The sequence below is a fragment of the Homarus americanus genome, unplaced genomic scaffold, assembly GCF_018991925.1.
Source record: "Homarus americanus isolate GMGI-L3 unplaced genomic scaffold, GMGI_Hamer_2.0 scaffold20465, whole genome shotgun sequence".
NCBI classification, from domain to species: Eukaryota; Metazoa; Arthropoda; class Malacostraca; order Decapoda; family Nephropidae; genus Homarus; species Homarus americanus.
Genome location: NW_024756914.1, coordinates 4717343 through 4844545, shown reverse-complemented (window position 1 = coordinate 4844545; position 127203 = coordinate 4717343). Strand labels below are relative to the sequence as shown.

The 127203-nt window shown below is 39.4% G+C and overlaps 2 protein-coding genes and 1 long non-coding RNA gene across 11 annotated transcripts; 1 reads left to right on the top strand and 2 right to left on the bottom strand.

Annotated features, from left to right (window-relative positions):
* Positions 1–17337: 17337 nt before the first annotated feature.
* On the bottom strand, positions 17338–17996 carry LOC121857203. The gene is made up of 2 exons (XR_006087129.1): positions 17954–17996; positions 17338–17435 (listed from the first exon to the last, which is right to left on the bottom strand). It is a non-coding gene; the product is annotated as an uncharacterized LOC121857203 (long non-coding RNA).
* Positions 17997–33043: 15047 nt separating this feature from the next.
* On the top strand, positions 33044–43367 carry LOC121857200. 4 transcript variants are annotated; one of them, XM_042353142.1, is made up of 3 exons: positions 33044–33106; positions 38244–38330; positions 39266–43367. In XM_042353142.1, the coding sequence occupies exons 1-3, from the start codon at positions 33071–33073 to the stop codon at positions 42776–42778; spliced, it is 3636 nt and encodes a 1211-aa protein (XP_042209076.1). In that variant the 5' UTR covers positions 33044–33070; the 3' UTR covers positions 42779–43367. The 4 variants fall into 4 exon arrangements, with proteins under 4 accessions (XP_042209076.1, XP_042209075.1, XP_042209077.1 ...); XM_042353141.1 differs by having other exon boundaries at positions 33068–33121; XM_042353143.1 differs by having other exon boundaries at positions 33104–33168.
* Positions 41489–116994, bottom strand: LOC121857201 (ATP synthase subunit s, mitochondrial-like). 6 transcript variants are annotated; one of them, XM_042353148.1, is made up of 9 exons: positions 116538–116994; positions 100361–100394; positions 76939–77115; positions 59450–59579; positions 54394–54503; positions 52459–52622; positions 50478–50686; positions 45880–46042; positions 44417–44863 (listed from the first exon to the last, which is right to left on the bottom strand). In XM_042353148.1, exons 5-9 carry the CDS (start codon positions 54499–54501, stop codon positions 44701–44703), a joined length of 807 nt encoding a protein of 268 aa, XP_042209082.1. In that variant the 5' UTR covers positions 54502–54503; positions 59450–59579; positions 76939–77115; positions 100361–100394; positions 116538–116994; the 3' UTR covers positions 44417–44700. The 6 variants fall into 6 exon arrangements, with proteins under 6 accessions (XP_042209084.1, XP_042209082.1, XP_042209081.1 ...); XM_042353147.1 differs by lacking the exons at positions 76939–77115; positions 100361–100394; positions 116538–116994 and adding an exon at positions 59737–59869; XM_042353150.1 differs by lacking the exons at positions 44417–44863; positions 59450–59579; positions 76939–77115; positions 100361–100394; positions 116538–116994 and adding exons at positions 41489–41601; positions 57646–57790.
* Positions 116995–127203: the final 10209 nt, after the last annotated feature.

The following is a 127203-nucleotide window of genomic DNA, read 5'->3' as shown; positions in this document are numbered from 1 at the left end:
GAGTTACGTTCTTGATCCTCCCTTTGCCCCATGAAACACATTACATATACAGAAAATCATTGCCATTTCTATAGAAAATAGTGCATACATATAAAACTACTAAAATTGCATTGGTACTCACCGATGGGCAGAGGTGGTAGAGCGAGTGTGTGGTGAGTTGTGAAGCAGAGGAGGAGTATGGCGGGAGAGGAGGAGGAGGGTGGGAGAGGAGGAGGGTGGTGATTCACTGAGACTGCGCCAAGCCAAGAGCATAGCGCGGCCAGACGAGAGAGGGTGATGCACAGTAAAATGTAGTCTGTGACGACGAAAACTATACAGTATAGTATAGTATCGGATCACCGGGACGTTAAACAAATTTTTGGTCTCTAAATTTTAGCGACGTACTGTAGCGTAACGACGTTAAGCGCAGACTTACTGTACCACAAACATCATCATCTCACCACCAAAACCAGGTGACCATGTTCCTACAACCCCAAAATGGTATCCCTTGTAAAACTACGACCTAATCTGACCAACAACCTAATGATGAATCCACCCACTTCATTCACTTTGCCAATGATCTCCTTGCTCCTCCTCCAGTTGCCTCTTCTCTACAAAATCCAACATTCATCTGCCTCTTCTCTCTAAATTAAACAGCAAGAATTTCAATAAAAAGAACTGTGGTGACTTCTCTCTCTCTCTTGTAGGCCTATTTCTAGTCAGTAAAGATTTCCAGTTCTTCCACCGAGCTTATTTAACCGGTTTGATAATATAGTATTCATCGGTTATGGTAACACAGGACACCAATGGTACCGTCTTGAGTCTGTCTGAACTTATTATTGTGTGTATGTTCATATGGGTGTTTAGACATTAGTATTCATGCCTATCTTCCCCCTTTCCTCCCTCACCAATGTTCATGCCTATCTCCCCCTCTCATTAGTATTCATTCATATCTCCACCCTCCCTCACTAGTATTCATCCCTATCCCCCTCCCTCATTAGTATTCATCCCCATCTCCCTCCCAATCCCTCACTCGTATAATATTTACGTACAGTCCTGTCTCGATCTTATATACCGCTCCTTCGCTATGCATGTTAACTTGTGTACTATCATATTAAAGGACTTATAAAATTCTCTTTATCTTAAAGAATTGTACAGTATATAACTGACGCTCTGCTCATATTAAACTCTCGTATGTTTCCTGCGTGTCCCATAAATGGCCCCTAGTTTCTCAACGTTCAGTGACAATTTTATGATGTCTAGTATTACTCACCCTGATGTCTGGTCACTACCTGCAGACAGGTGAATAACCTCATGCTGTTGTCTGAAAGTCCACAAGATACTTCATGACAGAAAAGTGAACATAAAGACGTTTTCCAGTACTATATTAGTCATACTGGCCGAGTTGTTCAATTAACAGTTAAAATACAAAAATATTTTAAAGTGAATATTCTCCCCAACTCCCTCAGATTTGTAAAACAAATTCTGCATTTAGCCTACTTGATGCCAAATTCTTAAGTTTCGTCTGAATTATTTACATTAATAATGCAGCTAAGCATTTTTTAAGACATTGTTAATTTTGTGTTGATATTAATCAATGTTTTGGAGCAGAGGACCAGTGCCAGGCAGTGCATGATGTTAGTGCTGCTATGTTTATATCACCTGGGAAATGAATGTCCTTCAAACCATGCTTTCATCTTTCATCCTCCAGTTCCCAATCAGGTTTTTATTTCCAATTGGAGGATTGCGGTTCGCAGCAACCATCCCCATATTTATCTAACACTGAAAATAATGTAGTCAGTTTTGTTTACTTCATCCTTTTCCATATTTCTCTTATCATTTTCCACCTTTCTTCCTCTTTTATAACATAGAATTGTGATGCCATGACATAGAACAGGTCTAAAAACACATCACAACTTCATGGAGTTATTAAATGCCCGCTAACTCGTGTGTCGAGGAGCAGCAGATGGCAGGAGTGAAAGTCTTACCCCAGCTGTCCTCATATACTTAAAGCCTCTCTGATCATGAGGAATTGTAGAAAACAGGACGTTTCAGGAGCAGCTTGTTTATTTCTTAGTGAGGATACGGTCTTCCTTGATTTAAAAAAAAAAAAAAAAAAAAACTGGAGGGAAAAAAGTACTGTACTCTGACGTGATGCGTTACTTGTGAGATGAGGAGTCTAAACGAGTGATAATTAATCAACGACGACTAGGGAAAAGTAGGAGTGTATTAACGTGGAAAATATAGATGAACAGAAAAAAAAAAATCTGGCTCAACATATACAAGTGCATCAGTATTATTGCAGTAATCACTTAGGCTCAAATGTTTATTTTTACAAGACTGTTTCCTTAATTTTTTTGTTTTCCTTTTGTCACATTTCTTCAACATTGTAGGTGAAGTTTTGTAATACAAATAGATGTACATAATTTTATTTTTCTGTTATGAACTAGACAATTGTATATATTAGTCAACTGATCATACACTCATGGCCATTTTCATCATATTCACTGTCATCACATCATCACATATCATCGAGGACAGTGTTAAGTTAGTAAAGTGACAGACAGTGTCGGCGAGGGAAGAGCCGAATAAATATTGCATTCCAGAAAAAATTTAATTTTGCTTATCTTCATATTGTTGTGTTGTGTAAGGATTTATAATTTTTGTTTTTAAAAGGCCTAATATTGTGTTGAGTTTAAGTTAAGAGAAACATGGATAGGGACAACCAGCATACCGAATGATCTCCACATACAGTTGATTGGTTGCTGGTTAAGAGAATTACCTCCCCTCAATCAGCAAATTACATTCTATGAAACAGAAAAATAAATAGTGAAATTCTACAGATTATAGTAGGTGTTAAGTGTGTCAACAATGGATGAAGCTTAGTCAATAGGTAAAATTCTACATCTGCCTAAGTGAACTTCCCCATTAGCTTAACCTTGTTGTTCGTGCCAGACTTCCAAAGAGGAATATTAAGAAAGAATGAATATTTTGTCTTCCTTGTATATTTTCTTCTGTGCTCATATGTGTACCATTGCCAATTAATGCCTCAGTTCCAGAGTATTTACAGCAATTACATAAGAACGGTATTGAGAACATTCACCCAAAGAGGATTTTTTTTATTTGAATGTTAAAAATAAACTTGGTTTGAAAGAAGGGAAAGTACTGTAGTACAGGGTATATATACTAACAGTACTGTACAGTATAGTACTAAATTATGACAGAGGTGGAGTGTCAACTTGCTGCTACAGGCTATTGGAAGATGTGCCTTATGTATCTTATTCATAGTATTATACATTCCTTTGCCAACAACCAAGTAATGGTTGCTCAAATGGCTGAAGGCATATGGTGTTGATAGATGCTTGAAATTTTTAACATGTTTTACCTCACCACATCAGGAACATGTTACAGAACTCTACTAGGATAATATTTTTGTGTTCGGTTTAATGGGAAAAAAATTACTACAGTTTTTCTTTAAAATTGTATTTTGTATTTTATTTTAACTCTGATTTTGAATTTTCTTGATGGTACTTATACTGTACAGGTACAGGTTAATGTTTTGTGCTGCATTCACCACCCACCTTATATTCTACAGTAGGTAAAAAAGTGTGAAGTATTAGTTTTCTTTTTTTTTCTTCTGATTATAAATCTTTAATTAAATACTAATGGTACGTGCAGTACATTTGTAAGATAATTCAATTAATTTCTTAATTGTGTAAAAAAGGTGATCTTGTTATTTCAGTCAAGGATTAACCAATCAATGGTCTGGTTCAGGCAGCTAAGGTTATCCAATTAAATGAGAAAGCAACCACTGATTGGTTGATTCTTCCATGGTTTTGGTGCTAGTCTAGTATTTATGTGGAGCTACAACCACCACAAAAGAGTAAATGCTTTACTGTGGAAGAGAAAACAGCTGTGACCACCTTTATGTGAGGTTTGATGGGACTTCAAAACTTAAGTCTTGATGTTTCTTAAAAAAAGAAAAAGAGAATAATTCTCTAGAACCTATATGGATGTCCTAGTGTCACAGATATACTGTACTGTATTTTTTTTTTATTTCGACAAATTAAATCTTCCCAATATTACTGTACAATCAACTACTATATTCAATGTTATTGTTTCAATAACATTCGAATTCCATTCATAAATTTAGAAATATATTTAAAAGAATTCTGAACGCTGTATGTTTATACAACGATATTAGAAACCACTTCACCCGGGACATATTTCTTCCAAACCACGCCGAATGGTTTTTCTGTCGGTTGGGCAAGAACTCAACAAAACAAAGACAAACACTGATAGTATTCCACTGTGCTGATACAGATTCTTTAGCCCTGCATTGTTCATTGGACGTGTACGTATTTTAAGCATCAACATATGTTTTAGAACTAAATAGTGTGAAAGACTTCGAGCTGTCGAAGGCAAAGAATATTTTCAGTTTGTGACTATGTTCTAATTTTGGGTGTTTTCAATTTACAAAAATGTCTCAGGTTATGAATAAGTTGAAAAAGTGGACCTGAAATAATAGCTATGGTTTTTGTTCTTGATTTCAACAAAATCTACAATGACACCCCAGGTGAGATGAACAAGCTTGACACATAAGATCTGCAGATAGATGTCCAGAGTTCATGTTAAGTAAATTCACTGATCATGTCCTTCACTACTACAGAAGACCGTCTGACATTGAAGTCCTGTGGAACATACGCTTACAATATATATTAGAGAATTAAACTCACAGGGATAGAGGCTTGTCAGAGTTTCGTGTTCATTGTCAGTTAGGAAACAATGGCGTAGTCAGTGAAAAGGATGGCCAATAACACTTCTTTCCCTACTGTGAAAGTGAGAATTTAGCATATAAAGTATAAAAACCTAAACTGTTTGTTCATTTGATCAGTGCTGTTGACCAATATGCAGTACTGTACTAATAAAATCAATTTATAATTTGTTCTTGAAATATTTTCGATGGCTTAGATGTTAACTGGGTAGGTCAATTATGAAAAACAAAATTGGGGGCTAAGCTTATTATGTCATGATATGTCAGATACCACATAAATCACTTAGTTTGTCAGCATGGTAGTTTGTGCTAAAATGAATTAGAATGTTTTCCTCATTGTGCTGTGAGTTGTTATTTGTGTACTGTATTAGTTTGTGCCAATTCTGTTTCCCTGTCACAAGCATTCAACCAGCATACATCTTCTTGACCCCAATAGTTGGGTTAATGACAATAACAAAATACAGGTAGAAGGATCACTTTGTAGGTCTAACCTTAAACTGGGTCTATCAACAGCTGTTTCCCGAGCAGGGTAGGTCTGAGTGTGTCCAAGAACCGGAGTTAGTTACCGGGTATATTGTATTTACATCTCATGTCCATTCTTCACTTGGCTAATATTTAGTCAAACACTGACATATTATAAAAAGGGCACTCAGACAATAACCGACAAGGGACAATCATGAGGCCTAGTTGGAGTAGGATGGTAGAAAATTCTGGTTAATAGAAATAAGCAATTGAGGAATACAATGCCTCATCCTACCATTGTGAAATACCCGTAATGTATGTTGAGGATGCACTGAACGTGTTGTGTAATACGGGTGTTGACTGATGTGACAACAATTCTCTTCCAACCTTCCGAAAGTTAGTCCTTAAAACACAGCCAAAATCAGGTTCCAAAAACTATTCTAGCCTACAATTTACTTCTACTTAATTCAGTGTTCATCCAAGATTATCCTAGTGACCTCTGTTTAACATATCAGTAATGTGATGCACCCCTTGTGCCGGAACCGAGTTAACCAAAATTCTAATCATAACATCAAGTCTTCATTGCGATCTTAAGATGGGTGCACACAGAAAAACAAAAATCCTCTCCAATATCTGTGCTAGTTGTAATTGTGATTTACGTTTAACTAAATCCTGATATTTCTGAGCTCAGCTTAATCTACTGCTTAACTTGTCTGGGCATTGGATAACTTGAACCATAGCTAGGCAATTGCATCCCGACTCACTAGTTTGTCATTTTTATGCCACGGTTAGCTAGGTTCCGAATGACAAGAGGTAATCATGCAACATGTTCTAGCGAGTCAACCACTGCCCACCACCCAGCTGGCTAGGCTGACCCCATCACAGCTGGTCCCATCGCTCGCGCGCTGTGCTGCTCCAAGCGCTACCTCCACACACGTCATGTATCAGTGTTGTGGCTTCAGTCAAGTGTACAAACTGTGTTAAATATGTTACAATAAAACTGGATGTGATTTAAATGTTGTCTTCATATCCTTATAATACAAATGATCGACTCCGTGGTTTCCTGGGGGTGCTGACCACCAGTCCCAAACCAGTCTTGCTATAGCTACATGCTAGTAGCTTTTTCTTATATTTTGGAATTTACTATAAATTTTATGATACCAGATCCAATTGTCTAGGACCTGGTTTTAGTGTTTTCCTTACCTACAAATTCTGTGGTAATTGAAACAAATTAAAATAGCTAAATTGCAACCAAACCTAATATATAAATGACAAGCTTCCAGCTGAGCGAGCATTGGGAATCATGTGGGATCTAGAGAATGACAAACTTGCAGTCCGAATCCAGATCCCGACGAAGCCGCAGACAAAGTGAGGTCTCCTGAGTATGGTCAGCTCCATATATGACCATTAGGAATCATCGCTCCAAGCACCATACGAGCCAAAATTAAATATATATATATATATATATGTCTTGAATAAAGACGAAAGCTAAGGTGCTCCGTTGTTTCCCTTTTCCCGTGTGATTTTATCAAGATATATATATATATATATATATATATATATATATATATATATATATAATTCTGCACAGTGCTCCGTGTAAATGAAACCAAACGGGTTAGGGTTACTTAGGATTAGGAACAATAGAAATTCCTAATCCTCACTAACCTTAACCCTATCTCATTTACTTCCATTTAATTACAGTATACGTACTGTCACTCAAAACACTGGTAAATTCATCACGCCATGTCCTGACCAACTGTAGCACTGCATACCTCACTCAGCGGGGCAGGTTAGTGTAGTTTTCACAATTTGATTCAATTCGGTTAACCTAGTCACATCGTGCATTCATTTAAATTCTGAACTGGGCCATTTTCCTCATGTAGTTAACACACATGAATTAAAGGATATGCTCTAGTTACAGTAAATCTACGCTTTATGACAACAAACTCCTACAATGTTGTGGGTTTGACAAAAGTCACCCATTCATCCAATGTTGTGAATATTGTAGTGGACGTCTCCCCTACAAACTGCGTATCGCATTCCAATGTGCCGCCTTCCCTAGCAACCAACCAGATGTTACCGTATCTTAGCAACGGAACCAGTCACCGGTGACTTTCTGGGTTTTCCCAACATGACTCATAGCGGCTGCTGCTGGGTATATAAGCTCTGTCTCTCCATTGAGATTCAGTCAGACCATTCTTCTTGAACAAGCAACACCACCTCCTCCGCCGCTGCCTGGCTGCCTTAGCTCCTCCTCGCCTGCCTGTCGGCCCTCGCTCCCGCCAGCGAGCATGGCGACCCACCAGCTGTCCTTCTCTGAGCTTCCTCACCAACCAACTCTCATTCTGCCCAACTTCCTGAACAAGCAACACCTCCAGCACCAGACTGTCTATCATATAACTTATATTATACAAGAAAACCACATTAGAGTTTCCTTCCATCCTGAGTGCTAGACAACATTAATATCTCGATACCCCTACAATGGTGACTCCCGGAGATTAGCACTCACACAGGATGGAGGAGACACTGATCACGCTCCCAGTCTTCAAGCAGACACCGGCTCCTCTTCCTGCCCCAAGCACCACATCCTACGACCCCAGCACACCCGTCCTGCCTCAGACGCTGACCCAGGCCCACACACCCCAGCAGGCGCATCTGACGACTCAGTACCTGCCGTGAGGGAAGCACACAACATCCATCGCCTCCACACCCCCTCTTTTCTCCCTCAGGTACTCCCTGCTAATGTCCTGCACCCTGCTGCTGTCGTGGACCCAGCTGCTGTCACGAGCCCTAATCCGCTCCTGCTGACGCAGCCCCTGCTCCTGACCCAGGCCCACACACACCCCAGCAGGCGCATCTGACGACCCTGTACCTGTGAGGGAAGCACAACATTCATCGCCTCCACACACCCTTTTTCTCCCTTCTCCCACAGATAGTGTGTATCTAGACAGTTGTATTTCAGCGATCGGCTCATCACGCCATCGCCGTTGTCTCACATGAGGCATGCACCGCCCGGTCTACCTCACATGTGCTAAGCAACTCTACAGACAACAAGTCTCCTACACCGCCTGGAGGGAAGGGGGAGTATTGTAGTGGACGTCTCCCCTACAAACTGCGTATCGCATTCCAATGTGCCGCCTTCCCTAGCAACCAACCAGATGTTACCGTATCTTAGCAACGGAACCAGTCACCGGCGACTTTCTGGGTTTTCCCAACATGACTCATAGCGGCTGCTGCTGGGTATATAAGCTCTGTCTCTCCATTGAGATTCAGTCAGACCATTCTTCTTGAACAAGCAACACCTCCTCCTCCGCCGCTGCCTGGCTGCCTTAGCTCCTCCTCGCCTGCCTGGCGGCCCTCGCTCCCGCCAGCGAGCATGGCGACCCACCAGCTGTCCTTCTCTGAGCTTCCTCACCAACCAACTCTCATTCTGCCCAACTTCCTGAACAAGCAACACCTCCAGCACCAGATTGTTTATCATATAACTTATATTATACAAGAAAACCACATTAGAGTTTCCTTCCATCCTGAGTGCTAGACAACATTAATATCTCGATACCCCTACAATATCGAACACAATGAACTTTCGAGTTTCATGTGAGCTGTAAATATCAAATGACATTGAAACTAAAGCATGTTAAGCGTGTCTATTTTGAACCAAGGCTTTTGGCAGAAGTCCACCTCTTTTCTATGTTGTTAGTTTACCTACAATGCAATATATTATGTGAAGGGGTGCGGCAGTCGAGTAGATAAATTGTTCACTTCCTATCCTAAGTGATGTTTCAATATTTTTAAAATGTACCTACCATATGCAGGGTAAAGGTGGTGGAAAAGGGGCAAGTTTTCATGAAAACACAAATATCAGCAAACCCTCAAAATGTTTACCCAGTGCTGGTGCCCATGCACACGGAATAAAGGCCACTGGATACTTGCCCCTAATCTAATGGTAATTTCGTTCACGTGAATTTTCAATATACCCATTTTTTACGTCCCCTGATTATCTCTGAAAAAGGGCATCATAATATGTAAACAAAAAGATGGAGCGAAATAGGCTTCCAATCCTAAAAAAAAAAAATGCCCTAACTATATTCTTATTAGGAATTTAAAGATTGATGAGTGGGTGAGTGAAATCATCTATCAACTTACAGCAATCCATCTGACAATTTAAGACTTCCGGACAATTGTAAATGGCAAACCTTCCAATGCTTCTATTTTATAATCAACATCACCAGATCACGCAGCGTCATATTAAATGAATGTCACTTGCCAAGGACAAATGTTACAAATGGACTGTTTTGAGAATAAATTACTCATTGACCTAACCTCGATATCCTGTATTTCAAATTGTATTACAGTACTGTACAATGTTACTTACCTTTTCATCCATTTAGTGTCCACTCAGTGGCGTAGCTAGAGTGTGTGCCGCCCGGGGCGGCCCTTGAGTTTGCCCCCCACCACCCCCCGTGCCCCCACAAAAAATACATATTGCAGTGACTCACTCTTTTATTTATTTATATATATATATATATATATATATATATATATATATATATATATATATATATATATATATATATATATATATATACAGGTAGTTCTGCTATAACGCGATAGTAGTGTTCTTGTAAAACATCATGTTATAGAAATTCGTGTAATAGAAATAACAGGGCTTATGGAGAAAATAGGGTTAGGTGCAGATTACTCCAAATCGAAAAAAAATTTCGTAGTTAGCCTAACACAAAGGATAGCACAGTCTAAATAAATGTTACATTCATATCTAATAATGAAATCATACAGTAAATGTTACACTTTACCTTGAAAAAATATGAATATAACTTGATGGGGGATAAGGGTGATGTTGAGGCTGAGGAGTCATGAAACATCAAGCTTTTCTTCAAGTGTTATAGCCTTTCTTTTACGATCACCACCGGAAATGCGATCACCAGAGTGCTTCCCAGAGATATTCTTCTTTTCCATTGTCACAAAATTGGAGAAACAGTAATCAGAATTCACTGAGGACACTTCAAAACTTCACGTGTTTCAAACAGTGTGTGGAGTAAACAGAGTGCGCGGGTCTAAAACGCTATGTATTTTGTTTTTCTCTCTTAGTTAAAATTTTACATTTTACATATACTGTAGAGGTATACTGTATACATAAATATTACATAAATTATTTCTGCAATTCTTCACAAACAAAACACATAAATCAATTGAACATGTGATGTCGAACGTGAACTGTAAACACTGCATAACCCCGCGCCAAGCCACAATGTACAGTACACTTTAAACGCTACTTATTTTGTTTTTCTCTCTTATTTAAAATTTTACAATTTACATATACTGTACAGGTATTTCTTCACAAACAAAACACATAAATCAATTGAACAAGTGATGTCGAACGTGAACTGTAAACATTGAGCCAAGCCACAACACTGTACAGTACACTTTAACACTTTAAACGCTACGTATTTAGTTTTTCTCTTTTATTTAAATTTTTACAATTTATATATATATATATATATATATATATATATATATATATATATATATATATATATATATATATATATATATATATATATATATGTAAATTGTAATTTACATATTCATATTATGCTAGAGCGCCCACAAAACATGAGAAACGTTTGAGTCCCCCAGTAGAGATGTCGTTCTCTACCCACTTCAGGATGTCTTAGTCCTCCGTTTTCTTTTTGTGTACTCGCTCAGGGACTCAAGTATTTCTGTATATGACACAGGATGATAAGGGAATTTGAATTTATTTGTTTATTTATTTATATATAATATACTGTAATATATTAAATATACTGCAAGTATTTTCTTTAATTTATATACGTGTTTCGCGAAAAAGGGAGGCTACATTTATGGTGATCGTTAAGGACCAAACTCCGAATCCATGACGTGACTTCTGTTCATTATTTATATCCTAAATTTACCACTGTAGGTAGTTTCAAGAATTAATGCAGTCATTTACTGAATATTCTTTGCAAAAAAATAAATTTTAAATGAATTATTTATAAGAGATAAGTATTATGATCAGTAAATATACAGATATGCATTACTGACCGCCGCCGAACACAAGGACGGCTAAAAATAGACACAGGCGGTCACAGTCAAGGTCACTTTCCCTTTCTTGTCACTGGCAAATGGGGGAGGGGGGGATGATAATGGCAGCTGTGTTTATTACGGTATGTTAGACTGGTTTATAATACATTTTTATTATTTTAATATACCGGTAATCTTCATTTTAATCCAGCTTACCAAACGTAAGTTTCAGTATAAAATAATTAGTGGTACTGTAGGACCTTGTGAGTGGTTTACTGTATACATAAATATTACATAAATTATTTCTGCAATTCTTCACAAACAAAACACATAAATCAATTGAATATGTGATGTCGAACGTGAACTGTAAACACTGTGTGTGATGTAGAGAGAGCGCGGGTGTAAAACGCTATGTAATTTGATTTTCTCTTTTATGTAAAATTTTACAATTTACTTATAATATATAGGTATACTGTATACATAAATATTACATACATTATTTCTGCAATTGTTCACAAACAAAACACATAACTCAATTGAACATGTGATGTCGAACGTGAACTGAAGCCACAACAACCGTTCGAGTGGAATCGCGTTAGAGCAAACGAGTTCGCGTTTTACAAATATCGTTCCTCAATTCATAAATCGCGTTCGAGCAAATTCGCGTTGTCAAAACACGCGTTATAGCAGAACTCACTGTATATATATATATATATATATATATATATATATATATATATATATATATATATATATATATATATATTAAATAGTTTGTGTACCATTATAATATTACTGTACTTTCACATACTCAAATATAGTATGCTTTAAATACACACCAAACATACTTAAACTTTATAAGTAACAGTTAAACAAAAAGCAAAAACGACATATAGGATAGGGAAAAAAGTAAAAAAGTGTAAAAAATTAGGACCATCTTTATTTCTGAAATGAAAACTACAACTTTCTACATAGTAACTTTTCTTGTTTTTTGTTGGCAAATTCTTCAATGACATTGTCAAAAACTATTTCATGTCAGTTGTCGCTCTATAGACAGTATGGCAAGATTTCTCAACCGCAAGGTGCTCATAGTAGATCTTAAGTAATTCTTGATCAGTTTTAGTTTCGAAAAACTCCTCTCACAGGTAGCAACACTAACAGCAATTGTGAGGAAAATCCTCAGCATTATTACTATATTTGGAACCGAGTTCCCAAGGTTATACTTTTGAATAAACTGCAAAAGTTCAAGGGGGCCTTCTTTCCACGTCTGTTTTCTGTCTTTAATAGTTATAGCAGCAACAGCAACAAAATGCTGAAGTCTTTTTCTCTCAACGAGGAACTCCTCTTTATCAATGTCGTCGTGATCGTGATCTATTTGACACTCATATTTATCATCCAAAAGATTCAATGGGGTAAGGAAGGCATATTTCTCAGCAAGTTCATGAAGCTGTTGAAATCTCAGTTATTTCTTGGATCACTCTGTCCAGCGAAGAAAACATTTCTCTCCTCAATTCAATGTCGTATGGCAATTCAGCATCTCGTGATCCTTCACCAAACATTCGTTTCTTCTTTTTGGGTCGACGCTGACGCTCCATGACTATCCCCAGATCATTGCAAATTTCTTTGGCATAGTTAACTCCATTACTCACTAGCTTGTCCCTGTTTTCAACTAGAAATGTTTCTAATGCCCTGAGTTCTATATCACATTGTTATATGTTCAAGCCCTTGGTTTGGAGGTAAGACTGTGTGTCGTTAATTTCTAGAAGGACGGGTCCCCACAGGCCAAGAAAGTATTAAACGAAAGTACTTGCTGCTTGTCTTTCCTTTCTCCAGTGGTTATTGTGCATCTATTCTTCATGGTGATGTGAAGTTTCTGCATATATATATATATATATATATATATATATATATATATATATATATATATATATATATTATTTAGGTTAGGTTAGGAAACCGTTACATAAAACAATTGTACTGCACCGTTATCTTTTATTGAGTATGATCTAAAATCACGGTATAATGACACTCACACTAGTGTCATTATCATCTAAAACGATTAAAATCACAGCAATGTAAAAATAACAGCTTGATCTAAAATCACGGTATAATGACACTAGCATCTATGTAATACAATGGAAATGTAAAAAGTAGCAACTTAATCTAAAATTACAGACTCAGAGTACAGTGAAAATGGATGTCCGACATAAGCCCCCCCGACGAAAGCCACCCAGACAAAAGCCCCTACTTTGATCGGGGTGGCTTTGTCTAACAACTAACCTAACCAATAATTAACCAAGAAGAACAGTATATTTTACCCTCAACTATTTAATTATGTCCGTAACTTTTGAAAGCCCTTACTGTTGTCAGACAAGCCACCCCGATCAAAATAGGGCTTTCTGGGTGGCTTCGTCTGAGATGCTTATCGTCGTCTGACCTAACACCTGACCCACACCACATGAGCTCACTGGCGTACTTGTTTGAAGTTGTTTCCTTAATCCTCAACAGGTTACAGGTTGTGTGTGGCGGGGGTGGGGGCCCGCATAGCAAGGGTGTAGCTCATGACGTGGCCGTGACGATGAGGGTCAGGTGTTAGGTCAAGACACAAGGATTAACTTGCCGCCGATACAAAGGGAAGGATTAACGTCTCCATTAGCTGCAGATATGGGTGATGAGCAGACCCAAAAGTGCGCCCCCCCCCCCCTAGCTACGCTAGTGTGTCCACTGTAAAAAGACTTGAGACTTTCACTGTTAAGACCATACACACTATGGTAAATCGTTCACAGGACCACCCCCGTGAAAAAGAAACTCATTACATTAGATTTTAAAGCATATAAACAAATCCCGCCAAAACATGTTACTCCGATCCTGACTGGTGTCGACACACAAGGCCAAAACACCCATAAAATAACTTCGAGCTTTATTAAACATATCCTCTAAGTTAATGGTATTATAATAATCATACATACCTGCATCAGCAATTTTCCAATCGCTAATGCGATAATTGTCCATAATTAGGAGCTTGTCACGCAGGTTTGTTTACAAACGTATGGGTCTGACAGGCACGGACAGTGAGTTGCGATGTGCGCAATGAATTCTTTTATTGTTAATAAACCGAGTTAATGGCTTTTACATAATGATTAATCACTTCTAAAATATATTTAAACGTTAGAAATTTTAATTGGAGTTGGTAATTTTTTATATTTTATTTAAAATTTTACAATTTAATCTACAATAGTATACATAATTGCATACATTTGTCCGTGAAAAATTTGCATGATTTTTTTCAAAATACACTTGATCATCCATTTATTATAATATATCCAGCTTTTTAATAAAGACTGGACTCCTTAACATAATAAATTTCCTTCAGAGTCGGTGGTACGATGAAATGGTTGGGTTTTTCACTAATATGTCCTGGGTTCGTGTCCCACCTCGATACTAACACAAGACAAATAAGAAAGTAATAAAGAAAGATACCAACCGTCTGAACGGAGTACCATCCTCTATCTGAGGGTTGGCAAACAGTCCTCTACTCAAACAATTTTGGGTCATTTCATCCATCCCCCAGTTATGCCTTCACCCGATCCTCCCTACCCTAAACTTCACCAATGATTATCCCTTATCCGTAATTAAATGACCACAGCTACTTTTTTATTGTACACTTTAAGTAGTACTTTTCTACAAGTTATTGCTAACCTTACTACTTCATTTGCTTTTCAGAGTCGTTAACCCGTTCGTAAAGAACGCCGCTTCAAAGGCCTCTTACCTTACGCTGCATGGTAAATATTATAAACGCGATTAAGCAGCGTGTCTGCAGGATAGTGAGAACCAAAGCTTTTCATAGCACATATGGAGGTGTCAAATAACTAGCTGAAAATTTACAGTACAACATCCTTCCCAAAAGGGGTTTTAATTGGCCAGACAATTTTTTCTTTCATCATTAAATTCCGGCCCGATTTTGTTTTTCAATGTGGTAAACGAGGAGTGCTTCGTGTACTAGTAGCATAGGGAAGCTCCCAACTAACGTGTCTCACGCATAGCAAAACTCAACATCCACTGCTGGACTCCAAATCAGTTTTTATCACTTCTCCAATGTGGTAATACTTGTTTCGTGCAAATTACTTTTTAAGAAGTAGCAATAACCGCAATCCGTGTTTATCGTTTGCCATTAAGTAATGCGGTAGTTGAACGGACTATACTACAAATATGAAGTGTAATATACAAAATATACTGTGCGCTCAACCATTTATCAGAATAAAAACGAGACCACTTCAATAACTATTGCAAGCATTTCAAAATTACTGTGCTTGTTTAATAACATGTATGCAACATATACAAGCTGACGATATCAATAGGCCGTCAACTTCATAATTATGCGCAACAAGAAATGTTTAGTAATGTTCCAGACGACTCAAGTGTGATTGTGAATATTAACAAGTCAGGGTGATGCAACTAAACTCTGGTACTACAGGAGACTGAAGCCGCTATATCAGGTTATCAAGGTTTCGATTGAAAAAATTATAAAACGAAGATGAAATAATGCAGTCTGGGTTTGCTAGGTAATGAGACGGACTTTGGCCAGGCAGCTACAGGACTAGCATCAAGGGAGAAATTTGAACATGGATATTTACTGTGAAAAGAAAACATACCGCAATTAGCAATCTAGGAGTCGAGAAGAGAAACGGGTTAGGCGTTAGTGGTTATTATGAAGGCTCAAAACCATAGCAAAAATATGCTAGGAATTTCAAAGTTAAAGTAATCCATCATGGTTCTGCCTTGTACCTCCTTCCATAGATCATATAGCGGTACTTAAGGACTCGCCTGCCCCTTAACAGTTTTTGTACAGTTTACTGGAAAGTTACGATTGCCAATATAATAAATAACGTTGAGGAAATGAGATATAATTGACGGCAAGAGGACCTTCCCTCAGAGTGAACGGAAGTATGACTATACAAGCAGTGAAATCTGGGCAGTTAAAGATGATAATGGTAAAGTGGATACAGAATGTGACAGACAGGAGTCCCCATTCAAAGGCAAGAGGGCAGCTGGGTATCTATAGTACAGTATAGGCCAAGTCCTCCATAGAAGCAGGAAAAGATGCTTTGAGCATGTGGAAAGACAAATTGAGACGAGGAGCACGAGAGCCTAAAGGTGGAGGGAAGGCGACACAGGGGTAGGGCAAATATAACAGTGAGGGCACAACCAAGAGATGAAGTGGGAACCTGCCATCAGGTAACAGCTACACTAAGCCGTGGAAAATGGCATAAAATAGATAAATTTGACAAGTACCTATAAAAAAAAGTTTAAACTATAAACACAGTACAGTATTATTACACCATTATTGGCTTTAGAAACAAACATACTAAATCTGGAAAACCACAGATAGAACTCTAGGCTTCCAATGCCCAAGCATATTGCTCACACCAACTTTCTCCATGCAGAGCAAGATTAAAACCATATACATCCACTTCTGGAGCAATCTTGAAGATACTGTACCGTGATATATACTCTACTTTAAAAATTAATAGTTCATAAATTACTATTAAAATAATTTACACCATAACTACAAGAAAAAAATATTGTACTAAAAATGTGATTGACTTGTTTATTTACAACACTAGGTGGTCCAGAGGCTAAAGCTATGCTTAGAAAAAGCAAGACCCATGACAGCCCACTGGAGTATTGGTGTCAGCAATAATTACTGGCATAACCTTCTGCTAGACTAGCTCTGAACACCATTCAATAACACTACCAATCCTCCTTATCCGTTTCCCTTCAGCTTCATTTGGAGACAATAACTGCCATACTTTACTTGGCCCTTCAATACATTGTATTTGATACTGTATTCAACAAACAACTGATTATACAAATATAAATTTCATCAAAACAGCTCCCAAAAATTCTCTTGACATTAAAGGTTTGGGGCACCTGCCAACAAGTCAAATTTCCATGCCAGTACATAGTTGCTCTATTTCCTAAAACAATGTGCCAGTCATTTTAATAATATGATAATCTAATATTAATGTCAGGTACTGCAATAGTAAAACTCCCTGCCAAATTAATTGCTTTTATTATTGCATTCCCTAAGCGAGTTGTCTTCTGGTAACCAGCTCCTTTCACCCCATCCTCCCGAGTTCTGCGTTTTCTTAAGCTGAAACAGAAACGGGGACAATTAAAGGTACAGTACACCCAAAAATAGATTACCATGCAAGAAAACTACTGAAGTAATATTTAAAATAACCACTTTTCTCATTTTGAAGGCAAGAGTAACCAAAGGCTTTTATATTTATATTCGAAAAATTACAATTCATCAATCTATTTATCACCTTAGGAGATAATTTCAGGACCATACTGTATTTCATTAGTCCATTTGCATATGCCTATACAAGGTAGCAAGTGTAAGTTCAGATACACAAGTATTATATAAACAAAGAATTCTTTTTTAGCCCTCCAACAGCCCATCTATACAAGACTTCATATAATAGATATCTCATTGCCAACTTTACCATGAACAAATTCCTCCGTGTGTAAGTGCATTCGGTCACCCTTCCACCTTGTCCTCATTTCTTTATCACAATCTTACTTGCTCTTCCCTTTAGGAACACCTTTCCAAGAGCAAAAAGGCAATAATGCTCTTCAAAACTGACAATGTAGTGAAAATAATCTTACCTGTTTCAAATTCAGCAATCACTTCCTCCACGAGTAACTATAAAGAAAAAAAACATTTTAACTTATGTCATACATAAAATACCAAATACAATGGTAAAAAACTTCAGACAGAAAGTGCTCGACAGCAGTGATAAGTGACGCCCATCTTCAGGAGACTCATCCTACAGTCATCATGAAAAATAAATATTCAACATACATGGATTTTGGGGAACAAATACCAAATTTGAATATTCATGAGAATTCTAGTTATGGCCACTACCTAAATCAGAACTCTCTGCCTTCATCAAAAAGAAGGAGCACAAAAAGGCACTACCACATTATACACAACTTCGTTGTCATCCGAGTAATAACTCGGACAACATTGGCTGTCCTCGGGTCTTCAGCTTTATTACCATTGAGGAGTAGAATTTCGTTTTACATTCAAACATTATTAAAACATAAGTACAGTAATAAGCAATGCTTGCATATTACATAGAGAAAAGGCGCGGTTTACATGTAAAGTACACATGTTGTCCGTCTCGCACCTTTTTACTTTGCCACTAGTGGTTACCTTTACTGATGTTTATATTACAGGTTGACAACCCTTAATCCGAAAAGCTCTAAAAACCGAAAGTTTTTTGGGGGGGCTGTTTTTGATTTTTTACAGGGAGTATTAGCCCACCCGGGCTCAGATCGCTGACCCACATCGGGGCCTGGAGGGAACGTAATAGTAATAATAATTATGATAATTATTCATAGTAAATAAATTTTTTAATACACAAAATAAAATAATAATGATTACAATAATAATAAAATTAATAATAATAATGCTGTAATAATAAAATACAGTAAAGAAATACAAGAATGAAAAAAAGATCAAAGTGATCTATGCCCGTCGTGGGCTAATACACATTTAAAAAAAAACCTAACCATTCTCAAAACCGAAATGCCTCTGGCCCCAAGGATTTTCAACCTGTACTAGTGACTTATATTGTTAATTTTGCATACAAACATTAATTTAATCATATACAGGTTGTACCTCTAGTCCGGCAACCTCGGGACCAGACCGGTGCCGGACCATGGAAATTCACCCTTTTCCTGGTTAGATAGTGACTTGTGCTTAAGCCTGGAAGCACTAGCACCACTTTCTCTGCGTCATGGTCTCTTTGAAGACATATTGAAGGGTTAAATGTCGTATAGTAGCTTCTCAAATTTCGCGAGTTTTTAATTCTTAACGCATTTTATTGGAATACACAAAAAATAAATAAATAAAATTTTGGCGTGGAAACTTGAATTTCGACGGGTTTTGACGGCCCGCTCAACGTGCAGACGGCGTGCATAATCGTGTAAACAGGGTCATTTCTCTTATGTACAAAAGATTCATTATTGTTTATTACTGAATGTCTTTTTTATTGAATTAATGTTTATATGTGCAAAATGAGCAATACAATTCATTAATAACCGTAGAACATTAAACACATGAGAAATGACAGCATTGTTTTAGTTGATTACAAAACCAGTGACTGGTTCTACATATAAAACTGAAGAAAATAAGACCTTAGTTGTAGCTGTAGTAAAATTAATATGGTTGTTTAAAGTAATGTTATTTAATGTTAATAAATGGAACAATAGAAGTAGCTACGATAATGGTAAAAAGAAAAGTCGCATATGTAAGTGCATGCTGCGATGGCATATATCGTCATTACTTTACATAATATGAAAGCAACACTTATTTACTGTTCATATATATTTTAATTAATGTTTCTGAATTTGTTTTATTGAATTAATGTCGTGTGCAATTAACAATACAATTTATTAATAATACGTTGGAATATTATGTTAAAGCTTCTGAAACCAGTGACTGATTGGTTCTACATATAAAACTGAAGAAAATAAGACCCTGAGTTTAGCTGTAGTAAAATTAATGTAAAGAATGAATATGGTTGCTTGAAGTACCTGTAATGTTATTTAATGTTAATAAATGGAACAATACAAGTAGCTAACCATTAATGGTAAAAACAGACTGCTCGTATGTAAGGCGCACATGTGAAAATATATCGTCATTACTCTACATAAGAATATGAAAGCTACACTTATTTACTGCTCATATTTATAGAAGGGTTAAATGTTGTACTCTGTATAGACAAGCAGAGGGAAGAGAGAGAGCAGCCGAACTGCGGGATGTAAACAAACCTTAATTTCAGCGGCTTTTTTGGGATTAGCCCACCCAGGCATAGGTCACTGACCCACATTGGGGCCTGAGGGGCAAAAATTTAATACTCCTGTAATAATAATAATAATAATAATAATAATTCAGATAAAAAAAGGGGGGGGGGCTGCCTATCTACCTATTGGACAAACTAGAATCGTTCCGGACCACGGGAGTTTCCGGACCACAGAATGCCGGACTAGAGGTACAACCTGTACTTGCATAGACATTTTGAAATATATGTATTCTTAAGTCAAGATATGTTTTTGTATTCAATCATACCCTGGGCCCCCACCCAGTCGAGTTCTTTATCACTAATCTGTGGCGAATTATATTTAACAAGTTGCATTAATTAACATTAATGTTTTTATTTTCCAATAATTTTAATGTTTTAAGGAACAAGGGGGTAAAATGCAACAAAAGTTGTAAAAAGGTGAAACTAAGGAACATGTAGCTTTATTTTAATGGTAATTAAGGATTCATAATACAACAATTTGCCTTGTACAGCAATATTGGAGGACATTACCATCTTAACTCGCAGCTTTACTGTAGTCCCTTTCATGTTTAAGAGTTTTGAGCTATCTTTAAATATTTGCCAAGTAGATGCAATATTTTTTAAATTTCATTTTACTTTCGAAGTGGTAAGATATTTTTACATATTCATTTTATATACTAGTGCAGTACATGCTTTTAGGCAACTGGTTTCTTTCTCAGGTGGACTTCAACTCTGAAAAACAATGCATTTCATTCAAACCCACTTGTTTTAAGTTTCATGAAATATGGAATAATAGTGAATCCTGCCCTAGGGATGCATTTCTGGACACAAAATTTACTGGCTTAGAACTTAAGTACAAAATAATTAAATAGAATACTTGCCTCAAATATCTTCATGGTGAAGGTGACCACTTGTAACTGGAAAAGAAATACTCCATTTTAATTTTTTACATCTTTAAATTTATCACTATTATTAGTTTCAGCTCAGAAAGACTAATTACAATCGTCAAATACTGTAGTTACGATAGGGGCGAAATTTGTCATCATATTGGTTTACAGAAACAAAGCAATTTATCAACATGTTACCAGTCCAAATATTATACCATTAATTTCACCATCACACCCTATTCAGTCAAAATTGGACCTCCTAATTTTGCCATTACTCGTTAATAATGAAATTAACCTTAAACTAACTGAGCAATTCAAAACAATTTAATCTACCACTGTACAAACTGACAAATACTAACTTCCCCCACCTTCCACATGATCTCTGCAAGCAAGTTGAAGAATCCACATTACTGGCATCTAGGTAGCCTGAAAGAAAACGGTCAGATGTCAAAACATTATCACTGGATCATTCGAGGCAATACATATACTGCACAGTAAAACAAATTCATTATTCGTCAAATTGCAAGAATTCTGCCTTTTTCTTATATTACAAACGTTTTTCATAATATACAATAAAACCATTCCACCATGTGGTGGCGGATTCTGTGGTAATTTTTTTTTTTGCTTATAGGCTAATCACACCAAGTTTTACCTTTACAGCTTATTCAATCTTTTTGGACAAAACCTGTGCTACCCAGGACAGGATCACAAAAATATATATTTTTTAGTGTGAGCTTTTACAGGGTCCTTTATCTACCCAACAAACTTGCCCAACAGAAGTACAATCAACTTAGGAAGGGGGATATGTGGGTATACTGGCACAAGTCAATAAACAAGACTTACAATTGTCCTGTTAGAAATATCAAGAATGCAGCATGTCCAATTATTTGATTCCATACCAAATCCCCAGAAACATATCCACAAACCCACTCTCGGTAAAAACTATTGTATACTATGCTGTGTTGTGTTACATTAAACATTCTAAGAATGGTGATGGCTTGTCACTTTAAATAACAAGCATTTCATTTATAATTCCTACCTTATATGAAAAAGTATTACAAGGATCACATCAGGTGGAAATATGCATTTCTAAGTCACCAATACAAAGTATTATCCTATTCATAAAGGTGACCCAACTGTTAAGTTTCAAGAATCAAAAGCCAAGTTTATGGTATACTAGTTCGCGTAAGTCCTAAATCTTAGTACAGTACGAACATGGGTGGGTCCGAAGCATGAACAGATGAAGAAAATCTATCCGAGGACAAGCCAGATTTCCAAGACCTGCTTTCCAGTCAGTTCAACAAAAGTTAAGATACTAAATTTAAAATCTACCAAAGCGAAGGAGTACAATGCTGTACTTCAAATACATTCCTTAGAAATATACAAGTGCCTATATTTCAAAACAAGAATAGATTTCAATTGCAAATGTAGGTGCATCTGCTTTGGTTTTAGAAATTTGAAAATGGTGCATCCCTAGGCTCAAACCTCATCAGAAAGTAATCACTCAAATTAATTATCAATGTACCTGTACAGTACTTCCACTGACTTCTCTAAAACCCAATAGATTCATAGTCCAGGTAATATTAGGGTTAAGATACAGTACTGTATCTAAGTCTTGTGTGAATACTACTCTTTTTAGTCTGTTCTATAGGTAGATATTCTTATTCTTAATAACCATTAAGCATTGTCATGGGGCATACAGACATGCCAACCCCCTTCCCAAATAAGATGTTGTGAACACTATACAGTAACACATTCCTATGTTCATAAAATTCCAAATACTTGGCAAAATAGAGCCAGTCACAGTTGCACATTGACAAAAGCCATGTGTGAAATGTAGTCTATACCAGAAGAGCAGGACAAGCAACGACTACTCAATTCTCAAAACTTCAAGAGATTTTGACAGCCTATGGATAATTTTTTTTTGCCATTGCCACAAAAACTCAAGGCAAATTTTTTACGATTGCAACAAATTTTGGTGGCCCTGGGGCATGGAAGCAGTTCATAACCCAAAATCCCAAGTTTCTCATCACCCAGAAGACACTCCAGCTTAAGGGCAATTATTTCAACTCATTTACTTATTGACCCAAGAAAACTTATCAAATTGTGGGTCATTGGTATGGAGTCCTTTCCTACACAAGGCACTTCAAATATTCTAATCTCGAATTTTTCTTATTTCACTCTTAATTTATTTATTTTTTTTTCATTTTTTTTTACAAATGCTCTTAAACAGCTTATCAATTCAAGAGGAAAATAAAGCAATGTGATCATTTCACATGTGCCTCGGTTCCTGAATAATCAACAATATAGTATGAAGCTAAAATCAACGTAATTGGCAACTAAAACAAATCTCATTGTTACCTGGCCATCCATTCTCCAACTTCCTTCTGGTGCTGACCAACAATTCTAGGGAAAAAAAAAATTAGAAGCCTGTAAAATTTTAACAACTCAAACCCCACAAATAACCCTCAGAGATCCGTAACTAAACATCAGTCATCAGTTTCGGGATTAAGTATCATCATAATTCATTACCACACTTCTACACACCTACAAGGGAACTCTTACTTTCTATATTCAAAATAATTCCCAAGTAAAAACACCGATTAGTTAGTTTTACGGCCGTTCCCTCACAAATCAAAATTAACGTGTACGATACCAATTTCAAAACCACTTCCTTCTTAATCAATTTTAAGCAAGTTATACTGCACATTATCATCTACTTACTTCTTGTCCTCCATCTTCCATATATCTTCATTCACTTAAATTTACTAGTCTTCTGAACAAATATAATAATGAAGCCTCTCAAGATCAGTGAATGGCAAAACCCTGGAGGCAGCAAATTAGGCAAGTTAAAGCCTAACATTTCACATCTTGGTAGCCTGAAAGAAAGATCACAGTGTTGAGCATTACAGGGAAATCTACAATTATACTGTGTACAAGACATTATGAACGCCATCGACTTATTAACACCATGCACTCTACTTTCACTAGCTTTTTCTTGGGGCCACAGTCAATCACGGGTGATTTTCCAGTGAAAATATTAGAAAATCAAATTACCAAAGGTAATAAACCAGTAACAAATGACTGATATGCGCAGAGTTGCTGCATGATGCCCATTTGTTTGTGCCTCAGTAGTGGCCAGCAATTTTCAAGCATATTTAACTTTTTTTTTAAATTACTGTACAATACTGTATTATTATTTTACTGCCTCCTGCAGTTGAAGGTGCAAATAATCAGATGTTTGTTAACCAAATGTAAAAATTTTGTAACATTTTCAGAAACCACGTTTATTTCCATTAAAAAATCTAGGGTATGAAAATTTAAAACTTAGCTCACATGAGGTCAATCAAACCCAAAATCATGTTGAGGTTAACAGCCTATTATCTTCATAAACACAACCTGTGTTACCCTGGACAGGATCACAAAAAACATTCTTAGTGTGAGCTTTTACAGGGACTTTTATCTACCCAACATACTTGCCCAACAGAAGTACAACCAACTTAAGCAGGGGATATATGTGGGTACTGTAAGTGGTTTACGTCCTTGTCATAACAAGAAAAGCCACTTTGTAATAAAACAAAAATTATATAAAATCCACATTACAATACCTGTACTGGTATTTCTATTTATCAGATATAATTAAATGAATACAAGCCACAAAAGTTTTACTGTTATTCAGGTTGGTCTCAAGATTCATATTTCTCCAAAATGATGCAAACGGTTAGCCAATATTTATCCGAGGACAATTATAAAAAGGTGAATGGAGTGGATACAAACTAAAATGGAGCTGCTGATGCATCACATTTTAATACAATAAATTATGCCCTGCAGTAGAAATGGTGTTGGGGAGAGCCATTCAATGATATGCAGTGTTATTTAATTCTGAACGATATTAAAGTATATTGTACCCATAAAAACCTTCAGCCAGAAACCCAATCTTTGTAAAAACCAATGCATCACATGCTGTGTTACACAATGAAGCTTAAGCATGATGCTGGCTTAAAATGGCATTCCATACCCATATAACTTTTATTTGTAGAGCAGGGGTGTTCTCAGTTAATTTAAATCTGTATTTGCAAGAATAAAATACCTATTTGTCATTGCCCTACAAAGTCTTAAGGTGGAAAATATTTAATTCTAAGCTGCCAATACAAGGCTCTGTCATCTTCATGAGACTGTATGGTGATCCATTGTAGTTTAAAAATCATATACCAAATTGTTGTGGTCATAGGCTAACAGGACATGCCAATTTTAAAGCCCTAAATCTTGCAACAAATGGGTGGGACATGTATAAACACATGAAAATCAATACAGGGACAAGATATTGTGGTCTTTTCCAGCCAGTTCACAACTGTTATGTCCTTAATTTATTAACCAAAGTGAAGTACAGTAATTCTAATACAGTACACTCTTTAGAAATATATAGTACCTATAATCTCGTAACCAAATTTCATTTCATAAGCTTTTGTGGGTGCATTTGGCTTTGTTTTAGATCTTGGAGGCAATTATGCATTCCTGGGTTGAAAATTTGGTTAGAAATTTAGGTCACCTAAGCTAGTTAACCATATATATATATATATATATATATATATATATATATATATATATATATATATATATATATATATATATATATATATATATATATATATATATATATATATTCACTGATTCAGAGCCCAGGTAATATTGAGGGATGAGAAATCCCAATTATGTCTGTAGGAAATACTCCACTACTTAATATGGTGTATAGGTTAGATACATTTTTATTCCAAGTAACCATTAAGTATGGTCATGGGCCAAAAAGGACATGTCAACCCTGACTTGGTCCTTCCCACAAAACAAGTACAGTAGTAACATTAAAGTAACATTCCTATATTCATATTTAAAATATCTAAATAGTTGGATAATTAGAGGTTAATTATAATGACTAACTAATTAAAAAGAACACCTACAATACTTGCCTCCAATATCTTCATGGTGACCACTGGTAACTGGAAAAAACAGTTTCACTTTAATTTTTAACATTCATAAAATCATCACCATTTTTAGTTTCAGTTCAGAAAGACTAATTAAAATCGTCAACACAGTTACGATAGGGGCGAAATTTGTCATCATATTGGTTTGTCAATACACAATGAAACTTATCAATTCTCGAGTACTGTACTATCAGTCCATGAGACCAGCCAAAATAACTTGTGCAATTCTCATTAAAATCCTAATAAAATATTTACTTAAAACCTTACTACAAGTATACTGTCAATAAATTTACCTCTTTAAACCTTCATGCTGGTTCTTGTTGATGAAACTGAAAAGATAAAGTAAATGTTAATTTTATACACATGTAGAAGTAAAAAAAAATTTAAAGCTAGAGCAAATACATTTTATGGGGAGAAAGAAGGGAGGAACGGTACAGTATTGATAATACCTTAATATTTTTACATAAGCTACAACTAGTGTATGTGAAGCTTTGCTAGCAAAATGTTTATGTACTGTATAGTCCGGTATGTTACCATCTAGTTGCAAACCTTGTTGAAAAATGGAAAAGTACCGCAAGGCACACTCATGCCGGCACTACCGGTAAAGGTTACTTAGCAGGTAATATTCATTAAAATTGCAATCTTTTCTAAAATATATTAGCGAGGCTGTACACATATATCATTAGATGTGGAGTTCACAGTAACAAAAAGTAGTACTGTTCCTAAGATTTGCACTGCTAGCAGTCATAAAATATTTCTGGTACCCTAGTATGCCTATAAAGGAAACCCCTAACTTCCTACTCTTCAAAATTTTCTGATATTTAAAGGCTTAACACTATTCAATCTATTTGAACAACCTGTGTTACCCTGGACAGGATCACAAAAAAAATATATATTCTTAGTGTGAGCTTTTACAGGGTCCTTTATCTACCCAACAAACTTGCCCAACAGAAGTACAACCAACTTAAGCAGGGGGATATGTGGGTACTGCATTGTGGTTTAGGTCTTGGTCAAGAAAGGCCACTTAAGTTAATAAAACCATTATTTTTTTCAATACATTACAATAACACTAATATTTTTTTTATTGCATATTGAACTCATTTGCCTTGTCAGGTATCACATGTCTACAGTCACGAGATAGGGGATGGGATAATCAAGTCCCAATTGATGAGCATTGTGTGGCAGCTTTTATATAGCATTTGCAACAGTAGAGTCAGTCGTAATACAGAGGTTCCATGTGTGGCTCGTGTTCTGCTTCGCTATCATTACTACAAGGAGGAAAGTATAAAAAAAACCTTGATACCTATTGTCAAACCGTACTAAATAAAACTGCAATTACGATTTTCCAGTGTCATTTCAGTACAATGGTGATATATAGCAACAGGAAAATTGAGCATTTTGGGTACAAAAGAGGCTGTGAGGACCTCTCCCAGACCAGTCCTCTGGCTACAGGATTGCCCAAGCCATCAGGACTGGAGAGCTGCCCCACAACTTGACCCTGCTGGAAGTGGACCAGTCTCTCATAGTAGGTGGCTGACAACTGCACTGAGGATGTGCAGACTGGGTGTCTAAGCATGGAGTGAAAGGGAAGCACAAGAAGAATCTCAAGCTAATAGTGGAGTTCATAGTGGGGTGTACTTGTCTAACTGGTACAACATCAAAGTCAACCACAGCTGGGTGGAGGGGGCCAGGCACATTTTGTACCACCTGGAGCTGCTGAGAAGTCAGGTGCTGGACAGTGATGCCCACTGTGAGGAGGTCAGCCTGGTATGCACACCCAGAGGAAGGTTGCAGGCCATGCTGTGCAGTGAGGTGGAGGATGAGGAGAGAGGCAGTGGACAGGATACTGGAGTTGAGGGGGTAGGGAGATGAGACCTGTGGTGACAACTATCAGGCCAAGGAGAACACCTAACAAACCCAGATGCCACCAAGCTGATAGACTGGACCACTGGGGTCACTGAACGTCCCTTCACCTCAAGTCAAGCAGTTTGTGCACAGGCCTATTGAGGCGCCAGACTGTAGAGGTGTGTCAAACTGGTCAGAGGCAGCTGTGGCCTGCCTATGCAATACTTCCACTTCCTTTAAGACATTATAAAGTAACTATTGTACTACACTGTATTAACGTAAAAATAACCCATCAAGACTAACTTATGAAATACATACAGAATAAATATGGACATTTTCTAGGTACTGAGAATTTAACACTTACCAGAAACAAAACTCATCCACTTGTGCAATATCAATTATCTTCTGGTACAGCATCCCAACCTATTAAAAGAAATTTTTAAAACATTAATACAGTACTTAAATGTATCCCAACTACCGTACAATAAATCCTGAAAAGCTTAGAAAATACGGGGTAGCCTCAGCTAAGCGTACAGTACTGTATAATGCTACCAATTTCAGGGATATTTTTAATCATTTTATACTGCAGGTATTAAGTTTAAAATAAGTAATTACGATTACATGATAACCAAGGCCATCAGAGGTGCATTTTTAATCCCCCAGACAAAGACTCCTTTGGTGATAGACCTAAATACAATCCTCAATGAATTAATTTTTAAAGTTCCTCAAAGGAATCTTTAAACCATATAATACAGTATATTAGACCTAGGGAGATGCCCTCACCAAAATCATTGTTGGACCACTCGAATATAATGCTGAAAATTTGTCATGCAACATACAGACCAAGGAGAAGCGAGTACTGTACATTCAGTAACTCTCAATACACAAATGTCTAACTTTACCAGTTTCCCTTTTCACTATCCTTAAAATATTTCAAACCCTCTGCCCAAAAAATAACTTGCCACAGGAAGCCACTAATAACTTCAACATAAAGGTACATCTTACAGGATTAAGGATCCATTCACCCTTCAGAACATAGCACTTGTTACCCTGAACAGGACCACAAAAAGACATTCTTAGTGAGTTTTTACAGGATCCTTTATCTTCCCACCTAACTAGCCCAACATAAGTACAAGCAACTTATGCAGGGGGAACTGTGGGTATATACAGTACAGCCAAGAGCCATACATTAACCAGCAACAAATAAGTGATGGAAATTTAAGTCACTAATGAGTTCTAACAGACATAAAACAACGGGGAAGGAAAAGAAACTTGTTACGTAACTAATTTCTTCACCTTCACAGATGTATTAGATATGATTGAGTACTTAGGGTACTGTTTTACCTTTACACAACCATGGAATCTTAGAAATTTCATCTTTGCTATCAATATCACAGACAATCCCGAAACAATTCTTCTTTAACATTTCCCTCGCAATTGACTTTTATACTCGTATACGGTAGGACCAATTCAGTCAGGTTAGTAATTTTTACGTCAATTGCAAGGGAAGCATGAAAGAAAAGTGCCTTGAAATCGTCTAAACTACCGAGTGCAAAGTGAAGTTTTACTGTACTTAACCTTGGAGAATGGTGAAAATGAATCTTAAACCACGACAACAAACCGTAATTGCTCGAAACAAGACTAACAAAGTACTTGGGTTCATACAAAGTGAGTGTTAGTTACAATACTAACGAGGTTATCCTAAAAATATAGTGGATATTTGCCGTGATTGGCTAAGTGCCTACTTGTGCCACTTTACCATGAGTGCGCTCTCGTCCACAACCAACAAAACCTTAATAACTATATTTGACTGCGACTGGCGGCATTTGACATTTCACTGCGAGTCGCTCATTGTGTAGCTATAAACATGTCTAACCATATTTCTGTTGTGCATGGAAACTTAAGAGGTATAGATTTATTTTAGCCAGGGCAGACCCTCCCCCCTCATACTGCCGCCATGATAAAAATTAATCACTAATAACTAAAGTTTAATTGTTCTCTCAAATACTTAAAAAATCTAATAAACTTTGATTCAATGATCACGGTACAGCCTAGTATATTAGTCTTTCGAATTAAGGGTTGGATGCAGGTTATGTAAAGCAACATAATTAGGTATATAATTAATGCTCCTCTCAGAACACATGTCAGTTCTAAATACAGAATAGAACAGCTAAAAATTGGTCATATGTAAAACATTAATGGTACTGCTCAAGAATATCTCAAGTGTCGTATGGAAGTTCACAAGGTTACAAAACGATCCTGATCTTTGGGACGTTCTTTAGAAATGGAAGAAGTTTTTCTCTATTGCAAATTTTCCTAATGTTACTCATTAATCTCGCGATCTCTTGTAAAGTATAGTGGTAAATTTTTAAGTTTTCGATAATAGTTAGGTTAGGTTAACTTGGTAACTCTGAAACATGAAAATAATATAGCACGGGTCAGTACCAATTATACTGTACTCACATAAAAATAAACAAACAGTAATAGCCAATTAGAAATAAAATGTCCTAGTTTCCAAGCAATATACGACAGGGTGAGTCAAGGGCCTAGAGATGATGGTTGATATGAAGATTATGATTACTAATAAATAGCAGTAGATTACGAAAATGATTCCGGGACTTAGAAACCTTCCATATCAAGATAGGTTAAAGAAACTTAACTTACATTCCTAGAAAGACGAAGAGTGGGGAGATATGTTAGAAGCATTTAAGAGGGTGAAAGGAATCGATAAAGGCGATACAGATAAGTTCTTATAATATCCGAGCAGGATAGGACTCGTAGCAACAGTTGGATAAGTTTAAGGTTTAGGAGGGAGATAGGAAGGAACTGGTTCACAAATAGGGTGGTGGACGAGTGGAACAAGCTTAACAACTGTGTAGTTAGTGCTGGAACGCTGGAAAGTTTCAAAAGGAGACTGGATAGATTCATGGATGATAAGAGAGTGGTAGTAACTCTCGACAGGAGCTGCTGTAGTGGATTTCTCCCCTACAAACGCTTGTCGCTGAGTAGCCGACCCGAAATTCCCCAATGTATGCCTCGTGGTCTAGGTCAACCAGCGCCGCCTTACATGACGGAGGTCAACTACTAAGCCACGCCTACCTCCGCTATACAAGACCTGACCTCGTGGTGACCTCTCTTCTAGCTACAGCCGCAGCAAGCTACACCACCTCCTCCGCTCCTGCCTGGCGGTCCTCTCTCCCGCCGGCGAGCATGGCGACCCACAAGCTGGTCCTCCTCTGAGCATCCTCACCAACCAGCTCTCTACATCACGCTTGTAACCATGCTGCCTTCCCAGCACCATGCTGCATTGTACATCCAATACCCCACACTGCCATGCACAGGCCAACCGGCCTATTGCACTCATTTTCTTGTTTTTATGTCACCGGCGCATCACGCATGGGCAATATTGACTGAAGTATCCAGTCGCAATTTTTTTCGGCCATCATTTGATATTTTTTCAAAGGAATCAACCTGGGTATTTCATTGACCAGTCTCACAATCGCCGCGGTGAAGGTCGGTTGTCATTTGTGCAGAGTTTTACGAGGCAGACGACCATTCTATCTCGTTCTTAAGTAAGAACATAAGAAAATAAGGAGTCTGCAATAGGCCGGTTGGCCTGTCACACTCCTGTCGAGAGTTACTACCACTCTCTATCATCCATGAATCTATCTAGCCTCCTTTTGAAACTTTCCAGAGTTCCGCACTTATTACAAAGTTGCTAAGCTTGTTCCACTCGTCCACCACCCTATTTGTGAACCAGTTTCTTCCTATCTCCCACGTAAACCTAAACTTATCCAACTTGAATCCGTTGCTCCGAGTCCTATCCTGCTCGGATATTATAAGAACTTTATCTATATCCCCTTTATTGATTCCTTTCACCCACTTAAATACTTCTATCATATCTCCCCGCACTCTTCGTCTTTCTAGGTAATGCAAGTTTAGTTTCTTTAACCTATCTTGATATGGAAGGTTTCTAAGTCCCGGAATTACTTTGGTCATTCTTCACTGCACCGACTCCAGTGAATTGATATCCATTCTATAATAAGGGCACCAGAACTGAACCGCATAATCGAGGTGCGGCCTGACAACTCAAGAGATGTCGACATCTGGAACAGTTCGTCATTAATTCAGGGAATACTACATTCGAAAACGCATTGATGCACACTAGCTAAAGCATATTATACGACCGCAAAAAAATACATCCACAGACACAACCTATTCTAGAATCATCAGTGAAAGGAAAATATGGGCGCGGCACATCAGTGGAGCTACCCACGTGAACCTGGCCACGTGGCGACATGTTCACCTTGCTGCATACTAAAAATCTCCTTGTATGACCTTTATACAGCATATTTAACTTGTTTACTTTTGGAAATTGTTTAACCAAACAAACATTGCTGGGCTCAAGATGCCGTCAAACACTGCACCGCTAACAAACCGGTTGTACTAGAAAAATGTCACTATTAACCTATAATTAACCACCAGCCGTTGGTACCAAATAAATGTCTTAATATCAGGTCAGGAAATTCGATCACAAGGTTTTACTTACCCCTAGTCTAGAACCTGGAATGGCCACGTCACAATGAGTTGGTTTGAAGTCCATTTTATCGGCACGTGCTGCCCCGCCTACGGATGCTGGTTGAGTGGACGGAGGTAGAGCAGAGCCACACGGGGAAGCCCTAGCCCGCAGACAAGGTAGAAGCGGGATGCGCCGGGCCAAGCCTCTGTTTCATTAGCCAACACCTACGAAAATGCCTATGTAAATTAATAATTATTCACGAAAATCATTATACTCTTTTATAATTGGTTTGGCATGTGTATAACGCTTAGATGCTATTTGTGCGGTAAATTTGTTTTCAGTAAATAAATGAGGACAAGCGATTATATCTCACAATTCTTAATTATTGATTGTTTAGTTAAAAATGGTTCCTAAACTTTTTTTAAATGACCCCCTTTGCCTTTTATTAACCCCCATTTTTTAAATATATATAATCAACTCGAAACTATTTTGTCCATGGATCTCGTGCATATGGGGGAGATTGAAATACCAGTATACGTAGAAAAAAATTAATGTTACATAATTTTATTGAATATTTCCCAATAAAGAAAGAACAATGTTAATATATAAGTTTTTCACATGGCCTCACGTGCCCCTAGTTTGGGAGCGTTGCGCTTATATACAGTCAGTTGTATGAAACGCGTGTCCGCCATCTTGTGATTAACATGGTGAGGTGCACGACGACCATCAGTTCACCAGAGGTATTTATACCGAGTGTAAGACTTACAGTGTTGGTATATGACCACGAACGAAAAATAAATGGGTTAGTGGTCACGTTCGTGGTATACTTCATACATAATATGTTACATATTATGTATAATCCCAATTTTTAAGATATGCACACTTAACATTCATTGATGTAAGCTCATAGTCTTGGTGCATCTCCGTGGGGTACTTATAAACATTTCCTAGAGAGCAAGACAAGGTTTTGATGTAGCACGATCAAGATTGCTCTAGGATATATTTCTGACGACAGCAGAAATGATAAGTAAACCCGTGATAACGATCCAAGTATAATTTTGCTTAAGTAAGGTTTCCAGTTGCGTGCAATCGTGTTGCCAACGTTCAATAAAGAGCTATGGTGTTCGTGGTAGTTTTCTAACTTTATATTTTAATTTAGAGCACTGAAAGAAACCATTTAACTACTCTACCTAACATCCACAGCCATAACTCCTTGCGGAAATAAGGAAGTTGCATACTATATTAAAAGTAATTAAACCTAAGCATCTTGGTGTAAATAAATTACAGAACTCCTCTGAAGAAAGTCACACGACACTAAACATTCTACTTTTTCTACCCTACAAAATCCACTTGAAAGTCGTAAAGTAGCAGTAATTAGTTACATGTAAAGTTAGTTACCAGGACAGATAATGAACTTTCATTGCTGTTAACTGCATATTAGTTATATATTAATTTTTACTTCAGTGGCATCTTGTCTATATTGAAAGGGAACAAAGTATTTTTATAAGGATAGTTTAGGTTAACTAATGTTGAAAGTAAAGGAGAATGTGTACAGTATTACAAATACTATGACAATTGGTTACTGTATGTTTAGTGAGGGCAAACTTAGTAATCATTAAAAGTTAAACTTATAATTTCTAAGACAGTACTAGAGGGGGAAAATATCTGCCCCAAAAAGTAAAGGGGTTGAATTACCAGTTGCAGTCATAGTCATCTGAATTCTACAAAACTGTAATATCACCAGCGGTAGATTTGATCCTCTTCTTACTACCACAAGTGGTTTAGCTTATCCCAGTCAGGCAAAATTTCAGTACACATTAATGAAAACCGAAAAAAAATTGCTGCAGTCATCTGTGTTTAGATATCCAAACTAACCTAACCTAACCACAGAACCCAAGAACTATATCTAACCCTTAACATTCCCTGGATGACCAAAACTAAAATACAGTAATACCATGAAAACTTTAGTACAGGGCATGGATGCTACCTTATTTCCCGATAGTTTTTTAAAAGGATTAATAATTGTTTATGAAAGTTGTGCTCATAAACTAGCCATAGAAGCTTTAACATTCTTTAGTAATACTGTACTGTACTGTACTGGATGACAGTTGGGTAAAATTTTAGTTTTGGTCATCCCTGTATTTAGATATCCAAACTAATATAACCTAACCTAATTCGTAAAATTCCCCTGATGACTGAAACTAAAGTAATACCAACAGTTGTTCATGTTTACCAGTAAAGGACAGGGGTCTGGATTAACCAGCTACCTAATAAAAAATATAGAAGAAAACTTGAGAATGTTTGATGATAGTTTTACTGAACAATCCATTATAATATATGCTCATGGATTATTCATATTACAATATTGTAATACAGGTATACAGTATCTTACAATATACAGTACATATGCCCAGTAAACAAAACTTTGTTTTAACAAGTCACGCTTTGACCCTTTATTCTCTTCTCACTACAATATACAAATGTACTCTAACAAATTACAGTATTGTACATCACATTTTACATCTTTCTTCTTAAATATACAGTACTGTATAATGTAAACTTTACGCTGTCACATAAGATGACCCCACCAAGATGGTCAGAGGTGCATGTCCATGCTGTTGTACTTGTACAGTAGCTAAAACAACTATCTGTGCATACTTTGTGGGGAGCAGTATGAGACCATGGACGATAAATTTTGGTATATGAGGGCCTTCACTAGGCATGTAAAATTTCGGAGCATGTTGACCCCCACCTGCACAAACAATGTTCTCTTCCCCAAAAACCTTTCATGAACAGATTTTTCATAAATAACCATATTTTCCCATCAATTCCCATTATACAAGCTGAGTTACTTTGGTATGAAAAAAATTAAAATGCCACAAAACATGTTTTATAGAAATTTGTTTGTATACATAATGATTAAAAGCCAAATAAACATAATATAGTAAGACCTCCCGAAGCTGGACTATATGGGGCTCAAGACTGTCCGGTATACAGTATCTAAAGGAGGGCCACCAGACTGGTGCCTGCTCCATGGAACCTCAGCTACTCAGAGATTGGAGCAAATGCAACTACCTAGCTAATACTACAGACAGGCAAGGGGTGACCTAATCAAAATGTATACAGCTGCTCCCCGACTTACGATGGGGTTAGGGACCGACATCCAGGTCGTAAGTCGGAAATGCTTAAATAATCCATAGAAAATCTAAAATGGGGGTCACTTTTTCTTCTCAGCACCACAAAACACTCACTTTTAAGCTTGCCAGCCATTTTAAAGTGAATTACAGATTAAAATTTTGTCTGTGTACTGACTTTGGGACTCGAAAATCGTAATTTGACCAAATTTTGGTACAACTGGGGCAGGTCAGTAGAAGTGTGAGGGTGGGCGTAAGTCGAGTAGGTTAGTAAGTCGGGAGGCTGTAAACATCTCGAGTGGGGAAGGGGCACTACTCGGTTGCATGTACAGTACAGTCACAATCCAAAGTTTGACACCGGCTGGGTGTTCCGCAAGGCGAGGTTGAGGTAAGGCTGGGTGATCGGATGCAACTTCTACCACCACAACACTCAGAGACTCACAGCACACGAGCATGGAAGGAAATTTTTACGTATTTTGACATGACATGCACCTGCACAACAAAATTTCATTCATAACATTGTTGGCACATAACAATAGCAAGTTAGGAGTGAGGCATGAGAAACTTGGGCTGTTCTCAACCCAGTTATGAAATATGAATACAGCTCCTCCCCGACTTACGACCTGCCTCAGTCGTACCAAAAGTTGTCAAATTACATATTTTCGAGTCCCAACGTCAGTGTACTGACAAAATTTTTGTTTATAATTCACTTTAAAATGGCTGGTAAGCTTAAAAGTGAGAGTTTTGTGGTGCTGAGAAGAAAAAGAGACACCCATTTTAGGTTTTCTATGTATTATTTAAGCATTTTCGACTTACGACCTGGATTTGGGTCCCTAACCCTGTTGTAAGTTGGGAGGCTGTATTGATAAATATCACGTGTTGATGGACTAAAAGTATCGTGACACTACTACAGACAAAGAATAAGTCCCATCACAGCATGGAGGAGCCTTCTCGTTAGCTGGTAATGTGACACGAGGGCGGCCAGACCTCGGCCTCGTCTCGACGTGTCCTCCCCCCTCAAACTGCCTTATCCATTGTCTTACAGTAGACTTGCTGATCCCCATAAGCCGACTGATTTCACTAATTGATGTTCAACCCTGATTGTGACCCACTATCAGAGCTCTGTTGGCTATCCCCTCCGGGCGATAGGTTCGAGTGTTAGGTGGACGGCCACGTCCTCCAGCTAGAATATCCATATCAGTTGGAAATTAGCTCCATGTTACCAAACACCATGATTAGGACGTCACAGATACTTATCATTCAGGTGAAAAAAAAATAATCATATACGTAACTAGTTGTAATAATGGTGACCTCTGTGCCATAACTTTCATAATCCGAGACATTATAAAGTGAAATTTAAAAACTAAAAGCAGCAGTAGACAGGAAACAAGGCAAGTGACCAAGAAGTAGTCTCTAATGATGACACACAGCCAGGCATCTAATCTGGGGGTCCAGGTCTTTGGCAAAGTAACTGCTCCAGACCAGACCGAAATTGTTTGGGTGATTCATGTGAATTGCAACATTCCAAGCCAAAATACTCCAATATAGTTACTGATACACCATTAAATATTGTAAACATGACTATATGAATTCCTAGTTATGTGTAAAACCATAATATTCCCAGGGTTATGGTAATATTTACACATGTACTGTATAGGCCTCACCTTGTCGACTGACCGTCCTCCCTCTTGTGAAATTCGGCCACCCTGATGATTCATGTGTAATACAAGGTATTGCATCTAGTAGTTCCAAGCCAGTGTTTTGGGACCAGGCAAAGTTTTTCATGCTCCAATCTTAACATGTTATTGCTATGAGTGGCAACAATGTTGTGAATGCATTTGTTATGCAAGTTCATGCCATGTTAGAGTTCGTAATAAGTTCCTTCCTGTGCTCGTGTGCTATGAGTCTCGGAGTGTTGTTGTGGTGGAATGTGAACCTCGCCATTGTCGTGCCTTGTTACCACATTGCTGAACTAGTCTGCATCCGATCACCCAGCCTTACCTCAACCCTGGCTCCGGCGAACACCCAGCCAGGGGGGTGTCGAAACTTGGATTGTGACTGTACAAAACTGAAGCTGGTGGATGTCTGCCCCACAAGGGGTTACAGCTCAAGGTTGAAGAAGCCACAAGTCCAGAAAACTGTGAGGCAAATTTTTTTTTGAGTGAGAATTGTGAACTCTTGAAACAATCTGCTTGAGTATTGTGACAGCACCGAGTGTGAGCTCATTCAAGGCCAGACTTGACCAACACTGGTGCAGGTTCAGATATATTCAGGAGCCAGTGCATGACCAGTATCTGCCAACAGTGCGTATCAGACATGGCTGACCGCCCAAGCGGCGTACGAGCCGATCAGTGGCGAAGAGGATAAAATTAAAAGTACTGTATGCGTAACCTCCCTGTGGGTGCTTTCAACCATCAGTTTACTGAAAATTTCGTTCCAAAAACAATGAACATTGTACAAGTACAACAATGTCAAGCTTAAAATTCCAGAGCTTAGCCAATTTTCTATGAGATTTATGAAAGGTGGAATTAAATTTTTTGCAGGTTACCTGTACTGTAGTACTGTATCTCGAGTATAGTTTTACCTGTCCCTGGATAGATTCACTTGGTCACTATAAAGAATGGAATATAATACCTGTGTAATATTTATCTTGTTACTTATTTACAGTTTAATATATTATTTTATTGGAATGTTTGAACACTACTATCAACAGTGTAATTTCATGAAATTAATACAATTGCAGGACAATGACGTAGAATGCCCATGGAATTCCAGACATAAACCCATCAATACTATAATGACCAAGACTCTAGCCACGGCAGCTGGTGATGTAAGTACAGCATATTTTGTTGGCCAAAGCAAGCATTACTATACAGGTATCCCTTGATATACTAATGGGTTAGGTTCTGGGAAAAAAGTCGTTAAGTGAATTTTTGTATCTCGAATAACAACAAATGGGAAAATGGGGTTCTGTTCCCCAATGACAAAAATACTCCAAAATCAGGTCACCCCCCAAAAAAGTACCTCATAATAAATAGTACACAATTACTGTAATTTACTACTGTACCTAACACATCAAAAACATATCTAGATGAAAATTTGAGCTAAAACCCTCAAGCCTCACCATAGCAACCCAGCCCACTGGGGATGCTCCCTTTCCCTACCCTTTCCAAAGCTCTCACATCCCACTCTCTCACACAAAGAAATGTTTATTCCCTTTGTTTTGACCTTTTGATAGAGAGAGGTGCTAGGGGGATGTGGTGGCCCCAGGTGACTCCCAGGGGTGCGTAATTTGAATTTTTGCCAAGACCCAAATTCATATAAATGGGGAAAGCTTTCATAGCACAAAAAAGAGTGTTAATTTAGGAAATTAATGTAAGCGAATTTTCGTATCTTGCATATTTGTATAGCGAGGGATACCTGTACTGTACTCTTGACCCATGTCAATTTCTCATGACAGAAATTACACAATGTCCTACATATATGTAAGCTTATTATGTTCATGATCTCTCCACCATATCATGTTCTGGTCATAGCTGCACGACTACAGTTTTTCTTCCAACACATAATTAGAATTATAAGTTCTAGAAAGGAAAAGATCTGAAAACCATTCTCGGCTGTGACAGGTGGGTACTAATGATTTCCTCTTGCACACTACTTTTCTTTCTTATACATATTGTGTCATTAGAGTTAGGGATATCGTTGACTAGTTCTTCATGCCTTCTTTATTCTCAAGGTAATTTCCCTGCTATCAATGTTTTTCAGGCATCAAACACTGCAGCATCAACTAATATCAGTACAAGGAGAGCTAATGTACAACGTGGAGGTGGAAAACGAACATCTACAGAGGATCAGTCTGCTCGAGGAACTCTTGGTGAAATGAGTAGTAACAAGCTACAAGTCCATGTTGATTCTGATAAATGTTCTCTCACTATTGATATGGATAGTACCACACAAGAGAGGGGTGCCTATGTAAATTTTGTATGCCCTCAGATTGAAACCTCAAAAATTATAATGTATGCCCCAAAAGATTCTGTCAGTTGTAATTCAACACACAAAATAATTCCATCAAGAAATCAAATAAAAGAATGCTTGGCCAATATGACAGCATTAAAAAACCAGACTAATCTTGAACATGCAGCTGTCTTAGAATTTGGTATTTTTGATAGTTATGACTTAAGTCAGTGCTTAGATGTACACAAGAAAATAGAGACCAAAAAAGCTGTTTTAGAAGAAATCAATTGGATTGAACCTGATTTACTAATTGATTCACAAAATAAAGTATGTCCTGGGAGAATAAAAGAATTTAAAAATTTGATACACGGTTACAGATCTGTAGATTTTATAAGAAAATATGAGGACATTTTGACTGAAGATTTAGCAACACTTACTTGTGATAGAGATATTACTGATGGTGTGATTAGCAATTTTTGTCATATTTTAGGTAAGCAAGTTGGCCAAAAAATTTACTACATCAATGCTAGTTATATAACACACACACAACAAATGGCTAATAAGATAATAAACCATTTCAGGCAGCAACGCTTGTCCATTGCTGACATAAAGATTTGTTTTGTAGTCCATATGGGTAAGTTCCCATTTCCTGATTGTTCTGAGACATTTATTGGCCAACTAGAAGTAAATGGTAGTGTATATACAGCAGAACATTTCTCATTTGCTTATTACAGCACTGAAACCAATGAAGTTATATATGCAGATTCCTTGGGTTGGCCAGCTCCAGCTACATTTTTGAATATGGCTAAAGAATTGGCTTTGCATATTAATAATGATGTTGATACACCCACCCTTAGGTATATACATAACCCAGCCTCTGTTGGGGAAAATGTTGCTCATGAATGTGATCACCAGTGCTGTAAAGATTACCCACTTCAGAGCTGTTCTTCAGCATGTGGCATAGCGGTCATTATAGGCTTAAGTTTAATCTCATTAGACAGTGAATATTTTCAGAAATTATTGGCACAAGAGAATATCCCAGAACTTCAGTACCTAAGTAATATATCACAATTTTCTAGATATTTAAGACATATTTTGATGGACTGGTTTGTTTCTGGTAGAATTGATGTGAATATGTTGTATCTGACTGAAATTAAGACAGTAAGAACAATTGATGATACAAATGAGTATGAGCACAGTACTGTTATTTATGAAACAAAGCCAGTGAACAGGATGTCTTTTAGTGACTATGGTAACGATGGTGAAGATTATGAAGAAATTCAATATAAATTTAAAGAAGAAAATAGTGTACACAGTGCCAATTATGGCACAGTTCATGCAGCTACGTCAAATACTAATTTTGCTTCCAAAATAAAAATGACACGTTCTATGAGAAAATGTAATTCCAGGTCCAAGTATAATGTAGATACATCACATTTAAGGCCATACGTGAGTGGTTATCCAACTGTTTCATTTAAACAGCAAAGGAAAACTTATATTTTAGAATGCATCAGGGCACATGATGGTCATCGTGTTTCTAAGTCATTTAAAACTATACCCCAGCTGGAGGAGTTTATACATTCTGCTAATTGTTATGACTGGTTACAAAAGGAAGAGGAATATAGCACTCAAGTAAATTTTCCCTTCCCATATAATGTTGATGCTCTGGTCACAAAACCATCAATATCTTTTATCAAACCAAATAAATTGAGACTTACTTGCATTCCTAAAGTTGGAAAACCCAAAATCAAAATGTTTAAGTGTTCTCCAGCTGGCAGAGAAGATGGCGCTGCAATGGAAAAAATTAAAAAGTTTTTAGGGGACTTCATTAACTTTAGTTCATGGTTGAATGATTGGATTTTAATTGATGAAGTCATGACCGGTATAGAAACTCGTAGATATCTGGACCATATGCTCCAGTTTGATTATACACAGACAGTTTCAATTAGTCCAGAGGTAAAACCTTACCTTATTATACACAGAGACCCTAATTGTCCTTCAGTTTCTGTAGTTAGTAATCCAAATTGGGGCACAACTCATAGGAGTGATGATACCTTCTCTCTAAGACCAGATGCTCCATCAGACCTTTTAAATAATTCTCAGCAGATACTTCATGTTACTTTCACTTGCTCATCCAGAACCGATTGCTGCAAGACCAAGTGTGGTGAATTATTAAACAAAGTTAGAATTGAAAATGGCATATTTTCATGCTGTAATGAGGTTGTCCCCTCAGAGAAAGAGTGTTTTCATTGTAAGGCTCAAACTTCCAGTAAACAGTGGTACAAATTTGATGATCAGCAATTTCTTTGCAAAGTTTGCTATAATTATTATTCTCAGAAGAAAACTCATAGGCCATTAATTGGTATACCTACCACCAAGCCATTTTATGAACACAACCAGTGTCAGTTTAAAATAAGACTTGAATTAAAGCCTGACTTTAATGGCTGGCTAGTATATAAACATGTTAATAATGATGATGCCCATGAAAATGCCCAAGTGCTGGGCGTAAGAAGGTTTACGCTAACTGAACGTGATTGTGTAGACAAAATGAGGTCATCATCTAGTAAGATTACAGCAAAGCAATTGACTGTGTCAACTATGAATGAAAATAGTAATATACATCAACATTCAATTGGTCAATATCGGAGACGTTGTAAAACTGTAGATTCCCATCTTGTCAATAAAGGTATCCTGCAGTGTACTAGTGAAGAAATACCTGATGCTGTTAACAATATATTATCTTATTCAGCAGAATCTTGTATGGATACTGGTGATGAACTTGATCACATACAAATTGTACATGATGCATCTTCTCATGTGAGGTCAGTACCACCAGGTAGAAAAGCCAAAAAAATTCCACGCACTGTAACTTTCAGACGAGAAGGTGGTCCCATGAACTCAAACGAACTAATTCCAACCCAGAAAACTACAGAGAGTGAAGTTTTTTATAATTTTGAAGGTGGAATAAAAAACCAAACATCAGCAGTACAGCTTCACTCTGCTGCCACAAGCTCTACACCACTGATATGTTTCAAATGTGTTGAAACTGGGAAAGACAAACCATATTCTTGCCTACAAGAATCTGAATTACAAAGTCATGTCACGAGATGCCATAAAGAAAATGTGTTCTGTTGTCCACACTGTTATAAAGATAACCTAATTGAGGGATTCCCTAATCTAAAATCATTGAGAATTCATATTAAAAATCGACACTGTGAATACACTAACTTTAAGAAAATTCAGCCTGTCACCAGTTGTGTGAATACTCTTGCTGATGAAAATTTAGAAACATCCAAGAAAAAGAGGAAAATTGTGAGCAACTAAATTAAGTCTACCTACAAAATTGTTAAATCATGTGTTAAGACACCTTCCCAGTTGATGAAGACACAAAAGACTACAGTACTGAGTTGAAAAGAAAACCCTTTTGTGTCCTTGAATGTGATCGAAAGAAAGTACAGTTGCGGCCAGAAATTCGTAGTCCATCCGAGGTGGAAGGTATGGAGCCCATCCCACCCTTACAGGACTGTGAGTCACTGTCCAGATGACCCCAAATATGCAAGTGATCATCCCCTTCCATGTAAAGGTGACTGCTGCTAGTACAGGTACTGATGCCACTGGGTATCTTATAACTACAGTTAGCTAAAAGGGTAACATACAATGAAATATTTATATATATATACAGTACTGTATACATATTTATACAGTATATATACAATATACCTGAGTTAATCCATAAGTTCTCAATTTGTTTCATTGCTGTTCTTTTTTCAGCAGATGTTTTTATAAAAAGGATTGAGTAATTTTAAGTCTGTAAATATCTATTATCTTTGTTTACAATTCACAGAGGAAATTATATATATATATATATATATATATATATATATATATATATATATATATATATATATATATATATATATATATATATATATGACCATGATAGTTTTCAAGAACTTGACCAAAATGTTTCAGGAATTTTATACATGTACTATAAATTTATTTTGTTAAATCAGTGAAATGTATTTTTTTTTTTCCAGGTAAGGATAGGAACAATTATGACATGTAGTTTTAGTGATTGATAATTATTTTGTTTTATTCAGATGGGGATATATTTTTTACAAAGCTTATGTACAATACTGTAAATGTTTTAGTGATAAACTTTTTGAGGAACAGCAAAAAATAAAATGTTTGGATATAATCCTGATTTTGATTAAATTCAGATGATTTATTAATTTTATAAATCTTAAATTTTATATTATAATCAAACCTTATCCAAGTTTGGTTTCTCAAACATGGATTCAATATTTCACTCAAAAAAGATGCAGCATTTAATTATCAAATGTAGAAAATTACTTGATTATCCACTAGGTTTGACACTGATATTCCCTGCAACTTGCTGGCACCCACACTATTTACACCAGTGTGTATGAGGCATAAATTTGGAATCGAGGGCACTTATAGAAAATTCTTCATTTGTCTGCTGAATGAGGTGTTTGATTGGGATGGGCCAAGGATAAGAGAGAATTAGGTGAAGAAAGCTGCTGATGAAATGCAGAATAAAAAGGCTGCTGGTAGCTCTTGTATAGATACAGAAATGCTGAAAGCACCAGGTGATGTTGATGCGATAATGGTGCGACATTAATTTTTTGTGATTCTAATAGAATGTATTACTCCAGCTGACTGGCTGACGAGCTTGATTGTGAATACAGTACTATACTAGCAAAAGAAAGGGTGATGCACTTAAATGTGGAAACTACAGTGAACTAAAGGTGTTGAATCAGGTAAAGAGCAGTGAAAAAATTTATCAAGAAACTGATAAAGGAGAATAAGATAAGTGTATGTGCTGCCAGAGGAGACGTGTTAGTTTCATCTCTGTCTGGATATTGGTACTTTTCAACTATAACTTCTATTACATTAAAGGGAATGAACTGACTTACTGTAGAGAAGGTTAGTAGATTTGGCTGAAGGTCAGTAATAAATTTTATTTGAAAACTTTTGATTACTCTGAACCAAAAGTTGATTTAGCATTTCTTGAATAAGTACACAGCTGATTTATGGAACATCATCCTACTTTATTTGGGTAATCTATGTATCACAGATTAATGTGTGGACTACTCAGGTAATTGGCCCATATTATTAGATACTGTACTGTGTATCTAACGAAGTTAAATATTGTACTGCACAGCACAAGGCACTACATACCCCTAGGCACATTTCTTTTACCCATATATACACATTTCAATAGTTTACTCATCACTTCCTTCTTTGGTTTTTACATTTGGGTCATCTTTGGCCAGTGCATATGGAAATTCCACAACACAATTTGGAAGGGCCTCTTTTAGTTCTTGCAGCATACTATTCTTGTCACGTATCTCTGGGAGATCATACAGAAGCAAGTATTCTAAATTTCTGTTAGAAAGATAATAAGAAAATAGTAAAGTACAGGCAATTTTGTATTGTGACTGAAAATGTTGTTATACCAAAAGGAAGGGGCAGATTCAGGGGTCCTGGGGGTCTGGACCCCCCATTTTCATCAGAAAATTCCAATAATGCAGTATTGCATTCAGGCATTTTTTGTATAGTAAAAAGTAATTACTATTGACCTCAGAATATCTCCTAATATCAAATGCACATGACCTCAAAATGCCCATGATATTGGTCAGATTTAAAAAAATATCCTGGGGGTGCTTATAGCACCCCCCTCCCCCCAAAATCCACCAGCTGGGTGGATTCACTGCTTGGCAAGTTCTCCCACACACAACTTCTCCCCCTGATATTTCTGGATCTGCCCCTGTAGGGTATATACAGTTATACAGTAAATAAAAAAAAAAAGACAGTAAAATAGATCCTGGTGTAACAGGAGGTACAGTATTTAGAAGAAAAGGCATATTATTATTGTACTTTACATGAAAAAATTATAACAATCTCACTCAAAATGCCCTGAAAGCCCCCCTTTTACTTCCAAGCAATACTTTCTCTTTTCATCTGTAACTACTCCTTGTCCAGTATGCGAGTGGATAACTGTATAATAATTTAAAGTTAGAAATTGAGACATCAGATTATTTTTACAACTGGCAGGAACCATTCCCAAACTGTCATCATCATCGGTCATTTTCCATGCTTATTTGGGTTAGCCATGATTAACTGACAGCAGCTTTCCGTGCTGTATAGTCTCCTGCAGTCTTTCTTGTCAGGTTCTTAACTCTAATGTTATTTCTTACAACCGCTCCCCGTGTAATTCTTGGCCTGCCATTGGCTCTCTTTCCCCTACACATTCAGGTTCATAGACTTCTTGACCCAATTGGTCTCATCCTTTCTCTCAACACTAACCAGTTTTATGAGTAAAAAATTAATTACTAATATATACTATACAATACAATACATACTTTACTTAATAAAAATTAGGTGTCAATAAAAATACTCACTCCAACTTCTTCAAATTCCTTAGTCCATCAGATGTAACATTGCCACAGGAGGATATCTGAAGTTCTTTAAGGGAGTTCTGCAACAACAGCAACTGGCTCAATCCTAAATCATCTAGATACGATGCTTTATGAAACACTATACGACGTATGTGCTTGCAACCCCCTGCAAAGTTCCAGAGTTAAACCAAGTGTTAGAAGGAATGCAAAAAGAACATTATACAAGAATTTTACATCACAATTATGTTACGTAGGTTTAAGCTCACTGGGCTGATCCAGAAGTAGTTCTAAAACACAAAAGCTGAAGGATAGAAGCCTGAAATCCTATCATATGACTATGGGAAAAAGATGAGTGACTTGTGAGGTACCTTAATTAAAACACCTCTGCATAATATAGCTGTAAGTAATACGTACGACTAACCCAGGGAGAACAAAACCCCAAGCGAAACAGGAGTCATTCTACTTACCCCCAAGACTCGCACCCTTCAGAGAAGCCAGTACAAAAAACCTGGCCAATCAAGTCTAGTTAATAAGACTTATGTATTTTATCTGGATGCCTTGAGAAAACATGTTTCTTTAAGGTGACAAGGGTGGGTCATCTTACCCTATGACCTGACTACGGACAGCTGCTATGCTTATGAAGATTAGTAGGGTCACTGCCTAATGACCGGACCATTGTGGACACCTACGGTCCCCTAGGGACTTATATATTAGCCATGTCAAGTATTTCTCCTAAGTCTGTACTCACCTCTGAAGATGTGAATTACACGAAAGCACTTGGGAACTTCGTGTTTTCTTGTTTCCTTGTGTTATCAGTATATATACAGTTAACCCTCACTTTACGCGGTTAATGTAACCCGGAGGGTACCGCGGAAAGTGAGGAACGCGTAAAGTGAATAACATAACATATGGGATTAATTGAAATAGAGTCCAGGCCGACCCCCAAACTCCACTTTTTGACGACACACAACTATGTTGTAGTAAAAATATTATCTTAACTTTATGATGGCATGCACACACAATTAATAATTAAGAGAAATATCAATAATATTAGGTTTTTTAACACTTACATTAGTAGAAAAGATGGCTGGGCACACGGAGATGGGCGGTTGGTTCCGAGGCAGAGGGCAGATTATTGGCCCTCACCTGTATCACTTGTATCAATTGTATCACTATCCACCACAGAGGCTTGCAGGGCCTCTTTGTCAAACCCCCCAAAGTTCATATAAGTCCATATCCTCACTATAATTATCACTATCACTGACTTGGGCCGGCTGTAGTGGGTGGCGGGTGAAGAACTGGTACGGTAATGTTTTGATGACTGGGCGACCTTGTGCGCACCATTTTCGCGCCTCTTACACAACATGGCGGATGGCGGGAGGTTTGGATCCAAAAATGGCGCGGCTTGCCAGCCGCTCTCCGCGTAATGGGGTACACGCATTCCGCGTTTCACCGTTAAAGCGGTGCCCTGCCGGAACCTAACATGCTCACATTCCGCGGTGCGTGTACCCCATTACGCGGAGAGCGGCTGGCAAGCCGCGCCATTTTTGGCCAAAAATCCTTTAAGGCTTTAGACTTACAATTTTCGTCATTTCGGCCAAAAAATGGATTTTGTTCAAAATTTCAGTATATATATATATATATATATATATATATATATATATATATATATATATATATATATATATATATATATATATATATATATATATATATATATATATATATATATATATATATATATATATATATATATATATATATATATATATATATATATATATATATATATATACTCCTCGACTTACGACAACCCGGACAAACGACCGCCGTGGTGGTATAAAATATATTTCAAATTATGTACAGTATTTTCGAGTCTTGACGTTAGTGATCGCGCTGTGTACTGACAAAATTTTTGTCTGTAATTCCCTTTAAAATGGCTGGCAAGCATAAAAGTGAGAGTTCTCGTGGTGCTGAGAAGAAAAAGAGACATCCATTTTAGAATTTCTATGTATTATTTTCACCTTTTCGACTTACGACCTGGTCGTCGAGACAGAACCCCGTCGTAGTTGAGGAGAGACTGTATACTGTATTAAGAATGGAAAGGGGCCCTGCACCCCCCTAGGGATGGCTCTGACTCCTCAACTACTCTCTCTTCACTTTCAAAGACTATTATCCAACTTAATAGTGACATCTCTGTTAGCCAGAACAATTGGTGCAGAGCACTTCCGGGAATGAGAGATTTCTGGTTAACGAGACGACTCTCTCAAAGCCGGAAAAAATCCCTCATCCCCAGAATTTTCCGGGTAACAGAAAAATTTTCTCGGAAGTTCCACAAATTGCCCATTACATCATCTCTCGAACCCGGAAAAATATCCCTCGTCCCAAAAATTTTCCCGGTAACTGAATTTTTTTTTGGAAGTTTCAGAAATTGCCCATTACATTATCTCTCAAGCCCAGAAAAACATCCCCCGTCCCCGGAATTTTCCGGGTACTGAAAAATGTGCCTAATTTTCATCTCTCAAACCCGGAAAAACTCCCCCATCCCAGAATTTTCCGGAATATGTGCCTCGGAAAATCGTTCCCAAAGCCGGAATTTTCTGGAAAATTCTGGCTTTGGGAACAATTTTCCGAGAAAATTCAATTCCAGCTAATGGAGAGTTCATGGTTTGAGGGATTCCAGCTAACGGAGATATAAGTATTACTGTATGTCGTGGTTGCTGGCCGGAGTTAGTTTTCTCCTACGTGGACCTTGTCCACCATAGCCTCCTCAGTCGTCAAAATTAAATCCGGAATGTTGCCTCCCCTCGTTGGTTCCATTACTTGTTAGGTGAGGATTGAATCTTGAATAAAGTCAAGATATTCTTCTCCATCATCTTATGTGGTAAGATTCACTCAGTCTATTGCCTCATGATTAAAATCTTCCATGAGGGTTTGTGTTCTAGATGCTGTCTGGATGATTCTTATGAAGATTTGCCACTTCCCCTTCTGAGGCTGAGTCAGCACTATAGCATACACCTACTGTCAGCTTGTTTTTGTTTCAAGGCATCTCTATATTTACTCTTATTAAATACAAAAACATATCAATCAAGCAGAACAGAAAAAAATCTTTGAATACCAATGAAGTACATACCAGTACATATATGATAATTACCAGCATTGTAATAAATAATAAAATTACCTGTACAGTTCTATCATAAAACAAAACATCACTTTTCCATAGAATATAAATATTTCTGAGGATATCGTATTTAGTAAATATTTTCTCCAACCAGAACCGTATAGAAAATATTGCAACTAAAAGGTTTTACTCATCATCAAATTACCAGTAATAAATAGTACAGTACTGTATGGTATTCACATTTACCAATACTGTATAAAACAAAATATCAACAATCAATAAATATATAAGGAACAGCAAGCCCAATCTCTTATCTGAGTGAGCTGCCAGTGCATAAACACTACTGGCTGCCTTCACCAGACGACTACAGCTCCTCCCCAACTTACGACCTATTCAACTTACGACCACCCGCACTTACGACCTGCCTCAGTCGTACCAAAATTTTGTCAAATTACGTATTTTCAAGTCTCAACGTCAGTGATTGCGCCGTGTACTGACAAAATTTTTGTTTGTAATTCACTTTAAAATGGCTGGGAAGCTTAAAAGTGAGAGTTTTGTGGTGCTGAGAAGAAAAAGAGACACCCATTTTAGATTTTCTATATATTATTTAAGCATTTTCGACTTGCGGCCATTTCGACTTACGACCTGGATTTGGGTCCCTAACCCAGTCATAAGTCTGGGAGGAGCTGTACTGATAAGTTAGCTTTTATAGTTATAAATAAATTTATCTATGAATAACTTGATAGCAACAAGAAGATAATTGTCATAAAAATAAAATTAAAAGACAAATTTTATACCAAAACATGACTGGAGATGACAGTCACTTTTTCTTTAACTACCTCAGAGAGAACATGTAAGCCATTATGTTCTAATTCATTAGCTCTATTCATTGTAATGAATACTGTACAGTATCATAAAGACATTAAAAATTTTCATATACAATCTAACGCTTAAGAGGAAAACGCATAAAGGGTGACAGACAGCATAATATGTTTAGGTTTTCGCACTATTGTTTTGGTGTGCTCTTGGCTGTGTTGTTGTCTGGTTACTATAACTATGGTAGTGGTTTGATCCAGAGCCAGAAAAACATGTACAGTTCTCCCAGTTCAACTCGTGATTTCTTTAAGAAATTATTATTTCTCATATAGTATTTATCAAATAAATATAAATTTGTTGAAAAAAAAAAGATTCAGCTACTTATGGTGCAAAAAAGAAATTTAAATATCTAAAGTAAGGTGCATTCTACATGTATTTGAACAACATTATCTAATGCGATTTGCTCCATTTTCTACATAACAAAATATACCCTGTCCTGAGCAGACAGAGGACGTAAATCTACTCGTCCTTTAAGGGTTAATAAACTTCAATTTTTTACAAAACCATAGAATCCTCCCATAGTAGACTAAGGCTTTTAAACCTTGACTTGTTCCAGGTGCTTCTTATACACTAATAAATACAGTAAATCATATAAGTAACTTACGGAAATGTGGAAAACCAATGTGCATTATTGCAGAGTCAGTTGCATCAATTTCTTCTATTTTGAGAAATCTGCCACCAGTTGCTGGCAAGGTATTGTAGTCTTTGGTCCAATTCTCACTGTTTTGCCACTTAACAAAGGCTCCACACCGCAGCAACCATTCAGCACAGGCTCGATCAGGACCTACATCTTTAATTCGACTTTCATCAACTCTGTAAAATTTTAAATTTAAAAAGCATTCACAAATAAAATCTGGAGTTCTATGCAGGAACCCTTATTAACACATTTATGTCTAGAAATATTTGTCTTTGTTTTTCTTACTTTTTGAACACTAAAGGTGAGACTGTATGTAAGCTTGAGAAGCAGTGCGGGGATGGAACAAGTACAGTCTAGAATTTAAAGACAAATAAAAAATAGATTCTAGTAATCTTGACCATACCAATCACAACTCTCCTAGACTGAATATATAGTCACCACTTAAATGATTTATCACAATGTTCTTTTAACCCGAAGTACAAATTATATAAATTTCTGCTATTAAAATTACTAGGTACTGTACTTCATATATTTCTAATGTGTATAGCATTAGCGCAATCATGGGCATACAGGATAAGTAGTCTCTGGGAGTCCCCGACAAGAAAGACATCATTCAGAGCCTCAGACCAACATTTACATAACCTAAAATTATTAAGCAAGTACATTAGTGCCTGTTGAAAATTTTCTAAAGTAAGGCTGATAGAAGCAAAGTGAATGTGGAGTGTGAAAAATGCAGACTTATCACTTTCTGGTAGTAGTTTTCCTCTCAAAGCCAATTTGGGTGAGGAGAGCACAGGGACCATGATCTAAATGAAAGTGGTTATGTTTGGGGTAAATACAATACTATATGAGATCTATCAGTTCAGCTGAGTAGCTCTTCCACCAAATACACTACTTCCCCATAATGTTCTTCCTAAGCGCGACCTTTATGTGAATATGTGGTGTTTACACTCGAGTCTACTCTTTATAAAATGGCCATTATTATCTGTTGCTATATATGTTTTATGTCTTATGTCCTGATGTACATAATACAATGTACTGTAATTAGTGAAATAGAAGAAATAGCGGTGAATGTGTTCTCCGAAAGTGTGAATTTGTTTGTGACTTCGACGGTAAATATTCTTGAAAGTTAATGTTTTCAAGCAGTTATATCATTACATATAATGAATTTGGCATTAAAGTTAGCCAGAACTGGGTATCCTTAACAGTCATATATTGATTTACTTGAGATATATTAATATTAATTGAATAGTATTATGTATGAGCCAATGAACTCAGAATTTTTATTGTTTTAAACAGATCTGCCCTATTGTGCTTTGTCTGAAGGGTTGTTAGTCCTAAGGCCCTCAGACTACTTGGATAATTGAGATGACATAGTTCCAGAATCATTTTAATCACTCTGTATTGCACCTTTTCTAGGGATGTTAGATCTTTCTGGAGGCAGGGTTTTCATGCCTGTATACAGTAATCAAGACTGGGGCATATTTGAGATTTGTACAATTGAAGGAGTATTTTCCTATCTTTCTACTCAAAGATACACTTTATAATTCCCACATCTTGAGTTGCTTTCCTCACTGTTGCCCCCACCTTCAGTGAATAAGCTATCACAACACCAAGATCTTTCTCTGCATCTATATTTTCCAGGAAAGTGTTATTAACAGAATAGTTGTGCTTAGGGTTGTTGTATCCGACATGTAAGGTCTTGCATTTTGTTATGTTAAAGAGCATTACTGTATTATCATTATTATTATTATTACAGTATTATTGAATTTTGCAGAACCCTTGAAAGATGCTTATAGAACCCTGGTTGGGTACCACTGAACTAAACCTACAAGGTCATGTGCAGTACTAAAAGCAGCCTGGTTTGAGGGTGTACTGTATACATGAAAATATATTTTTCACTGAAGTATACTATTTGGTAATTTTACTAATTTTGACCAACACTTACTTGTTAAAGATAGCATTAAGCCAGCCCCAGAGATTCCTCTGAGGGGTAAGTGACCACAACTGGACAAAACTTGACCTTGAAGGAGAGAGACAGCTAATGCAGGGAGAATGTTTTTCTTGAACTGATAACAGTCCAAAGTCGTCTGCTGTACTTGTTAGAACGATCTGAAACATTTTCAATTAACATTAGACAGTGTTGTTTCTAGGAAACGTTTTTTGGGAAAGGGAAGAGGAAAGCAAGAATATATATTTCATGAAAAGATGGAGGCTGTAGAGTGTGGGGAGGGTGAAGGAAGGGGTATCCCCTCTTATGAGATGTAGGGAAGGTAGGGTTGTGGAGTAACTCCGACAAATTTTTTTTTAATTTTTAACTTAAATGGTGGTTTCTTGGGCTACTTCAGATTTGGTACTGTATTATATACATAAAATTTAATTACTTATTGTTTGTTAAAGATACATGATTAGGACTATGCACGTATGTAAGAGTACAGTAACTCGTGTAGCTAATTTAAATATACCACACATCAATATACAGTACTGTACTGTAATATCTCCGTTAGCCAAACTTGAAATTTTCTCAGAAAATCATTCTCAAGGCAAGAATTTTCTGGATAATTCCAGGTTTGGCAACGATTTTCCGAGGGGCACATTTACTGGAAAATTCCAGGGAATGAGGGCTTTTTTTCCCCCCTGGCTTTGAGAGAGTCGACTCATCACCCGGAAATCTCCCATTTCTGGAAGTGCTCTGCACCAAAAATGTTCAAACTAATGGAGATATGACTGTACATTGCACATCAGTATAATTGTGGCTACTGTTTTACTATTCATCTCACCTCATACTATTATCATGGTCAGTCACCAAAGCAGGTGATATATATTTTTGAAAAAAAAAATTCCTACCTCCTATAGCTACACCAATAAGCCATTCATAAATACTGTGTGTTCATAAATCAGGATTATAAATACTGTACAGTATTTATGAATGGCTTCGAGCAAATTTTAATTACTGTACCTTGCACTCCTGAAAATTACATTAAAATGCCACGAGTAACATAATTTTTACGAGCATTAGCCCACCCGGGCACAGGTCATTTTTAATGACCCACATCAAGGCCTGGGGGGCGAAAATAAAATAAAACAATAATAATAATAATGATAATAATATTGTAATAATAATAAAAATATAAATTAATAAAAATACATAACAATTATAATAAAAGAAAATATTAATACTACTACTGTAGTATGTGTCCTATACCTACCATGGATGCAATTAATTTTGGTTATAATAACAGAAGCGGTAAAAAAGATCACTATGTATTTACCCTCAATGAAGATTCCCTGACCCATTCACATCCTTTACACTCAACTGTCTCATTTTCTATTGCTATAACTTTAGATACTTTGCATTTTGCAATCACCACCTTGGAAGAAGATACACAGAGGCTTTTTGGCAAGTAAATTTTGTTCTTATTTCTTTACAAGAATTACATACCTACATACACATACTGTACATTAAAAAGGTTTTAACATGCACAGAAATCTGCCAAGTGTTAGATTTTATTCAAAGAAACAATATAAATAAAGTTTATGGGTTAATTCTAATTATAATAAATTGTGTTGGCTGTGTGTGTAAAGTGAAAGAAGGAAAGGAGGTTACAGCCAGTGTGAGAGGGGGGCCACTGCTAACTCTCTCCCTCCCTACCTCACTGCTTCAAGCCTTACTCATACCGTATACTGTACACCACTTAATGGGTAGATAATCATACCATTTGTTTGACTAAAACAGTTTCACTGAAAAAATAAAGAACAATACTTATGGAGGTTTACTCAACATAGTGAAGTATAAACTTAGTAAAGTAAAGATACAATCAATGTACACAAGCCTGTACTGTACATCATATAATTAGGAAATTATATTATGGATGGAATTTACCTTATCAATGACTTTTGGCATTTTTTGTTGCCAAGAAGTGGTGAATAGTTGGCGATACTTGATATACCTCACCATCATGTGGGTGACATCTTTTCGCACTGACATCATTTCTAAAAATAAAAAAAAGGAACATAATCATAGCAAACATCTTCAAAAATATCTATACAATACAGGTTTAATATTTCTAATCCAGTTTTCCATGAAGTATAACCTCCTGTGGTGTGAACCATTTTAAATATATTGTACTGTATTGCATAAGATTGTGCACTAGTGTGACAGAAATTAGGTGAGTGAGTTGGGTGTTCCTGGTGAGGGGGCGGGTCTGGCGCGGCCACCAATGTGAGGGCGCGGGTTCCCTCTCTGTTTCTACACCACTCTCATCTTACTTACTTCTCTTAGTCCTACTCTTACTCAGTTCCGTCACCTATTCTTTTGGTAGCATGGACCTTCTTTTGGTAGCATGGTCGAGGGTCAATGCACGTGGGGGTAATTCTGGTATCAAGTCACTTGGATGGAAATCAAGGTAAAATACTGTGGGAGAAATGAATACACATAAAGTACTCTAAAAAACAAGTTTATTAATGTGCAATCAATGGGGAAAGATATTGTATTAAACATATAACTACCAGGCTCAACTCCTGGGCTTAGTGGAAACTCAGTCCCTTCTTCTTTACTCTTACTCACAACATTACGGGTGTTACATTACATGGCACTCATTGTAAATTACAGTACTTACTCAACATACTCGTAAATAATTAAACTAGCATATACAGGGGTCCACTACCCAACATGGGATAATTATTTCCATCTAATTATCCCTAACATACATGTTACAACCCTCTCTGTGGACATACACTTCCAAGGAGTAACCCAGGGTAGAGCACTGGGGCTCACGCCCGTTGTTATTGTGGGGTAGCCAGACACATGGTGGGTCTGGGGTCTGGCCCAACGAAGCCGTGGGGCACATTAATCAGGCCGCATCGGTGCCATCGTTTCGTATATGATCCCTGCTGGTTATTTACTACATCCGGGGCCGTTGTTGAATGGTGGAGCGATTCAAGAATCACAATGGGATCTGGAGAAACATGGAAGCGGCATCAGGGAACATGACAACCCAAACAAACTCTCTTGTCTAGACGACAGACGTATTTACGTTATATTACTTCTACACTGGGTGAATGACAATTCAACTGTTAAATCATGAACACTGGTGAACACTGATATTCACTACAATTGACTGAATTAACTGAATGGCTACACAAAACATACCTGGAGAAACATGGAAGCAGCGTCAGGGAACGCTTTCCCTGCGATGCGCACGGGTGAGTTGCCAGTGATCGCTACTCACGCAATGACAATAATTACAAACAAACTAACTGTTACTTATTCAAAGATGACCCTCAGTTGACAAAGGTCTGGCGAATTACTTGAGTTGATTTACACAGACTAATCCAAGATTGAGCTTCCCAGGAGAAGTGGAATAAACAATGTATTGACAACTGTGTTCGAAGGCAGGACTTACTGGGAGGGATCACGAATGTAGCGTCTATGGGGGAAAAAACACGTCTTCTCAGGGGTCGCTAACTCACTCATGTTTTGCGGGCATGGAGTTTAATAAGAATCATTAGTTAAATAGATCCGCAGTCAACGTGACCATGACACTGGAATTTTGCAAAATACAAAAAACTTGTTGACACACTTTAAGTCCAATAAATGCACAAAATTAAAGAAAACAGTATTATTGTGACATAAGGAATCAAATTAAAAACTTTTAATGCCAACACTAAATTTAAAACAAATAAATTTTACCTCATTACCTGATAGCTATTGGAATAAAACCCATGCATGTAAATCCATAAAGAAATGTAGAGGTCCAGGTGGGGTAGGATCAAGAAAATTTGAAAATGCAGTACAGTATTGTACTGTACTGTACTGTACAGTGTTACTCAAAAACATGTTTTGGTGGCATCTGGAGCATGGATGACTAACGATCTGAAGGTGATTCAAGATTACATCTTCATGGGTGGAAGCAAGAGTTGCCTGGTTGGCAGAAATGATCCCGTTGAACGAGAGTCAGCGTCAGCAACCTGTAAGAATCTCAGAATCCAACGACGAACAAGAACCAGGCCAATAAGGTAAGAAATAAGTGATTCCATCATATGGTAAGAGTCCGTTAGGTTAGGTTTGGTTTATGTTTTTCTAGTGTTTTTTGGTGTATTTTGTATTCGCTTAGCCATTATTTTTTTTCGGAAAACGTCCCATGAAAAAAAATCGAAAAAAAAAAAAAAAACGGCCAATTTCCTACGGAAATGAAGGTCATATTTGGTCCAAACACACACAAATGCACCAGAAAAATATATGTTTGACTTTCTAACAAAGTGGGGTGCGCTTATGCAAATTTACCGACACCCGCCCCACAATGGGTCACAGTTCAAAGATGAAGAAGCCACATGTCCAGAAAACTGAAGGCAAACTTTTTCAGAGTGGGAATTGTGAACTCTTGGAACAAATTGCCAGAGAGTGTTGTGACGGCACCAAGTGTGAGCTCTTTCAAAACCAGATTTGACCAACACTAGAGCAGGTTCAGATACATTCAGGAGCCAGTTAATGCCCAGTACTTGCCAACAGTGAGTAACAGAGATGTGACCGACCTCTAAAGCTGCTAATGAGCTGATCAGTGGAGAAGAGGATAAAAGATAACACCAGACTGGACAACTCTCACGATCACTACCATTAACATACTGTATACTGTACGTTCTGTTACAGGCCGAGTAACCTCTACCTCAAGATAGGACAGTTTGTTTATAGCTATTTAAATGGCCAGTTTTTAGTTATTTAAAATGAGTTTGTCTACAGTTATTTAACGAGACAGTTTGCTTATTGATAGTTAAAGGGACAGTTTTTTTTATACTGTATAAAGGAACAGTTTGTTTACAGTTTTGTAAAGTTTGTTCAGTTATTTAAAGGGATAATTTGTTTATGACTTTAAATTTTAAAGGAACAATTTATTTACAGCTATTTAAAAGGACAATTTGTTTACAGCTATTTAAATGGTAAATTTGTTTATAGACACTTAAAGGTAGTTTGTTAATAGCTATTTAAAGGTGTGAGTAACTGAATTTTATGATATAAGCTTCCCGGTACTAAGTAAAGAAATATCTCATGTCTTACCCCGGAAAAACCTACTTCATGTTTCTTTCATATGGGGGAAACGTAAAACGAAAGCTGTCAAATCCTTATGGCTGCGCTTACCTTGATGTTGTACAGTATCTTAAAGGACTTATGATTCACTCCAACTCCTACTGTCAACAGAAAGGCTCAGCTGGTAATGTTATACAAAATACCACGTTCAGGATCCATGATATCTTTTTTCTTCAAACGACATGAACTCAAAAAGTTTATCTGCAGTTATCAAAAATTATAATAAGACCATTAGGTTAGGTAGTTAGTTTAGGTAATTTTCAATTAAAAAGAAAATTAATATTATTTACATTTCTAGTTCATAGTACTTTTAACATTAGCTACTTCAAATGGGTCCGACTAATTACCCAAATGTAGCCAAATATAGCCGGAATGAAGTCAAATAATGGTCCTAGATGAATAAATCGGACTGCCAATCACTTCTCGACTAGTATTTGGTGTCAGAAAGTCACAAAAAATTGGTAACTTAATTTAATCTGAGTTAATAGATCAAGTGCATGTACCTAATCTAATCTAATCTAATCTAATCTAATCTAATCTAACCTAATCTAACCTAACCTAACCTAACCTAACCTAACACAACACAACTCAGATTAAATTAAGTTTACCAATTTTTTTTACTTTATGACACCAAATAATAATCGAGGTTAAGTTAGGTTAGGTTAGGTTAGGTTAGGTACATGCACTCGATCTATTAACTCAGATTAAAGTAAGTTTTTCAATTTTGTGTGACTTTCTGACACCAAATACTAGACGAGAAGTGATTGGCAGTCCGATTTATTCATCTAGGACCATTATTTGACTTCATTCCGGCTATATTTGGCTACATTTGGGTAATTAGTCGGACCGACTTCAAATTACGATTTCTATATTATGTTCAGCGCGAGTGTCAGCTGTACCCTGGTGTACAGTTATTGCCCCCATATTGCCATACTGAATTAACATTTATATATATATTTTACATATAGATATTATTATTATTATTATTATTATTATTATTATTATTATTATTATTATCATGCATACTAAAAGCATATTTCCGGTATTTTTGCCATCTTGTCTTTATTAACTAAATTAATAAAACAGAGAAATATATTTGGTCCTTATTATTTTCTTATCGATCAAATGGAAGTTGAAATCCCAATTTTATGGAAAGCTGCCAATGGGGCATATACTGTATACCATTCGGGAATGTGATCCGAATATCAGCCGAGCCTATTGATAGTCGGCCTAGCAATATATGGTGAAGTATTCACTATTCAGTAATTATGTGGTGGGGAGAGAGGGTTAATCAGCTTGGACCACTCTCATGTATTATCTCCAATTGTATATTTGCATGACGATTTTACTGAGTATCTGGCTGTCTATCTATCTATCTTTCCAAGTAAACGCTTCGCATGTACAAAAATATAGAAGTTCCTCTCTAAATATAATTTTCTCGGGTGTAGTTACTAAAGAAAATGTTTTACATAGTACAATGTTTCATAAACTTTACTAAAATTAAATGTAGGCCATCAATTTTTTTCTCTATTTCAACATTTACTGTAGGCTAATCCACCTAGAGGAATAATTTTAGACAGACAATAATAAATCATTTTCTCAGTGGAAATAGACAAATACATAACTCATCACAAAAATATTTTGTTCCTTAAGCTACTAAGAATAACCCAAGCATCCCAAATTACAAACTTAGATTCAAAAGAGAGGGTTTCAGTTTAACAGGTTATAGATAATAAAGATAAAGAGGCGCCGACACTAACACTGTATTTCAGCTGCTACTGGTACACAAATGCAATTATTTTATATATAACAAATTAGATGTCGGCAGATGGCAGTGCAACAGTATCGTGCTTACCTCTCACCAGTGACTCCCCAGATCAGGTGTGAGTGAGCTGGTGCCGATTATTTATCGCAGGTTTTCTCTGGATAATAGTACTCCGGTTTCCTCCTCTACTAATCCATAAGAGATGGACCTCTCAGGATATCTGAGGAGATTACTTAGTTATAACTGATAGAATTATCCAATATAAATGTATATAAATCTAAAAATAAAGTCGAAGTGACACAATAGGCATCACATATATGAAAAATGTCAAAATGGAGACCAAAATATTGGGTCTGGTCCAACGATCATTATCTCACTTTGATGTAAGAAAATTTTAGATGATTGTACGAGATCTTGGTCCTCCCTCATCTAGAGCAGGTAGTCACAATCTGACATCCTCACTACATGAATGTCATCCGCGTGATGCATCTGGAGCTGTGGACCACCTGAGGCAGGTGATCTCATGGAAGGTGTACGGCAGATACCTGGTAAATAAGATCGAGACGCCTAATAACCTACAATATTAGGCCATCTAACCTTACCTAACCAACTAACTTTATTTATGGTTAAGAAAGTTTACCTTGGTTTAAGTTAGTTGGTTAGGTAAGGTTAGATGGTCACTAAACCAAGGTAAACTTTCTTAACCATAAATAACTTAATCAGGGTAACTTATGGTCACTAAACCAAAGTAAACTTTCTTAACCATAAATAACTTAACCAAGGTAACTTATGTTAACTAAGCCAAGATCAATTTTCTTAACCAGGGTAACTTATGTTAACTAAACCAAGGTAAACTTTCTCAACCACACCTAACTACTTTAAAAACGCATTGAATTTTTAAAGAATAATTTCTGAAGGTGTCCTAAACGACCATCAATAATAATACAAAAAATATGGTAAGGAACTGTATTGTAATTTTGCCTGTTTTTTATTCCGTAAAATTATGGGTCAACGCGAGTTTGTAGCGATTATAGAGGGATGTATAATTTATGATAAATAGAGCGTCTACGTTAAATTACAGGCAACTGTCAAGATGAGTTACTGACTTAGAATTTTCTATACCTGGCCGCTGACAATAAAGAAGAGGAATTTGCATGAGTAAAACGTCTTGTTGATGTATGCAATAAGTTAAGATATACAAATTCTTAACTGTTAATAAAGGCAAAGTTATAGGTTGTGAAATGGAAGGTTACTTAACAGCTCTAAGTATCGGAGATAAAGTTCTTACAGTAAATATAACTTAACATCATCTGCGTCCACTAAGGGAATAAATAAACCACAAAGAACCAGATTAAACTAATCGTTTTTTCGTCTCACTTTTGTGATGTAATTGTGGTTCCGAATTATTATTGTTGTGTCATTCATTAAATGCAGAACAAATGAATTACGTGTTTAAATGCAGAGAAATAAATGGCTCGAGTTTCTTTTGTAATTTTGGGTAATTTTTCAATTCTGTGGTTGTCAGGAAAGTATTGGCCACTTGAGGATGTTAGAGAAACTGTTTGTGTTCTAAAAGTTAAAGCACACATACACATAACACAACACAACACACACAAACACACACAACGCAACACACACGCACACACAACGCAACACACACACACAAAACACTATCTAATGTACAGTACAAACATGCCACATAAATTAACTACACAACGAAACAATAAAATACAGACCAGTAAATGAATTTACCACCTTATCTCTGTGTAAGTGTAGCGATACTAAGTGGTAGCCGCTTTAGACCACAAAAGATCACCAGTTACTAATATAATGTGTATTAAGTAAACACCATATAGAAAAAAAGTAAGTTTCCAATCCTCAATTTTAAGATGTTATTAAAATATTATGTGTTATAAAATCCCATAGTGATTTTTTTTCACGGTAGAATAATCACGGGGTTGTGTGTGGATGAGTGGTGCCTATGGTTGGCTCTGGCTTAGACAAGGGGAGAGGTACATAGTGTGTAGAGATTTACTATACCATGGTTATCAGTACCGCTACAACTACTACTACAATAACTACTACCTACGACCACCACTACTACCATTTCTACTACACCACAAATATAACCACAGTCATCACCAGCGCAGCTACCATTACCATTGCCACCACCACCATGAACACCAACAAAACCACCACCACGACCACTACAACCATCCGCATCACCACCACCATGCTTACCTTCCACTACCTCCACCCACCAACACCACATTTACCAACCCCCTCCCCTCTCACTACCACCACCACTGTCACCCCTACCATTATCCTTCCCCCACCTATCCCCTTCCCCCCTCCCCCACCTGACCCCAAAACACAGCTCACGAGTCAAATTGCACTTTACAACCTTATAAATATGATGTCGTGAAAGCGGGCACGGGGGGGGGGTGAAAGTGGGGAGAGGGGGGGTATGTGATGGCACGCGAATGATACCCTAAGAAACCGCACAATACGATCGACTCCATACCCTAGAAAAAATGGGTATCTTGGGTATTTTCTCGTGGTAATGATGTAGAGGGTAAGGCTGAGAGTAGCAGGGGTATGTCTGATGGGCAGGAACACGCCAGTCGTGGTATGCAGGGCGCGGGAGGTTAGGCGTGGGACGCACTCGGGCGTACGATTGATGGCTCAGGGGCAGGGGTTGGCCAGGGCGTGGGGACGGTGGGCTGGTGTCGGCATGGGCGTGGGGATGGTATGTTGGTGAGGGCGCGAGGATGGCATGTGTGTGTGTGTGTGTGTGTGTGTGTGTGTGTAGATGATTAAGTATAAGCATAGTGGAACAACATGGGCGACATGATGTGGGTGGCAGGAGGGTGAATATCGAGTGTGGGTGGCAGGAGGGTGAATATTGAGGTGTGGGTGGCAGGAGAATGGGTATCGAGGTGTGGGTGGGGAGGATGAGTATCAGGTGGGTGGCAGGAGGATGAGTATCGAGGTGTGGGTGGCAGGAGGATGAGTATCGAGGTGTGGGTGGCAGGTGAATATCGAGGTGTGGGTGGCAGGAGGTGAATATCGAGGTGTGGGTGGCAGGAGGGTGAATATCGAGGTGTGGGTGGCAGGAGAATGGGTATCGAGGTGTGGTGGCAGGAGGATGAGTATCGAGGCGTGGGTGGCAGGAGGATGAGTATCGAGGTGTGGGTGGCAGGAGGATGAGTATCGAGGTGTGGGTGGCAGGAGGATGAGTATCGAGGTGTGGGTGGCAGGAGGATGAGTATTGAGGTGTGGGTGGCAGGAGGATGAGTATCGAGGTGTAGGTGGCAGGAGGATGAGTATCGAGGTGTGGGTGGCAGGAGGATGGTATCGAGGTGTGGGTGGCAGGAGGATGAGTATCGAGGTGTGGGTGGCAGGAGGATGAGTATCGAGGTGTGGGTGGCAGGAGGATGAGTATCGAGGTGTGGGTGGCAGGAGGATGAGTATTGAGGTGCAGGTGGCAGGCAGGGGGATGAGTATCGAGGTGTGGGTGGCAGGAGGATGGGTGTCAGAGTGTAGGCTTGGATGGAGAAGCATGGATGGCAGGGTGTGGGTGGCAGGAGGGAGGGAAGGGTAGGGGGGGGGGAGCAGAGGGCGGCACGACCAGGTCCAGGGCGTGACCAGGGGCCGCCACGTACCCACCATCACAGCGACCCACACCAACCACTCTTTTCTTTTTATAGTCTCACACGCATACCAGACCTTCTCTCCTTCTCTCTCCTCTTCCACGCCATTATCATCCCATCTCTCCTTCTCTCCCTCCTTCCCCCCTCCCGCTAGCGGTCAGGAACGGGTCAAAAACATGTCTCGATTAGCGGCACTCGACACTAACTGGGTGAGCTGACGTCACCGCTGGTGGGTGAGGAGGAAGGCGTGAGCGAAGGCTTTTGTTTTTGTTGTGTGAGGAGACTTGAAGCCGTCACGGCCTCCCTCCCACCACGGGGAAGGTGACAGTGACTCACCTACCTCCTGCAGCGCCACCTACCTCTTGGGATACTCACTTACCTTCTTGGACACTAATTTGCCTCCTGGGGGCATTCACCTACCTCCTGGGGGCATTCACCTACCTCCTGGGGCATTCACCTGCCTTCTGGGCCATTCACCTACCTCCTGGGGCATTCTTCTGCCTTCTGGGCCATTCACCTACCTCCTGGGGGCATTCACCTACCTCCTGGGGATTTCACCTGCCTTCTGGGCCATTCACCTACCTCCTGGGGACATTCATCTACCTCCTGGGGGGCATTCACCTACCTCTTGGGAGCATTCACCTACCTCCTGGAGCGTTCACATGCCTCCCAGTACATCCAAGCACCTCCTAGGACACTCACCTGGTTGCAGAATATACCGACCTCGTGTACACCTAACGGCATTCGGCTGTGCTTGACTTAATAAGCACAACATTCAGGCGTACTTAAGATACACTTAAAATACTTAAACACACTTATAAGAGGTAATACTTTGCACTCTGATCTAACGTAACGCTTTGAAAGACTGAGTTTATTTAAGTGATTTTCTTTTTTATATATTTATGTCTGTCTTCTGGTGCAGCTGCTCCTAAGTGCGTGAAGTGTAAGTTGATTTTGGGAATTATTTAGTGTACCTGAAATATTCTTGAGTGTTTAGTTTTGGTATGTGTGTGTGTGTATATGTGTGTGTGTGTGTGTGTGTGTGTGTGTGTGTGTGTGTGTGTGTGTGTGTGTGTGTGTGTGTGTGTGTGTGTGTGTGTGTGTGTGTAAATAGTTAAGGAACAAGATATAACTAAGATAACAGAGAGATAACAGTTGTATCCTCCCCCTGACATCTACAGTATAACAAGTAACTGCAATGACCTTCACATCGAGGGTACAGTAGGGTACAGTAGGGGGGTACAGTAAGGTACAATAACTCCATCTAACCTGTATCAAGTTATTTAGTGGTGATAAACAACTACGCTGTATCTCCCTAACTTTAAGTCGGTGCGGGGTGGGGGGTTAGTGGGGGGGTTAGTGGGGGGGTTAGTGGGGGGTTAGTTGGGGGTTAGGGGTTAGTTAGTGGAGGTTAGGTTAGTGGAGGTTAGGTTAGTGGAGGTTAGGTTGGTGGAGGTTGGGTTAGTGGAGGTTAGTGGTGGAGGTTAGGGGTTAGTGGGGGGTGTGGGGTTGGTGGGGGTGTGGGGTTAGTGGGGGTGTGGGGTTAGTGGGAGGTGAGGGTGGAGTTAGGGGTTAGTGAGAGATGGGGGGTAGGGTGATTAGAGTATACTGAGTAGTTAAGAAAATCAGTCCTGTAGTTACTGTCCCAAACGATGTCATTGTATTTATTTCACATGTTTTAGTTAGACCTACTACAGTAACTACGACTTATTTATATCCAGTTCGGTTTGTAAATGTTATCCAAGTTAATATGTTTTGTATGTTGGTGAGGAGTTATATTTACAAGTTCTATTTCATTCCAAGTCTTCTTCACACAGAACATTTAGGACGAGTGATTAGCAAAAGTTCTAATTTGAGTTATTAATCTTGCTAAATAATCCTTAAATTAATTCTATTACTTCTCACTTGTTAATTACCTGCTTCGTGTAAGTCTTGGATACAGTTTTTTCTTCATAATTTCCCGCTGTTGCACCAATTAAACGGATTAATTTATCTATCTCTTAAGTCACGAACTTTTTTAACAAACAACATGACTTGACATTTAACAGTATTTTAGCTATTTAGTTTTTTCTATTTTTTTCTATTTTGTTCTCACTGATCGTACTGTCATTCTCCATTAATTAAAGATCAGTTTCAAAGAGTTAAATTCAGGTAGTGAGACTTATTAACGATCCCTTTTATTTGTTTATTTCACTTGGTAAATAGCCACGATCATTTACATTATTAATTTGAAACAGAAACACTCCATAATGAAACACTATATTATATACTGTACAGGTGATAACAGGTGATAATACTGTAATATGGATAAAATCATTCGCCAAGACAAGCTATTCTGACATAAAAAAAAATAAAGACAAGAAACATTAATTAACAAAAACAAAAGGGAAACGACCTCTTGCACATGACGTTCCAGCAGGACGAGTTACCTATTGGTGGGGGGTTTAGTTACGTCACGCCTATTACGAGGAGGTCCGTGTCGCAGCTGTTATACTGACGGAGAGACATGTTAAGACTACGATAACATTTGGGTGTAGTAATGGTTAGGTTAGGTTACGTTAGATAATGAATAATGATGTCAAGGAAAAACTGACTTCATTATCACCGTCAGTACACAGTAGGTTACAGACACAGTAGCTACAGTGACTTATTCGTACTATTAGACGGGTTACAGTGGGTTACAGACTGTGGGTTACAGTCAATGGGTATTCATTCCTCAGGCTGGGTACTAACACAAAGACGATACCTTTAAGTGGGGTATTATTTTATTATTTGTTCTGGTGCCGTAAAGGAATTAAAGAAGCGTGCGGGAAAATCGAGATGAAATGAATTCGTTGGTGTTACAGGAGACATTTTGAAACTCTCTACGGGGGGGGACTGGTAATGTTGTACAGTGAACAAGTGAGAGTAGAAGAGTAGAACAGTAACGTGAATAATGGTAACGATATTATAAGTTCAATAGTACAGTAAAAATTAAGGAAATATAACAGTATCTGTGCTCTATCTTGAAGTGTTACAAATTGCGTTACAGCAGTGTTATACAGCATAGTGAACTGGATTATGTTTGGTCTTTTGTTCGTCACAGTTCACAGATTAATAACGGACTGAGTTACCTTACTTAGCCCGGGTGGATGGATAAGTGATATGAGAGTACAACCATCCCCTAGTCCACACGCACCTCCTTACCAAAATGAAGCTGTAGAAACGCGCACACACACACACACACACACACACACACACACACACACACACACACACACACACACAGAATGTATTATAAGTATATAGATTTTGTCAGAGGGAAGAATGTGACAGAAAAATATGACTAACGAAAGGCGGCATTGGTTTAGTGTTCACCTAACATGTTAGCTAAAGTTGAACTTGAAGATAATATCGTGAATTTCAGCTTTTGATATTCGGAGAGCATCACAACTAAATTTCAACCTCACCAAGGCTAGCAGTTAGAATTTCAGCGCGACACAGACTGCAAATATTATTTTTCACTGGAGCGGCAGCGGCCGGTGTCCACTTCATTATGGCGCTGTGGCCTCTGTGACGTCAGCATCGCCAGCCATCCAGAGACCGCGAGTTGAATTTAAAATTAATGTATAGTACCCAACCCACAATAAATAAATAAATAAAAAATAAAAGAGAATGACCTACACATCAAGTAATTTCTATCAACCTTCTTCTCTAATCATTCTACACTAACACACTTTTACCTCACCTCTCCCTTACTGTTGTTATTCTTTATCTACACACTGATCTACATAATTACCTATTATATGTGTCTACCTGAGTCTTGTTTTACCTACTGCTCGACTTTCCTACTAACTCTCACACATACCTACCTACCCATCAGTTCACCAGCACCTCCCCAGCAGCCACCAGTATGTCACGTTTCTAGTTTTTTTCTAGCAATTTTAAACGTTGATAGGAATAGTTAAAATGATGACTTAAAGGAAAATCAGGACCATTACTTGAACTAACGGGTTAAGAGGTTCAGTTCTGTGTTGTAGACGTCAGCTGTTGTAGTGAGTGTTGGTGTTATAGTAAATATTTAAGCTGTTCATTGGGAAGACACGCTCGGTGTAGTGATGATTAACGTCACGTAGTTTTTTAATTTATTCATACTCTTTTAATTAACAATAAATGTGTCATATACCTGTACTCTATTACTACTCTGGTAAGGTACAGGTACTCTCAGATATTCGTGGTTTTGGTAAAGTCTCGTAATTATGATGCTGCACTTGGTGAGTCAGCCAGTTAGATATGTTGTCACAGCTCCAGTTAGGAAGAACCTGGGTGTAAGCTGCATAACGCTAAGAGTGAGAGACGCCTCTTCATAATTCTAAACAATTAACTCAACAAACTTCGTCACTTCGAAATGCGAATTTTTTTGAATTACTGGGAGTGGAACCCTGAATAAAAATGAAACATTTCAGGTAATTTGTTGGGAGGCAGAAGCAGTTATTTTTTACCAGTTCAACAGTGAATCGGATTAAGTAATGTGTTGTAAAAAATTGTGGTCTCATTTTACTGTTTATATTCCATAATTAAAAAAACGAACACGGTAGCAATGGCAAGTAATTTGCACATTTATTCATGAATGAATTTTAATTTTTTCATTCCATATATCAACGGCCTCAGCCAATGACAGGGTGGCATTTTGGTGACGTAAGATGTAAACACATCAAAGAAAACGGGACCACTACAGGTAGGGGACATCATCAACCTTTCACAGTATCTCACATCTCCTTTATCTTTAAAATCTATAACAAATGTCTAAGTTAATTAAAATGTTATTTATATACAGTACACATTTCCAATCTCAGTAATGAAGTAGTTGTGAGAATGACCTAACTTAAGCCCATATCTCTCCCGTAATCAAGACAAAGAGACAACATTTTCAGAGCGATGTTAGTCTCTCAGTTTTTAATCATTGATCACCAGTGTATTTATGGATCAGCTGAGGATTAACTCCCAGCTTATTTCACCTTAATATTAACCACCACAATAAAGTGAACTCTGATAAATAATGGTATGAAATAAAATTATATAAGAAATAGTAAAATATGATGGATAACAAAAAAATAATATTCACCAATAGTACTATTTAGTAATGATAGTAATAATAATAATACCAATAATAAGAGCAAAACTAATAGTAGTAATAATAATAATAATGATAAAGTACACAAAACAACAAAAGAGACAAACGAACAAACGGGAGAAATAGGCATAAAGTGATAATACCAGAAGCATAATAAACACACAAACCATCACCTGCCTTATAATAATTATAATAAGACTCGTCTATTAAGAGACCACAATGAACGTGAATTAAAATGGCTCTCTGGCTAATTAATTTACAGCATACTAGACATGCAATTATCAATTTTTATAAAGAAATTAATATAACGTAACTGCCGGTTCATCTTTCCCCCTCCGTCAATTAATATGTTGTAGTTCTACGCCAAGTCAGAATGTGAAAAATATATTAAAATTTGGGATCCGTGTATTTTTTGAGCACATCATCATGGTTAACTATTGTGCGTGAGGAGATGGTGCTGGTGGTTAGTTGTGTAAGTGGCTGGGGGCTTATGTTGACAGTATTAAGAGTTACTGTAAGTGTGAACTACGGTATGACGTGTTTACTGTAATGCTGGAAGAAATCGTATAGTGTGTGTGTGTGTGTAGTACAAGGACTCAAGCGATCTTCACGAAAGTTTGTAAAGCTGTGGAGATTTTTTTTATGTATATAGGGACGATCAGACAGATAAACATAACTATATATTATAAATGAATAAAAAACAATTCTAACCTAACCTAACCTAACCTAATCCAGGTATAGTTTAGTTATGATAGAAACCGCTGTAGTGAATGAAACAACAAATTCTACCATATAATAACAAATTTCCATTAAGTTATATCAACCCAAAATAGAATTATCCCCATTTGATAACAAGGCGAGTGTGAAGAACCTGATACAACAGAATAACACAACATAACATAATAATGATATATAATGAATGAAAATATATCACACATTCAACTCTTCTTAAGATATCCAGACCCAACACAAAATGATATCACTGGTGTAGCTGTTTCTCCTCGCAGGGGGCAGCGGCTATGTATTAGGGTGAATTAACAGTGACACAGAAAGGGGCTCTTAGGATATCCTGTTCTGACACAATGATTCCTGAGGATGACGGACACTGTAAGCTCTTGTGTGTAGCATAGATCCTCGTTGACTGGTTTAGGCTTAGTTACCCTTAGCTGTTCCCCCAAAGTTAAATAGTATCAGGACTTTAAATGTTTATATGAAGTTTGTTTTAGCTTTCACTTAATTCATGAAGGGATTGATTAGTTTGTTAATTATCTCCGAGAAAAATCGTGCTTCTGGCCTCCGTGTGGGTAATTGGGTATAAGTAGGTAATTAGGTGATTGTTGTGTGTGGTGGAGGACGCTACCGATACCTCCATTATATCCACAATACTCAATGAGGTCTTCCTGCAGCACCTGTTGTATGTGTGTCTACCTGGGCCCGTGTTGGTGATACATACTTCTTGTGACACCTGTTGGAGGAGGAGGGAGGGGATGTCTCTCTAATACCATTGGTGGCCATCTTTTTGTTTACATTTGTCTCCTATTGGATCAGTTTTACGTCTCTTCTCGTGATGGATTTTGAGATAAAAAAAGAAAGAACGGTTACACTACTACGTACAGCCACTGATGACGGACAAAGAACGGACGACGTTGTATGACGGCGGTTGATGGATAAACAACGGACAGAAAGACGACGGACGAACAGACGGATGATGAAGAATGAACTTTAAAGACACTAACAAGAAGAAGAGCACTGTGTCAGCGTCAACTAGCGTCACACCTCACCTCGTCTGTGTAGGGTGGGAGAGGTGTACAAGTGTCCATTTATAACAGAATATCACCATCAACATTGTATAACTCCACTTTGTACCTGTACTTAACCTGTATATAGCGTTAGAGAATATAACTGCAATATTAAGGTGAACAATGTAGCCAGACCTTAACTGTGTACTTGTACCTGGTAGAGCCGCAGCAGCAACACCCAGGTAGAGGTGTACAGGGGTCATGTATATCCCACCGTCCACCGCCACATATAGCAAGAATCTATCGCGGGCCAGAATTTAATCCACTGTGGACGTAACCCCAAGAACTTGAATATTTTAGTGTGTCTCTGGTGCGGAGGCCGGGTCACCACGCTCCCGATATATTTTGTGATATACTGCGGCTAGAACAGGTGTAGCGATATGCATGACAGATGATAACACTCGCAAGGTGATGTATTGTGTCTTGGACAGCTGTTGCGTTATTCTTGACGCACTACAACACTTGCCAAGGGAGACACTTTGCCCAGAACAGGTGTAACGTTATGAATGACAGATGATAACACTCACAAGGTGATTCTCTGTGTCTTGGGTCGGTAGGTCGGTAGGTGTCGTGTTACTCTTGACGGATCAGGGAAGGAAACATTCAATTGCAACAAGTGAACTGTTCTGTTTGATTGAGGACGATGGGTTAGGTTAGGTTAGGTTAGGTGTAGTGTTATTCTGAACAGACTAGAACACGGGGAAGTATATAATTTACCCAGAACATGAGTGTGTATTACTGACCTCAACTGTACTTACGTTATCATCTTACACATCTCTTTTACCTCATGTGACCAGTACACCTTGTTGAACCTCTGTACCTTCTGACGGTAACCTTAAATATCTACCGTATACACATCTTTCATACCTCATATACCGAGCAGTTGTCCGGGGTATAGGAGACACACACACACACACACACACACACACACACACACACACACACACACACACACACCCACACACACACACACACACACACCTATATAAACAGACATAGTAAACATTAATCTAAAACATCAATGACACTTCTTCACTATGCCGTTAACATCACTAAACTCGACATAAATCCTTAACAACAACAAGAGATGGAAGAAGCCAACAAGTATGGGAACAAAACACGAAACTTAACATAAATTAAAGCAATGTTTAACACCTATACTGGCCAATACAGGTCAAGATATGAATTTACAACATGTCAATGAATTTTCATATTTGGACGACAGGTTTGGCAAAGGTAAAATAATCAAGTAAATTCAACTTGGTCAAAACAGGATGGAGCGAGTGCCCTTGGGGTGAAACTACCGCATATTAAATAAGAACTTGACCTTCGAAAACTTAAGATAAAAAGTTGTTGATCACAGCGCTGCGACCTGGAGGGGGGGGAGGCGATTAATCCGAGAGATGATACAGGAAGGGAGGCTACAGATAGAAGATGGCGTGATGTATGGTGGCGTCAGGCTACAGAGAGAAGATGGGCGTGATGTATGGTGGGCGCTTGTGGCCACAGAGAGATGATGGGCGGGATGTATGGTGGGCGTCAGGCCACAGAGAGAGAAGATGGGCGTGATGTATGGTGGGCGTCAGGGCTACAGAGAGAAGATGGGCGTGATGTATGGTGGGCGTCAGGCTACAGATAGAAGATGGGCGTGATGTATGGTGGGCGTCAGGCTACAGAGAGAAGATGGGCGTGATGTATGGTGGGCGTCAGGCTACAGAGAGATGATGGGCGTGATGTATGGTGGGCGTCAGGCTACAGAGAGAAGATGGGCGTGATGTATGGTGGGCGTCAGGCTACAGAGAGAAGATGGGCGTGATGTATGGTGGGCGTCAGGCTACAGAGAGAAGATGGGCGTGATGTATGGTGGGCGTCAGGCTACAGAGAGAAGATGGGCGTGATGTATGGTGGGGCGTCGGCCACAGAGAGAGAAGAAGGGCGCATGTATGGTGGGCGTCAGGCCACAGAGAGAAGAAGGGCGTGATGTATGGTGGGCGTCAGGCTACAGAGAGAAGAAGGGCGTGATGTATGGTGGGCGTCAGGGCCACAGAGAGAGAAGATGGGCGTGATGTATGGTGGCGTCAGGCTACAAAGAGAAGATGGGCGTGATGTATGGTGGGCGTCAGGCTACAGAGAGAAGAAGGGCGTGATGTGGGCGGTGGGGCGTCAGGCTAGAGAGAGAAGGGCGTGATGTATGGTGGGCGTCAGGCTACAGAGAGAAGATGGGCGTGATGTATGGTGGGCGTCAGGCTAGAGAGAGAAGGGCGTGATGTATGGTGGGCGTCAGGCTACAGAGAGAAGAAGGGCGTGATGTATGGTGGGCGTCAGGCTAGAGAGAGACACTTGAAGGTTCTCTTATGGGCGAGAGACAGAGAAGAAGGTGAAAGCCAGAGTAAAGGAGATGAGAGAGACAGAGGGAAAGAGAGAAGGGGTGGAGAGGTAAGGTAGATAATTGGGAGTAAGGGAGGAGATAGAAATGAGAGAGAGAGAGAGAGAGAGAGAGAGAGAGAGAGAGAGAGAGAGAGAGAGAGAGAGAGAGAGAGAGAGAGAGAGAGAGAGAGAGAGAGATAATAAGCCACAACAAGTAAGGGGCAGAAAAGAAGGATAATTAACAAAAACGACGATTATTAATATCCAAAGAACAGAGAGAAGGAAGGGAGTGATAGTGACGGAAGGAAGAAGAGAGGAGAGGATATTAAACTGAGACACAAAGGAATCCTGATAATGAAAGGATGACGTCACACAGAAGCTACAGCCAAAGAAAACGGGAAGAAGAATGACCCAGACGAATACACAAAAATAAAATAAAAATACTATGAATGCGAAAAAAGTAAATAGAAAAATAAGGAAGTGAAGAAGCGAATATGATAAACGGAAATAATGAAGAATTAGCCTTGATTATACAGTATTCATCATTAATTACAGTATAAAACCAAGACGATGATGATGATGATGATGAAGGATCACTCTAGGCTCACGGGAAGGATCACTCTAGGCTCACGGGAAGGATCACTCTAGGCTCACGGGAAGGATCACTCTAGGTTCACGGGAAGGATCACTCTAGGTCACAGGAAGGATCACTCTAGGTTCACGGGAAGGATCACCTAGGTTCACGGGAAGGATCATAGGCTCACAGGAAGGATCACCGGCTCACGAAGGATCACTCTAGGCTCACAGGAAGGATCACTTAGGCTCACGGGAAGGATCACTCTAGGCTCACGGGAAGGATCCTCTAGGCTCACAGGAAGGATCACTTAGGCTCAGGGAAGGATCACTCTAGGCTCACGGGAAGGATCACCTAGGTTCACAGGAAGGATCACTCTAGGCTCACAGGAAGGATCACTCTAGGCTCACGGGAAGGATCACTCTAGGCTCACGGGAAGGATCACTCTAGGCTCACAGGAAGGATCACTCTAGGCTCACGGGAAGGATCACTCTAGGCTCACGGGAAGGATCACTCTAGGCTCACGGGAAGGATCACCTAGGCTCACGGGAAGGATCACTAGGCTCACGGAAGGATCACTTAGGCTCCGGAAGGATCACTTAGGCTCACGGAAGGATCACTAGGCTCACGGAAGGATCACTCTAGGCTCACAGGAAGGATCACTCTAGGCTCACAGGAAGGATCACTCTAGGCTCACGGGAAGGATCACTCTAGCTCACAGGAAGGATCACTTAGGCTCACAGGAAGGGATCACTCTAGGCTCACGGGAAGGATCATCAGGTTCACAGGAAGGATCACTCTAGGCTCACAGGAAGGATCACTTAGGCTCACGGAAGGATCACTCTAGGCTCACGGAAGGATCACTCTAGGCTCACGGAAGGATCACTCTAGGCTCACGGGAAGGATCACTCTAGGCTCACAGGAAGAATCACTCTAGGCTCACAGAAGGATCACTCTAGGCTCACGGGAAGGATCACTTAGGTTCACGGGAAAGACTCTAGGCTCACAGGAAGGATCACTCTAGGCTCACAGAGGATCACTCTAGGCTCACAGGAAGGATCACTCTAGGTTCACGGAAGGATCACTCTAGGCTCACAGGAAGGATCCTTAGGCTCCAGAAGGATCACTCTAGGTCACAGGAAGGATCCTTAGGCTCACGGGAAGGATACTCTAGGCTCACAGGAAGGATCACTCTAGGCTCACGGGAAGGATCCTAGGCTCACAGGAAGGATCACTCTAGGCTCACGGGAAGGATCACTTAGGCTCACAGGAAGGATCACTCTAGGCTCACGGGAAGGATCACTCTAGGCTCACAGGAAGGATCACTCTAGGCTCACAGGAAGGATCACTCTAGGCCACAGGAAGGATCACTTAGGCTCACAGGAAGGATCACTTAGGCTCACAGGAAGGATCACTCTAGGCTCACAGGAAGGATCACTCTAGGCTCACAGGAAGGATCACTTAGGCTCACAGGAAGGATCACTCTAGGCTCACAGGAAGGATCACTCTAGGCTCACGGGAAGGATCACTCTAGGCTCACAGGAAGGATCACTCTAGGCTCACAGGAAGGATCACTTAGGCTCACAGGAAGGATCACTCTAGGCTCACAGGAAGGATCACTTAGGCTCACAGGAAGGATCACTTAGGTTCACGGAAGGATCACTTAGGCTCACAGGAAGGATCACTCTAGGCTCACAGGAAGGATCACTCTAGGCTCACAGGAAGGATCACCAGGACAGTCGGAGGGATCAATGGATCACCCCGGCATTTTGTTATGATCCGTGAAGGCTGGAAGACCATTGGCGAGAAATCCATTTAAAGATTATATATATAGGGAGAGAGAGGAGGAAGGGAGAGGAGAGGAGGGGAGAGGGGAGGGGAGGAGAGGAAGAGAGGAGAGGGGAGGGAGGGTAAGGGAGAGGCGGGAGAGAGAAGGGGAGGAGAGGAGAGGAAAGAATGGAAGGGGGGGGGAGGGAGGGTTTATATTGGGCGTTATGGGAAAATGGATGAGGGGGTAGAGTTAGTGCTGGTACGGTAAGGAAAGGTGGAGCAGAAATGGGTGGAAATGTGAAGGAGAGGAGAAAGGGAAAGAGATGGAAGAGGGAGAGGAAGGATTAGGGTGGAAGGGATTTTTCTTGTGGGAAAAGAGAGGAATTATAAGAGGGGAGGAACCTATGGAGGGAGTGAAGGAAGGGGAGATGTAAGAAGGGAGGGAAGGAAGAAGAGATGTAAAAGTGAGATAGAGAGGGAGGGAAGGAAGTAGTCGGAGGGAGGTAAGGAGAGAAAGAAGAAATATAATAGCGAGGAGACAAATAATGACATAACTAATAAAGTAAGCAAAGAAATTATCACGACTACTGTCATCATCATCATCATCATTATCATCATCATTAATATTAATCTATTTATCTATATTTTTCTCGTGTACGGATGTTGTGGCGTGGAAGAGCTGACACACACACACACACACACACACACACACACACACACACACACACACACACACACAGTCATACTCCCTCAGTTAACTCAGGTAGAAAATATATATCAGTCAAATAATTCTTCCTCGTTGGGGGGTTCGAGCTCTGGACAACTGAGTTACTATTTTATTGCATTAGTCACTACACCACCTCACCCATTTTGTTTTGAGGGAAGATGGTGGTGGTGGTGGGTGGCAGGATGGTTGGTGGTGGTGGTGGTGGTGGTGTTGGTGGGTGGCAGGGTGGTTGGTGGTGGTGGTGTTGGTGGGTGGCAGGGTGGTTGGTGGTGGTGTTGGTGGGTGGCAGGTGGTTGGTGGTGGTGGTGTTGGTGGGTGGCAGGTGGTTGGTGGTGGTGGTGTTGGTGGGTGGGTGGGGTGGTTGGTGGTGGTGTTGGTGGGTGGCAGGGTGGTTGGTGGTGGTGGTGTTGGTGGGTGGCAGGGGTGGTTGGTGGTGGTGGTGTTGGTGGGTGGAGGTGGTTGGTGGTGGTGGTGTTGGTGTTGGTGGGTGGCAGGGTGGTTGGTGGTGGTGGTGGTGGTGGCAGGATGGTTGGTGGTGGTGGTGGTGGGGTGGCAGGATGGTTGGGTGGTGGTGGTGGGTGGCAGGATGGTTGGTGGTGGTGGTGTTGGTGGGTAGCAGGATGGTTGGTGGTGGTGGTGGTGTTGGTGGGTGGCAGGGTGGTTGGTGGTGGTGGTGGTGGGTGGCAGGATGGTTGGTGGTGGTGGTGGTGGGTGAGGGATGGTTGGTGGTGGTGGTGGTGGTGGGTAGCAGGATGGTTGGTGGTGGTGGTGGTGGGTGGCAGGATGGTTGGTGGTGGTGGTGGTGGTGGTGGTGGCAGGGTGGTTGGTGGTGGTGGCTTGGGGGTGGCAGGATGGTTGGTGGTGGTGGTGGTGGGTGGCAGGATGGTTGGGTGGTGGTGGTGGTGGGGTGGCAGGATGGTTGGTGGTGGTGGTGGTGGTGGTGGTGGTGGTGGGTGGGGGTGGTTGGTGGTGGTGGTGTTGGGGTGAGATGGTTGGTGGTGGTGGTGGTGGTGGTGGTGGTGGTGGTGGTGGTGGTGGTGGTGGTGGGGGGTGGCAGGATGTGTATAACAGCCTCTGCCGCCCCAATACCATATATTATATTCTACTACTAATGTTTATAGTAATACTAGTAAAATCAATAACAGAAATATATATATATATATATATATATATATATATATATATATATATATATATATATATATATATATATTATATATACATTATTATATGTCAGCAACATGAATAATGAACGAGCTTTAAAATGTTAAGGGGGAGGGAGGGGTAGGTGGAGTTGTTTTAATTTAGCATTTTAATTAATCTAGTAATTAGTTTTTTAAAGGGTACAATATACTTACATTGTACTTACAAATCGCAGTGTAAAAGTTCAAACGAGTTTTGGCTGGTTGAGATTTAAATTTCTTTCATCATAATGAATGAACAAAATTTTTTTTTCATTGTTTTAATGTTTGTTAGAAAAGCAAAACAAAATGGCGTTACAGATACAGATGGAAAAAGTTGTATTTGATTATCTGAAAATATTAAATGATTTACTGTCATGATGATGATGACTCACCTGTATGTAAAACTGTACTGACAAACATACAGTACGAGAGACACTAAATGGACCACAATTTTGTTGACTGGGAAGGTCAACCTCTTTATGAGATACTACCAGGAAGGTCAACCTCTTTAAGACAAACTGTCAGGTACAACGGACACATTCCACTGTTGATTGTGATCATCCAACAAACTGGAATAAGGACATGAATGTTTTTATGTTGGCAATAATAATAATAATAATAATAATAATAATAATGATGACGATGATGAAACCAAATCGAAAAAGAAGCAGCAGAAGAAGATAGATAAGGAGGAAATGGAGTAAAAAACGAAGAAAAAAAGAAAGAAAAAAGGAAAAACTGAACAGAAAAACAAAACCAAAATATGAAACACAAAAACAAAACAAAAACTTCACGAAACACAGGATAACCAAGATGACAAACAGACAAACACAACAACAAACTCATACTAATCCACACACTCGAACAGGATTAATATAACACACACAATACTGTCTATGTTAAAATAAATAACATAAAGAGACATTGAATATGAATACGGATCAAAACTTCTCAATTTAGAAAAAGGTTGGAAGGAAGGAGGGGATAATGGAGAGAGGCGGGAGTGGGGAGAGGGGGGAGAAAGAAAGGAGGGTGGGGTGAGAGGAGAGAGGTATAGAATTGAGAAAGGAGGAGGGTAGGATGAGGGAGGGGAGAGGTATAGGATGAAAATGGAAGAGAGACTTATAATAACTACAACAAAGACACTTGGTGATTTAACTATTATCACCAACAAAAAATACATACAAAGCTGAATTAATATTTGTGTTGTTCAGCTTGTAACAAGAATACCTAAATGTGATCATGTTTCCCAACCAGGTCACCAACGCCTGCTGGACGTGTTACCTGCCTCTGTTGACCTTCCTGGCAACAGTAGAACAGATCAGATAATAAGACCCTGGTGGGCTCCTTCAGAATTTCATCACTCTTCAGATCATTACTGTGGCGGTGCAGCAGTTCACTACCACATAGCCCCAGGCAGCGTGTCGACGACCAGCTTTACTCTATCACCTGTGTCCTGATGACTAAATGTACTCTAAATAAACTCTTAATTTATGTGTCTCTTGGGACGCAGATCTATCCTCATGTTATCCAGTGACTCCTAAAACCGAACCTTTCATATCAGTTTTAGTTTCACAGTAACGCCAACAGGTTTATATATATATATATGAAAACATATTCTAGGAGTAAATATGATAATACTCGGTGTCGATACCACAATGTTGACACACTAGAGTAAACACTCGCCTCACCTCACACACCAGATGATCAGTGCAACAAAAAACAAACAAAAGTGTATCATTTACGACCAACAATTGCACTTGATCATAGTTTCCCACTACCTGAGCAAGACTGACACTAACTGGTGGGAGGCAAGAAGCTGCATCCTGTCTGACACCATCGCCCTGGAAGAAATAACTTTATCTCACAGTTGTACAGTATTTCTTCTCACAGTCGCCATCTTCTAGTGTCACTGTCTAGAACAAATGTGCTGGACTACCTATATCAAGGCAAAGTAAGACCAGAGTAGTGTGTGGAACCAGGAAACTGTACAACGGAGCCGCCAGCGTTGTTTGAACTGATAGCCGGAGCGGCTATGAGGAAGTCAATAAAATGCACCATGATATATTTTACATTTAATACAATGTTCTGCTGTTCTATTAAGAAAAATAAACTCTGAAATTTTTAGTAATGGAAACCAGTAAGAAGTAGTGACCGCAGGCCACATGAATCTCACGGCGCATTAGAATCAATGTGTACACAACACATTGTAACTTAAGTCTTTGGTACAGGAGGCAGTGCACTCGATCGCTTACACATTCCAACTGAAAAGTTAAGTACCCATTCACAGCTGGAAGAACTAGGGGCGTGAACACGAGACCCTGAGGACAGGAAGCTAGCTAGCGTTGTATCAAGCCCTTGGGAGCAGATACAGAGGTGTTAATTACTGTACACACGATAGTGGACCATGGGAGCGAAAACCAGAAAAATCACAATGATAAAAATAGGTCCACTTTTGTTGTTACGAGTATGTGTGGGGACGCCCTCAGAGGTTATCATAGTCACCGCCCCTCCGCCTTTATCACGAATGTACGATTGATCGAGTGTAAACACTTATCTTGGGCTGATGACTGCAGATGTTCCTGACAACTGTTTCAAGGTCCACCTCTACCACATTACTTCTGTACAAGGCGCTGCTGTACAGACTATAGTATTTATCAGTGAGAGGATTATAGACACTGAGCTGACCAGACGTGTCACTTATTACACTCATCACTCTTCTACACTGATGGGAGGAGGGTGGCGTTGTGGTGGAGGTAGAAGTAAATGACGTTACCAAGTCCATTTAACCCCTTGGGAGGACCTGAAGGGACCTGGGGAGGGGGAGACTACTAAGAACGGTTAAAATCATCTCATTTTCTCTTTCCCCCCACACCGTCCTTCCCCTCTCTCTCCTCACACCTCCCTCCCTTCTTCCTTTCCCTTTTTCCCCTCACCCATCCCTCTTTATATCTCCCTTTCCACCTGTTACACTCCTACAGTGTATTTCCCTTAACCCTTCCCTCTCACACAATTCCCTCACCCTTCCTACTCACCCCACCCTCTTACCCCTTCCACTCAACCTATCCTATCACCCCTCCCTCCAAACCCACCCATTCAACCCAATCCTCTCACCCTAATACACTGAAACCCACCCTCTCCCCTCTCCCACTCACACCCCACTCCCCTTGTACCTTGGCCAACCAAGATGTTGCCAGGGAGAAGCTTGTTAGAGTAGGGAATCCCCTTACCGGGTCTTATACCGCCTTATCCCCCTTCCCTCTCTTCCCTCCCTCCCCACCCCTCTCTCCTGCCATCCACTGTCTTCCCCTCCCCTCTCCTTCCCAGTCCTCCTCCTTCCTCCACTATCTCCCTCCTTCTCAGCCCTATCGTCCCCCACCCCTCCTCCACCCACCTCCCCTCTTTGTGTTACCAATCATGGTACATCGTATCTGCGACGGATGAGAGGGAAGGAGAGGAATGAGAGAGGGAGATAAAGAGAGAAGATAGGAACAGTGGCAGAAGGAAGAGGAGAACAGGGAAAGGAATGGGAATGAGAAATACATGGAGAAAAAAAAGAGAATGAAGAGGGGAAGAAAGAGGGAGGGGGAAGAGAAATGAAAAAAGAAAAGGTAGAGGGAATGGAAGACGTAGATAAAGGCCAGAGAGAGAGAGAGGGGGGGGGATAGAAAGACGAGAAAGAGTGGAAGAGGAAGAGAAATGAGAACTACAAGGAAGGAAGAAGAGGGAGGATGGGAAGGAAGAGAATAATATCAAAAAGAAGAAACACAATATGCAGTATTAAATGAGAATAAAAACAGAGAAAGGGAACACAGAGATAGAAAGCACAATGGAGGTAGAAAGATGATAGGAGGATGAATTGGATAGATGAAATTGAGGGAGTTGGATTGATTTGATTAAATCTTAGCATCAAATCAAAATAAACAACATCGTCAAAATAACAACATAGCATCTGTATAATCAGCTCATCAACATAACAAAACAAGTCAAAAATAAACTCTTATATATGGCATCGTCGGCTCGCTCTTAGCATAATAGTCATCATCTTAGCATATGGCATCAACTATCATCTGCAGAATGCATAAAACAACTAGACAGTGGCAAGTCAACAGATAGACTTGGCTAGGGACGGTAGCAGCAGGCAGTAGCAGGTCAAACAGACGATGGCAAGCTGATGGCAAAACAGACGGTGGCAGGTCAACAGACCAGGGCATGGCTGGACGGTAGCAGGTCAAGCTGGAGCAGTGGCAGAAACAACTGAATGATGCGTCATAGACGATATGGCGCTGGGCTGTGGCAAAACAGCTCAGACGTTAGCAAGTGAAAACAGACGATACTTGATGATGGCCAAAACAGATGGAGACTGCTGGAGCAGTGACCAGTCAGCTGGAATGATATGCTCTTCAGACGTGGCAAGCTGAAACAACCACCAGTAACAACCACTATTACTAAACAAGTACAAAATATCTACAACTCAGCCTCCCATTCACAAACTCTCACCGTGTTCTTAGTAAACAAAGCTGATTCACCCTCCCTCGTCACCACAACCCCGAATGAAAACTAAATTAAGCAAAGATAATCCACTAATTAATTCATAAAAAAAGTAATACGCCATAACATTTAATCTGTAATTCGTAATTAACATTTACACTCATATAATTCTCGCTGTGATTAGTCTAGATAATTACCTTTAATTCTCAATATAAATACGTAATACAGTAATATCTTATTCGGATTTTATTTTTTTATTCATGAAATAATTATAGCATTACAGTTATGTTCTCGTGACATCTACATTTTTTATATAATTCCGTTTAATCGTTTAAGAGTATAAGATAAATAACCAATAATGAGTTTTAATGATATATATTTTTAATGGTGTTGTTTCTTTCCTGCACTTCCGGGAGACGATAAGACTTGGCCACAGTAGATGTGTGTGTGTGTGTGTGTGTGTGTGTGTGTGTGTGTGTGTGTGTGTGTGTGTGTGTGTGTGTATGTGTGTGTGTGTGTGTGTGTGTGTTTTCCCTTCGTTAGTAGGGGGCTATTGCATATATTTAGAGACACTTCGTTGGTTTCGTTGTGAAAACTTAGATTTCGTTAATGAGGGGAGAGGTGGGGTGAGAGGGAGGAGAGTGGGGGTGAGACAGAGGAATGGGTTGAGAGAGGAGGGAGTGAGGTGGAGGGAGGGGGTGAGGTGGGGAGGGAGAGTGGGGTGGAGGAGGGGTGGGGAGGGAGGGTGAGGTGAGGAGGAAAGAGCGTGAGGTAAGAGGAAGGAGGTGGGGTCATGAACATCTGTGCCTCCTCCACCTCACCTCAACCCACCTCCTCCACCCATCAACCCACCTCCCACCCATCAACCCACCTCCTCACACATCAACCCACCTCCTCCACACCTCAACCCACCTCTCTCCACACACCAACCCACTCCACCCATCAACCCACCTCCTCCACCCATCAACCCACCTCTTCCACACCTCAACCCACCTCCTCCACACCTCAACCCACCTCCTCCACACATCAACCCACCTCCTCCACACACCAACCCACCTCCTCCACCCATCAACCCACCTCCTCCACCCATCAACCCACCTCCTCCACCCATCAACCCACTTCCTCCATATCCCACCCACATGTTCCAAACCTTCTATGTATATTATAAAAAAAATCATTGTAAGAAAAAAGTAGAAAAATTATGTAGGCCCCTATAAACTAATTATTTTGTGTAAATGAATTAATGGGTGAAATTTGTTTTAAAAGGTAAATAAAAATATTAGATCCCAGTTGTGTAAGAGAGACGAAATATTGTGAATCATGTCGTTGTTGTCGTTATTGTTATTGTCGTTGTTGTAGTTGTTGTTGTTGTTGTGACATAATAACAGAAACATTCATCAATGTTAAGCTTTATGTCAACCATTTTATGCCTGACAGTGTAGTGTATACAGTGTAGTGTGTACAGTGTAGTGTGTACAGTGTGGTCAAAACTAACTCTTAATTTGTTCCGTATTGTGTAGTAGACATTATGGTCAATATTATTATAAAAAGTTATATTTATTATGTATATTATGTTAAGTTACTCGGAGATAACTATACGGAGTAGCGTTAATTTCTAATTCTTTCTTTATGTCAGTCATTCTTTCATTCAGTTTCATTCATGTTTCAATTCAATTCAAAAATTCATTCATTGTTTATTTATTTAATTCTTTCTTTATTTCATTCATTCATTCATTCTTTCTTTATTTCATCCATTCATTCTTTCTTTATATCAGCCATTCTTTCTCTATTTCATTCATTCTTTCTTTATTTGGTTCATTCATTCATTCTTTCTTTATTCCAGTCATTCATTGATTCATTCTTTCTTTCATTGATTTATTGATTTATTCATTCTTTCATTCATTCATTCATTCAAACTAGAGTTGACAATGGAGATAATTATACAAGAAACTATCCACAAATGATGTTATTACTACCTTACCTAACCTTAATTACTCAATGCTGTGATAATAAACCTCAATTAAATAACAAATCTAATCACTTAACTAATTTCTAATAAGTTTTAACAATACAGACAATTATTCCCATGTGGTCATTTTTTTATTTTTATTTATTTGTTTGTTTTTTAAATCAAGAACCATATAACAGGGTCATATTATTTATTATTTTCATTTTGTTCTTGTGTGTGTTTGTTACTGAGGAAATAAATCGGAAATAAGTAAGATAAATGTACAGTACAAATAAAAATAAATAAATAAATAAATAAAAAATAAATAAAATAATAAGCATGATTAATAACAGAAAAAATAAACAGATATTATATAACAGAGATATATATTTTTTATCAACAATTATTACAGTAAATAGAGTTAAAAATAGTGGGAGTACAGTATTTTACAGTAATGGGGAAATACAGCAGCAGCAGTAACAATACAGCAACACCCAACCCAACGCAACAGTTTCATCATATTTATATTTCTGAAATATTATAAAAGGTATTAAAAGGCAGGATTATCAGAGACACTGCGGGGAATATCTGAACCAATAAAAGTTTTTGTCATAACGCAACTCATGATTGAATATTTTAAGAGGATATGTGACGGTGATACTACAGTAATATGGTACAGGTATAAACGATATCATGGTAAAAAAATAATAATAAAATATAAATACTTTGGAAATATTATATATATATATATATATATATATATATATATATATATATATATATATATATATATATATATATATATATATATATATATATATATATATATATATATATATATATTCCAAGTATTTGTTTTGTTTTTTACTCTACTCCTGTGTAATCTGTGAACACCAAGACCACCGTCAGCTTACAAATAGACAGACACGTACATATACATACATACATACATACCTTCACACGTGTCCTATAATTAAATTCACTGTGTCAGGTGTTTATCCATTAGACACGCCATCGTCTCCACTCTCCTAACCTAACCACACCTACCTGTTGTCCCTCACACTGAAACACCTTCCTTACTGCTCTCCATCTCTCACGTAGATAATCTCCTCTCCTCCTCCCCTCCTGGTACACCTTCCTCAACCTATCGTCTATTATATATAAACAAATTGTCAGGTATCATTGGAAACTCAGCTTATTTCACCTGCTGATTAAACACCCTAATGCTAAACTAACCAAACCACCTTAACCTAAGCTAATCTAATAATCTAATCCACCCAATTAAGCTTAAGGTATTCAATCATCAGGTTAAATAAGCTGGGGTTCCTAATTTTAATGAGATCCCTGAAAACATTGTATATGTTATCCTCTGCTAATATTCGTCTTTCATCTGAACATCCAATGCTATTTTCTAAACCAAATTTATTCCCCCCAACGCTGTTATTTCTTTATCTATAAGTTCTTTTCCTGTTCATGTTGATATTACAGGATGTTTCTCGTTTCTTACACATTTGATATTGTTCGTGTTTACTTCGTTCACATATGTATCTTATCCGGGGTTTTGTTTTCAGATAAGACAGAAGGTGGACAGGCGAGCACCACGGCAGCCTCCTCCCCTGTCTTCGTACCCTGGGTTAGTGCGCGTCTCTCACTCTCTCACCTCACGTCTCTCACTCTCTCACCTCACGTCCCTCACTACCTCTTACCTCACGTCCCTCACGACCTCTCACCTCACGTCCCTCTCTACCTCTCACCTCACGTCCCTCTCTACCTCTCACCTCACGTCCCTCACTACCTCTCACCTCACGTCCCTCTCTACCTCTCACCTCACGTCCCTCTCTACCTCTCACCTCACGTCCCTCACTACCTCTCACCTCACGTCCCTCTCTACCTCTCACCTCACGTCCCTCACTACCTCTCACCTCACGTCCCTCACTACCTCTCACCTCACTACCTCTCACCTCACGTCCCTCTCACCTCACGTCCCTCTCACCTCACGTCTCTCACTTGCCTCATCCATACAAAGAACAAGCATCCACACTCACATTACACAACCCTCACACACTAATATCACCATTTACTCTCACACAATAGCTAACTCTAAGCTCAAAATTCTTAACATCATTTAACAACGTTCTATGCATCCCAAGACGAAGAACAAACACTGTTTTTTCTGTGTTCTTTATAATTTTCTTTATTTTCTGTGTCAATATACTGTTTGTGTTTACGAGAAAAGGTGATTAGTTCATTAGTCTTGTTAATCTTTACTGACAACACACAACAGTCTCTTTCCAATCGTCATTTAATTTCTATATAACGTGACAACACTGTGTAGTACATGTCCACAAATTTCTATGTCTCACTTTCTTTTTATTGCCATTCTTCCCTTCAACACATTACTCAACTCGCTATCCACACATCTCAATCTTACTATATTTTTTTCTTTTTTCTAATTTTTCTTAGTAACATTCATTCTTTCTATCGTAAAATCCTTCTCATTCTTTGATATATCCTCATTCATCAATATCATCCTGAAAAAATAACATTCATTCACAAAACATTTAGAAATAATCACATTCATCATTCACAAAACATTCTTCACTACTTTCATTGTTTTTCTACTTATTCTCTTTTATTCCAAATTCTCTATACACACGTGTTTCTGGACCTCACACACTCCTCCTATTCCACCTTTCATTCCTCACTATTCTCTGTTCCTTTAACGTCTCTTTTTATTTTCTCTCACTAGTCTCTCCACGTCTACCTGTTATTTCTTCCCTTATCACACTTTTATCACATTCTTACTTGTCACCGTGGCCACATAGGTAATCTGACAGAATGCACGTGAATGGGGGCAGTATACCTTACGATGATTGGTCCTAGCGATTGTGATTCCCCGTTGCGTCCCATAACTAAATCATCCCAACCAATCATAATCCAAATCTAAATATTAACCCAATCCCAAGAGCTGATATTGTATCTGAACCACCAACTGATGTATTCTGGGGGGCGCCACCACAACAACTGTAGAAGCAGGGAAGCGATTATGTCTACACTCATCATTGTTATTCTGCTTCTGTTCAAATTTCAGATTGACACATACTGTACGTCCCTCTCCTCCATCTTAATTTTTTCTATACACACACACACACACACACACACACACACACACCATCCTTGGCCACCCAGGATGCCTCCACAAACAAACACTCTTGATCAACCCTCATACCACACTGCCTTTCTGTCTGTTTTTTTTTAAATAAGATGTAAATAATAGATTAATCTAGTTTGTTATTTTACTACTCGTAACGTGTAAGTGTTGGGGGACATGACCAAACAACACGTGACCCTGCAGAGGAACATCTTCTGATCCTCGCATCTATTTACTCTAAGATAATCTTGTATTGAATCTACCCAGGTGTAAATGGGTGGCAGCTGACCCGAGTGATTAATCTAGACGACCGGGAGCATTCTGGTGACCATGTCTTTAAGGTTATATGGATTTAGTTCACTGAGGGATGTTTTAGGACACTGGAGACGGGAATAAAGCGCCTCTCTCACGTGCCTCAGCTGCCACAGTAGCCCGCCCACCCGACCATAAACGGGGGTAAAAGATGTGGTCAGTCCCAGCACACTTGAGCCAGGACGTATTTTGTAAGGGTTGCCCGCCGCCCCCACCCTGGCATATTTAATAATCTATTGCGACACACAGACACACACACACGATCTATTGTTTTGGGGGGCAGGATTTTCGAAACAATATTTGGAATCACATTCCAAACATTAAACAATATAACTTTGATATTATTTTAATTGCAAAAATATAATCTTCGTGAATTATAGGAAATAAGGTGGGGTTTCCGTGAACTGTGGTGACGTCACAGCTATTAGATAATCTATAAGACGTCTGAATACATTGGTGAAGCTTATTACTAACAGCATTATCAGTGATAATTATAGTAATCTCACACACACACACACACACACACACACACACACCACGTCTTCTTAATTTTTTTAAGGAAACGAATCTACTTTCCCTTCTTTTGTTAATCATCTTCACTGGAATGAACGATGATGTAACCTCCAGTGTCAGGTTGTTGTGGGTGTCATGTCCTCGGTAGTGTCACGTTGGTTTACCTTTAAGCATCAATGACTCAAACGTAAAGTTGTTATTTCTATATAAATTGAATCGCACAAAATGTAGCTGCCAATATTTATCTATGATTTTAATAAACAAAATATTAAATTAATACTTCCAAGTACTCCGGGCAGAGCAGTATATAGTTCAATCCTTTTATGTACATCAGATTAAGTAAATAACACGTTTGAACATTACAAGTTAATTGGGTCGCATAATATATATTTCACCACCTGATATGAAAACAAAAACAAAAAGGCATCTTCATCAGTTTAAATTGGGTTACTTTACACTGTAGTATATTTAGTTGTAATAAACAAAAGAAATCCGTAACGCCATATAAAGACGCAGTGACCCCCACATCTAACATCTCCTGCCTTCATTTTTTTCCCTCTAACTGTAAACAAAACAACACTCCCATTACAGCCAAGCTTAAGTGGTCCAGTTAGAAACGTCCTGACATCTCCCGTTACCCTAAGAACTCTAAGGATTACTGACCACGCCTTTAAGAACCGCGTTATCGGTAATTGTAATAAGATACCCTGTAGTATTGATTGTCATTTGTCTTACGAATTACATCTGGCAGCAGAAATGTGAGAAGCTATCTAATTGGTTCACTTATGATGACGATGCAGAGACGGTGGCCAATAGAGAGCCTCGACGTTGTATTGGGAGTGTATAACGGCTACAGGTGGGTCCCTCGCCCTCTGGTGCTGAGGATAATGATGAGTTACGAACTTTAATGTACATTGACAATAGTTAGAGGTCAACCCTTAATGCACACTGGCGAGTTAGAGGTCAACCCTTAATGCACACTGGCGATATTTAGAGGTTAACCCTTAATGTATACTAGCGATAGTTAGAGATCAGTCCTTAATATACACTAGCTATCGTTAGAGGTCAGCTCTTAATGTAAACTAGCTATCGTTAGAGGTCAGCCCTTAATGTACACTAGCGATAGTTAAAAGGTCAACCCTTAACATACACTGGCATAGTTAGAGGGCAGCCGTTAACATACAATGGCGATAGTTAGAGGTCAAGCATTAAAATATACAAATTCTGAAGGTCAAACCCACAATCAATGAGGTATGTCTCTTAAAGTATACACAAACAACAACACTCACACACCCGTGACATACAAACAACAACACTCACATACACAAACAACAACAATCACACACCCTCGACATACACACAAACAGCAATCATACACCTTCGACAAACACACAAACAACAACACTCACACACCCTTGACATACAAACAACAACACTCACATACACAAACAACAACAATCATACACCCTCGACATACACTCAAACAGACCCTCGACAAACACACAAACAACAACAATCACATACACACAAACAACAGACCCTCGACATATACACAAACGAATATTGTTTTTAGAATACAGCCAACAACTTTACACAAACAAATATCCCGGACATCATATCAATTAAATAACTTCAGCATCTTGATATTTATATTTCCTCCCGGACCCAGATGAAGAGAGATGCCAGATGTAGGTTTTTGCCGTGGCCGAGGTTGGAGTGCCAATAATATCAGGGTTTGGGGGGAGGTTCAATTAACGACGGTCAGCGAATCAGCGGATGATGAGGCCAGAGAGCTATTGATCAATAATCTCACAGAGGAGAGAGAAAACTGATAACACAACGAGAACGGGAGTAATGGTATAGAAAATGGGAGTGATGATAGAAAATGGGAATGAAAGAAAATCGGAAACCTTGAAAAATCGTGACCTTTGACCTCTGAAACCGTGAAAAATCGTGACGTTTGACCTCTGAAACATTGAAAACCCGTAACCTTTGACCTCTGGAAGTTTAAAAAATGACCTTTGTCCTCTGAAACCTTGAAAATTGTGACCTTTGACCTCTGAAACCTTAAAAATCGTGACCTTTTACCTCGGAAACATTGAAAACCCGTGACCTTTGACCTCTGAAACTTAAAAAAATCGTGACCTTTGACCTCGAAAACCTTGAAAAATCAGCAAAATGAATTCAATCCCAAATACGTCTGTACCAATCTGTGATAACTATCCTGTCGTAACTTTGTAGAGTCAACTACTTTGGCCAGCAGATGAAGAATTAACTGCTGGAAACCCGTAATTAAGGTTGTTGTTTTTTGTTTAGTATGAATTTTGTTATTGCTTAAATAAGAAAAACTTTTTCCTACCTTTATTTTATACTAAGAACCTTATTTTGATGGCCTAAACGTGTTAAAAATGAAATACTGGTTATATCTTTCTCTACACTACCTCACTCAACATCAGTACCTCACCCAACCTCCACTCCACTCCACACTACCTCCAGCCTCTATTATATACTACCTCACCCAGCCTTTAGCCTCCACTCCACAGTACCTCACCCAACCTCCACTCCACTCCACACTACCTCCAGCCTCTATTATACACTACCTCACCCAGCCTTTAGCCTCCACTCCACAGTACCTCACCCAACCTCCACTCCACTCCACACTACCTCCAGCCTCTATTATACACTACCTCACCCAGCCTTTAGCCTCCACTCCACAGTACCTCACCCAGCCTCCAGTCCACACTACCTCACCCTCACCCACCTCCCCACATAAGGCAGATACCAACCTTGTAATGTTTTAATGCTTCTGAAACTCTACCCTAAGTTTATCATATTTTGCTACCAAGAACATATTAACTTTCTCTTATTTTCTCTAAGACTATTATAAGGTCTTCTCCCTACATTGATAATAGGCAACAGCTCACAGTCACTCTTGGATTCACCACTTCTCTCCAAGGCTCTGATAGAATGTTAGCACTCACCTGGTGTTGCTGAGGACGCGGGCTTAACCAACCATTAGCTGCTGTAGGTGTTGTGAGAGTCTCGCCCCATAATACTTTAACACTGTGTCAATGAGTGTCTAAAATATATGCCATATGGTATTGGTATATTATTATATTAATTGTTTCTTTGGTTGATGCCCACCGAGAAGGTACAGTACTGTCATGGTGGCGGAGTAGTGACCACCAAGTGTAACAATATCAACTCTACCTTCTTATGGGTTGGGTGTTAAACCTTGTACAGTATGTTTCCAAAGGCACACATAATGACAAACCAATTATACAAGACATATGGTTACAATCATCTGGAGGTGTACATTTGGGAACACTTTAACATGATGTACTTAATCTAACCTTAACACATATAACCTCTGTGACACAACACAACCTGGGTTAACATGAGGCAGCGTACACCGCCCTGTTGTAAATAAAAGAACAGCCAAGTGCTGACCTCTTTCATAACAAGCCTGACCTCACTTTACAGGGAAAGTCTCCAATTAACAGGATTAAATAACAGTTCATCGATTCAGAAATCTGTATTGATATAGATGCAGTACCAGCAGCGCTGCCGTCACCGTGAAGGCCGGGACTTACCAAGTCTCCCGCAGGAGAAGGGGGGGCAGACTGCATTTCATCTACTTGCCATTATAAACACGTAACAATTAGTTCTTAATAAAAGTTAATTCGCTTACGATAAAATTTTTTGTTTCACTTAAGACGTCGTTTACCACCGGAATAAAACCAAATTATACCTGAAGTAGGTTAGGATAGGTTTTGTATGAAAATATTCTTTCATATTTATTTTTTATAATCTTCAATAATCTACATGATCGTTTATGACCAGTCAGAAGTTTCCACAAAAGAGAAAAATGTATACGTTATCGCTAATCGGCAATTATCCCTATTTACTATAATAAATTCCAGTATACAGTATTAGGTTAGATTAGAACTGGACGATTATATCTGATTGTTCACAATAATTTCTCTCTTAACTGGGGACGTGAAAAAAATATATTATTCGCTGACTAAGACAATGACACAAGGCTCTTAACAATCATGAGGACGAAATTGCACTAAGACTCTACCATAAGCACCTCTTACCAACGCACGCAGCTATGAGAACCCGCCTCTAAGTTAGGTGGCCACGCTCAAAAAACAATTGCCACTGTGAGAGCAAATATGTTATCGACCAATCAGCGCCACGCTTACATACGACCCTCATCGACGGGAAACCAATACTATATCGTGTTACAGTGATAAACTGATCCGGGTTATTCCATACTAGTAACATATACTAGACATATACAAACATACACAATATACGTCCGGGTTATTCCATACTAGTAACATATACTACTGGTGTTACCGGTAAACTAACATCTACAACACTTGTAGTACTGGTGTTACCAATATACGTCTGGCAGTGTGATCTATATTACTGTCTGTAGTACTGGTGTTACCGGTAAACTAACATCTACAACACTTGTAGTACTGGTGTTACCGGTAAACTAACATCTACAACACTTGTAGTACTGGTGTTACCGGTAAACTAACATCTACAACACTTGTAGTACTGGTGTTACCGGTAAACTAACATCTACAACACTTGTAATACCTTATAGTACGTGTATACAGAAATTAGCTGTTTACACTAACCCTCTGAAATATACACAAGTGAGCTATAACAGTATATATATATATATATATATATATATATATATATATATATATATATATATATATATATATATATATATATATATATATATATACAGTAGTGAGTTATTTCAACAAATCTATTAATATACAGGATAGAGGTGCCAAAACTAATTCTCTGAAATATACAATACTACAACTTTTCTCGTGTGAAGAAAAAAAAAATATTAGTGATGACGTGTGATGATGATAATGATGACGAAATGCTGAAGATAACAATAATAGTAATAATATAATAATAATAATAATAATAATAATAATAATAATAATAAAACAATAACAATACAATAATGATAATAATTATAATAACAATAAAATAATGATAATAATAATAATAATAATGAAAATTGAATAACAAGACCGAAACCAAAAATAACTATCACTAAACACCTGTACTAATTTAACCTTCACACAGGTACTAAGACAGTTCACACACAGCTTATACCCCAAATAATATAAATTCGAGAAATTGATTACCGCGACTGCAACAATTCATTTATCCATTATCTCAAGCTCACTGTTGGATGTAAAAAGCAAAAAAATTTATTCCCTTTGAATTTCTAAACCACAATTTTCTCTTGGTAGTTTTTTGACGAGTTATAACTGGCTAGTCCATGTCCCCTGAATATCGACAGAAGGTTTCTAGATAATTCATTTTCTCGATATAATTTCTCGACCTACATCGCCTGTATCATTTGTTACACAGTCCAGAGTCAAGAGAAATATACCCTGTAGCTATAGTAGTTTCACCAGAGAAAAATACATTATAGGATTCTTAGAAAATTATTAAAATGGTGATATTGGTGAAAACGATGCAGATATTACAATTGGGATTTTTTGGTTAAGTGGGGCAATTTCACCTCTTTTTTTTTTAATCTTTGAGGAAGTTTAAGATATTATTTTACATTTGGTCCATCGTCAGTGAAACCAGAATGTATCAAGAACGGATGCGCTTGTGTTCAGGTGATGTCTGACTCTGGGTTTGACGTCTACTGTACACCTTCCTCCTCCCCCCACCCCTCCCCGTCTCCAGGTACCACGCGATATTGTATTATTAAACGTCTTTACGTCTAGGACAGGTGTTAAGAAGTGTGGCATAAACACCATTCTTCACCTGGGCTTATGATAAGTTCAGTGTTTTCCTCCTTAATGGAAAATCCCAAGTTACCTGAAGTTTCGTACGATAATTTTTCCCGTCACTTAGAGATGTACGATTAAACTTGAATAAATAGAATAAATACAAGATGATTATATTCACAGGTATGATGTGTTGGTGAGGGTTAAAAGAGCATTGATATTGTACTAAGATGCTACAATAACTTGGCGCATTCGTTTGTATAGAGTTAGTGGGAACAACAACACGTCACAGATTAATGTAGCAACATCAGCTTCTACAACATCATAACCTCTTCTTTCAACATCATAAACTCTTACAGTAATCAATATCTAATTCTTACATCTCCACCTATTACAACATCAATCACCAGCTGCTACAACATCACCGAGTGTAGCTAACGTAACAAACTACATTTTACGTGGAGTAGGGCAATACATTCCCTACACACACACACACACACACACACACACACAACCTGTAAAAAGAGTTAGCCTCACTTCCATGGATGGCTCGACCTTTCATGTCAGAAGGCGGGAGAACTTCAGGCGAGCCACACACAAACGCCAGCAACCTAACCCCCACCACCACACACACCGGGCATTCATCAAACCACGAAACCAATCCAATCGCACTGTCAACACTACTGGAAAAAATGTCATGCTTCAAAACAGTCTCTTCACAAACACAGACACAGGCGTACACAGACACACACACACACACACACGTTCACAGTCAATCTTACAAGTTTTATGTTAAATGATTTATCGTGAGTTTTCAGACACTGATTCTGTTTGGCAGTGTCAATGTGTAGTTAATTTATCATAACCGAGATGTATCGGGAAAAAATAGATTATGATTATATGATAATGACTGAAAATAATATTGGTAATAATAATAATAATGATAATAACACTAATACATTAATAACAATAAAAGTAATAATTATAAATACTCGTATAATCAACATTCACATCACTGTCTTTTAAATCTACCTTAATTTAAATTGTTGTGTTTAAAAAGAAAATTTTATTTGTTCCTGTACGAATTCAAAATCTTGAAAGGGACGGAAAACGTAAACCCGGATCAATTTTTAGTGACATCAACCACCACCAACACGACAGGACACAACAAGTTCATATACAGTACATGTTTTACTTGATTCATCTCATCTTGGTAGGTAATGATTGACTAGTGCCCGCTTGTACAGTACTTGTCTGCTTGCTTCAAATTCATCAAGAAGTTCTTTCCTGATGACAGTTTTTAGGGTTCTGTTTGATAAAGTATATTCAACAGTGCCTTTGTTAGACACAAGTTTAGCTGAGGCCTATGTAAGAGGGGATCCACAGCAGATTGATGCTGGCTCCATAGTCAGCAAGACACGCATATTTGTGTTTGGCTTCAGAGATAATTGTGTGACAGTCTCAATTGAACGTCTAAAGAGCAGGTTTTGAGAACAGGAAGTCAGTGTGTAGTGCCTTAAACACGTTCGTTCCTTCTTTTGTGAGCTACAGTTAGGCGATGTTATAGTAGGGCACTTCCAGTCCTCCCCCAGGTAGTGTTACACCATGCGTTCACAACACTACACACTTTCAAACAACAATAACAACAACAGCAACAACAACAACAAAACTAAAACAATAAAATAATCTATCAGGTGATGGCACTAATCTGTCTTATCAGTTATACTGTGAGAGACTAATATCACCCACGCAAGAGTTAAGTGTTCGATCCCCTTCCCTCCCACACACTTACGCACCCCACCCCCCCTCAGGTCATCCGTCCAACTTAAAAGTTACTTAAAGTAGTGGCAGAAACTCTTACACTTAAAACTTTCCAACACTTTAAGACCTAGCGAGGGAGAGAGAAAAAAGGCCCTGACAGCTAGGAGACCTTATGATGTTATACTATGGTAGTGTGTGTGTGTGTGTGTGTGTGTGTGTGTGTGTGTGTGTGTGTGTGTGTGTGTAAAGTTAACCTCTTCACTACGATGACTTAATCATCTAAATCATTTTGTTTTTAGTTCAGTGTGGAAGATATCTGAACCTCTTGAGTATGATGAACTAAAACCCTTGAGTATGATGAACTAAAACCCTTGAGTATGATGAACTAAAACCCTTGAGTATGATGAACTTAAACCCTTGAGTATGAACTAAAACCCTTGAGTATGATGAATTAAAACCCTTGAGTATGATGAACTAAAACCCTTGAGAATGATGAACTTAAACCCTTGGAATATGACGAACTTAAACCCTTGAGTATGATGAACTTAAACCCTTGGAGTATGATGAACTTAAACCCTTGGAGTATGATAAACTTAAATCCTTGGAGTATGATGAACTTAAACCCTTGAAGTATGATGAACTTAAACCCTTGGAGTATGATGAACTTAAAGCCTTAGAGTATGATGAACTTAAACCCTTGAAGTATGATGAACTAAAACCCTTGAGTATGATGAACTAAAACCCTTGAGTATGATGAATTAAAACCCTTGAGTATGATGAACTAAAACCCTTGAGTATGATGAATTAAAACCCTTGAATATGATGAAATTAAACCCTTGAAGTATGATGAACTTAAACCCTTGGAGTATGATGAACTTAAACCCTTGGAGTATGATGAACTTAAACCCTGAAACCAGAACAGAAAAATGAAGTTGGAATCTCACGTAGGCAAAAAAAAAAAGTTTGGTTTAATGACGTAGTTTGGATATATTATTATTGTTATATTAAAATTTTAAATACTCCTGCCTGTAATTGTTGTCGACACTCGCGTTAGAGAAGCTACTGTGAAATGTTCGTGATTTGGTACGTGTTGACATCTACTGTACCACGAGGTGATTATGACACATGACACCCTGTATGACACATCATCTGGTATTCTTTCTGATATCACTAGGCTCATGACACCTCACCCTTCGATATCTCATACGACACCACACCCTTCAACACCCCCTTATGACACATTACCTCACATCTCCTTACATGACACCCCACACCAACATAAGGGTCACTGGACTTGAACTTTACACACATACACAATTTTCAACATGTGTACATCGCCACGCGTAACAAAAGTCCATTAAAAAGAAAAAAAAAATAGACACCATTTTTAGATACGATTTTCACCAACTGCATTTAAGGTGAATTCATCTTTATATGTACACACGGCGCGTGATAGATAGGGAGAATGATGACATCTTGCTCACCTAAAACGACCACAAGAAATTGAATGGTGATGTCAATTTCGATCTGTCAACTACCTGGGTGCATGGGGTGCTTGTTGGTGGAAAGTGTTCAGTTGATGTTCATAATGCACTGTACACAAGAGAAATAGAATACTAGTCAACTCCGAATTGATTGATTTTGACTGTGTAAGGAAGCAAAATGGCCACTCACACAACACAAAGCTGACCTCAGGTGTAGTGTTAGGGTGTTTAATAATTGGACACTGCAGCTGACCTCAGGTGTCGTGTTAGGGTGTGTAATGACTGGACACTGCAGCTGACCTCAGGTGTAGTGTTAGGGTGTTTAATGACAGGACACTGCAGCTGACCTCAGGTGTAGTGTTAGGGTGTTTAATGACACTGCAGCTGACAGGACACTGCAGCTGACCTCAGGTGTAGTGTTAGGGTGTTTAATGACTGGACACTGCAGCTGACCTCAGGTGTAGTGTTAGGGTGTTTAATGACAGGACACTGCAGCTGACCTCAGGTGTAGTGTTAGGGTGTTTAATGACTGGACACTGCAGCTGACCTCAGGTGTAGTGTTAGGGTGTTTAATGACAGGACACTGCAGCTGACCTCAGGTGTAGTGTTAGGGTGTTTAATGACTGGACACTGCAGCTGACCTCAGGTGTAGTGTTAGGGTGTTTAATGACAGGACACTGCAGCTGACCTCAGGTGTAGTGTTAGGGTGTTTAATGACTGGACACTGCAGCTGACCTCAGGTGTAGTGTTAGGGTGTTTAATGACTGGACACTGCAGCTGACCTCAGGTGTAGTGTTAGGGTGTTTAATGACTGGGCACTGCAGCTGACCTCAGGTGTAGTGTTAGGGTGTTTAATGACTGGACACTGCAGCTGACCTCAGGTGTAGTGTTAGGGTGTTTAATGACTGGACACTGCAGCTGACCTCAGGTGTAGTGTTAGGGTGTTAATGACACTGCAGCTGATCTAGGTGTCGTGGTGTTTAATGACACTGCAGCTGATCTCAGGTATCGTGTTAGGGGTGTTTAATGACTGGACACTGCAGCTGACCTCAGGTGTAGTGTTAAGTGTAATAATTGGACACTGCAGCTGATGTCAGGGGTAGTGTTGGGGTGTTAATGACTGGACACTGCAGCTGATGTCAGGGGTAGTGTTGGGGTGTTTAATGACTGGACACTGCAGCTGATCTCAGGTGTCGTGTTAGGGTGTTTAATGACAGGACACTGCAGCTGATCTCAGGTGTCGTGTTAGGGTGTTTAATGACAGGACACTGCAGCTGACCTCAGGTGTAGTGTTAGGGTGTTTAATGACAGGACACTGCAGCTGACCTCAGGTGTAGTGTTAGGGTGTTTAATGACTGGACACTGCAGCTGACCTCAGGTGTCGTGTTAGGGTGTTTAATGACAGGACACTGCAGCTGATCTCAGGTGTCGTGTCAGGGTGTTTAATGACTGGACACTGCAGCTGATGTCAGGGGTAGTGTTCGGGTGTTCAATAATTTGACACTGCGGCTCAATTCATTTCCATTAAGTTGTAGCCATAAAACGAAAAGGTGATCTATACCTGGCCAAAACATCTTCAGTTGAAATATAAACCTTTTAATCAGCTATTACCTCCAGTGTAACTCAGCTTCACCATGACTGGAAGACAAATTTTTGCACCAGACAAACAGACGTACAACTTGACCCTGACTTTGTTGGTTTATCATGTCACTAGTTCCTGCTGGTCTTCGCTGCAAGCCGCCAGTCACTTTCTCTTCCCCTCACGAGGTCATGTTAGATAAGGAATGACACTTTACAACACTACTAAATGATGAAATGACACACGCACATAACCCACAGAAGCTGGCTTAAACATTATCTAACTCTGGCTCTTTTCTTTCCATCTTATTCCTAAAGCATTGAGTCTACAGTTAAAGCCCCTGTCTTATTGAAGAACTTGAGTGTGTTGAAGATAAATAAGAGAACAACGTGTCCAAAATATCCACTGTTCATCTCAGAGACAACAACACAACATGGAGTTATTATTGATCCAGTCCACATAAATGATCATAAAATAACTTCAGTAGCGAATGTGAACATGATAAGCTGTAAATAACATTGACAATATAATTAATGAATGAAAATCCCCTTATATTTTAAACACTTATTATATAAATAAATAAATGTGTAATATGTCATAATCCGGACAAATATGTAAATAATAAGATAAAACTAAAGATACATTGATAGTTATAATAACAAAGAACAGGAGATAAAGCAGTGTGTGTGTAGTGCGTGTAAACAAAGTCAAAAAATATCCAAAATATCTAATAATAAAATAAAAAAATAAAAAAAATATTTAAAACGCCATCTTAAATTTCACAATATTTAGTACGTTCAATATCAACAATATATTTTCACACGCTGAACTAACACGGGGAGAGGTATAGTCTGGGTTCTTTACTTAAATATTGATAATTCAAAATCGGGTTAAAATCGAGGGTAAAATCGGTGAGGAAGAAAGAGTAAATAGCCCAATCCAGCGAGTAAAGCATGAATGAGCAACAGTGACAGCTAACAGAAGCACACCAGGAGGATAAACAACACGAATTAGCAAAACACAATTAAGAAACTAAAATAATTCAACAGTAAAGAATGGAGAGAAACAAACGGTGTAATAAATAGTGGAGGTAAAAAATAAATTTAAATGAAAACAGACACACAGAAGAGAGGAACAGTAAATGAAATACAACACACACACACACACACACACACACACACACACACACACAACAAACAAACACACACACACACACACACCGAAAAGGAAGAAAAAAAAGACGAAGAAGACTTAAACATCACCAAGAATCAGACCAATCAAAACAACCACAACAAAAACAACACATCCTTACAAACACACACACACATCTAACAAAGACATGGGGGTGAGGAGGAAGGTGCACTGGTCCTGTTTTCTGGCCACAATTAAAAAACAGTGCTCTATGATGCAACATTGAGAGCCCCGCCTCAGTATCTGGGCCACTCCAGGAAATATGCATACACTGGCTGCATTAAATATGTGGACCCGTTAAATATGCAGCCCAGTTGGGACATGTACCGCCAGCAGCCGCGCGCTCATCACTCTTGCTCTACGGTCAGGGTGTGTGTGTGTGTGTGTGTGTGTGTGTGTGTTTTGATTAGGGTGTCTTGGTAGAGTGTGTTGCCTCAGGGTGTGTGTGTGTTTTGATTAGGGTGTCTTGGTAGAGTGTGTTGCCTCAGGGTGTGTGTGTGTGTGTGTGTTTTGATTAGGGTGTCTTGGTAGATGTGTTGCCTGTGTGTTTTGATTGGGTGTCTTGGTAGAGTGTGTTGCCTCAGGGTGGGTGTGTGTGTGTGTGTGTGTGTGTGTGTGTGTGTGTGTGTGTGTGTGTGTGTGTGTTGGTAGAGCGTCTGTTGCTTCAGGGTATATAACAGGGTGTGGTGTGGTGTGGCACGGTGTGGTGTGGTGTGGTGTGGTGTGGTGTGGTGCGGTGAGGTGTGGTGTGGCACGGTGTGGTGTGGTGGCCTAGCATGAAACAATGGTACACGGTGATTCAGTAGAGTTGTGTTTGACGTGCAGGCAGCAGTGGTCCACCAGAGCTCGTCAATGAGGGGGGGAGAGGAGGGAGAGATTGAGAGAGAGACAGGGAGGGAGAGACAGAGGGATAGCGGGACAGAGAGAGGGAGAGAGCGGAAAACGGGAAACAGTTTTTGTACAGCTGAGGCTTAATGTAAAAAGACTGCCATGCTCGTAGATGAAAGGGTAAAAAATTATAAAAAGAATGATATACAACAAACAACCAGTTTTTTAATGGTTTACTGAACAGCAGTGTGCAGCACAGCTGGAAAATGTGTATATGTTGACCTATAGTACTGAAGCCTCCATCAAACAGGAACCCATTAATACTAGGGAAGGCATGTGTGTATATATATATATATATATATATATATATATATATATATATATATATATATATATATATATATATATATATATATATATATATATATATATATATATATATATATATATATATATATATCCCGTGACCACCATCATTATCCTGGGACCACCATCTTTATCCTGGGACCACCATCTTTATCCTGGGATCACCATCGTTATCCTGGGACCACCATGGTTATCCCATGACCACCATCGTTATCCCGGGACCACCATCGTTATCCCAGAATCACCAACATTATCTGGGGACCTCCTACATTATCCCGGGACCACCGATCACCACATCTCTCCCTGAATCATCAATAACGAGCCAGACTTCGAGTAAATATGTTCCCATGAATGTTTTTATCACATGCTGGAACAACACACCATCAAAACTGACTCACCTCTAGGGACACCACCACCTATCTGCCAAACAATCTGGAATGATGAAATAGCTTTGGAAAACTAGAAAACAATTTAGATTACTGGAATGTTTTCTGGAATACTGGAATGTTATATGGGATACTGGAAAATTAATGAAATGTTGGTGAAAATAATACTGAAAGTGTTTACCCAAATACTGGAAATTATGTGGAATAGTATAACAAAAATAAGGCTAAAAAAAATTAATACAAATATTAACCTCAGGAGTACGATGATTTAAACCCTTAAGTGTAATGACTTAAACCCTTAAATACAATGGCATCATACTCAAGGGGTTAATGCATCTTATGCCTCATTATATGTTTACAGATTCCTCCAACAACTTTCAACCATCCATCACAATATCCAGACACCTACAAGTACCTACAACACATTAACAGTTTCTCGTAAGCTTTTACAAGGACCGGTAAACACCAAGAAGGGGGGGGGGTGCCAGAAGGTGCCAGGGAGGTGTCAAGGGAAGGTACTGGGGAGGGAAGTGCCAGGGGAGAGGTGCCAAGGAGTTGCCTAAAGGAAAGCATAAATGGGAAGATGCCGAGTTGTCAAAAGAGTGTTGTAGTGGGGAAGTTGCCAAGAGGAAACTGTAATGGGGAAAGTGTCAGCGGAATAGTGAGAGGGAATAACTCCGTTGCTGTACCATCACTATATGACTGAAGAAGAACTACAGGTTGTGGGTAAACCAGAGAAGAGAAATATTCAATAAAGACAAAAAAAATAGAAAACAAGGAAAAGCAACAAATGAGGTCATAAAACCCTTCATTATCTAATAGGAAGAGTAAGTAGAGAGAGTACAAGGAGACGACAAGAAAAAAGACTCGCATTATTGGACGTGAAGATCCCTCTATAGATTAAGACTAAGGCCAGCAGTGGTAAACTGTCTGACGCACACTATGGGAGTTCTTACACAGTCTGACACACACTATGGGAGTTCTTACACAGTCTGACACACACACTATGGGAGTTCAAAGACGTAAGGAAGATTTATATGCTCAAAAAGTTTCTGATGAATAGAATGGAGTCAGGACTGAGTGTGTACTAAGGTGATATGAACTTGGCAGATGAGATATTGGAATAAAATAATCATGACAACGCAATTGATGTGGTATGGGAATGTGAAGGCGACCGAGAGAGGGGGCAATCTGTATAGGTAGAGGAGGATACGTACACAGGAGAAGGGAAGAAGAGAGGCTGACAAGAAGAACGTAGATGATGGATATGGAAGGTAGAATGAGAGACAGATTAAGAATAAGGTGGATAGATATAATGAAAAAAAAGAGAGACCTGGGCGGAACGAAGAATAGCAGAGGATGGTTGACTGAGGCATTAGATAACAATAAAAATAAAATAGTGGTAGGTGTGTACATTAGGATATTTAATATTAAGGTAATAAAATGGTGGCGAACGAGTGGCTATTGGGGGAGGCTGGAGGCCATTAAAAAAAAAGTGTACATTGATGTCTTTCGTATGTGATGGTGGTGACATAGACGAACCTGTGTACTTAGCCTACAGTAGGACAACACAAGTTAATATTACTGTGTCTTAAGGGTAATATTTAAAGAATACTCACAGACCAAGGTAACAAATAACGACAATTCCAGGAGCATTATGTCACCTTTTGCAAGTAGTTATTTTTTGTACAGGTATTAGCAGTGCTAGTAATCATGGTGGAATTAATGGTTTCTTTGCATGATCAGTCAAGTGGATGATAATCATGAAAATTGCCTAGTGAGTCATTTGGCCGAAGACTCCTGTAATAAAGTTTATAAGTCGTCAGCTGATTGTTTATATTATTGTATAAAGGATCACAAGTAGGAGTTTAAAATGTCGGATTAAACGTATTATTATCGAGTTACTATTTATTTTCATTTAGTTAATTTCTCTCTATGTATAGTTTCCCTCTGTGATGCTCCGTATATAACAAATGTACAGCTTTAAATCTATTTCAGATTTTTCATTATATTGATATATTTTGAGTCATTTATTGAATATTGTTTTGTAATTGTATAAAATGTATGTTTATATCGTCTTAGACTAAAACTTGTTCTGTGAGTTTGTGAACAATTTGATACTATGCCAATATTTTTTTTAAACAACATTAGATATTTTATTTTTCAGTTTTTTTTTTACTTAGTTTACCAGATTTAATAATTACTTCATAAGGCAAATTTGATGTGTGACTTTCATTCTCCCGGATCTTTATTTACCAACCAACGATCTAGCTGACACACACACACACACACACACACACACACACACACACACACACACATATCATGGTTAGAGAAATATATGGTAAGGTTTCCTGTATTTATTCCATGTATGTACAGACTGTCGTTCCAATTACATTCACCCTAGGCTACTATACCCCCTGTCACTGTCCAGCCTCCCTTTCCCAACCTAACCCAACCCAAAACAGTCTAACTTAACCCAACCCAAAACAGTCTAACTTAACCCAACCCAAAACAGTCTAACTTAACCCAACCCAAAACAGTCTAACTTAACCCAACCCAAAACAGTCTAACTTAACCCAACCTAACTTAATCTAACTAAACCTAACCAAGCCCAATCGAACCAAACCAAAACATTCTAATTTAACCCAACCTAAGCTAATTTAACCTAACGATAAGTTAGATTGGGTTAGATTAGGTTAGGATAGGGAGAGGGTGGGGAGGAAGAAGAAAGGGAGGGAGAGGAAAGGAGGAAGGGCGGTGGAGGAAGAGAAGAGGGAAGGAACGAAGGAGGAGAAATATAAAGAAGGAAGGGAGGAAATGAGGTGGAGATGGAGGAGGGGGAGAAGGAGGGAGAGGGTGAGGGGCGGTGAAGGGGGTGGGGGAGACACTCTCGAGAGACTGCGGGAGGGCGCTGAGGGAGTTGAGGACTTTCCTCACCAACCACCCTCACACACCCATGGGAGGAGGGAGGGGAGGAGGAGGGGAGGGGTAGAAGGGAGGAAAGGAGGAGGAAGGGGGGAGGAGGAGGAAGGGGGAGAAAGAGGAAGGAGGGAGAAGGAGGAAGAGAGGAGAAGGAAGGAAGGAGGAAAAGAGAGGGGGGAAGGGAGAGGGAGGGAGAATGAGGAAGGGAGATAAAGGATGAAGTGAGGGGGAGAGAGAGGTAGGAGAGGAGAAGAGAGGAGGAAGAAAGGGAAGTAAGGTGGGAGGTCGGGAGGAGAGAGATGGAGGAAGAGGGAGGGGAGGGAGGGGGAAAGAAGGGAAGAAAAGAAGAGGAACGAGGGGGTAGAAGGAGAGGAAAAAGGAAGAACCACGAGGGGAGAATGAGGAGGCAAGAGGAGAGGGGAAACTGAAGAGGAAACAAGAAAGAGAAGAAAGAGAGGAGGAAGGATGGAGAGAGAGGAGGAAAAAGAGAGGAAGGCGAGAGAAAGGATAAAGAGAGTAGACAGAATGAAATGAGGTGTAGGAAAGGTAAGAGAATAAAGGAACAGGGAGAGGGAATGGGGAAGGAGAGGAAGGAGAGACGAGGAAGAGTAAGAAAGGAAGTGCAAATTGAGAAACTAGAGATGGGAAAGTGAAGAGAGGGAAAGAGGATGTGAGGAAGAGAAAGACGAATTGGTTGAGAAAGACAAAGGGAAAGGGTAAAGGTGAGAGACTAGAGAGAGAGAGAGAGACGAGGTGAGAAAGATTAGGGAAAAACACATGGAGGAGAGACAAAGTGAGAGAGATAAGAGAGACACGGTAAGAAGGACAAGGAGGATAGCCAAAGAAGAATGAGAAGGGGAAAGGAACAAGGGAGAAGGAAAAGGGAGAGATAGATGAGAGGGAGAAGGAGACAGACAGGGTGGAGGACACAGGTTGGGGGCGGACAAGGTCACAGGGTGATGGGAGGGGGAAGGGTGGGTGGTAACTAGGGGGTGAGGGAAGGGGAGTGTTAACAAGGGGAGAGGAGGATGGTAACTAGGGGGTTAGGGAGGAGGGGAGGTAACTAGGGGAGAGAGAGGGGGAAGGAGGATGGTAACTAGGGGAGAGGGGGAAGGAGGGTGGCAACTAGGGGGGGGGAGGGGGGAAGGAGGGTGGTAACTAGGGTGAGAGGCGAAGGGGAAGAGGGGGTGGTAACTAGAGTGAAAATCAAAGAAATAAAGATATGGAGAGGGATAATGAGAGGGTAAAGGGGATAATTGATAAAGGAAGTTAATAAAGAGGGAAAAGGAAAAATGGAGGGAGATAATTAAGGGAGGTCGAGTAATTAAGAAAGGGAGATTAAATATGACTGGGAGGTTAATTAAGGGAGGGAAAGTAATCAACGAGAGGAGAGGGATAACAGCAGGGAGAATAATTGAGGCAGGGAGAATAACTGAGGGAGGAAGAGTAATAGACGGCGGGAGACCGATAAAACGAGGAATAAAGATAATAGGAAGGAGACGAATGAAGAGAGAGAGAGAGAAGAGGAAAGAGGGTTAAAGAGAGGGAGAGGAAGATAGATATGGCATGAAGGATGCTGTCTGTAGTGTGTCGTCCCCTCCCTTCCCATCTACCCCCTCCTCCATTCCCCATATCCTCCCTATACCTCCACCCCCAAAACTCCTCCATCAACACCCCCCAACCACCTCACCTTCTCACCATTACGTCCCACTCACACACCCTCCACTTAACCAATCACCCCCTCCTCCCCATACTCAAATACTACGATTGCACCCACACCTACACATACCTTCACCCACACACCTTTACTCATACCCCCACACCTTCACTTACACCCCCACACCTTCTCTTACACCCACACACCTTTACTCACATCCACACACCTTCACTCACGTCCACACATCTTCACTAACACCCCCACACCACCATTTACACCCACTCACGCCCAACAACTCCACACCACCATTCACACCCACTCACGCCCACACACCTCCACTCAGACATCTCCATTCAATCACTCCCCACCACTCATACCCTCTCCATTCGCCCCCACTTACCCACACCCTCCCCATTCAATCAATGCCCCTTCCAATAACCTCCCTCACCCCCACCACCCAACAAGATCAGTGGACAACCTTGTAAGAAGAAAAAGGTACGTGTCGTCAGTATTTATCGAGGAGACTTTGAAAGACATTGTCCACTCAACCGTAAGTAACAGGATATCACCGTGACAATGGCAGCGGCAACAACAACTAGTACAACTATCACCACCATCCTGCGGGAGCGATCATCAGCACCAGGATATACCGCTACAAGTACCATGTCCACTACAAGCAAATCCACGGTGGTTATTACTGCTACTGTGAGAATTACCATCACCACAACATCATTGTAGCCACTATCACCACTGACTACAACAACAATACAGCCATCTACCACCATCACCACCACAACAACAACCACTACCACCATCCCCACAAATAAAACACATCAAAACATTAAAATAATATATTATCAGTGAACAAACTGGTCGACATTGGAACCCCAGTATCATTGACAACAACACCAACAACAAAAACAACATCAACAACAACAATGACAACAAATAAGCAACTTTAATAATAATGAAAAAATTTAAACAAACAAATAAAAAATAACAATGATCTGAACAGTAACAAAAAGCACTGCAATGGTGAAAGAAATTGAAAACAATTCAGAAAACAAAAATAACAACAATGTGAAAAACAACAGCAATAAACAAAAGCAACAAGAACTAGAATAAAAATAACCACAACATCAATAATAACTAAAAGAAAAAGAAGAAAAGAAGAAACGAGGAAGTAAATAAGAAAAATATGAAAATAAGAAGAAAAGAAGAAGAAAAAGAAGAAAAAGAAGACAAAGAAAAAGAAGAAAAGAAGAAGACAAAGATGAAGAAGAAGAAGAAGACCATGATCAACAACAACAACACTGACCAAAATAATGAATGTAACACTACACTAAATCATATAAATATCATTGAAAAAATAACAATAATAATAATAGTGCAACAAAAAAATTATCAATGCATTCAAAAACAACAACAACAACAACATAATAATAACAATAACAACAGCAACTCCAAAAAACCACAAATTACAACAATAATAACAAAATGCAACAAGAAAAAGATTAAATACAATAAAATAACCAAGGTCATCACAATCAATAACACCAACAACAACAACAACAACATTAAAACCAATAACATATAAAAGAACATAAGATATAAATTCCTAACAAATACAATTGTTAAGAACAAGAACAAATTCCCGTAACTTCCGTCTTCTACAACACCCTTACGTGAATACATACAGTAGTGTTTACACTTAATTCTTCTCTTTATAAAATTGTCAATATTATCTGTTGCTTTAACTGTTTGATGTAATTTGACTTGATATACCTGTACATATGAAATACCTGTAGTAAAAAGAGAAGTACTGTAGTGGTGAATGTGTTCTCTGAAAGTGTCTGTTTGTTTGTGACTTTGATGGTAAATATTTTTTATTTCAATTTGTTTTTGTTCGTTCATTGTACATTACTGAGTTGTTACTTAAAACACTTATGATTATTAATTAACTCAGGTTCAAACAAAAATTCTCCTAAAATTTTAAAATGTATTACAGAATAGGTAAACATGACATAGTGGTACAGTACTCTCAGTGGAGTACCACAAGGTTCTTTTCTTGGATCCACTTGATTTGTGATCTACATAAACAACATAGATGAAAATATTTTGAGCCACATTGTCAAGTTTGTGGACAACATGAAGATATTTGGGTAGGTAGCAAGTCAAGACGATGTCGCAACAATGCAGAGCTGAATGAGCTGTTCAAGTGGTCTCGGGACTGGCAAATGCTCTTTAATATTAATAAAACATACAGACCCTACACGTAGGATACAGCAACCCTAAGCACAACTATTCTGTTAATAACACTTAATGGATACTGTCAATAAGGAGAAAAATTTTGACACTGAAACATCATTCGCTGAAGGCGACGCAACAAGTGTGACAGCAGTGAGGAAAGCAAGACGAGACTTAGGGATCATAAAGTGTACCTTTGAGTACAAAGAGAAGAAAATGCTCCTTCAACTGTACAAATTTCAAGTACGTCCCAGTCTGGATTGCTGTATACAGTCATGGAAACCCTACCTCCAGAAAGATCGAACATCCTTAAAAAAAGTGCAACACAGAGTGACTAAGATGATTTCCGAATTATGTCATCTTGATTATCGAAGTAGACTGAGGGCCTTAGGCCTAACAAACCTTCAGACAGGGCACAATACGACAGATCTCGTTGAAACATTCAAAATCGTGAAAGGGATGGAAAACATGAATTTGGGGCATTTCTTTATGATGTCACACACCACCAACACCAGAGGACATAACTACAAGCTCACCAAGTTATCAATGCAGAACGAATATCGAATACAGTTTAGTAAAAGGAAATACTTTTCATACAGAAGGCGGTAGACCTATAGAACAGTGTACCAGGCCAAGTTTGTAATTAAGAACAGTATGGGCTTTAAAATAGCCCTTGACAAAATTATCAAGAATAATGGAGGGATCCTACACAGTCCACTGGCCTCTTTTCACTCGACATGACCACTGCTAGGTAAATAAGGTGAATACATGAAGGTAAAATTTACAGTTCTACTGGCCAGCCACTAAACAGTACCTGTATTAGTTTAGTCCAGTACTGTGTACATTTCTTGCCTCTTCATTATAATTTTAGCCTGTAATTTTGCTGTGAATTGTTTGTCTGTGTATGCATACCTCACTTGCAGGTACTTCTCTGCAACGACTTTAATTAATAAAAACATGAGTTTCTAACGGATGGATCTCAAGCATAAGCTCCAATAAACTGGACAAGATTGCCTTTACAAGTGCGGTTCACTTGCACTGAGAAAACAAGTTTGTCAGAAACCATGCTTGTTAATGTCATATCAGAATTTTTAATAACTGCTATCTCTTGTCTAAACACTTTTCACAGCAAACACATATGTCGATGAAATCAGCTGATGGGAAAATTAGGCCCCATTTGGATTTAAAATTAATCAAGGAATACATAATGCTATCACAATGCAATTTTTTATTTTTATTATATTGTACTGTATTTGACAAAGCCAGCAATATATGCAACTATGTTGTTGGAGCAGGGTAATAAATGGTCATCATTTAGAATATAAATACTGTACAGTATCATCATCTGGATTAAGTGCAGGCTCACATTCATTATCTAGGACTCTTTTTAGCAAGAGTAGTGTTCATCGCCTTTGCAGAGTTTTTTATATGCAGCAGTAAATTGTCTACGCATTGGGTTATTACAGTATTACAGACTGCCATACTTCTAACTCAACCAAAAAACAGTTCAATATTATCTAAACTCATTTTGAATGTCATTAGAAAGTTTAAAGGGGGATCAGGACATGCAGCCAAATTTTTATACATATTTTACAAACTGTGAATGCAAATAACAAAGCCAGTTTTCCAATTATACTTCAACAAAGGCTGGCCATCAGTAAGTTTCTGGGACAATGTAGGTTTCAGTTTCTTTCAAAAACTATGCAACTTCAATAGCATTCTTATCTTGAATTGGGCATTTATAGCTTGTAGAATATAAATTTCTAGAATTAAGTACAGGGTAGTACCTGTATATCAAAGAGAGGTATTAAAAACTGAAATGAAATTAATAGTTGCTTCACATCCCATAAATTCAGGGATCTATTCATCAAGACAAATTGCATAAATTTTGCAACAGATTCACTTAGTAACTACACTGCTAACTTGATAATAATTATTTTGAGCCATGCTGTGTGTGCACTTTTCAGTTTATTGCCTAGATGTAATCTTTCACACTCTTGTAGTTTGTGCAGCTGATCAACATATTCCCATTTGAGATAACTACCCTGGCCTTCAATGAATGATTCTTTTATCAGTGAAAGAATTTCTAAGAAGCTTTAATATATGACAAGCAATGAGAAATACACAAATTGGATGCTTCATAACTGGGTGTGGAAACCATTTGATATTACAGTATAATACTGTAACCGAAATTGCAACCTAACTTCTTTATCAATGACAAATTTTGTGCTGCTCCATCAAAAGTTAATGATGTGACTGTAATACCCAATGAATGAAGTTTAGTTAGACATTGTTGCACTAAATAACTCGCTCTGTAGAACCAAGTCCTGCAATAAAAAAATATCCAACTGGTGACTTCCAGCTCTCATTAACTGCAAAAGTACTAAAACCATAAAACATTCATTTCCTCCTTGCCCATGTCGATATAGCTATGATATTTCTTGCCATCTCGTTCTACTTGCTGTCTAAGTGCCCTTTTATCCATTCTTAATGAGCATAAAACAGGTCTGCCATTTTCAGCAGCTGCATTAGCTCTCAATTTGAGAGCTGCAAATGTTGGTTTACTAAACCCTGGTCTGACATCTACACACTGACATCACTTCTGAATTGTTCTGGTGGAGGTGGCAAACAAGTATCAAACATTTTTCTAGCATAAAGGTATGCATGAGGTGTATAAAAGCTCAGCGTGAAAGCAAAACTTCTCCGTTCAGAATATACAGTTGTCGAATCTGTTGAAGTATGCTTGTTATGCTTAGCAACTTGTTTTATTAACAGATCTGAAACACCACCAGCACAGTTCTCTAACACAATTATGCTCTGCTCACTAATCAAAGCTTTCCTTTTCAGCACTAGATACAACGCTATTTAAATCAAGTGATTTTCTTCATAATGCGTCTTTTTGACTGATGTAAAACGTTTACTGTATTTTCTTTTTTCCAACTTTAAGTTTGTTTTTAGTATCTGAAAGTTTTGTTTAGATTATCCTTTTCAGGTGAATGTGTTTGAGCTGCGGTATGTCCTGCAAGATGATCCAATAAATGAAGCTCATAAATTGATTCTATGTGAACATCCGTCACACTACACTTCTTAAAATATTTCCTTTTCATCATATTTTTTTTGTAGATGTTTGGGGAATACTTCAAATACCCTAGGTATGAAGCCACTTGGAAGTCGAACACATGATAAAGAGGTTCTGTCAATACCATTTTCTCGTAAGTGTTTTTAGCAAAATTCTCTTGTTGTGTTGCCTGAATCCATTCCTGTTGAAGTGCCTCATCTTTGAGAAACCTATATTACAAAGAATAAAAATACCTTCTAAGATAGAGCTTTACAAGACAAGTTCATTTATTGGGCATTAGAAAAGACATTTACTGTTTTAAAAAAACAAGCAGCTAACCAGACACCCAGTGTATGCCCCAACCACACAAAACCTCACTATAACCCCATGTGTGGCCAAACCAACATACAACCTCTTCTTCTACATGCCTGAATTTTATCACAAAAATTGACTGCAACAGAACACCTTTCACCAGATCATCCACCACCACTGCTAGGTGAATGACATTAATGACATATGTTTCAAAACAACATTGTACTGTATTAGAAACTACTCACTGTACCGATGAAATGTAATACAGTAATATCTCCCTCTTAACCGGAACTCTCTGATAGCCGGAATTGAAATTTTCTCTGAAAATCGTTCCAAAGCTGGAATTTTCCAGAAAATTCCGTCTTTGGGAACGATTTTCAGAGGGGCACATTTTCTGGAAAATTTTCCAGGTACCCAGAAAATTCTGGTGATGTTTTTTTTTTTCCAGGTTTGAGGGATGAAAACCATGGGCATTTTCCGGAAATAACGAGAAAATTTTTCCTCTACCTGAAAAATTCCGGGGATGGCGGAATTTTTCCAGCTTTGAGAGATGAAATAATGCATCATTCTGTAAAATTCTGGTACCCAGAAAAATTCAGGGGATGGGGGATTTCTTTCCAGGTTCGAAAGATGACGCAATGCGCAATTTTTGGAACTTCCGAGAAAATTTTTCCAGTACCTGGAAAATTCCAGGTAAGAGGGATTTTTTCTGGCTTTGAGAGAGTTGTCTTGTTACCCATAAATCTCTCATTCCTGGAAGTACTCTGCACCAATTGTTCTGGCTAACAGAGACATCACTTTATGCCATTTAGTGCCTTATTCATTCTTGCAGTGCATCCATACGGTATGCTGCACATGATGTAGGCATCATGACGAAAATTGGAGCAGGCAACCTAATACCGTCCACTCAACTAGACCTGTAGGAACACACTGACTATGACTGATGCCTTGACCAATATGGCGGTGCTTCTCGCTTAGTGACTTCACTTGAGGCAAGAGATGCCAACTCCATTCATTCAACCTCCTTGGGTTCAACAGTTCCATGGCCCACTATATGACCTAGGAAGGTTACAAGAACTTTATAAAAGTCAGATTTTGTTAAGATGACTATTAATTTAGCTTGTTGGAGACAAAGAGTTCTCTTAGTTATTCAACACGCTTTTCCCAATTTGACTATAGCATTGTCAATACACTGTACTGTATATGCCTCCATGCCATTAATATTAGAAGTAAGATGGTGAAATAAGATATTGGAGGGTGGTGAGAAAATTTTTTTTTATTTAATAGGCATAACAATGTACCTGTACTGTATTGTAGGTAATAGTTAGTAGGCAGCTATCAAACAGGGAGATACTACCGCCTGGAAAGATATTGGAAGAATACAAAATGTGTTTTCTAATGGTTAGGCCCTGCTGCCATATGGCATCACAAAAATTGTTACCAAGTCCCAGGTTGCTGATCTGACTTTCTGCCTCATTTACACACAATTGCAGGGTCTCAATTGTTTCTCTTACTTTGACAACACAACATATATCGTTTCTCACTCTTGATTTTTATTTTCATTTTTGTATTCTTAAAGGTTTTGTCAAGTTTTGGGACTAATAAACATAGTGACACCCAGCTGCTATAACTGCATTCATTTATCTCATTCTCTAAGATAATCAATCTATTTCTTAACATGCTCACTCTTTATAGGGTTCATTCTACATGGATCAAAGGTGCTGATGAAATTTTCTGATTGACCTTCCCCACTAACTGACGTGAATGGTATGCTTACAGTACAGTAATTATATGTAATTACATCAGTTTTATTACCAAGCCAGAATTTGTGAGGCAAAATAATCGGATGAACCGCTCTCCACCCCTGATTTGCAGGGGGTCCCTGACTTACGAACATAGTTTTACCCCCAAAAAATTATTATTCATGTGCCTTATTCAGTTATACATACATATACTGTACACCCACCTCTCGTTTTACGCGGGGGTTACGTTCTTGAAAATCACCACTTAATTAAAAAACACGTAAATTAAACAAATTTTTCCATAAGAATACATGTAAATGGTACAGGTTAGAGGAACCATCATATACCACACAGGGTACGAACAGTGCTCTCACTTAAACCAAGCACGCGGCCAACCTCCGACATACGCTCTGCTCTCTGAAGGTGGGTGAACACATTTAATTTCACATCCATTGCAATTGTTTTTCGTGCCATTTTAGCTTTAGACACCCCAGAGGAGGCAGATGGACGTTTTCCAGACATGCTCAATGGGGAAAACAGTGTTTAACACTAAAATGACACACACAATACAAATGAAAGCAGAGAAAAAATAATGCTGGTGTGAACTGAGAAAGCGATACGCGGGAAGCTTGCTGGACGTCGTCACAGTTGTTGTACAGATTACAGCTCCTCCTCGACTTACGACGGGGTTAGGGACCCAAATCCAGGTCCTAAGTCGAAATGGTCGTAAGTCGGAAATGCTTAAATAATACATAGAAAATCTAAAATGGGGCTATTTTTCTTCTCAGCACCACAAAATTTTCACTTTTAAGCTTGCCAACCATTTTAAAGTGAATTACAAACGAAAATTTTGTCTGTGTACCGACTTTGGGACTCGAAAATACGTAACTTTACCAAATTTTGGTACAACTGAGGCAGGTCGTAAGTGAGGGTGGTCGTAAGTTGAGTAGGTCGTAATTTGGGAGGAGCTGCACTTCATTATCATCATTATCTTCATCATTAGTAGTAATATTCTTTATTATTACATTATTATAATAATTATTATTATTATTAATAATATTAAAATCGTTGATGTTGATATGACTGCAACTTTATAGAAATAACATACAAGCACCTCACCAAGCATCACACGCAACACCACTGCCAGGTGACCAGGCGAATACGCGCAGCAAATTTAAACTGTCTTGAGCGAGTTATCTCAAAAATAGGTGTGCAAAATTACTATTTGGTATTAATTGAACAATCGCATTATTCCAAAACATTTAAATCAAACGCGAGTAAAATGCAAGTTACCTGTATAGGAATCTCAAATTATTTGAGTAGTAATTTATCCATTAGCCAGAACCTTCGATCCCCGTAACTCTCCAATAGCCAGAATGAATTTTTGAGCCTTCCGAGAAATTCTAAGGACACGAGAACGAATTTTCCAGAAGCTCTCAAAGATTGCATCCCCATGGAGCAAGCTGCTTGGGTAATTTAGGCTGTAGGCTCATGCGCTTAGTTCATTTACTTCACTTTCTGCTGCCATTGTACAATGTTGTTCCTCCAAGTGCTGCTGTTTTTGCATACAATTTGTGTTGTGCAATACTGTACATTACTGTACCAGGACACAATCAGCTAAGAATATACCGGTAGTGTTAAAGCGGTGTTAAGACATAAAAAGTGATTATAGTTACATATACTGTACTGTACTGTACATTTAGTAAATGTGAAAGTACTGTACAGTTCTGTACATCGCAGAGTGGAAAGTGTATGCCTACTGTAGGCTAGTGTGTAGAGGTGTATGTTTAGTATGTGTAAAATCCTTCCTTCATGGAGGGAGAGGAGAGTGACAGTTAATAACACCTGCTGTAGTAGATGATACAGGGCAAAGGCAGGTCATCCTTTATCATAATATCATCAAGACGACAGCATCTGCTAGTGAGCACAGTATATTGTATACAGTAGTATACAGTATTTTGTTTATTTATAATATATCATACGAGTACAGTGGTGTTTTCATGAATAAATACAGCTCTGTGTCTGTCCATGCGAGAGGCGTAGTTTAGATTCTAAAAAATCTTTTCCCATTACCTGTAAAAAGTCCAGGATGTGTGATAGTGACTGTACGTGTGAAATGCATAGTGTAGAATCTTGAAAAACTTTCCCCAGTACCTGAAAAAATTCCGGGGATGTGAGATTTTTTTTCTGGGAAAGAAAAAAATCATCTCCACACCTGAAAATCTCTCTTTCCCGGAACAGCTCTGCACCAATTATTCAAACTAACGGAGATATCACCATAATTGTATTTTGTATTCATATCATCGACAATTCATGGGGGTCAATAAACTGTTCAATTTTAATACCTGTCTATACAGTACTGTACATTAATTTTATAAACAATATCTGCAAGCAGAAGGCGTGTAGGGAAACTGTTTTCATCAGCTGAACGAATGTCTTTGTTTGATATTTATTTATTAAGTCTTTGAAACTTATTTAATGCAACATACTGTATTAAAAATATTTACCGATAATGCTTCTCTATGAAATGAAACATAAAGATATATTTAAAGTTCTTACACTAGAGGCATGAGGATACACTACAATACCACAGGTAAATAGACAAATGACCTGAGAAGAACAGAATTAAGTAAAAAATTCTCAAGACACTTTTTCTCACTTTAATCCCCTGTACTACAGAAAAGTAATTCCATCATTTCAAAACACTTTTTAACAAATTCTAACTCTCCTTGAGTGTGAACAACTGCTTCCTGCTGCAGTTGTTCACAGTCAAGGACTCTTATTTGAGGAATAGTACAAGGTGGTGGTTTGTTATCAGAAACTGTTTCATTGTGCATGTATTTCTCTGCTACGGGATGCAAAAACAGTCCACTGTTTACCTGTGAGCGTTTACATGCGAGCTGTGGATATCGAGTACAGTACAGTACAGTACTGTATTCATATACCAGTAACTTTTATTTATTACTGTACAGTAGATAATTAATATACAGTACATAAATTAGAATCTTCGTACAGTTTTTTTGATTACTACAGTATGTGTTTGTGTTTTTCTCTCAGATTAACCAACAAATGTAACCTAACTTGACCAGCTTGAAACCTAATCCCCCCTTGTTACATTGATTTATATGGTAAAAATTGCTGCTTTATTTGCATAATCGTTATATGTATGGACATTTAGGAATAGAACCTATAAAAATGACAAGAATCCCTGTATACAGTATTCATATCTTAATGCAAAATTATTAACATGGTTAAGAGCTAATTCTCTTGCCTTGGCACAGGTCACAGTATAAGCAGGAAGCAAACCCAGACTCTCTCCAGTCTTCAGTATCATCAAACCCATCTACAAGAAGGGTTGTCCACATCAATAAGACTGATTACCACCCTTTCTCCTACTAAATCATTTCCTAAAACGAAACTAACTCCTGCAACTAGCAACCTCAGTTTAACTCTGGCCTATTTGTCCAGTTACAACACTTGATATGAGGGACACAGAATAGCAAAAGAAATTTCCCAAAACCACCAATAAAGTTCCTTCAAACAAAACACCTGTAGAGGATGTGTGTACAGGCAGGGGTAGCATATTCTCCACTACAGTATTATATCTCTCAAAAGGATGATAGAGACTAATTCAGCATTTTCTTCAAATCCAACAAAACCTTCAGTCATGAAAGGTCGGAACTGGCATAAAATATATTTGGTTCATATTTAGCATATGTAGCATCAAAGATCAAAGGTACAAACTTACTTATCACAGTATTTGGCGTCCTCTGGCTTTCTGTTAATTTCCTACAATTGGGTTTAGTATGCCCAGGGTTATGGCAATAGTAAAATATTAATGAGGTTGTAGGTTCCTTACAATAGTTTTCAGATTTTACATTGGCTTTAACCATATTTGAGCTAGAGAACCCATTATCACTTAACACTTTTGGTGAATATTTATTGTCAGATTTTGGATATCTAGGAAACTTAGTTTGAGCAAACACAGGTGTATTATAAACTTTCTTATGGGTTCAGACAATTACCTGACAAAGTTGCAGCCCTTTTCAAAGTTTCAACTTCTCTCTTCTAAAAAGTATCTAGATTAGGCTCTTCATGCCTCTTAAATTCCTCTAATATGCACAGTTCTCTCAATTTCTTAAAATCCTCATTTACATCCAAGAAACTACACCGTCAATCAATAACCTCTTTCTCATTTGCATACTCCCTATACAATGTACTGTAACATTAACATCTTTCTCTAAATACCTGAACTTTTCCCTATGATGTTCTGGGACCAAAGGATAACTCTTCAAAATGGTACATTTGGCATTCTTATAATCATGGCAGTCTCTTGATGACGACTTCAACTTTTCTTGGGCCTTACCTTTAAATGTACTCTGTACAAGGGCCCATTGTTCGACTGGCACTTTTGTAACAATAACTTCTCAAAGTGTGAAAAGACCGAGTCTACATTATTCTTATTAAACTCGGGGAGTAGCCTAGTGAACAGTACTGGCTTACACTGACCTGTTTCACATTTAATCCTTCCCTTTGGCATTCCAAATCTAACCTTTTTAATTCTAACTTATTCTACAACTCAAATTCTCTAATTTTGGCTAATAAATAGAAATCAGCGGCTCCTTGACCCAGCAACGTTATCACTTAGAATTGGCTGGCCACCCCGAATAAAACAATTAAAGGGACACGGAAGAAAGAAGAAGAAATAGCATGACTCAGAAGGATGGTAGACACAACAACAACAACAGAGGAGCTGCCCGCGATATGTTCGCCGATAACATAAAACAAATCTGGAAAATAATTACCCAGCACGAGCTCTAAGTTCAAACACAGTTTTTAGTGTTTGACTACAATCACGATATATGAGAAGGTATTTCTAACTGTTCTGAAACTTATAGTATTAATGAATTGCAGTATCCAAAAAAAAATTATTTATCATTAAAGGGCTAACTTAAGTATAACATTTAAACACCCCAGAAACACAGTACAGTAGCACGGTATTAATCAGTAAGGGGTGCAATATATATATACAATAACGAAACAACTGACTCAAAAACTGTCTAGCTATTTGTCTTTCGTATTGACCGTAAGATGCGAGAAAGTGTATGTGAAGGGATCTTGTTCTTGAGACATTGCTGCTGAAGGTGTACCTGTATGTGTTGCTGGGACGAAAACCCGGAATATTCTTGATTAATATTACTGTTTACATTATATTATTTCTTGTGACTTTCTAGGTGGAGCGAATGATTAATTAGTTAGAACCTAACTAATACGGAATTCGGTTCACCTACATAAGTATGCACATGCATGTATGAATTTGAGTCTATGTATTCGTGTATGTATTAGCCATGCTTTAACTGTCCCACATTGTTAACAGACAACACTAATAAATAACAGTGGATCTTAACCAAACTTTCATTAAATTATCACAAGAAAAACACAATTCTCAGCCTTTAATGCAATTATTGTACAAACTGTAGTTGTGGCCCCGTGCTGGAGGGCGGCCACCTTTACTGGTACACACCCGCCGCCCAGGGAGGAACACCCGCCGCCCAGGGAGGCACACCCGCCGCTCAGGGAGGAGCACCCGCCGCCCCAGCCCAGGGAGGAACACCCGCCGCCCAGGGAGGCACACCCGCCGCTCAGGGAGGAGCACCCGCCGCCCAGGGAAGAACACCCGCCGCCCGGGGAAGAACACATGGAATGCATTCTTTCTCTCCATATGTCCGTCCGACCATGTGGTCAAGCGCCCAAAAGTCATGAACACCTATCTCGAACAAATAACAGTTTACGTTACCAAACTTAAGCGTTAGTGTGTCTGTGGGGGGGTATCAAAACGAGAACCGAGACATGTCCCTGTCATCACAACTCAGTTAGGGATCTTCTCACGTTGCTTGTTATTACTGTTTCCCGTCACCTCCGGCGGTGATATGGGAATAGTATCCATCCGTCCGTGTGGGTTTTTTTTTTTATTAATTCAGTGTCTGGTGGTAAACAAAGTATATAAAATATCAACATAGCTCACTTGGCTTCCCTGAGACTCACCTGTGGCCGACTGCTGCCTTCAGGTCCCTATAGTAGCAGAGTTCGTGGTGATATATTTAATAGCTATTCTTATGATGATAACGTGATTTCTTATGCATCACCTTAAATCAGTGTAATATTTTTGAGTAGTCACTTAAAACATAGTCATTTTCCCCTGACTGGCGATATGGACATATTATCCCTACTCCCGGAGGAGCTTTTTGTTGCGTAATTGAACAGGTAAGTTGAGAAGTATGACACATTCCCTAAAATACAGTTTGGATATTTGAAAGGTCTTGACATTGTTGTGTGATCAGCTATACGATTTAGATAGTGCCTGACCGAGGTATTGAAATAATAATAATAATAATAATAATAATAATAATAATAATAATAATAATAATGAGAGTGAGATGAGGGAGATGCTGAGTAACCCTGTATGTGTTTGGAAGGAATTAGAAACATAAAGCATTACGAAGAAAAAATAATAATAAGGGAAGAGGAGGAGGAGGAGGAGGTGAGACATTATTAACGGCGAGACTACAGGTATGGAATGCATTATCGAAAATAACAAAAACAATAATAACAACAACACATTAGCAATGACAAAATCCTGCTAACAACAACAATAACAACAAAAACAAGACAGATCTTATATCAACAACAACACCATCCTACTAACATAAGTGTCCCAATAAAAGTTTTTTTCCCGATATCAAACCAACATGAAGACACTACTGATAACACTATAACAATTTCGATAACAACACCACAACCATAATAACAACAGCGCAGCTCTTCTAAAAGCAAAACTGTTCTGCCATCACTGATATCAACAAAATTGACTTGTTTACAATAACAACACCAACACGGCAGTCATAACAACAACAACAACAACACAGTCTCACCACCAACAACATAGCCCCCATTACTGTAACATGAACAGGAGAAATCTGCTAGTGATAACAACAACAACCACCACAACAACAACAACCACAACACAACCCCCCCAACTAACAATAACAATAACCTTCGCATTCCTTACACTATCAACAACAACACAGTCCCGATAAAAGCAAAAAAAAAAAGTTCCAAAAACAAAAGCACATTTCCAATAACAAGAACATATTCCCAATAACAGAAAGAACAAAAGTCGTCCCAACAACTACAAAACACCTTGGTTATTATAGCCCTGGTAACAAGAACACAACCCCTACAACAACACCGCTAGCAAAAACAAAGTAGTCCTGCTAACAACAAAAACAACAACAATAAACAAAAAAAATTAAGAATGCAACATCACTGAAAACAAGAAGACATTCCTGCTTAAAGAAAACAGCAATACGGTGCTTCTAGCAACAATAACAAAACAACAAAACATTTTCCCATTAACAAAAACAACAACATAACTCCAGCATCACCATCCCGGACCTGCAAACAACAACAACAACAACAACAATAGTTCTACTAATAACAAAACAAAATAGCCCAGTTGACAGTAAAATCATTATATACCTAAACACCAACAACAACAACAAAGTCCAGTTTATATTCAACAACATCTACAACAACACCATCTAACCTTCCTGTAACCCAAACAACAACACAACCTTGCTAACAAAAACATAGTCCTTTAACAACAAAAACAACAAAACAACCCATTTAATAAGACCGAGAGCATGATCCCTAACAACAACTACAACAAAAACAATAACGAAGCTCTATTAACAACAATTTAGTAACATGATATGACTTCTGATAACAATAAAAGCAACATAGACATTCCTAATAAAAACATAAAAAATATAACCGTACTAACAACTTTAAAAATAAGGTCTCTCTAACATCATTTACACAACTACGCTAACAAGAATTACAACCCAGTCCTGCTAACACCGTAATCTTGCCAACAATAATACAACCCTGCTAGCTACAACATTATAATCCACCTAACAATAACACTTTCTTGCTAGTAACAAAAGCATAACTCACCTAACAGCAACACAACCCTACAAATAGTCCAATAACTTTGCTGCTAATATAGTGATCGTAACAACACAATGCTTCTAACAACATTCTAACATGTTTAACAAGGACACAATTTGGGTAACAAAAACACAAACTCTACCAACAATAATGCAACCTTACTAACAACAGCTCATCAATACGAACAAGAACATAATATTGCTAACAAGAACATAACATTACGAACAAGAACATAACATTGCTAACAAAAACATCATTACTAATATAAACAAAACATTGCTAACAAGACCATAATATTGCTAACAAAATATAACATAACTAACAAGAACAAAACATTGCTAACAAGAACAAAACATTGCTAACAAGACCATAACATTGCTAACAAGACCATAACATTGCTATATGACCATCAACATAGCATCGTTGATAACAAAGATACAACAGAGTCCCGGGTAAGTAGAAAGTGTCCCACAAATGTTTAGAAAGCACCACTAACAACAAGAGAGTCCTACTTAAGAATCCCACTCAAAACAAGAGTCCTACTCACCACAAGTCCCACTCAAAACAAGAGTCCCGCTAACAACAAAAGTCCCACTCAAAAAAAAGTCCTACTCAGCACAAGTCCCACTCAAAACAAGAGTCCCGCTAACAACAGGTGAGTCCCACTAACGAGAGTACCACTCAAAACAAAAGTCCCACTCAAAACAAGAGAGTTCCACTAACAAGAACGATCCATTATCAACAAGAGAGCTCCACTATCAACACATGAAAGTGGATCTCAGAGGCGAATGCAGCACACCGTAGACTAATTCTTCGGTACAGAATGAAGCACCGTGATCGCCACTGCACTCGACCGCCATTCACTCTCCCAACCCTAAAGTCAGGTGCCCGTTCTGTGGTTGGGTGACTAAGGGGGCCTCACTCCGTCTCCGGCCACAGGTCAGGAGGTCACTGCTGTAACCACTAGACCACTGTGAAGCTAACAAGACGAGAGTCCCAAGCGCCATTAACAAAGGGTTTCACTATGAAGGGAGCTCACTAACAAGAGAGCTCACTAACAACAAGAGAGCTCACACACAACAAGAGAGCTCACAAACAACATAATAACCTTACGAACAACCAAATAAAAACTGATTTAAAAAAAGAGAATCACATTAAGAAATGAAAGAGACACTAACAAGAGAACACCATTAAGAGCCCTATTAAAAACCGAAATCTCACTAGCAAGAGAGGTCTGCTAACTACAAGGTATGATCATTAACAAAAAAAGAGCAACAAAGAACAAGAGAAATTCATATAAAAGAGCTCCAACTAACAGCAATGCAGCTCTATTAACAACAAGAGCTCTACCAAGGACAGGAGATCATTGATAACAACAAGAGAAGTTCATTATAATAAAGCTAACAACAACAGAGACCCATTAATGAACTGCTAACAACATGAGTCACATTAGAGTCGCGATAATAATGCTAGAACCCGTTAACAATGTTCGAGACCAGCTAACTATACTAACAACCGGAAAACTAAACGTGAGCCTCTAACCAAACAAGAGCCTCGGTACACCAGAGAGAACTTAGTTATAACATAAACGACAAGAGAACCTCGTTAAGATAAATTACAAACTCCCGTTAATAAGATAAAGAGAGCCCCCACGATCTCACTAATAAGATAAACAGAGCCCCCACGATCTCACTAATAAGATAAACAGAGCCCCTAGAGAACAATTAACGCAATCAGAGCACCAATAACGACGCTAAAACCCATTAACAACACGAGATATCCATTAAAAGTGGTAGAGCTCGCTAACAATGAGACAAGGCCAAATAGAGCTCCACTATATTAAAAAAAGCTCTGCCAGCAAAACGAGAACTTCACAAACAACGCTAGAGCACCTGCTAACAGAGAGAGTCCCACTAACAACATTAGACCCTCAATAATTACAAAGGAATTCCATTAACAAGAGAACTTCACTGCCATCCTTCTAACCTCGCTAGAGCTCCCCTAACGACACCAGAGCCCCACTAACAAGGAGTGAGCCCCCGTAACAAGGCGAGAGCCCCGCCCCGTCATCAGGTCCGCGGGGCGACTGGTCCTACTACCAATTATGTCCCCCATCACTCACGCTCGCCCACCCATTACCTCCTGCACATTAATTTTATTTTGTTGCATGCATCTTGCACTTGTAGCGCCGCTCCACCTGCACCCTCCATCGTGCACAAATGCAGGTTGCTGGGTGGCTTAAACGTGCACAAATGCAGGCTCTTCCCTCTTCCTCCAGTGTGCACAAATGCAGGTTCCAAGACTAGAAATGCAGGTTGCAGAGCCACAAGTGCAGGTTGCAAGGCCGCATATACTGGTTGCTGGGGCAAAAATGCAGGCTGTAGGGATATTATATATATATATATAAATAAATATATATATGTGACTACAAATACAAGTGGTAATAACAGAAAACTATGTTGCAGGGTCACTAATGCAGGTTGAAAGGTCACAAATTTTCATAGCAGGCTCCAAAGTACAGGTTGCAGGATCCCAAGTGCAGGTTGCAGGTGGTGCAGGCTGGCGGTGGTGGAAGGGCGTGACACGCTACATAGCGCAGTGTGACAACCACAACGACCCTCCCCCTCCCCCCGGGTCTTACGTCACCTCAAGGTGGGGAGGTTGTGGCCTCTTTCTTCACCACCACAGTCACTTGCCTGTCAGCCAGTCACCACCAGTCATTTGCCTGTCAGCCAGTCACCACCACAGTCACTTGCCTGTCAGCCAGTCACCACCACAGTCACTTGCCTGTCAGCCAGTCACCACCAGTCACTTGCCTGTCAGCCAGTCACCACCAGTCACTTGCCTGTCAGCCAGTCACCACCACAGTCACTTGCCTGTCAGCCAGTCACCACCACAGTCACTTGCCTGTCAGCCAGTCACCACCACAGTCACTTGCCTGTCAGCCAGTCACCACCACAATCACCTCTCTGTCAATCAGTCACTAACAGTCACCAACCACCACTTTCATACCACAGTCAATTACCACCATCCTCGCCAATACAATCAACAACCACCACCCTCACTAGTACAATCAACCACCATCCTCACCACCACAGACACCTGCCAGTCATCGCTGCCACGGCCCTCGCTACCAGCACGTCACCACCTTCACTACAATCACCATCCTCATCATCACCGCCACAAAAACTTCTACCCTTCAATGCCACCACAACCACAACAACCACGATTACCCTCCACTACCACAACAATCACAACCCGTTTCCTCCATCGCCACCATCACAACCATGACCCTTCAATACCACAACAAGAACCACTACTCTTCACCGCCATCACCACAACAACCACTACTCTTCACCGCCATCACCACAACAACCACAACAACCACTACTCTTCACCGCCATCACCACAACAACCACTACTCTTCACCGCCATCACCACAACAACCACAACAACCACTACTCTTCACCGCCATCACCACAACAACCACAACAACCACTACTCTTCACCGCCATCACCACAACAACCACTCCCACCACCACAACGACTCCACCTCCCCCACCACCACCTCAATAACCACTACCCTTTAGTATTACCACAACAACTACAACTACCACCATGACTCCCCCACCACCACAACAACAACCACGGCCACCACCCTCCACCAAGAACCCTTCTCTTTAACATCCGAAGAACCAAGTACCACCATCACCACGACTATCACCACAACTACTATCACCACCACCAGCACCACCAACACTACCACCAACACCACTACCACCAACACCACCACCAACACCACCACCACCACACCACCACCATCACCCCACCAACGCCACCACCATCAACACCACAACCATCATCACCACCAACACCACTACCACCACCACCACCATCACCCCCACCAACAACACCACCATCAACACCACAACCATCATCACCACCAACACCACTACCACCACCACCATCACCCCCCACCAACACCACCACCATCAACACCACAACCATCATCACCACCAACACCACTACCACCACCACCACCACCACCAACAACACCACCACCACCACCATCACCCCCCACCAACACCACCACCATCCCCACAACCATCAACACCACAACCATCACCACCATCAACACCACAACCATCATCACCACCAACACCACTACAGCCGTGTACCCAAGCCATCTTGTTTACCTCTCACAACAATGCACTAGCGTACCTACCATGGGGCGGCTTTCACCACCACCTCACCATCACCGCCTGCCTGCACCACCACTCGCTCCCTCACTCACCATCGTCACAATCCACCTCCCAGTAGTGTGTGTGTGTGTGTGTGTACAGGCTGAATTTTGATGTACACATGTTCTTGAGATAGAAGTGAACAATGAGGCAAGATTGAGGGAATATGTACACGCATCAACAACCTGTACAATACATACATGAACAAATACATACATGCACAATCATCCACACACACACACACCACAATCACTACCCACACGCCACCATCACCTCCACCCACACACCACCACCATCGCCGACACACACTACCACTATCCACACACCAACTCCAACCACGCACCACCACCTACTCATCACCACCACCACCCTCACATTATCACCACTTACGTACCACCACCACCACCATCATCCACACACACCACCCACACACCACCACCCACACCGCCCACACCCACCACCCACACCGTCACCCACACTCCACCACCCGCACACCACCACCCCACACCACCACCCCACACCACCACCCACACACCGTCACCCACACTCCACCACCCACACACCACCACCCCACACGACCACCCACACACCACCACCCACACCCACCACCCACACACCACCACCCACACACCACCACCCACACCGTCAACCACTCCACCATCCACACACCACCACCCACACTCCACCACCCACACACCACCACCCACACACCGTCACCCACACTCCACCACCCACACCACCACCCACCACCACCCCCACACTCCACCACCCCACACGACCACCCACACACCACCACCCACACACCACCACACCACACACCACCACTCACACACACCACCCACACACCACCACCCACACCGTCACCCACACTCCACCACCCACACACCACCACCCACACCGTCAACCACACCGTCACCATTACCTGGTGATTGATAACACCGCACCTACAACAAATTTTACTTTAACTTCCTCTACTAAAGTTTGATTTTTGCATATGAAGAAATAAATAGATTATCCATATTTGATTTCTTAGAAGGAGAAGTAGGAGAGGAAAGAGGAGAAGAAGAAGGAGGAAGAGAAGGGGGGGGAGGGAGGAGAGGAGGAGGAGGACAAGGTAGAGGAGGAGCAGGTGAGAGGCGTGGAGGGGGCGTGGAGGGGTGACGCCCCCCTAGGTGGGTCACAGCAGGACAATTACACATGACCACAACACCTCGGACTGCCGCCCCATATTATTCCTCATTACCTATGGAATATTAAGAAATAAAGAAAGCAAGAGTGGAGGCGAGTGGTGGTGTTGGCAGGGGAGGTTGGGGCGGGCCGCTGGAGGGAGGTGGTCCGGGCGGCCGGCGGTCGCTGTGTCCGGTGGTCGGTGGACGGGTGGCCGCTCCCACGAGATCGTTAGCACTACCGCCACTTTGCTTGTTTCTCGTCGGGTCTTGCTTGTGTGGAGCTCCCAGCATCCCCTACTGGCCATACAGGCAAGGTATGGTCCATGGTAGAGCGACCAGAACGCCGCCATGGTCCGTGGCAGCGCAGGGTGGTCGGGTTAAGACAGTGGTCGCTGGAGCGAGGTGGTCGGAGGGCGCGGTGGCCGGTGCGGCGTAACGAGCGCGGCCCGTGCAGTCCTCGGCGCCGTCCAGACACGGCCACTTTGCTTCCTTTCCCCTAACTTTAAAACTATTACTAAAACTTGTTTTAAGTAACCTATATGATAGATGAGGCCTATTTATTTACGAAAAATGTGTGATGAGTGGATGTGGGCGTGCGGATGTGGGCGTGAAAGGTGGATGGGTTAGGGTGGTGTGGGCGGGGTAGGTAGGCGGCGTCGGACGAGGCCGCCGTTCCTCGGAGCGAGACGGCCGCCTGGGTCCCCGCGTCCCACCACGCACCGCACCTTCCCACAATGTTTCGTCCTCCCACTCACACCCCACCACCCCGGCCGCTGTGTGCACTCCCGGGCCCTCCACAGGGGCCACCAACACAAATAACTTCAAGTTTAATTCATGAATTCGTGTTCCTTGAAGGCTGGGGAACATCTATGGGTGATCGGCAATCAGAAATAATCTTAGAATTAGACACGAAGCACAGTTGCTATGTAGTGGAAAAGGCTTCGCAGATTGTGGACGAAACATTGCGCAACGGAACAATGGGTTCATCTAACTAGCGCTGGGAGTGAAGGGGCTTTTCAGGGACGACTGCTGAACATCGTCCACGTTTCATAATGCATAGTCCTGGGTACCGGCGGGAGAGACGCACACTCCCCCCATCCCCCCGCCGCCTCCAACAGGCACAAAATGTTGGAAAACCATGAAAAAATTCGACAACGTTACAGGGAAGAACCCAAGCGGGTTATAATGAGCACTAAGCTTCCCCACCCACGGCTACAATGGACTCGCCCAGACCTTACATCCGCCCACAGGAAACTGCAGGACACAGCCAGAGAGAGAAGAGAGAGAGACTGTGAGGGAGACAGAGAGAGAGGAGTGGGAGAGGGAGAGAGAGAGAGGGTGGGAGAGAATGGAGAGAGGCAGCGAGAGAGGAGAGAGAGAGGCCGGAGTGGTAGTGGGGCCGGGGGTGAGGGCGGGGAGGGGTGAGGTGGGGGGGATATGAGAACTCTCCGGGTACAGAGGCAGGGGTCGATCAGAGAGAGAGAGAGTGAGAGA

What these genes read in the sequence shown, in the direction of transcription:
- LOC121857200 (XM_042353141.1), top strand. Translation starts at nt 33,071, where the DNA reads ATGGTGAGGTGCACGACGACCATCAGTTCACCAGAGGTATTTATACCG. An exon ending in CAGAGGTATTTATACCGAGT is followed by an intron (nt 33,122 to 38,243) that starts GTAAGACTTACA and finishes ATACAATTGCAG; the next exon opens with GACAATGACGTAGAATGCCC. An exon ending in TAGCCACGGCAGCTGGTGAT is followed by an intron (nt 38,331 to 39,265) that starts GTAAGTACAGCA and finishes AATGTTTTTCAG; the next exon opens with GCATCAAACACTGCAGCATC.
- LOC121857201 (XM_042353148.1), bottom strand. Translation starts at nt 54,501, where the DNA reads ATGATGTCAGTGCGAAAAGATGTCACCCACATGATGGTGAGGTATATC. An exon ending in CATTGGTTTTCCACATTTCC is followed by an intron (nt 46,043 to 50,477) that starts GTAAGTTACTTA and finishes GGAACTTTGCAG; the next exon opens with GGGGTTGCAAGCACATACGT. An exon ending in AGGAATTTGAAGAAGTTGGA is followed by an intron (nt 44,864 to 45,879) that starts GTGAGTATTTTT and finishes TCTTTCTAACAG; the next exon opens with AAATTTAGAATACTTGCTTC.